The 121,896-nt window shown below is 44.4% G+C and overlaps 1 protein-coding gene across 2 annotated transcripts; it reads left to right on the top strand.

Annotated features, from left to right (window-relative positions):
- The first annotated feature begins 45,203 nt into the window (after nucleotides 1-45,203).
- PIAS1 (protein inhibitor of activated STAT 1) lies at nucleotides 45,204-120,964 on the top strand. 2 transcript variants are annotated; one of them, XM_066592937.1, is made up of 14 exons: nucleotides 45,204-45,233; nucleotides 66,472-66,916; nucleotides 98,011-98,095; nucleotides 99,947-99,994; nucleotides 101,187-101,277; nucleotides 101,359-101,493; nucleotides 103,911-104,016; nucleotides 104,235-104,308; nucleotides 104,804-104,964; nucleotides 108,342-108,472; nucleotides 110,261-110,441; nucleotides 110,556-110,698; nucleotides 110,910-110,947; nucleotides 112,748-120,964. In XM_066592937.1, exons 1-14 carry the CDS (start codon nucleotides 45,210-45,212, stop codon nucleotides 113,033-113,035), a joined length of 1,950 nt encoding a protein of 649 aa, XP_066449034.1. In that variant the 5' UTR covers nucleotides 45,204-45,209; the 3' UTR covers nucleotides 113,036-120,964. The 2 variants fall into 2 exon arrangements, with proteins under 2 accessions (XP_066449034.1, XP_066449035.1); XM_066592938.1 differs by lacking the exon at nucleotides 45,204-45,233 and adding an exon at nucleotides 45,291-45,324.
- The last annotated feature ends 932 nt before the right edge of the window (nucleotides 120,965-121,896 follow it).

A 121,896-nucleotide genomic window follows, 5' to 3' on the forward strand; every position in this document is an offset into this window, starting at 1 on the left:
ATGCCAGAATTGCATTTATTGGGCACCCTCTCTAATTAAAAAATGGAATAAAAAGTAAACAAAAAGTTGTTTGCATTCCCAATTGGTGTCCATAAAATCTACTGGTCTACCGGTCACATTTGTACCAAACTGCAGGATAAACTTAATGTTGATGTGATTTACTGGAATAAGGCTGCCTGTCCACGGGCTGGTTTTCATTGCCGTCCCCGCAGCGATAATCTTGCTACGGAGAAACGCAGTGAAAGCTCTCCAATTCTCCGCTCGCGGCAGGCAAATCGCACCATGGTGGCGGTATCTCGTGGCAGAGATCTGCCGCAGGATACCGCAATGCCCGTAGACAGGCAGCCTAAGATGGAACATTCTAGAGATCTACTATGCTCCAAGGATACTCTTTCATTAGTTTGCCTCCTACCACCGTCAACATGAACATTGTATAATGGGGAAGATGTATCAGTGCAGCCCTACAAGTTTTCTGACACAACGGCACTTAAAAAAATGGTGTTCAGCAAGAACACCATTTTTATGATGAGCCATGGCCTTCTATCCTGGCATATACCTTTTTGTGTCTTTTCCAGGAAAAACAAGTGTGGCCTTCCAGTTGCATGAAGTACGACAGATTTATTTAACATCTCTGCCTTTCATCATATGAGAAGAATTAATAATATTGTTATCAAGTGATTTATCAAGGGGATAGTGGAGCGGTTGCCTACAGCAACTAATCACACTTTGGCTCTTTTATGAAGGCAGAAACCAGGGTTGAACTGACGATTTGGTCATTTAGCATGCCCTTAGCAGTAGAGGGCACCATCCTGCACACAGGTTAAATGGTTACAGGTTTAGATGTAAAGCCTCCACTTAGAGGGGTTGTCTCACAAAGACATTTATGAGCCAGAACAGACAGCCACTCTTAAGTTGTCCTTTTATTAGAACAAACAATGGCCATTCATCTGGAAGGCTGCCATATAAATCCTCATTTTTCCTGCAGGTTCTGGGGAAAATGTCTGGCTGGCCGCAGCTTCCGTCTGAGAAAACCTTGTGTTTGCCACCTAATCCCCCGGTGACTGAATTTTGTAGTGGGTTTCTCTTATTAGGCAATCTCTTTACATTTTAATTATTGGTGCTATATGTGACAAAGGAGTGGGTGCTTATCGACTCTTCTGTCTGTACTAGGTAGCTCATGGATACCCTCTATAAGCTGGGTCGGGAGGGGTAACATCACATCTTAGGGAGAGAGCACCAAGAAGGTGAAGTAGGAGACTTATAGGGCCATCCATGGTCCTCTGGGTAATATGAAATAAGATGTGATGTCACCATGCTGGCTCACAGGAACAATGACAAGTGAAGGTCAACCCATGAAAACAAGCTTATTTCCCATGTGCTGGATACCATGTTATTCAGCCCCAGTATGACAACAGGTAAGTTAGTGTCTATGTATATTCCCCCTTTTAATAATAGTCCAGCTACCGTTTCTTTCGAATGCATGCGTTTTTGTAAAACCGTTGTAAGTTTTTCATCGTGCTCGTCAAACTTTATATTTTCTTACGCTTCCCTACACTAGTAGAATGCAAGTTTCGGAGGAAGCTGATGTAACTGAAATGTAGAGGATAGCTGATGTTATTTCAGCAATGTATGGCAATACTATTTGGGAATAGTATAACTTTATTATTTAAGCAATATACGCTTGTTTTAGCTGGGTGTATTATGACGGTATTATTTGAGCATGTTATTACAGTATTAGTTTAACAATGGATAATAGTATGATTTTAGGTAAATATGACAGTAATTTTTGAGCAAAGTACACTGGTATTAGTTGGGCATAGTACCGTGTTTCCCTGAAAATAAGACACTATCTTATATTAATTTTTGCCCCAAAAGAGGCACCGTGTCTTATTTTCAGAGAAAGCAGGTCGCCAGCAGCACAAATTGTATATCCCTCCAGGGGTTGGGCATAGATTATGCAGTAGCCAAAGAGACAGGTGATTGAATCCTGATCACCAAAAACACATGCAGCAATGAAAAAAAAACTTCGGCAGCATCCAGGGTGCAAATTGATATCCAAAGTTTTATTCCCCCATCACAGAAAAACAGGCAACGTTTCAGCCATGTTGGCCTTTGTCAAGCTCAACCATAGTGGTGCACAATCACATATAAATAGTATCACAGTAAAGCAATTAACAAATCAAAACCCTCCACCCAATTTGCAACCCCTCCTAGTCACAGATGTCCATTTGCATACAATCATCTCAGGTGCCAGTGTCTCCCTCCTCCTCTAGGCTGTCATCTTCATGGTGATCTCAAGAGTGTATACTGTCAGCATCTGCTTTCCTCTACTGCGCATGTGCGAGAAGATCGCCGGTATCGCGTTGTTCCATTGCAGCGTCATCCACTACGTCATGGGTGACGCTCACATGATCCCAATAAACATATACCGCTATGCTGTGGCTCAGCCGGCATAAAAAACAAGTACTTCTGAACAGACTGCACAATTTAAACAGTGAATAAATGTATCCGGGATCCTGCACTTTCAAGGGAGGCATTACGTTCCTTCTGCATTATGCAAATATCACATATGTGTCTTATTTTCAGGGGGGGGTGTTATACTCACCTGGTCCGCGGCGCCCCGATGCCTCCCGATGGTCTTTGGCGGCACTGCGGCAGTCTGCGTCCTCCCCATCTGACATCTGAGCTTTTTCCTGGTGACAGGGCTTTCAATACCCCGCCTCCAGCAAAGCGAGTGCTGTGATTGACTTATCGAGTGCCAGCAGCCAATCACAGTCTGTGTTCGATGAGCCAATCACAGCCAGTCCTTAACTGACATCACTGAATGGCTGTGATTGGCTCATCGAGCGCCAGCTGTGAATGGCTGCTGGCTTGATAAGCCAATCACAGCGCTCGCTTTGCTGGATGCTGGGGTATTCAAAGCCCCGTCATCAGAAGAAGCTGAGATGGCAGACCGGGAGGACTCTGCAGTTTGTCGCAGCACTGCCGGAGACCATCGGGATGCCGCGGACGAGGTGAGTATTGATTTTTTGGGGGTCTTAGTATCGGGGTAGGACCTACTTTCGGGCAAACATGGTATGAACATGTTATTAAAGAAATGTAGCAAGTATTATTATGGTATGGTGTACTATTTTGGTTTGCCAGTATTATTTTGGCATGCTATTAAACTATTATTTGAGCAATACATAGAGACATATTTGGCCATGGTATGATGGTTTTTATTTTACATCTTATGGGTAATGGCAACTGTTCATGGCCGACAGCGTCTCTTACCTCCTCCTGCCATCAGCCATAGCCAATGCCATGTCTTGTGCCACATGTGGCTGATGCTGCATCCTTCCTACAGCTGTCACTGCTGTCTGAAGGGTGCGTGCACGTGCCCTGCCAACCTCAGAGGGCATATACTCAGCTTTCCACTCCTCAGCTAATCTTGATAGATTTCAGTCTATTTAAGGAACTCTCCCTCATTGGAGACTGCCTGAGCAATTAGTATCTTACTGTGCAAAGATGCAAAAAATGTATCCCCTGGTTATAACCTATGCCTATCCAACCCAACTTTTGTTCTTTCTCCTCTTCTGAATTCAGCTAGTGTATAGATTACGATTCAGTCGTTTGCTGACTGACCCTTGGCCTGCTTCTCGATTATGCAAGAAATTGGCTCTGTTTTTCGACTATATCTTTGTCCAGTACCGCGTTATGGTATGTCTAACCTAGTTGCAACAGCTGCTTCTTAACCAAGACCAGGGGCGTAACTATAGAGGATGCAGGGGATGTGGTTGCACCCGGGCCCAGGAGCCTTGGGGGGCCCATACGGCCTCTCTTCTCCATATAGGGAGGCCAGTACAATGAATAAAGCATTATAGTTGGGGGCCCATTCCAGGTTTTGCATTGGGGCCCAGGAGCTTCAAGTTATGTCCCTGACCAAGACTATTTCTGGGGTAGTGGTCTGGGGTTCCCCACAATGAATATCAAATCCCAATTGGTGGAGTTAAAGGATGAAAACCAGGTATCTCCAGGTGCAGCGCTCAGATCTACATCTAAGGGTGTGTTCATACAGCAGAATTCGCAGTGGAATTTTCTGCATCAATTCCACCTCTACAAACCGTGTCAAAATCCGCCGTTTTCTGGGCTAGTTTTTAGAATTGGATTTACCCTGTCTGCTTGTGAAAATTCGCGGAAACACATAGGAATTCCGCATGCAAATTTTGCACATTGACAGGACTAAATTCACATGTGGATCAGCACCAAAAGCCAAGGCAGAAAGCCATCGATTTTCATCGGTGAATTCTCCTGTGTGAACATACCCTAATCCAACCAGTTTAGTGGCGCAGCGTCCACTGCTGTGACATATGGCAAGATTATTTCTGGATCGTATGATGATGTTATGTGAGCAGCCTACAGTATTATCATCTGGAGTCTCTTCGGTTATTACATAATTTGTCCTGTGTATGACAGTATTATTTCAGTAATGTAGGATGTTATGATGGACTGTATACTGTTTGGGGACGGGTGTTGCAGCATTTCGGCACTGTATTGAGATATTACTGGGGTAATGTGTGGCAGTATCAGTAACTAGGTACAGTTAATTTTTAATTTGACTTTAAACATTTTTACTGTTATTGTTTCTAGAGAATTATAGAGCCTCTACAACATTATGGATTGCAGTTCTATAGAAGCAAGGATGTCAGAAAATGAATATTCAGCATGAATAAAAATTGCAAAATTACCACATTATAAGGGCCAATACCTCTTATTGCCTAGAGGACCAGACTGCTGAGCGTACCCCTAGCAGCAACCAGATTGGTTACTATGCACAACTGTGTCCTTTTTGGCATGAGCTAATTTCATAAACCTCCCCAACTGCCTTTTACAGTCACTTCTATAATTATATCTCTACAAATCTGATAATAGGACAGGGCGAAATCAAGGAAGTTAGTTACCCAGAAATTTATAGCAACATGAAGGAATTTGTTTAACCACTTGCCCCACAAGCCAGATTTTCAAATCTGACTTGTTTCACTTTATAACTGAATGTTACTTTATGTCACTTTATGGGATTGTTCCCAGCAAGAGAAACCCAGTAATCTTGTAGATATGATACCTTTTAATGACTAACAAAAATATATGATGTTATAGCGAGCTTTCGAACCTACAAAGGGTTCTTCCTAAGGCTTAATGGAATAGATCCAAAGAAGTATAAATATATACGCTGTGAGGGATTAGCGTTTAGGGTCAGTAGCAGCGTGGGCATCCGCGGCCAGGGACAGTGACACCGGGCAACAAAAGGTCCTTTAGTCCAGGCTTCGCCTGGGTTTATTGCAGCATACAACACAAATAAAACAGGCCTTGACTTCAGGCCAACATAAAATAATCACCTGCTCGTCTGAGCGCTTACTACACAGAGTCCGGCCCTGACTACTCACTTCAAAACGTCACATAGCCAGTCCGGTCCTCAGACCTGTGGAGGTCTCACCGCACCCTCCTGGGTGTTGAGGTTAGGGGCGTCACCCTGTCAACCTCGCCTTTTGGCTCTCTCAGCCCACACGCTGGGCTAGCCGGGCTCCTTGCTCCACAGAGCCCTCTCTCTGGCTCTCAGCCAGACGCTGCTCTCTCTCCCTTCCAGGACCTGGTACCAGCCTCACCTGGTACGTGGGAGTGGCCATCCCACCCTTCGCTTTGACCACTCCAGGAAAAGCCGGCCCGGACTATGCGGCTTGGAGCCACTTACAAAACTACAACGTGTCAGTGACATAAAGTTACTGACACAGAAATACTGGCTTCCTCCACCAAGCCCAGGCCGCTCGGTGGTACGTATCCACCCTCCAGCACTTTGTCAGTCACTGTCTCACAACGCATACAAATGAAAAGGCACAGACATAGTGTGATTAATTTGCACTTAAAACAATACCAGAACAGGATGAGTAAAGGAGCAAATACTTAATTAGTCCACTGATTCCGGTCTTGAGAGTGTTAAAGATGGTTATAAACTTGTACTCCCAAATCTTATGATGTTGAAATATGAAGGTACCTTTTAATATACCATAGTAACTTTCATATGTTCTATGTTGTGTCCGTGACTAGAAAAATGCTCAGCCACAGGTAATTCGGTCTTTCTTTAATTGTGTGGCAATGATATTTCATCCTGGCTCTCCGTTTTTGTCCTTTTTCTCCAACATAAAGCCCCCCCCAACGGGACATTTACTGCACGGGATCAGGTATACAACATTGGACGTGGAACATTTAAATGTCCCGGGATGTATAATCCTGCTGTGTGTTGGGGATCTGTATCCGGTCCGCGGTCCGTACATGTGTGCAGGTCTTGCAGCTCCTTACATTACAGGGATAAGTTCCTTTTTGTGTGTGTCAGATGGCAATGCACTCCTGGTTATATAGTTCCTCAAATTAAGAGGTTGCCTATAGCATAGGAGGGGAGAGTCCAGGAATATGGTTTTCAGACGGTCATTCCTGTGTAGGGTGTGATGGAGTTTCTTTGCAGTCTTCCTTAGTACCTCCAGCTGTGGATTGTAGGTCACTACTAGAGGTACACGTCCGCTTCCATCCTTCTCTGTATTGGAGTAGTTGATTTCTGGTGGCTCTGGTAATTTGGTCATCTATTGAGGTGGGATGGTAGCCCTGATTTAAATGTCCTTTTAAGATAGTATAGATGTTGGGTTAGAGCAGATCTGGCTGTAGACAATGGATTTTTTGATGTGTTTAGCGTGGAAGCTGTCCCATCTGAGCTATGTGGGCTGATCAATCGGTTTCCAGAATAGGGATGTCTCTATTGAGTTGTTTGAAATTTTTATGGTGGTGTCCAAAAAGTTTATTTCTGTATATGAGTAGCTTAATGTCAGGTATATGGTGGGGTGAAATGCATTGCATGGAATTTTATTAGTTTGGAGTTGGTCCAGATGATTATGATGTCATCAATTTGGCAAAAGTAGGCCAGTGGTTCGCTGGAGCAGAAGGCCAGAAAGTCACTGTATCTGAGGTTATAACTTTGGAATGCTCTTATTTATTCAAGTGATTGTGAGACAATTTTTGTGACATATTTTACTTTATATGCATGGTAAATGTTGGTTGGTATGCTTTGTGTTTAATCAGAAAAAAATCCAAAATTTACAGAAAATTTGTAAAAAGTGGGATTTTTCAAAATTTGACAATTTCTGTTTGTAATACAGATAGTCATACTACACAAAATAGTTAATAAATAGTATTTACCATATGTTCATGTTATGTTGGCATTGTTTTTAACGTTATGTTTTATTTTTTGTTTCTGGTTGTTAAAAGTCTTATAAATATACCGGCAATTTTTTTTCAAATTTGGAAATATATTTCCAAACTCAATTTCATCACCAACACAGAAGGGGGTTCTTTACTGTAAGAGCAATGAGACTGTGGAATTCTCTGCCTGAGGACGTGATAATAGCAAAATCCATCGAGGAGTTTAAGAGGGACTAGATGTCTTTTTAGAGCACTATGATATTACAGGATATAGCCATTAAATAACCAGTGGAGTTGTTGATCTGGGTCTTGGAGTTCGGTAGGAACTCAAACGTTGATCCAGGGATTATTTTGACTGCCATATGGAGTCGTGAAGGAATTTTCTTCCCTCAAATGAGCTAAACTGGCTCATTGTGTTTTTTTTTTTTGCCTTTCTATGGACCAACAAGGGGGGGGGGGGGGAGGGTGTACACAGGGTGAACTAGATGGACACTGTCTTCATTCAGCCTAACATACTATGCTACGATAGATCGATGTTACGATCGTGTGGGTAAACTAAGCATGGGGCTCACACGATCGCTACCAAAGGAGGACTGGGTGCACACACACAGGTTGCACCAGGGTCACACGGGTTTCAGGCAGCTGACCTTGTGCTACCGGAAGGTTGACCTGGCCCTACCTAAGCGGGGACATTGCCCCAATAAGGGCAGCCCAGTGGTCTTCGGATCTGGGCCCTAGCTGATCCTAGGAGCCACGCACCAGAACAGGACGCATTCACATGCCACATGACAGGGACTGAACAACAGGACACACAGAGCCAGAATACACAGCATACAGCAGCCAAAATGCAACCACTAGTAACAGATAGGAAGCTGAATATAAATACCAGGTATTAGTTGACATTTTGTACAAAACATTGAAGCTAGCGGGCCACTTCACGGCTCCTGGTTATACCGCTAGTGCCTACACTAACAAGGAGTCCAGGAGAACCGGACAAAGTTCACACAGAATGCTGCGACAGGACACAGATAGCAGGTCACACAGCCAGCTAACACAAAACTGACTCAATTAACCCTGAGAGTGCTGTGCTGCTAGGAAGCTTAGAACTACAGATCCCAGCAGCACACGTAACAGTACCTCCCCTTTAAAAAAGGGGCCACCGGACCCTTTTAGCATAATAACAAAAATTATGCAACTCCTCCAAACCGCGCACGTGTACAGGATTTATCTAAAAGAAGAGGGATATGAGACAGATAGATAGATAGATAGATAGATAGATAGATAGACAGACAGTTATGTTGCCTCTAGCTACTGAAGAGACTATGAAATGTACCTTTGTTGGATTGTAATACCACTCGTCCTCTGTAGATGGTGCTACATACATTACAAACTTCTGGGACAAGCTCACTACAGCCAGCAACCTGCAGACTCTTAAAGGAGATGTCCCGAGGCAGCAAGTGGGTCTATACACTTCTGTATGGCCATAATAATGCACTTTGTAATGTACATTGTGCATTAATTATGAGCCATACAGAAGTTATAAAAAGTTTTATACTTACCTGCTCCGTTGCTGGCGTCCTCGTCTCCATGGTGCCGACTAATTTTCGCCCTCCGATGGCCAAATTAGCCGCGCTTGCGCAGTCCGGGTCTTCTCCTCTTCTCTATGGGGCTCCGTGTAGCTCCGTGTAGCTCCGCCCTGTCATGTGCCGATTCCAGCCAATCAGGAGGCTGGAATCGGCAATGGACCGCACAGAAGCCCTGCGGTCCATGAAGACAGAGGATCCCGGCGGCCATCTTCAGCAGGTGAGTATGAAGACGCCGGACCGCCGGGATTCAGGTAAGCGCTGTGCGGGTGGTTTTTTTAACCCCTGCATCGGGGTTGTCTCGCGCCGAACGGGGGGGGGGGGTTTAAAAAAAAAAAAACCGTTTCGGCGCGGGACATCTCCTTTAATGAAATAATAAGAATAGTATTAATAATACTCACTAATGAAATCTGCAATCACTGTTAGTAACTAATCCTTTATTAACCTACATTTTTTTTAAATTGCTGTAAAGAAACAGTTAGTTTTTGAATGTGTGTGGTAAGTTGCAGCACATCTGAGCATATTGTAAATATTAAAGGGGTTGTTCCACAATTAAATATTATATTTCTCTGTGATTTTACAAAAAATGGAACAATTTTTCAATTGAAATAATTTTTTACAAACTGCTCATGTGTGTAGATATGGCTGTTATATACTTGTTATGGCGCCCCCTGCTGTTCTTTTGATTCTCTCTCAGAATTTCACTTAATGTGTTCATTGCGGGTGAGAAGTCTCTTCTTAGGCCGGCTTCACACAAGCGTATCTGCCTGCAAAATTTGTGCCCACAATGAATAGAACTCATTGAATTTAATTTGAGTTTGTTCACGTGTGCATATTTTTTATCCTGCGCATTTCGGTCACGCAAAAAATGCGCTGCATGCTGTATTTTCTTGTGCACCAAAAATTCCAGTAGAAGCAAATGCGAATGCTGCAAATGCGTGCAAAATCTGGAATGAAATGCGTGAAACACTGCCTAATTGCACAGGAAAGAGAACACATCTTGAACTCATTAGACTAATTATGGCTGGGACAGGGGCGCAGTTAAAGGCTGAGGGGCTGGGTGCAAACGTTTAGCTCAGGCCTCACCCCTGTACCCGTGCCCATACCTAAACCGTGCTGCATAAAGCTGCAAAATAAATTTACCTGCATGATCTGGCCTCTTGGCATAAGCTTTCCAAACATGACTCATTTGCTGGACTACCTGAAAATTTGTTTGTAGCCCCTAAGGTCACTCTCACACATGTGCTTTTCACCGCTATTACCGCCACATCTTGAACGCCGCGGTAATCGTGTTACAATGCTCCCATTGATTTCAATGGGGCCGCGCAGGCCTTTGATCAAACGAGGCGTTTTCTAATATTGCGATTTCGAGTGCTGTCTGCTCTAATTTGCATGTTAACGCACCACATCAGCCTTCACAATGATGGGGTGCATTAAAAAATGCTGTGGAAGGCAGTAAGCTGCGCTTGAAAACGCGATAAAATTGTGGCAAAACGCTGCAATCAGAATCGCAGCGTTTTGTTGACACCATGTGTGAGAGTGGCTTTAGGGCTTATTCAGACGACCGTATATCGCCTGGGTTTTCACGCCGAGCCGATATACGGTGTCCTGGTCTGCAGGGGGGGGGGGATGGAAGAGCCAGGAGCAGGAACTGAGCTCCCGCCCCCTCTCAACCCCTTGCCACTATTTGCAATAGGAGGGGCGGGACGGGGCAGAGCCAAGTAAGGCCACTTAGCTCCGCCACCGTCCCGCCCCTCCCATTGCAAATAGTGGCGAGGGGCGGGGAAGGGGCGGGAGCTCAGTTCCTGCTCCTGGCTCTTTCATCCTCCCCCCTCTGCAGACAAGGGCACCGTATATCGGCTCGGCGTAAAAACGCTGCTGATATACAGTCATCTGAATAAGCCCTTAGGCTGTGTTCATATTTTTGCTGTATTTTTGAAGCACAATTTTAAAAAACATTAAAAAACTGCATGCAGTATTCAAAAACCACAAACGTTTTTAAGAAACTGCATAGACTATTAAAAAACGTTGGTACGTTTTTTAATTGCGTGTAAAGTATACAATTATATACAGGAGATACCCAGGTTATACCAGCATGGCTATATCACTATATACATGGTCCATATGACTATTTACAGGGATATGTACATACATCTCCTGTATACAATGATATCAGCCATGCTGGTATAAGGCCGGTTTCACAGCTGTGTCAAAACTTCCACTCGGAGGTTCCGTTGCTGAACCGACTCAAAATACTGGAAGCAAAAGCCCTGCATACAGAGCTTTTACTTTCGGCCAAAAAACGGGTAGCTGGGCGGAAACCTAACAGACCCCATTATAGTCAACAGAGTCCGTCCAGCGCTGTTCGGTTCCGTCCAGAGACAAAGCCGTTCGGCTGCAGAGATATCTCTTTCCTGCTCCCAGAATGGAGCAGAAAAACGGAATCCCCAATGCAGGTGTGAAATCACTCTAGGGGCTCATGCCCATGGCCGTATGTGTAAATAGCTGCAGGTCACTCCACAGCGGTTTACACATTTGCAGCCGGTAGACAACCAAAAGAGACCATGTATGGACTGCGCATGCCAACGAATCACATGCACATGTACATGCGCAGTGTGTTTTTTTAAATTCAGCATTCAGAGCGAGGATGTGTATGGAAACCCATACGCAATCTATTGCGTATGAACATTGTATCATATGCAGCCCATACAAGTGTATAGGGCCCACACTGCGCATGTACGCAGAGAAATAGAGTATGCTGTGATTTATTTCTCAGGTGCGACGAATCACACCTGCAGTCCCTCAGTGGGAGGAGCGCGCTCCCCGGGAGTCGACAGCCTGTAATTGGCTGCCGGCTCCCTGGGTAACAGCCTTCCCCTCCCTGAGTGGCGGCCCGCAGGCTCCACTGTGTCTGACTCCCCTCCTCTTCTCTCCCTCTCTTTTCCTCCCACAGCCGTACAAATCACACAGCCGGCATTGCGACCAGCCAGAAATGCACTCAATGTGCATTTTGTATATGGCGGGGGCCTCTGGGCTCCCTCAACGCAGGGGCTGAGTCATAATTACGAGCCTTAGGGATACACCTCTGACTCACATATATCACCTTTAGGCCGAATGCACACGGGCATATTTGCATTGTGGGATCCGGAGCTCCAGATCCCACGGCAAATATTGCCCATAGACAAGCATTGTGAAATTGCTTTTCCCTGCCCATGAGCGGAAAACAACTGCGATTTTGCAGTACGTTCTATTTTGGTGCGGACCTCACATGGACGGCTTCCATTGATGTCAATGGAAACTGTCCGTCACGTGGACCATCCGCAGTGAGCAGTGCACACGAGCCACGGGATCTGCATCATAGCCCAGTTGCGGCGTGTCACACACTGTACTGTGACATGTACGCCGGCATAACAACCAGCACATCTGCAGTATAGAGGCCGCCTGCACACGAAGACAGAGGAGAAGTCTCCGCCGGGGCACAGGGTTGGATTCCGCTGTGAGATCTCGGGATCGACTCAATGTCATAGATGTCAATACTACCGGGCTTCACATGTTACACTACTGTATTGCAGTGCTGCTGGCCCTTTAACAGTGAAAGCTAAGTCACACTCTGCCTCTTTCTGCAGCGCTCCTCCTGTGGCGAAGCTCGCACCTTGAACTATAGGGCACCAAGATCTCTCCTGAGCATTTGTGAGTTGGGGTGGGGGGGGGCTTAGCTGCTATTCATTCCCATGCATGGGGGCTGTCTTCTTAGAGGTGATATCCTAGTTGCACCACTGCTGACATCACCAGGAGGTGGAGCCTCCTGTTCAGTGCTACATGCGCCTTTGCACTCTCCCCTTCCCTGACTGTGGCACTGACCGGCAGAAGGACCTCTTACTAGCAGTGCTGTAAGAGTTCTACTCCCGGTGCCTGTAGCACCTGTAATTTTTCTCTCCCATCTGCCATTCATCACTGACCAAGAAGAAGACAATATGTAGAAAGGAGATATATATTTTAAATTTCCTTACTGACTAAGGAAGGGATGCAGCTAAGCACGGTGAACGCCAGAAGGGCCTGCTATGGAGGGAGTGTGGGAAGGCACCCTCCACCCCCTCTTGCATTTACTTAGTCCAGTGTTTCCTAAGGCGGTCTAAGTAAAATGTTCGCCCATCTGTCAGCAACAAATGTATTAAGAGGCACTAACCTTTAAATACATTTGTTCCAACTGGCGCCTCCTCTGTACTGGGAGCCAAAGTAGGTTTTTGGCCAGTTTCTAGCATAGATTATAGTAAAATGGGTGGGCCATGAGTGACCATACTACCTAACAAGGTGAGGGAGGTGAACGAGATTTTGAGTTAATCGAAACGCGTTCTCCATGAAGTCCTGATGTAAGACCACTGATGTACAAATAAAGCAGGAAAATACTTTTCACAAAGCCCAAGCTCCCGGATCTTTTATTTGCATGTTACATAAACCACTGGGACTGAGTGGTAAAGGACGTGGAGACATTCCTGCTAAGAGAAGCAAAGAAAGGAGTGAACAGAGCGCAACAGAAAGGTGAGATTACTTTTCTATTTACTGCATACTCCCTAGAGCCTGGCCTTGCTTACTTTTGGAAAAAGTGGAGGGATGCAGCGTACTAGCCCAAAAAGTTGCAATTTTGGCAAGTGCACCAAATCTGGCTCTTCAATAAGCCACATTAGGTAAATAGTTTGACAAGGAATCAAAGGAACAGCTGAGAGCGCCATGACAAGTACGCAACAGTGAAATCTATACATAGAAGCACTTGTTAAAAATGATTCTAATTGAAAACTTGCTTTCTAACAAAGTAAGGTTGCGTTCACATCTGCGCTGGAACCGCTGCTTGGAGATTCCATCGCAGATCCGGGACAAAGTACAGGAAGAAACATTCTTCCATGCAGGACTTTTTAGTCTGGTAAATTGCCTTACAGCTGAGCGGAAATTCGGTGCTGTTGGGCTCTGTTATTAGATGGATCCGATTCGCCAGAGGATTCCCCTTTCCTGCTCCCGTAATGGAACCCTCTGGCGCAGATGTGAAAGCAGCCTAAGGCCGTCTTCACACGGCCGTGAATTTTCACAAGATTTGTGCGTTGCAGGATGCACAAATCTCGCACGGATATGAACCCCATTCTTTTGAATGGAGTCATATACATGAGAGATGTTTTGCAGCATGTCCTGTCTTTTCGCGTTCCTCGGAACACATCACCCATTGTTTTGAATGGGACAATAAAACACCTGCACAACGTGTGATGTGGACACGTGAATGCGATACAAGATTTCTCATCATGAGACAACCACTTTAACATAAGGTCTAATATGCTGAAAGAACATAAAAGCACTAAATGACAAACAAAAATCAATGTAAAACTCAATTAAAGTGGATCTGCCATCTGACTATGCTGCCCCATAGTGTGGGGACAGGTCCATCATGTTAGCCAAAACAGTCTTGAATGCCACACTCCATGCTACTGATAAATACAGATAAATACGAGGTATTGGTTAATATTTTGGCCAAAATACATGAGTTCACAACCCACATCAAGGGTCCTCTTTACTTGTGAGTCCCTACACTAACATCATAAATATAAACAGACCAGAAAATCACAGAAAGCGTCCATATACTTACTGATATACTGGTAAAAACACCATATTCCTCAACATGCAGACAACCAGACTACTATATGGAGGAGCCATCACACAGGTGAAGGTACTGATGAACAACCACTCACACACCTTCCTTATACTGGGGGGGGGGGGGGGGGGCTACTTAGCACTAGTCTTGCAAAAAAAAAAAAAGCCAATACAAGGTGTCAGGTCACATGGCTGCTTTCTGTGATTTTTTTTGATCTGCTTATATTTCACTTTTCTGTGATTTTAATGATGTTAATGTAGGAACTCACAAGTAAGCGAGGACCCTTGATGTGGGTTCTGAGCCTGTGTATTTTGGTCAAAATATTAACCAACACCTCGGATTTATCAGTAACATGCAGTTCGGCTTTGACTGCTGGGGGACCCAAGAGTTCCAGCGCAGTTCACCTTGGGGTGCAGGGCAGCCTGCTGGATTGAAATATGGTGTCATTAATAGGTTGTAAGCCTGCATGGTGCACTACATGTACTATGTGACCTGGCACCCTGTATATGCTTTTTTTTTGCAAGAATTGTACTAAGCAGCCGCCCCCCTCAAGGAAGGTGTGTGAGTGGCTGTTCATCAGTACCTTACACTTGTGCGATGGCTCATCCATATAACAGTTTATCTGTCTGCATGTTCAGGGATGTGGTGCTTCTACCTGCCCTCTTGTATCAGTATATCAGTAAGCATATGGCAGCTTTCTGTGATTTTTTTTGTCTGTTTATACGTAATTCCCTTTTCTGATGAGAAAGCTAGAAGCTGTCAATGAAATAAAAGGAGCCCATACTACTGTGACCTTAGACAATGGACTGGCATCATCTATGTATAACTCAGTTCTAAGGTCAATCCATATGCTCTGTTTATGCAGATTTCATCAGCACACCTGTATCATATTTGCATTGTCACATCAGCACCCCTGATTACATAGGTATCTTTACATATACTTGAGAGGAAAATTATTTATATGTTCCAAACAAAGGCATAACTTGAAGCTGCTGTAATAGGATCCCTTGAACCATAATGCTTCATTTATAGTACTGGTCTTCTTATATGAGGAAGAGAAACCTTATTAGCCTCCAAATACACCTTTTACATGGGACGGAATATTCTGCAATAGCGTTGTGGAATATGCCCTCCTGCGTAATATTCAACCCCAAAATCTGCGCTGTTAACATGTGGAATTCAGTGCGGAATTGAAAATAGCAGAATCCTGCCAGAATTCCATATCAAAGTCCACATTTATCAGTGTGTATTATGGTGCGGAATTCAGGCATAGCATATTCTGCAACAGCGTTGCAGAATATTCCATCCCGTGTGAAAGGTCCCTAAGATTCCAGGGCCTTGGGGCGATCACATCCCTTGCACTCATTATAGTTACACCCCTGTTTCCAACACTAAATTTCAAACTTCTCCAGATGTCTTGAGTTAGTGAATAAGAAGCTGCAAAGTTGCTGTAGGAAACTATGTATCTCCTGAATAGCAGAAGAAGACCTGCACAGGGTGTTTTGAGATTTATATCCAATATGGATGGACAAATTAACAGAACAGCCTGTTTTTCATATAGATGCAGGCTTGTTACAATTTATTACATCTGAACAACTATTTAGCAGCTTCCATGACATTAAAGTGGAACAATCTAACAGTACTAGACAATGGCGCTATACGGGCTGTCTTCATGTTACAGGAACATGCTGAATCCTAACTATGCCTATTGCTTCGATTTTCTCTTTGCCATAAAGCATATTATATATGTCCATATGTAAACATACAATCTGGAACACTTCTTTCTAAACTCCATTTGGATGAAGACATTTTTACAAGAAAAACCAACAGCGAGCGATAATTGTACTTCAAATAAACAGAATCTGTATGTGAGAACTGCCGTTTATAGAACAGACAGAGCCTTGTAGTTGTATCACTAGATAAAACAATAAAATCGAGGTTCTGAACCCTTCTAAACTTCAAGCTGTGCCACAGAAAAGTTGCTAAACATTCCATTAGAATAAATTCGCCAAGCTTCAAGTAATTATATTGATGCTGCCTATTCTGGTTTCCAGGCTACAGAGATACAGCATCTGTCAGTTGTCAACATATGTGAGATTAATTCAGCAGCATGCTGCTGTACAGTACCAGATGGTTTGGCGAACAGCAAAAGCCATTGGCGTAGATGGAGCCCAGTCACTTGATCTTACATATATTAGGTAGTGCTTGTCAAAGAGGATCGATAACCTTAGCGTGAGCCAATTATGCAATGACTCATTACTATTAAAGGGACTCGAACATGAAAATATGTATATGTTTAATCATGCAGCAGGAGAATATTCCGGCTCTCGGCAATGCACTGGTATTGAGCTTGCCTTTTCTCATATTCTCAGTCCTATCTCATCTGGACTATAGTCACTCTAATAAACAGGTTAAAAGTAGGCAGTGCTGAGTCTAGCTAGCCAGGTTTAGCAAACAATATGAAGAAGTGTCCAATCATTTAAAAGACAGTAAATTAAATAAACAATTATTACGCTTCTTCGGGAATCCAAATACTAGTCATCCAGAAGAAACCTTTTTCTTCTCATCTACAAGCAAAGTTGACAGTTCACACAAGCTGATTCAGTGTTTAAGGTTTATTCCCATTTTGGGAAGATGAGTAAACCCGCCCAATCTGTTGCAACCACCTCTTATAAAGAGCTAAACATGTAGCAGAACACTTTTTCTGTAGTTCTTGTTGAAGAGAGTGGGAGCTACAGAAACAACATAGTGTTATGTGCTACGCTATTCCTGTAGGTCCCATTTACTTTAATGAGAGCTACTGAAATAGCCCTGTTCTAAGGGCTAGGCTCTTTCAATAGGCACTGTTCGGATGGCCAGTAGCCATGGCAGTGACTTCCCATCCTGGCTATGAAAAGTCAAGATGGGAGTACCCCTTTAAGCACCATACCTCCGCAATGAAATTTAGCACAACCTCTTTATCTGTCTACAAGTAAAACAAGCAGATGGACATAGTGCAATTGTCTTCCAGCTGGTTAAAAGCCTCTAAGTTGTTCATGTTCATTCATACAAACGGCAATAAAATTGGGTTGCGTTTGTGCAAGTTCGGTGCCACTCATGGACCTCACAATATGTTAAACCAAGACATAATTAATGACCACAATAAACCAATATATATCTATATTATATCACCAAAATGAAGGTAAAACAAAAGGGGAAAAAAAATCAGCGATCACCCTGATAGAGACACCCCCATGGGGATCTAGGAGGATAGGAAAGAATATATAGCAGATGGAAATAAATACATTGAGCTGAATAAACCCCACACAGAATTAATAGACACATGTACATAGCTGACAGAAGTCCATGGCCACACCAAGCACCTTCGACTAGACAGAGTACAGGTGTCTGACAACTGACCGGATGGAGGGAATAGACAAGACAGGAAATAGGCATCCAACAAGCCTTCGGATGGAGGGAACAGACAGAACAAGATTCAGGCGTCTGACAACCCATCGGACAGAGGAGTAATAGACAGGAAATATTCAGGCATCCAACCACCCATCGGACGAAAGGGTAACAACAAAGAAACAAACAAGACAGCTCTCAGACATAAACAAAACTGGATCCAAATAAACAGACAGAGATCTGCACAGCATGCATGCACACAGGAGAATAACTACCGCCCATGTAGAGGCGGGATCGGATAAATACACATCTGTTAGGACTGATTGGCTGGCTAGGGGAAACACATTCCTATCCACCAATCAGTCCATACACTATAGGGGATGTTACAGCAGGGAAGAAAAGAAGAAGGGAACATTAAACATTGAGGAACTTCCGACATTTGCATACCGTAACAAATTGATACACATAACAAATAATTCACCTCCTTTCACAACTCAGCCTCCATCTGCTAATTTGAGTTTCGCCTTTAGTCTGGCTTTTTTCAGGGCATAAGCTCTGATGCCACAGGAGCCAATATATAAGGCTTATTTATAATCACTGTTCTGGCAGTACTAATTCAAGGTTTTTGGGTCCCATCTGTACAGACCAGGGTAGAGTGAGTATAAATAAGTATGTATGTATATCGGCTCCCGTGTTGTGGAGGTTACGCCCTTGAAGGAACCAGACTAAAGGTGAAACTCGAGTTGGGTGATAGAAGCTGAGTTTTGTAAGGACTTTATTTTATTTGTTACATGTATCAGTTTTATTGCCATTTGTGAATATTAATAAACACTTTTAGAAAGCCTTGTAACCAGGTGAGAGGGGATCACACTATGTCCGTGGCTTGCTTTATTTCTAAATAGAGAAGATGGGGTGCTAATATTAATCAAAGAGGTGTGCTGCATAATTCTGGAATTGACTGGCGTGAAAAGGTAGAGGTTGCTCCTGGTTGATTTGTATTTGGATCCCCGATGAAGCACAGCAAATGTTTATAAAGAGGACCTGTCACCGGCCAAAATCAGCTGCCTGCACAGCTCCGCAGAGTCTATCCCCATTTTTTCCATATTCATGCCCCTTTGCCCAAACAGACTCTTCTTAAGTCCAGCTCCCAACACTTTAAATATGTCAAATGGGCTATCCTCAATGCTCACTTCCGGTGGATGACATCGGACTAGTTTGACTGTCCAACATCACCCATTTAAAGTGAGCAGTGAAAACCACCCACTTGACAGTTAAGAGTGCCTGGAAATCCAGCGCCCCAAGTCTGGTTCAGTAGAACAGTAGGACGGTGCAACCACTAAAAGTGTCTCTATTACTAACTGAAAAAAATATGACAATAGGGTGTCCTTTCAGCATACATCCCAACTAGATTGAGAAATATGGTCAAGTGATCTTTACAGAACTGTGCTAAAAGGTAAACTGCACAACATAATATTTGTTAATAGAAGTCTATGGAAGATGATTACAGGTATACGGGCACATAGTTGCATACATATGTCTATATGTTCAGTGGAACCATTTCAAATTAAACACAACATGAATGAAATCTTACAAGTTACAGGTGACTCTCCATGTGTTTAATGGTTTCAATTATTCTTAAGCCATTGGTTTATGACCTGCATTCCATTACTTAATATTCATATTACTGATGTTCTTTAATGGATAATGCCTGTTATAATATTTTTATAACTTTTTGGTGACATTTCAATAAATATGGCAATCATTATATCTGCAGAATCCATGCAGACAGTGTTATTATTATTCACGGCTCGGCAGCAGGGATGGAAGGAATTTTGCACACGTATTACTCTTTACACATACTTTTTACATTTCCTTAGAAGTGTTAATTGTTTCTTCCATTTAATTTCATTTACCATGCCAAATTTGTCAGCCAATTGATTGCAATCACCCGTAATTTGCCAAGAGCACAGGATTTAAAAATAGGAAGCGCAATGATAGTTATGATTTTAGTACAATCCTATTTATCACATGGGAAACATTAGTTTTAGAAATGCCTAAAAAGTAATGGGAACAATGTATTCTATTACACTTCTCACTCTGACCACAATGAGGATCACCAAAACTGTAGTTTCGAAATCTTACTGTAAGGCTGGTTTCACATATGCGTTGGAACCTCCAGATGGAAGAAAAAGGGCTGCATGAAGTGACTTTCCTTCCGGCCCAAAATCAGGCAGCTCATCAGGAAGTGGGCAGACCGCATTATAGTCAGTGGGGTCTGCCCTGTGCTGTTCGGTTCTGTCCATGGAGATTCCCTTTTCCTGCTTACCGAAGGGAGCAGGAAAGTGCAATGCCCAGGTTGGGGGTGTGAAACCACCCTAACATCATTTCTTTTTCTTAGCAATTAAAAGGTATCATATCTACAAGTTTACTTTGTTTCTCTTATAGAGTACAATCACATTTGATAAATGTGTTACATTTTTATACTGGAGAAGGAAAGAAAAGCTGCTACAAAACTGGTGTCAAAAATTCCCCTGATCATAAATACTTCCTGTTGTGTCATATTTACTTAGACGAGCATATCAAACAGCGGTCTAAGTAAAGTTTGTACCGGTGTAAGTCGGATAAATCTATTAAGAGGAGCAAGTCTCAGGGGCGAAGCTAAAGGCTCATGGGCCCAGGTGCAAATGTTTATCTTGGGGTCCCCCAACCTCTCTTAAGCCCTTAACACAAAAGCGTAACTTGAAGCTCCTGGGCCCCAATGCAAAACCTGTAACAGGGACCCCAACTATAATGCTTTATTCATAGTATTGGGCTCCCTATATGGAGAAGAGAGGCCTTAAAGGGGTTGTCCCGCGCCGAAACGGGTTTTTTTTTTTTTCAATAGCCCCCCCGTTCGGCGCGAGACAAACCCGATGCAGGGATAAAAAAAAAAAAACGAGTAGTACTTACCCGAATCCCCGCGCTCCGGTGACTTCTTACTTACCTTGTGAAGATGGCTGCCGGGATCTTCACCCTCGGTGGACCGCAGGTCTTCTGTGCGGTCCATTGCCGATTCCAGCCTCCTGATTGGCTGGAATCGGCACACGTGACGGGGCGGAGCTACGAGGAGCCGCTCTCTGGCACGAGCGGCCCCATTCGGAAGACAGAAGACAGGACTGCGCAAGCGCGTCTAATCGGGCGATTAGACACTGAAGATTGGACGGCACCATGGAGACGAGGACGCTAGCAACGGAACAGGTAAGTGAATAACTTCTGTATGGCTCATAATTAATGCACAATGTACATTACAAAGTGCATTAATATGGCCATACAGAAGTGTATAACCCCACTTTGTTTCGCGGGACAGCCCCTTTAAGGCTCCTGGGCCCGGGTGCAACCGCATTCCCTGCATCCCCTATAATTACGACAGTTTCTCTTAATACATTTGTCACATCTGGTGGCATGTCTGTGCGCCATACTGAAATTTACGCCAGCTATGAGCTGGCTACATTTCAACTATGATTTTCACCAGTCTCTGGCAAAAATGATAGTAAATCTGATGGGTCACGTGTGTCTAAGCTCCCTAATGCTAGGTTTCCGTCAACTTTAAAAAAAATGGTGGGACATTGCAAATACATTCCCCACAGATTGCTTGTCATGTACCATGGATCCTAAGTATAATATTATTTTACTTTTATGTATCTTGATGATATACTATTTATATTTTCTTGATACTTGGGATGTCTTTTGACATCCTGTATTTATATCTACTTTTTAGCACTTTAAGCAAACTTTATTGATATTTAGAGTGTGTATGTGAACGTATTTATTCTCACTGTGGAACTCATCATAGACCATCATTTTAGCCCAGAGATGCAACTAAAAGTCTGATGCTGGTATTGCCAGCAATTCCTACATCCTATTCCAACTATTGAGCATTATACTTTTACAGCACAGTCCCAACACTCTGGTGAGTGCCTATGGCAGTCTTCTTTGGTAGGAACCCAAAGTAAAGCAACTTCTGCTGATATCGATTATCTAAATTAAGCCCATATAAAATCTAATTCAACTAAAAATAAGTAGTTGCATGATAGAAGAATGCAGTATAAAAAGTGCAAACAACTGAAAGGGAGCAAATACATATAGAAACATAGAAGACTGCACGTCCTAAAGCCGAACGCACATGGGCGGGTCAAATTTTGCATGTGGAATTCCGCGGCATACCTTTCCTTCTGTAATGTGGATGGTCCGCATAGCGAGCCGTTGGACATGCGCAGTACAGACTTTTTAAAAAACTGGCTGCTTTTCCCGCGTCATTGTCATCGAATCCGGGCCCCCTGGATTGTCATTGGGGAAGGGCTGCGGATTGGATTGCTTCCATTGACTTCAATGGAAGCCATCCGTGTGGAATCCGTACTAGAATAGGACATGCTGTAATTTTCCCTCCGCGAGCGGAAAATTGCACTGGATTTCCGCTCGTGAACATAGAAAAGTGATTTTGCATAGCATGTCTATGGGCAGTATTTGCTGCGGAATCCGAAGGCGGACGCCCATTCCGGATTCCGCAACGCAAATACGCCCGTGTGCAGTGGGCCTCAGACTAGTTATTGACAATTAATGCATTAATGAAACATATTTATAGGTGATTGTTACAGCTTCACAATATACTACTCCAGGCAATGCTTCTTCGGTAAAGGTTAAAAACTAAATGTCTGAAGGAAATGATTTAACAACTCATTCCCTGGCATTACCATACTCTCATCAGTAATCCCTCATTAAAAGACACTTTACCAAATTTAATATGTGATTTATAATGACACACGATATTAAGTGCCTAATATCCTAGAAATTAGTGAGCCATCACTAGAGCTTGAATTAAAAGGACTTGATTGGATTAAGAAATCTAAAGGAATGAGATGATTTGTAAAAAGTAGACAAAATAGTGTTATCTAATGTCCATACTATAGCCTGAATATTGTAAACATATGTGCTATGCCAGGTCTGTTCTCAAATAATGGTGCCATTTAGACACAACGAGTATCACTCAAAAGTTGCTGAAAAGCCGCTCAAAAGCCATCTTTTGAGCGATAACCATTGTGCCTAAATGCATCGTGCACTTTTCGTGCACTATTCGCTCTAAGATAGAAATCACAATGACTCATCAGCGCTTCACGTTGATTTTCTCAGCCAGCGGTGCTGATAGTATTCTTTAAGATGGCATCCTGCTGGCAGCTCTCAGCAGCACACCAGCTGAAAGCTCTGAGAACAAAGCAGCTGTTTGCATATACAAAACAGCTGCTTTGTTCTCGGAGCTATCACAATGGTATCCCACTCCACCTGCATTCACTTTTAAGTAGCTACTTAGCTACTTAGAGTTATGCAAAGAGGATCGCTCAAAACTGTCACTCAAACTGTCGTTAGAGCGATTTTTGAAAGATTATCTTTCAGTGTAAATGGGCTTTAAGGCTGATTTTACATGGCCAAGAAACTCATGTGAGATTTGTGCGCTGTGAGATGCACAAATCGCGCATGATTATGAACCTCATTCTTTTGAATGGAGTCATATACATAAGTGTTTTTTTCCCCCTCACACCGCATCGTGGTACATCCTATCTGTTTGAGTTTCTCAGAATGCATCACCCATTTCAATGGGACCTTTAATGGCTCTCGCATGCTGTACGATGTGCATGCGAGTGTGATGCAAGGTTTTGCATGAAGAATGTCCCGCATGCGCGGATAAATTGCAAGTTCACGAGCGCAGAATCAGGCTGAGTTTCACAGCCTGATATTGCGCTTGCCCGTGTATAGGTAGCTTTAAGGTACTATTACTCGGGATGACTGCAGGGTGCTTAGAAGGGCTGTACCAGAATGGCAAGTAATCCTCTATCTACAGAATAGGGGATAACTTGCTGATCAATGGGGTCTCACCACCAAAGCACCCGCTGATCTCAGGAATGGGGGTCCCATGTCCCCTGTCTTCATCACTGCATCACCCTCATCAGTGACATCAAAATGTATGGCACTCCATTAATTTCAATAGGGCTGATGGAAATGTCAGGACAGTGTCTGGGATATGGGGGTCCCTGAGAAATCCCGCAACCCCTGTCCCTGCCTACTTGCCCCCCTGGGCTAACCCTCAGGGCGACAACTGGGCGGCGGTCCCTACCCTCACTAGGGATGCGGGACACGGGAAGACAAACAGACACTGAAGACAAACAAATGGTAGAATGGTCAGACAATCTGGGTCGGCAACAGGAAGGTACGCGGTACAGAGGGGTAAGGCAAAACGAAGTCAAGTCCAAAAGCAGAGTCAGAAAAGCCGGGCTCACAAGAGCAGTCAAAAGAAACGTGGGTGCAGCTGGAGAACCAAACTAACACTGGCAAGGGCTGGAAGGAAAACACACACATTTAACTGCTGTCAGAGCTCCTGCCCCAGCAGCTGATTGGGGCGTGGAGCCTGACAGCAGCAGGGCCCATCAAGGAGGTGCTGGGGACACGCCCCCAGCCTTGCTGAACAGACAGTTACCAAGGAAGCATGCTAGGTAGTCAAGGAAATAGAGAAGCACCTGCTGCCTCCTTAGCAACCCGGCGGCGACCTGTTTTACAGCGGCCCGGGGAGATCACTAGAACCGGGACTCCCCTACCCCGCACTCCTGTAACCTGGGTGGCAGGACCGGTGTTGTGGGCACGGCGTCCCCGAGAGTTGCTGGTTCTGACAGGAAATACACAAGAACTTGGCGCTTGGATATCTCTGGCAGTCACATTGAAAATTCATCACTTGCATAACCAGACTTCTATTCAGACTCCTCCTCACCGCAGGGGGGTGCAGTAAGCCCATGATGAGGAGGGCTTGGGATCTCTGTTTTCGAGATTAGTGGGCATCCCATCGTTGAAACTCCATCGATCAGCAAGGTACCCCCTATCCTGTAAGTAGGGAATAACTTGTGAGTCTGGTATAACCCCTTCAAGCACCTGACAGTTGTCCCAGCGATCATCGCTCCTCTGCTTTGACACAGGAGCGATACACACTCACTAAATAGAGGTGGACCACACCAGAGATCTCTTCCATCCGCCGGCCTCCATTCAGATAAACAGGCAGTCATTCACAGATGAATGTCTGCCTGTTTACATTGGCCGATAGTCACTTGGTTCTAAGGTGAGCTGAAAACCAGGCAGTTCTCACTCACTTTCCCTGTTGGGTCCTGTGTTTACAAAGGACTATAGAAGCCCATTATTGCTCTTTTGAGCAATTACTTTGCTGACTGTCAGACCATGTAAAAAGTATCCTTTGACCTCTGACACACTTATCCAGCTCGGACGCAACTCGCATCGGACATCACGCAGACACCTGTCTATTATACGGACTGCCCACACATTGACATGCATTTGCAAGCCTTAATTCTCTTCTGTGATCCAGACAAGAATAGGACATGCAACGAGTTTTTTCACGCAGTCCATGTCTGTGTGAAAAAGCTCAGTAGTGTGTGCTGCCTCATTGAATAATATCCATATATCATCCATTTTTTTTCCCACATCCAACACACAGATTTAAAAAAAAAATAAATAAACATGCCTGTGTGCCGGAGGCCTTAGTCTTTGTTTTGTAGCTAATGGGTAATGAAAGTGGATCTATCTGGCTTCCATTCTGCTCTCTGGCATTTTCCCCGAACATAATAGAGCAGCATGCTGCACTTCTTTGCCCGTGATTTTAGAATGGATCCTTGCCAGAAGCCCCCTAACGAAGCCTCTGACTTGGATGTGAACTGAGCCTTAGAATGGAATCTGTGATACAGAGGAAAAGTGACGGGCAGAGCAACCCTAAACTCTAGCATAGTGTATAAGTATGACGTGACCAAGACATTCAGCAGAAAAAGTTGCTGCCGGCCAAGTGTGCAAGTTGGCCAGAGGTCAAGTAAATGCTGCAAGCTGAACTGAAAGAGTTCTGGATGAACTAGGGCTCAAGCGCGTCCTGTGGGTGGATGATGGATCACAGGAGAATAAAAGCGGATGGAATAGGTCTTCTTTCTTTTAAAATATGCTTTATTAATAACCAGCAGGTATAACGTGTTTTGAGGTATACAAACCTCGTCATCAGACAGCTGGGTTACACATATGTTAGTTTACGAAAAAATCCCTCAGGGTCCAATAAGCCTCATGACCATTGGTGGCCAGTGGTTAGGCAAGGTTGGCCAAGGGCAGCAAATGGCCTTTTGCTTTAGAATAGAATCTGTAAGGTCTCAATGCGGGGCTTCTGTATTTCTCACAGCAAGAGCACTGCTGTATACTGCATTATAATTAACATAAAACATTGTAGAACTCCTGAAGGAAAGCACATAATGCAGGTAGGAGCAGAGCCTAAAACTTGTACTTGTAATTAAAGCAATCCTCTGGTCCCAGCGATCTTTGGTCATGTCATGGCCTAAGGTACCATGTAGCCCTAACCTTATGGCAATGCAATCCTCACATAGTGCAGGGCTGTACATATAATGTCACCATATGTGATCACACTGATGTGGATAGAGTAGATACATTATTTATGACAGCAGCATACATGTGGGCAGCATACTTAACTTGCTACCAAACCGGCTCTTCCCCTGGCTCCATCTGTACACTTACTAGTACTCCTGAAAGAGATTTATTGGCCACAAACGTTATTTTAATATAGACTATTGAACATATAAGGTCACTTTCACACATGTGCTAAAGGCTTCTGTTGTCCTGCTCCGCTATGGGAGCGCAAAAACTAAAATTGTTGCCAGAACAGATCCATTCCGTGGACCCCATTGACTATTAGCCTGCTTCCACCCAGCTCTATGCAATTTTCCATTTAAAGTTAAATGTCATTGCAATCACTTTAATTACTTAAAATGATGTTCTTTGTGATGAAAAATCATTCTGTCTGGCCACTAGGGGTCTCCCTTCCTTCTAATGTGCTGTCTGTTGCCTGTTCACATCCATACTGTACTCCACGCAGAGAAGTTTGTCTCCGTGTACACAAAATTGCCTTATGCAGCCCAATGCTGAAAATGATATAAAGTAACAAAAGTTATATTTAATGTTATTTTGAATTTGCTTTATTTTTGTATGATGTGTCATGTGAGCTCTAAAAGTGTTTTTCTAGTAGCAGTCATCTTTTAAAACCCCCATTTTGGAATTTGATTATGCCCGTAGGCAATGTCTTACGAAATACTTCTTGTTGAAACATATGGGTTCGATTCACCCTTTCCTTTGTCTTTACGATGGTGCTGGCATCTGCTAGAAAGGATTGGCTGCCTGCTACTGTAAACACAGGAGCATGAGGTGCAAACTGGGGGGATGCAGAGGATATTCTCATTTCTTTCCATCATCACGAATGTTTATATAACTATTTCCCACACAGACACTTTACTTGAAAAAATATATTTTGGCTTCTTTGTTACAATTGTTTTTTAACTACTGAAGAGATAGATGGATGGAGAGATTATATAAAGATACAGATTGTATTTAAATGGTTATTAGTGTTATGCCCATGCAGGGCTTATCCTTAAATGTCCATCACAAATATAATGTTCTAAGAGGATCAATATGCATACTGATACAAACATGGCAGACGGGGATAGACAAAATGTATACACTTTATTAATTCTAATGTAGATAACACAAAATGGCAACTATGGTAACATATATACAGGGAAATTATCCCTGTCTTTTTAGACAAAGAAAACCCTATCTATAAGCAGAGTGATCGCCTTGATGAGGGCGGCCCTATGTCAGCAACCTAGGGTGACCTTTGTCCAGGTGTTTGCTATAGACTGCCTGGACATGCAGAAGATATGGATGAATTCTTTCTACATCAGATGGCTGAGTTCTCAAAAAAAAACAAACAGATAGTGATCATGGGAGATTTAAAAGAGACCCTGTCATCTACTTTTAGCCCTATAAGCTAAGCTTATGGGCTGAAAGTAGCAAAATAGCTGAACGGTTGAGTCTGGAGATATACGTTTTATACTAACGTTCCGTGTCGTTACCCGCTGAATTGAGTAGTGCACTAAGTAATCCTCCCATTCTAGGTTTATAATTGGCAAACTATTTAGCAGCACCGTTCAATGCATTCAGTGGTGACTTTCAGCGGTCACACTGAGAGAATAATGGAGAAGGTGAGTATAAAACTTACATCCCAAAACTCAGTGGGTCACCTACTCTTAGCCCATAAGTTTAGTTTACAGGTCTAAAAGTATTATCACTGAGTGTAAATGCTCATAGAATGTGAGGCACTGAGCGAGAAGCCAGCAAGAAGCCCGCGGTCCAGCGGTGAACTCTGCCTGTCTAAACGTTCTGCACGAGCGCTAGCGACCTTAACGGTGACGTCAGCGCTTGTGCAGTCATTTAAATGACTGCTGTCCCATCTAAATGGGACATTACCAACAGGAAGGAAATGGTTGAGGAAGTAAGGGAGGCTGGAAACTTATGAGGCAGTCATCATGATATCCTTGAATTTGGATAACAAGGGGAGAAAGGTCCTGTGAGGACTTCATGGATGGATTTTAGAAAAGGCAGATTTCAGTGGACTCAGAAAGAGGGTAGGAAGGATCCAATGGCTGAATGTTCTTAAGGACAGAAATGTCCAAGAAGGAAGGGAAATTTTGCTAAAGAAGGTTCTCAAAACACAATCGTTAACAATCCCTAAAAGAAGGAAGAATGGGAAGCATTTAAAGAGACCAGGATGGATGAACACAGAACTTGCACACATGTTAAAAACAAAGAAAAATATGTTTATCAAATGGAAAGAGGGGGGAATATCTAAAGAAGATTATAATGCAGTCTGCAGAAACTGGAGAGCAATGTCAAAAGAAAATTTAAAGATGCTATAGGATGTTTACAGGATGAAAATAATGAATTGGTCAAAAATGATGTTGAGAAGGCTGAACTTTTAAATTCCTATTTTGTATCTGTTTTAGCTTATCAGCTTATCCTCCCTGTGCTATTGAAGGAATAAAAGAATGCAGGCTAACTATAAACAGAGAGATGGTGAGGGAACACTTAGCTAATGTAAATGAATTCAAGTCTCCAGGTCCAGATGAATTACATCCTAGGATACTAAAGGAAGCAGCAGAGGTAATTGCTGAACCACTTGCCATAATCTTTTACAATTTCTGGTGAACAGGAGAAGTCCCAGAAGATTGGAAAGGGCAAATGTAGTCCCCAGCTTCAAAAAAGGGAAGAAGGTGGATCCAGGAAACTACAGGCCTGTGAGCCTGACTTCTATACCGGGAAAGATCTTTGAACAAATTATTAAACAGCATGTATGCAAGTACTTGCATAAGAATGCAGTGATTAACCAGAGCCAGCATGAGTTTGTAACAAACAAGTCATGCCAGACAAATCTAATTTTCTTCTATGACAGAATCACAAACTGGATTGATCAGGAACATTCGGTAGATACAATATATCTTGACTTCAGCAAAGTATTTGACAAAGTATCTCATACCATCCTTATTGGAAAAAATGCCCAAATATGGGATTCACAAGGCAACTGTTAGGTGGATTCACAACTGGCTGAGTGTTCATACTCAAAGAGTAGTCATAAATGGCTGTACATCCAGTTGGAAGAATGTCTCATGTGGAGTATCACAAGGTTTTGTCCTGGGCCCAGTATTTTTATAAATGATATAGATGAGGGAATTGAGGGGAAACTGATCAAATTTGTTGACAATACAAAGCTAGGAGGGATAGCTAATACTAGAGAAGAGAGAGAGGATTCAAAAAGATCCAGACAAGCTTGAACAGTGGGCCACGACTAACGGGATAGTATTTAATGGAGAGAAATCTAAAGTCCTACATCTGGGCAAGAAAAATAAAAAAGCACACACAGAATGGGGTGAATTGGACTAAGTTCTAGGCACCCCAGTTTGAAAAAGATATTGACAAACTGGAACAAGTTCAAAAAAGAACTACCAGGATAGTGAGCGGTCTGCAAATAATATCCTATGAGGAACAGTTAAAGGGAATGTCTGGGAATGTTTAGCTTGCAAAAAAGAAGGCTGAGAGGAGACTTAGAGACTTAATAGCTGTCTACAAATATCTGAAGGACTGTCACAGTGCAGAGGGATCAGGCCTATTCTCATTTGTACAAGGAAAGACTAGAAGCAATGGGATGAAACTGAAAGGGAGGAGACACAGATTAGATATTAGAAAAAACTTTTTGACAGTGTGGGTGATGAATGAGTTGAACAGGTTGCCATGGGAGGTGGTGAGTTCTCCTTCAATGGAAGTCTTCAAACAGAGGCTGGACAAATATCTGTCTGGGATGATTTAGTGAATCCTGCATTGGTCAGGGGGTTGGACCCGATGACCCTGGAGGTCCCTTCCAACTCTATGATTCTATGACCCAGACTCTACCTAGATGGTAGCAGGAAACAGAGGCAAAGATGATACACAGTATAATACCACATGATACAGGGAACGTGATGTTATAACACTCCAGAGAATATGTAGAATAGACAAATTTATCTTAACAGAGGTGTAGGGCGGAACCTGCTGCTACCAACGACACCGCAAACACTTTTGGACACAGAAACTTCAGAATGGAAACAGACAAGACTCAGACAGGGATCAGGAGTCAGACAAGACTAAGGAGTTAGACATGACACCCGATGGGTTTCAGACAAGACTCAGACTGGACTCAGACAGAGATCTGACCAGCATGCATATTCAAACCAGACTGGAGAGACTTACCTTTGCCCTCAGAGAGGACTGGCCGGAATAAATGTGCACAAACATACAGTCATTGGCTGGCTGCTCTAATCCACCCTTCAACCAACCAAATCAACCTGTAGAGAAGTGCTCCTTTCGGTGTCTAGCAGTTCTGCCATTGGGGCTGAGAACAGCTGTAACAATGTTATCAGCTGTAATCAGCTCTCCGCAGGCAGAACACAGCATGTGGTTCTGCTTATCAGCTGTTTTGCTGAACAACAGTGTTCAAGCAGAACTTAAAACCGTCCATCGGCCGAACAGTGAAAGATGGGCATTGGGCACATTTAAGCCCCATTTACTCAGAGCGATGATTGCTCAAAAAAGTTTGAGTGACAGTTTTGAGGGATCATTTTGCATAAAGTATTAAGTAGCTACTCATAGCTACTTCATAGCTTATTAGTGTTGAAATGAAGACTTTAGCTGAATGCAGTTAATAGCCGGAGGGCTATTATCTCCATTCAGCTCCTTTGTTCTCTGACTGGTAACAATGCTATCAGCATTACCTGCGGAGAACTCAGCATACGGTCCTGATAAGACCACACAACGATTTTTAGGTTGGCTTGAATTTAACGATCACTAAGCAGTGCACGAAAAATGCACGATGGCCGAGCGTTTAGACACAATGATTATTGCTCAAACGATCACTTTTTAGCGATTTTTGAGCAATCATCGCTCTGTGTAAATGGGCCTTTAGACGCAAAGACTATCGCTCTAAAGATGAATTAGGAGCGATAATCATTGTGTCTAAATGGGCCTTTAAACTGAATAGATAAAGTGATAGCAGATGATGGATCAATATGATAGGTAGGTAGATAGATAGATAGATAATACATAGCATGCTGCATTAAAATTTTCAATATTTAGCTTAGGGTGGCTTTACATGGGATAACTATCACCTAAATAGTTGCTTGATAGAGTGAATGTAAGCAAAGGTTTTCCATGTGAACACGACCCCCATCGGGTAATGAGCAAGAATTTGTTCACTAGTTGCTTAATTTCAGCTCACCTAAAAATAGTCGCTGGTTGATTAATTATTGTCTGATGTAAACAGGTAATCTTTGTCTTTCAACAACTAGCCAACAACTTTGCAGGGAGGTGTGTTTTGTCTGGCGTGTGCCTCCCACCGAACGTTGATTAGCTGTCACCTTCTTTTGAACATTTTGCCCTCTCACTTAACGTTCATTGGTTCCCAAAAGTACATCAATATGTGCAAGTGATCTGAGACTGAATAGTCCCTGCTGGTCTATGATAACAGAAAATCAAGGCTGAAACAAAAAACTATGTCCTGGCAGGCAAGAAGATTGAGAGACTGCAGCACCGACTGTTTAGTCGAACCAGTAAGAGACCATAGCCAAGAGTTTTCCACTTGAAGAATGCTTGCGCATATTCATGTGTTTTCAGTGGTGTTATAGGAAACAAATTGGTTTCCCCTGACTTCACTGTACTGCTCCAAATTGATAATTGAGAAGTGCATGCATGCCGATATAGCAAGGGACACACATCTGTATCAAAAGCAATATGCTTCTGATTTATTAATAGCATCATGGTATATATATACTCCAAATGACAGAGCAATAGAAATACATGCCCCCAAGATCATAAGAACTCCTGATTGGCTCTAGGTTCTAATGGTTAACATACGTTAACGACTTAAGGTATGTATTACTACTAAAACACGTGATTTCCAGGAAATGCACATTATACTAGTAGCTTTTCCTTGTCAGCAGTAGGGGTCCCAGTGCATTCTCTTGAGAAAGATCTGTATGCGGGGGCTGGGGGGGAGGCAATGTGAGAGCTGAGAACCATGCGTAGGAGATTGACCAGAAGAATCTAATATATACCAGAGTACAATACTGAACAAGTTAACCATTTAGATGGAAGATATATATATATATATATATATATATATATATATATACCAATATCTATCTATCTATCCATATATGTGTTTGTATAGGCTGATGTGAAACATATGGAAAAAAGAAAGATATATACAATAGAATACATATATTATTACTATAACAGAGGTCTTGGCAACCAATGAGTGTGCATTGGAGCAGGCTTGAAATTTCAAATACAAGCCCCCCCAAAGAACATCACAACCCATCACTAGTCAACAAACAATATTTTGGTCCATGTAAATGTTCCCAACAATTTGTTCAGCGATCATATAATTGAACAACAAGTGAACAACAATCACTCTGTGTAAAAGCACACAAACAGCAGTCGTTTGTATGCTGTAATTACTATTTTGAGCAACTATTCAGCCACCCTTAAAGGGAAGTTGTCACCTCCCTACAGTACCGTAAACTAAGTTATGATACTGTTAGAAGAGGTGATGTATTTTTTATACTCACCTGCTCCTTGGTTCCAGCACTGTCAGTCACTCACTCCACAAGGACAACAGGTCATTACATTGGATGAATGTCACAGTACACTACGGGGTCACATCGCCATGTCAGGATTTTTAAAGCGGTGTTTAGGAAGTTTTTCTTGCCAAAAAAACAAAAAGAACAATAACCATACCATAAACATATAGTTTAAAGAAAAGTGTGTTTGAAGGAAGTTTTATGAGTGCAAGCTGGATGACAGAAACAGAAAGCAACAATCAGCTAAATATATGTTTTAAAAACTTTTCAAAGAGGACTAGTGGGTGTATGTCTGAAGTTTGGTGCTTTATTTGTTTAGGAAGGGTGCCATTTAATGCCATTTTATTGGCAGTGAAAGAAAAGATAAACATAAATACTCTACAAGTCAAGCCTCCCTAGTTTCAGAAGGTATATGAAATTTTCAAGTTGACCACAAGATGGCAGTATTTCCAATACTACACACGACTTCAGAGAAAGAAACTGGAATAGAAAGTGAATGTAATATGATACAAGCAAAAAAGTCAACATTTATGAAATGTGAAAGTATCTGAAGACTCTGGAAACATAATGAGAGCAGATTAAACAGTTACTGACTCTCATAAACACAGCAGAACATATGTAACAGTTTGCCTGATTGTAAGCACTTTGCAACTAATGGAGCATTTAAATTGAAAGATTATTGTTTACAAAATCATTCAAACAGATGAAAGTGAAGGATAATTGTTCAGTTTGAACGCGAGCCAACGACTGAACATTGATCGAGAATCGCGTGGTTCTCGTTCGTTGCTCAGTTTCAGCCGGCATAAGAATCTACGAGAATCGTGCAGTCTAAACAGGCCGGCTGTCGCAAATGAGCTGATGATGACGTCACGGGCAAACGAGAATCGTGAGATTCTCTTTCTGTCTAAAAGGGCCATTAGTTTAGGAGTGAGGCCATAGTGTTTCTCCTCCCAGAGACTGTCAGCAGGCATAGATAGTCTTACAGGCAATGCTCCCTGGAGAAAGGTTCACGCAATATGAAAAAAACTGCCTCTCTAGTGCCACCTACTACAGGTAGCTACCCTGCAATTCAGTGTTTGACCCATTAAAGGGGCTGTCTGCTCTCTTTTTCGCTGATGACCTATCCAATGGATAAGTCATCAGTAATTGATGAACAGAGGTCTGCCATTCAGGACCCCCATCCATCAGCTGATCGTACAGCCCACTGTCCAGTGTAGTTGGCTGGATGTTGTCATCAACGGACTGGGGAGGAAGTGCGATCGCCGGATTCCCTCCCATTGAAATCAATGGGAGAGCTGTGCTGCTATTCCACTTTCTGCTCCTCTCCTGGTCAGGACAGAATATAAAATCCTGACCAAGAGAGAAACAGAAAGTAGATTTTTTGCCTATTTTGTGATGGCTGATTCATACGAACAGCGTGCAGCTGGGAAATTTTGTTTCCTTTCACAATGCCGAAAACACTCCTAAAAATTGCATGGACGCAGCTGCACGTTAACCGTAGGAATCAAACATCACAAAATAGGCAAAAAACTGAACAACTTGTTGAAAAAACCCACTGGGGTCGAACGCAACCTTCCCCAACAATGTCGACCGGCATACCGCCTCAGAAGGGTTCCACGGACATTCACCTACAACAGAAGCCTGTACTAGTCACATCCGACCATCAGAATAAGGCCCCATGTCCACAGGCGGATTTGATTTAGAGTACCCGTGCGGGAGATCTGCAAGTCAAGCCGCCCATAGGGATGCATTAGCATCCACAGGACAGTATGAAGCATGCGGATGTAATTCTATGGGAGCCGCCAGCATATATCATCTAAAAAATAGGGCAAGACCTATCTTTTCCGGCCACATATAATATCGGCCGCCATATTCGGTTGCCGATGTCCTTTGTTTCCTGGCGCTCCATTTTTGTGCGGCTAAAAATCAGTCATCTGAATGAGTGCATTGGAAACCAGGGCTTCAGATGGCTGTGATTTTTTCATTGTGGCTTAATTAGCCACGTAAAAACACTTGTGTATATAAGGCCTTAAAGAGCTATGTGGGTTGTGTCTAAACATAGGTAACTGATAGGTCTTTTACACATACTGATTGTCATGGGTTATGCAATAACTATATTGAGAAGCTCAGTTAATTAATAAAATAAGTGTATATTGAATTGTATCTCCTAGACTTCTATGTCTGTCTAGGTCGCAGTGTTCCAGCTGTAAGTGGGCAGTAATGGACAGATACAATGTACAGAGAACTGTTACCATGGCAACCGAGTGGCAGGCTCTTGTGTGCACACGGCAGAAGAATGGGATGATAAATAGCATGAGACTCTAGCTATATAACACAATGACCTGGGTCAATCCTACTTCTTGTATGTCATTGCATATTTTTGCAGGTCATTATGGATGTAATACTATCACATTAATATGTCCTGGGATGATACTACAGACAATACTGCATTGCTGCTCTTTACATTATATTGAGAGGTATCAGTCAGAAGAAGGGGACCAAAAAAGTTCCAAGGCATTACATATACCATGGATTACATTTGGCACAACAGTGATATTACCAAGAACTGGGCGTCCCTCAAAAATTAATGAAAACACCAGGGGAAAATTAGTCCAGGAGGCTGCCAAGAGGCCGACAGCAACATTAAAGGAGCTGCAGGAATTTCTGACAAGTACTAGTTGTGTAGTGCATGTGACAACCGTCTCCTGTATTCTTCATATGTCTGGGCTGTGGGGTAGGGGGGGGCAAGACGAAAGCCTTTTCTAACAAAAACATTCAAGTCCAAGCCTGGCTATGTTTTGCCAAAACCTACATTAACTCCGCCATAAGTGTGTGGGAGAACATGTTCTGGTCTGATGAGACCAAGGGGGAACTTTTTGGCCATAATTCCAAAAGGTATGTTTGGTGCAAAGCCAACGCTGCGCATCACCAGAAGAACACCAAACCCGCAGTGAAGATGGTGGAGGCTGCACTATGCCTTGGGACTGGTTTTCTGCTGCTGGAACTGGAGCTTTAGTGAAAGTGGAGGAAATTATGAAAGTTGCAAATATCAGGCTATTTTGGCACAAAACCTTTAGGCCTCTGCTAAGAACATAAAGAAGAATTTCACATTTCAGCTGATAGACAACGTCCCAAAGCATACCTCCAAATCAAGGAAGAATGGCTTCACCAGTAGAAGCTCAAAACTTTGCAGTGGCCCAGCCAGAGCCCAGACCTGAATCCCATTGAAAATCTGTGATTTGACCTGAAGAGGGCGCTACACACGAGATGCCCTCGCAATCTGACAGATCTGGAGCGCTTTTGCAAGCAAGACTGGGCAAAGATTGCCAAGTCAAGATGTGCTGATAGACACCTACCCAAAGAGACTGAATGCTGTCATAAAGTCAAAGGGTACATCCATAAATTACTCGCTCGAGTAATGTGCCTTAGCTGAGTATCTCCCCGCTCGTCCCTAAAGATTTGGGGGGGGGGAGCTGCGGGGGAGAGCAGGCAGGAACGGAGGGGAGATCTCTCTCTCTCTCCCTCTCTCCCCTGCTCCCCGCCGCAACTCACCTGTCAGCTGCGGCGGCCCCCGAATCTTTCGGGACGAGCGGGGAGATACTCGGCTAAAGCACATTACTCGAGCGAGTGGTGCCTTAGCGAGTATACTCGCTCATCCCTAGTAAAGATCCATTATGGTGTGCATATTTATGCTACCACATTATTTTAGTTTTGCTATTGTTGTTTTTCGGTCCTAAAAGATTTGTTTGTTTTTTGGAGGAATCATACAGATAACGGGTCACACTAAGGGCGCCCACCCACTGGCGTTTTTTTACCTGCGTTTTGCGTTTTTCCTGCACAGGCATAGAGATAATATGTGTTCCTGTCCACTGGCGTTTTTTTTGCGTTGCGTTGCGTTTTTTAACATAGGAACTGTCAGTTGCATATGTGTCCTTATTTTTCTCCTAATGCACCCATGAATGTCAATGGAAATTAACGGAAAAGCCGCGAAAACGCCGCAAAAAATGCCGCGAAAAACGCGCGGAAAAATCACGGAAAACGCTGCGTTTTTTTCCCGCGGAAAACGCAAACGCCAGTGGGTGGGCACCCTAAAGGTGCAAACAAATCTGGAATGATGCATCTTTGTTGGATTTTTTAACATGACACAAACATGGGTGTTTAACAGGGGTGTAGACTTTTTATATCCACTGTAGTGTCTTAGACTACCAATGCATATATAATGCAGTGTGCACAGGCAGTCAGAGAAGCAGTGCAGCCATCTTTGTTTGTCCAAGACTAAAGGATCGCTTTAGGCCACCTGCAAATTAGCGGGTCGGACCCTGCATGTAGGATTCCTGCAGCGGAGTTTGACCCGATGCCAGGCCTGCTTACCTGTCCGGCATCTTCTCCTGTGCTGCCAATGTGCCGACGACGCCACGCCGTCACTATAGCAATGACGCGGCCTCCTCTGCTGCAAATGTGCCGGCGCATGCGCAGTTGAGAGGACGCAGCGCTGTCGCCATAGCGATGACGCGGCTCCTGCAATGATGATTGTGGAATCGTCGCAGCACGGACAGCTTCCATTGACTTAAATGCTGTGATTTCTTTCCTGCGAGCGGAAAATCGCAATCAATTTGCACTCGTGGGCAGGAAATTGCGGGTTTTTTTTCATAGCATGCTATGGCCTGGACTTGCTGTGAAATCCGGAGGCGGAATCCTGCTCCGTATTTCGCAATGCAAATCGGCCCGTGGACAGGAGGCCTTAATAATGTAATCATTCAGTTTTTGCAACCCCCCACGAGCAGAACGGGTGGATACAAGCTGAACTGGATGGACATTTCTCTTTTTTCAGCCTAGCATAGTATTTTAATGGTCTCTATTCACTGCATATTACGCACGTAATACACCATATATTTATGCTTGTGTGAAAGAGCCCTTAGGCCGCTTTTAGATGAGCGTATTTTAACTCCATATTTGGTCCATGTTTTGCGGACTGTAATACGGAGCTAATGTAAATCAATGTATCTATTCACTTGGCCATATTTTTCATGGCTGTTTATTAAAAATGTACCTATTTTTGTCTGTTTTTGCCTTTGTATTGGTATTCTTTTCTGTTGGGCAAATACTCATCTGTGAGGCATATGTTGATAACATGTTGTTATGTCAACTGTAACACATCCAGAATACGGATCCGTAATACGGACATTTTACAATAGGCTGGTTTGAAACTGGCCTAATGGTTATGGCTTCAATCTCATCACACAGAAGGAAATAGGAGATACCTTCTAGCTTGGCATCTTTCACTTACTGGCTCTACTCATTAAACAGCATGATCATGGTCATACAGTACTTGTAAGGGCTCATTGACACGGGCATAAGCACATTTCGGTCGCGTAAATACGCGGTGTAAATTTCACCCACTCTTGCGGGTTTTTGTACATAGAAATACACTACGTATTTTCACAAGCAAAAAAAATACGCAGAAGAGCCCATATATTTGCTGTGCAAATACGCAGGTTGTGCGTATTCAATGCATATTTGCGCCGGCCCATCCTCTTCAATGGCCTATTGAAACAAGCTCACCAAAAAAGTATATGTTTAATATTTGAGTTTTATTGAGATTAAAGGGGTATCCAAAATATCTCTACTGAAAACCACATATGCAATAACTGCCAAAACTAGGCCTGCGCATACAATTGTTCCGAGAAGGCATTATGAAAGCTGCTGATCAGAAACCGGTAGCACTCAAGAGCTCATAGATGGGCGTGGTGCACGCTCGGAGGTTGGCATGGCTGTAGCCTCAGGGTTGATCACTAGCTTGGCAGCTCAGCTCAGGCCCGCTCGGGTTGGGAGCTCGAAGGGTGGCATGGCTATAGCCTTGGGGCTGATCGCTAGCTTGGCAGCTCAGCTCGGGTTGGGAGCTGGGAGGTTGGCATGGCTATAGCCTTGGGGCTGATCGCTCACTTGGCAGCTCAGCTCACACCTCGAGAATCTGTGTGTGCGGGAGCCAATCTGGAGTTTTGCCAGCTTTGCGCATGACTTGGGTGTTACCTGTAGCTGAGCCCGACCAACCCATACTTCTGGTGGAGACATACTACACTAATACCGTTATTTATTTCCATTTATACAGTTCCATCATATTCTGCAGCACTTTACATAAAGTTGCAAAAAAAATTTAAAAGGTTCTTTAATTTTTTTTTAGACATCTGACCTTGCTAAAAAATAACAAAGGAAACAATACTCCCCTCTCTACTCCTCCTGGGAAATAGTGCAGCAGCTACGGTGATGATCCTGATCTGTGTTGACAGCAGAGGTCAGGTAACCGCTGAGCCTATCAGAGGCCACAGAGTCACAGCCTCTTCTCCAGGCATTAGTGCTCACATCCAGGGTGCTATGATGCTAGGTGCTCAGAATGGTGATGCTGTGACCTCTGATTGGTTGCAGCCGTCATGGGGGGTCCGCTCCACAACAAAGCTCTGGAGGACAGCGAGGCTGCAGCGCTGGATTGCTGAGGCTCAGGACAGGCAAGTACCGGTTTATTGTTTTAACTTATTTGAATCAAATTTTCTAAAAATCTTTTTGGAACCAGATAACCCTTTTAAGTGAACCCTTTGAAATTAACTGGACTTCTGCATTGAATACTAATAAAATGTGATCTGATGGTTATTTAAGGGCCCCTTTATACTGAAGTACTAAGAGCCTTGTGTGGTGCCGAGTGTTAATGCAGCAGAAATGCAGTCCTAAGCTCTCACTCACGACCTGAAGGTTGCAGGTTCAATCCACCATGTGGCTCAGGTAGCCAGCTCCAGGTTGACTCAGCCTTCCAAGGTCTGTAGAATAAGTACCCACCTCTGCCAAGAAAACATCACAATGTGAGGTCACCCTAGGAGCCAGTCATGATTCGGTGCTTGCACCTATATGACTTTACCTTTAATCACTGGATTGTGAGAAACTGAGCAATAATCCTTCAGTGAACACAATGAATGATAATTAAATCACTTACCATCTAGTGTTTAGTTTATGCAATCATAAAAAACAGTTTACTATGAATGGAGGTCCTCCTGTGCGAAAGCAAAGGAGCTATGACCACTGGGACTAATGTTGGGTGCTTTGTAAAAGGAAAACGCAATCTAACTAAACTAATAATACAAACAATTGTATCATACATGCCTTTTATTGAACGTGTTAAAGAGTAATTTTAACTTATTTCCACCATAAATCAACAGTAGAAGCCAAAATAAGAAACTTTGTAATATGTCTTATTAGCAAAAAATTCTTATTATACAATTATCAGTTTCTTCTCCTTGACCCCCTCCCATCCCCCACTGATCACTCACTTTACATGTACTGATAAGATCAGTATACAGAAGTCTGTGGGTGGGGGAGGAACCAACTGCTGGGGGAAGGAAGGCAAAGAGACACACAGATGTCTATGGGCAGCAGCTGGAATCTGCTTATATACCTCTGTATACTGATCCTATCAGTAGATGATGAGTGCAGGGGGAGGGGGAAAGGCCTGAGAAGTGCTGAAAGAGGTATTTTTCTTTAATAACGTGTTACATAGTTTCTTAGGACTCTGTTCACATCTGCTAGGGAGCCATTAGGGCTTTCCATCTTTCTTTCTCAGAAACAGAATTAAACGCCCCCCCTGCCCCCCCTTCTCCCATTGATTTCAATGGGGACAAAAAAACTGAAAGTTTTCAATCTGCTTCCATTCTGTTAGGTTTCTGTTTTTTCCCCTGTCGGTGAACCCCAGCATCGCGCTGCTGGGGCATTCCTTGTGCTTCCCTGTAGGGGAACCCTAATATTGCGCTGCTGGGGAATTCCTTATGCTCCCCTGCAGGGGAACCCCAGCATCACGCTGCTGGAGATTTCCTTCTTCTCCCCTGCAGGGGACTCAGCACCGCGCTGCTGGGGAATTAATCTCACTTTGCTGGTCGCCCTGCATAGTCTCCCATAGGAGTCTATGGAGGCTTCTCATATTTCATGCTAAAAGATAGGTCAAGACTAGAGATGAGCGAGCGTACTCGGAAAAGCACTACTCGCTCGAGTAATTTGCTTTATCCGAATATCGCTGTGCTCGTCCCTGAAGATTCGGGTGCAGGCACGGAGCGGGGAGCTGCAGGGGAGAGCGGGGAGGAACGGAGGGGAGATCTTTCTCTCCCTCTCTCCTGCCCGCTCTCCCCTGCTCCCCGCTGCGACTCGCCTGTCAGCCGCAGCGGCACCCGAATCTTCAGGGACGAGCACAGCGATACTCGGATAAAGCAAATTACTCAAGCGAGTAGTGCTTTTCCGAGTACGCTCGCTCATCTCTAGTCAAGACCTATTTTTTCACACAACAGGGAATTTTAGTCACTGAATCCTGCCGCTGACGTGCTATCTTTTTTTGTTGCAATTTTTTGATGCAGCAACAAACCATTCATCTGAAGGTTTCCATAGGAAACCATTGTTTCTATTAGTCGCTACTTTTTGAAGCATGTACCATGTTTCCCCGAAAATAAGACCCTGTCTTATATTAACTTTTGTCCCAAAAGAGGAACTAGGTCTTATTTTCAGGGATGTCCTATTATACTTACCTAGCAGGCTCAGTCTAGGTCCCTCCTGCTGCTCTCCGAATCTCCCACGCGCTTCTTGCAGTTCCCGGCCGCTCATAAATCACTTCCTGGTTACAGGATTCATAAATCCCGCTTCCAGAAAGCAATGGCTCTGATTGGTTCTTAATTGCTCCTAAGCCAAGCAATGCAGCGCTCGATGAACCAATTACAGCCATCGCAGAGGACTGCAAAAACTGTGTCGGCGCTCCGGAGAGCAGTGGGGGGAACCTGAATCGAGCCTGCTAGCTAATGTATTCCTTTTTAAAAAAATATTAACTACAGCTAGGGCTTATTTTTAACCAGGGCTTATATTTCAAGCCTCCCCCAAATCAGAGTAGGTCTTATTTTCAGGGTAGGTCTTATTTTCGGGAAAACGGGGTAACTTAGCTGCAGAAAATCGCCCGTGTGAAGAAGGCCGAAGGAGGATAACCCCTGACCTATTCTCTAACTCTTTCCTAAAATCTCTGAGCCAGAAGACCCCACAAGATTCAAATGGACTCCTCTCATAATAATGAGTGTTCTAACATCTCCCCAGAAACGTTAACTTGGTTGCAGAGGAGGGAAGAACCCTAAGGGGCACACCATCCCCCATAGACCTTAGGTGGAGCTAAGACCATAAAAGGCTCTGGAGCTCTTGCATTAAGGTGCACACATTAGCATATGCAGTTTTCTCACTGTTGTGGTAATTAGTCCCTCAGAGATGTCCTCTGTCCATGTATGGTGGATGTGTGCACAATATGGCAAGGCCTCAGCATCTGAGCCTCCTTCTGTGTCCCCTTCCCACAATTGTTGGTGCCCACAGAATATAATATCCTCCAGAAAGTGGGGTGTTTTGGGAATACAAATCTATAGGAGAACATGAACAGGGCCATCTAAGGCTGCCTGTCCACGGGTGGGTTTGAATTACATTCCCTGCGGCGATAATCCGTCTGCAGGAAACGCAGTGAACGCTCTTTATAGCATTGCTATGGAGAGCGCAGCCCCTCTGCCCACGAGTGGAGAATCATTGCGATTCTCCGCTCGCGGCTGGCAAATCGCAGCATGCTGTGATTTGCCGCGATTCTCCGCGGTCAGCCTATCTGACAGATAGGCTGACAGCGGAGATCCGTCTGCAGGCTCCTGCGCCTGGGCTACGCCCATGGACAGGCAGCCTAAAAAGGGTCAGATTTGTGTGTGGACGTCAGTGGACCTCTCCGCCTCCCCCACATCCCGTAAAGCACCATAACTTAGGGTGCTTATAGATGGAACGATTAGTATTCAAACGTGTGAAAGTGAACAATAATCGTTAGGTGTAAACGCCAGTGAACGACAAATCAGAATAGTTCGCTTTTCGCTCACGTTCATTTTACGCAGGCCTAAAAATCATTGTTGGCTCGTTTGCTTATCGTTCGGATTAAACACTGATTGTTCTGTCCATCTCAGTCACTTATACAGCAAATGTAAAAGACTGTAAATTATCGTTTAAACAAGTGGTTCCCAAAGTGGTCTATATGGACCCCCAGGGGTCGATTTTGACTTGCTGGGGGTCCATGTCAGCAAGAAAAATGTTTGGGGTGCAGGAAATATAAATGGGGGTCCACGTGAGTGTATTCCATTTAGACGGGTCATCATCAAGATTTAGGTGTTCTATAAACGACATATTACACCTCACACAGATCGTGTATAGAATACTTATAATAGACATAGAAACTACTTACCTCTTTCATAACATTGTTTGTGCAGAGTTTGCGCAAAACTTCTTGGGCTCTGGCGATAGACAAACAGACCTGCGCAGCAGCTGATTTACGTGTAAACTCTCTACTGCGCATCGTTTTCATGTGATCCGCCAGAGACCAAGAAGTTTTGCGTGAACTATACCCATCTGCTTTGTGGTGGGCTATGTGCATGTACAAGTATTTACAAGTTTTCATACCAGCAGCTACGCATTGCACGGACCAGTGGCTTATCCTGCATTATGGACTATCGCAAGAAAGGTTTTGAGAGCTTTTCCATCTTCACACCTCGTTGAAAGGGGTTTTAGCGCGGTCGCCAATCTTCTTACGAAAAAAAGAAATTGATTGCAAATCACTGGAGGTGGAGATGTGAGACTCTACCTCACTAATGTGAAGCCACATATTGACCAATCGCCATCAGAGCGTCCGGCTCCCCCCGCCATTAACAGCAGTATTTGTGGAGTAATCTCATGGAAGAATCTTACTGGGTTCTGATTTGTTTTGTCCCAAATCCAAATATTTACTCGCATTTTGTGTCTTTTCAATAAAGATCTGGATAAAAATTCTACACGTATTTCTTTTTTTACAATTGGCCACTCTACAAAAAACCCTAAGGGCGCGTTCACGCGACAGCCAAAACCAGGAGCGGGTCCAAAATACGGAAGACGTGCAAATCCATCCATTATACCTTCTCTCCACTCCTGGTTTTGGCTCACCAGAAACTGAACATTAAAACGGTCGTGTAACAGCGCCCTAAGTGAGCAGCGCCGTGTCAGTTGGGAAAAAACATCTGAATATAATGGGTTAATAAAGATTCAATATTAGGCCGGCTGCACACGGACGGATGCGCATTGCGGAGTTTAGAGCGGGCGTCCGGATTCGTGGTAAATACTGCCCATAACACGCTATTGAAAGATGCTTTTTTCTGCACACGAGCGGAAATCAAACACGATTTTCCGCTCGCAGAGGAAAAAATCGCAGCATGTTCTATTTTGAAGTAGATTCCGTGTGGTTGACTTCTGTTGAAATCAATGGAAGCCGTCCGACCCGCGGCTCTACCGCTATTGACATTGATAGCTAAGCGATGACACGGTGAAAGCAGGGGTTTAAAAAAATAAATCTGTACTGCGCATGTCCAACGGCGAGCCGCGCTGACCATTCGCAGTACAGAGAAGAAATGACAGGTACGTGCGGACGCCGGCTGGGAACAGGGTCGGATTCCGCATGTGGACCTGGTCATGTGCAGCCGGCCTTAGGCAGGCAGGGGGGTCTATGGAAAACAAAAAAACCGCAAGTGGTCTATGGGGCAAAAAAGTTTGGGAACCCCTGGTTTAAACGAACCAACGACGTATCTGTCTGCATATACCAGCTGCAGGAGAGCGGACGAGCTGGACAAGAACCGGCCCCCCTGAAACGCCCCTTATTTATGGCGCTGTAGGGGGGCGACGGGTTCTTTTTTACTTCATTTTTACTGCACAGTAAAAATTGAAAAAAAATAAAACCTAAAAAAAACAACAGAATTTTTTTCAAATTCTCCCCACCCACAATAATTAAGATCTTCTCTATATACGACTCGCTACACGAAATAGCGCCATTCCAAAATACAACTTGTCCTACAAAAAACAAACAAACCTTCATTTGGCTATTTTGAAGGAAAAATAAAAAAAAGTTATGGCTCTTAAAAATAAAATAAATATGGAGGTGACGAAAAAACAAAAATGGTCTAAAAAAGTTCAAAAAATGAAAAAAAAATAATGGAAATAAATGAGAGTTAATGTGATAAAACCACCAGAAAGCTGCTGTGTGACTGGGATCTCATGTAGTTGTGGCACAGCAGGTGGCAACATGTACCCCCGGGATGCCACTACTATCACCAGGGACAACAAACCCCACGTGACCGTCCTCGCATGTTCCCAGCCTCTTGGCGCCTTTATTCAAATCCTACGTGATGACATCACGGGCGCGTCGGAGCCACGTCGCGGCGGGTTCATTACGCATGCGCGCAGAGCGGCAAGATGGCGGACAGTGCGGAACTGAAGGTAAAGCGCAGCTGGAATTGCGGGACCGGGATCCCGCCCTGTGTCCGCCGAGGGGAGTCTTAGGTTCCGGTCGGGGTGGGCCCATGGATCGGTGAGCCAGGAAAGGCGGGGTCCAGAGGTGGAAAGAGCTGAGAGCGCTGTGTGGAGGGCTCCAGTCGCCGCTGTTATTGTTGCTGCTCTCCGTGGTAGTGGAAGGGAGGGGGTGTGGGGTGAGTGAGAGCAGCACGGGGGTGGCTGACCCTTCACCACCGGCTCCGGCCAGTGCCAGATGAATGGACGTGGCCGGGCAGTGATGTGTGTGAGGGAGAGGTGAGGAGCGTCCTGCTGACACCCCTGTCACCCTGCTGGGGCAGCAGCCCTCCGCCGCCCGGTGACGGGTGCAGCTCACCCGGGGGCTGCTATTGTTTCCAGGTAGTGCTGTTTGTACCCCCAACAGGTGCTGCTCAGCCTGCTGCCCGTGGAGGGGCTGCCTGCTGCCCGTGGAGGGGCTGCCTGCTGCCCGTGGAGGGGCTGCCTGCTGCCCGTGGAGGGGCTGCCTGCTGCCCGTGGAGGGGCTGCCTGCTGCCCGTGGAGGGGCTGCCTGCTGCCCGTGGAGGGGCTGCCTGCTGCCCGTGGAGGGGCTGCCTGCTGCCCGTGGAGGGGCTGCCTGCTGCCCGTGGAGGGGCTGCCTGCTGCCCGTGGAGGGGCTGCCTGCTGCCCGTGGAGGGGCTGCCTGCTGCCCGTGGAGGGGCTGCCTGCTCTGATGGGGATGTTTGTTACTGGACTGTAAACATGTATCTTCCTTCTTGCTACATTGTATCTAAATGACCTGCTGAGAACTCTTCACCAGCTCCTCTCTGACTGGAACCATCCTATATGCCAGTTGTCGGGTCAGACTGGCGCCAATGGATCTGGCTGCTTCTGCTGGGTGTCAGCTCTTCGTCAAATGCACCCCATTTTGGTTTACGTTATGATTTTTTTTTCTTTGAGGATTTTGCCCTGCGGATCATCTACTACTAACCCTCCGCAGCCAATTCTGCCCAGTATGAACATACCGTAAGGCCGGGCATCTCTCGTGTGGGCATGCAGCAAGTAGGCACGTCATTGCTGCCAATCCCCATGCACTATCTTGGCGGGTATGCATGCATAATACACGCCTAGATGGAACATGCTGCACTTTATTTACTTTTGCATGTGAAATAACGAGGGTGAGTGGCCCAGGATAAATCAATGGGCATCGCTCAATGAGAACTCGTCCCCATAAGAGCGGCCAAAGGGTAAAAGCCGTCTTCACTGATGTGCTGTAATGAAATCTGCATATGACTTGCGTAGGTTGTGTGACTTAAGTTTTTTTTTTTTTGGCTGGGCAGGTGATAAAATGTGAAAAACGAAATGCGTAATCGCGGATGGCTGCCAGAAGTCGTGTCCGCTGCGGCCAATCAGAAGCCACAATGTGTCTATCCAAACGCTTGAACTCAGAAGTTTGCTGTGGCCCCTGACTGGCCACAGTGGACACTTGACTGCCGGTGGCTGTCAGCAACATGGCAGCAGGAGCTGCTCAGCTGGATGAAGACAGATGAGTATGCGGGCTTTTTTTTTCTTTTTCTTTTTTCCGGTCAGCCATTAGTTTTTTTAAAAAATTTTCTTCTTGTAATCACACAAACCCTTAATTATGGATTTCACTCATTGCAGTAAATGGAATACATGGTGAAAATCCGCCATCTCTCCATGACAGAGGGCATGCCGTGGTTTTGACAAGCCGCAGCGTGACTCCGTTCTGCTGCGAGTGAATGAGGTTTGTTAAAGCCCCGTTGGCTTACATTATACTGTACATTCTGTGACTTCTGTCCGTCCTGCAGATGAAATTTCACAATGTGCTTTTCACAAACTTTTGACATGTTAGGCTGGGTTCACACTAGGCGTATTCCCATCGGAAATCTCGCGGTTTGGCCGCAGCAAAAACTGCGAGATTTCCGCCAGGAGAACCACCGCGGTGGCTTTGAAGCGGCCCGGCCGCTTGCTTTTCCGTTGCGGCTGGCACTCCCATAGAGGAGAGCGCGGCCGTGACGAAAATAAACAAAAAAGGAAAGGTAAATAGACATGCTGCATCTTCTGAAACCGCAGCCGTGGTTTCAGCCGGACTTACCGCAGCGGATTGGCTGTCCCGTGTGGATGAGGTTTCTGAGAAATCTCGTCCACATGGCTGGCCAATCCCAAGATCAGCGGACGCAGGCGGATTTGCCGCGTGGCGAATCCGCCCTGTGTGAACCCAGCCTTAGAAAGAAACGTTAAAAGCTTTGGTCAGTGGGGGTCTCGCTGCTAATTGATAAAAATGAGGGTCCCAGCAGCGGATCAAAACGTTAGATTTTTTAAAATTTATTTATTTTTCCCCCCTTCTGACATGTCAAGTTTGTGAAAAGTGCAGTTACTCTTTAAGGAGAACCTGTTGCTGTTTTTGACAAGGGCCGTAGAGTGAGGAAGCCAGGCTTCCAACCGCTCAACTGTTACTGACTTGTCTGTTTTAGTAAAAACTTGTATTCCCTGTGATATGGCAATTCTAGAGAATCTTCTTTAAAAAAAAAAAACAAAAAAAAACTGTCTTGTGCTGTTCCTCTGTTGTTCCTCCTGGAAATCTGAGTAGATTGGGTGTTAACATTCACTTTTATTAAAGTGCGTGCATACTGAGTGAGCACTGATTGGATGGTATCTGTATGTAGGGATACAGCTGACTGGTAACACTCAGTTGTCAGTTTACTAATACTTCCAGGAGGATTAACGGAGGGTCAGCACAATGCAGAGTTCTGAGAAAAGAGGCTCCAGAATTGTTGTTATGGGGATTCCAAGTACATGTCAGGAGAGCTGATGGCTCCCCTTTAGATGACTGTACCTGCCTTGTAAGGTGAGAAGGACAGAGACTTATTAAAAATGGTACAAAGAAAGTTAAATTGCCCATAGCAACCAGGCTAGGCCTAGTTCACAGCTGTCAGTGGTTATGAGGCTCCCCCCAATGTTCCTGTAAGGGTGTTTATCGCATCTCCTATTTCACGTCTTCCATCTGAATCCTCAAAAAGGGCTTTCGATGGAATGGAGACAAATAAGATCTGACAGTACACGTTGTTCTGTCCGGCGAGAAGTGCAAAGTAACCGAATCGGGCAGAGACCTTATTATGTTTGGCAATGATGGCTTATGCTTTTGTCTGAATCCTGTTTTTGGGGATACAGACGTGACCCAGGATGGAACCTGGGAATGTAGTGAATGTCCCCCGGAGGTTGTAAGGTGTGCAGATTTCGACGTACTACTGTCATCTTGAAAAGGACGTAAAAAAAAATGGGTTGCTTCGGACAACTACTGGACTTCTCATGGTCAGGATGTATGTTGTAGCTGGCACTCCGCTTCATGCATGACTGGCATGGTCAGCAGGAGACTAGAAGTAAGGCTGCTTGCTGACGCTCTCCATGTGACAGCTATGAGTCTTTAATGTACAGATCCAGTGAAATGTAGTCTACGGAGATGAATTTCCCTCTAGACCGCAGTGCTGATGATGTGTAGTAAGACTTCATCTACAGAAAGTGAGAGAAAAGGATTTTCTAGTTGCCACATTTGTCTGTCGCTAATTATACTTCGTCAGCCCTGATCTCCCCCGACCTCCTGATCCGCTCTTCTGTGTATTTACAACTAATTATTCTTATAAATTGTTCTGTCACTTTAATTGCTGTATCGTTTGCCATTGTACGCTCTGCAAATATTGGCACACTGCCCGATGCCATAGTCTGCGGTGCGGCTCTACAGTATTTGGTGAACTCGGTGTCATCTTGCGGGTAAATATATGGTTATTGGCAGCACTTGTCCGGCTTCAGTATGGATTTATTTTTGGAAGGAAGTACCAAATGTTGGCGTTCTCCAGGAGTGATGAGGTTGACGGCTGTATGGAGGAACAAGATACTTCTCACTTTAGAGCGGCTGTTTTCTTTACATCAGCAGTCGTGTTGTACAGATTCTGGTATCTGGGACTTGTGGTGCTTCTAGTTGTATAATGCCTATAGTGTATCACATTGTCTTTGTGGTAGACCGTACCCTGAAGAAGCATCAAATGTACCTATTTGTTTAGTTTGTCTCGTCTTGTACTAGTTTCCCGAAGAAAAGGTATTGATGTATCAGGATAATCCTAGTTCTTATGACATGTAGCCCAGCCAGAGGGGATCTTTCACGCGGGGTGGAATTAGTCCACGTGGATAGTTCTGTGTCCCAATGTTATCCCTGTGGGACTTGAATTCCGCACCTGTTAAAATCCGCGCATCTTTACTTCAAAGTTGCAAAATTAAATTCTGCAGTGGAATTAAAGGGGTTGTCTCGCGGCAAACCTCAAAATTTTACCTTACCCCATTCCCCCTGTCACCCCCCTGGCATAAAATGGCAAAGTAAAGCGGTTTTTAAGCCGCTTGCTACTTACCGATCCGAAGAAATAAGGACTTTAAAAAATCTTCTCCCAAGATGGCCGCCGGTCCTTTCCAAGGGATGCACTGCGGTTTTCTCCCATGGTGCACCGCGGGTCTTCTCCCATGGTGCACCATGGGCTCTGTGCGTTTCATTGCCGATTCCAGCCTCCTGATTGGCTGGAATGGGCACACGTGATGGGGCGGAGCTACGCGATGGCGCGTAGAAGGGGGCGGAGCCAGAACGCCGCTCGTGCCTGGACCGAGCAGAGGGGGAGAAGACCGCACAGCGCAAGCGCGTCTAAAAAAGCAAGAAGACGTCAGAATTAGACGGCACCATAGAGACGAGGACGCCAGCAACGGAGCAGGTAAGTGTATAACTTCTGTATGGCTCATATTTAATGCACGATGTATATTACAAAGTGCATTAATATGGCCATACAGAAGTGTATAACCCCACTTGCTGCCGTGAGACAACCCCTTTAAGGATTTGTTGCGGTTTTCTAACATGCAGGGGATGTGCTGCAGGATGCATTCCATAGTTAAAAACTCATCAAAATTTGCACCAATTGACACAATGCAATGAATATTCTTCATGCTTTATATAAAAATAAAGGATAAATTTACATCTATAAGCCCCAATCTCCCCAGGCAGATCTGATTTGCTGAATCCGCATGGGTCACCCGCGTGGAAGATCCGCAAATCACGCCACCCATAGGGATACATCGGAATTCACAGATGCATGCGGATTTGATTTGCAGACCTTTTTGGTCCAGGAAAAAACCTGTAGCATGCCCCATTACAGTGCAGATCCCGCACGGACAGCATCCACTGAAATCATGGCATGTCTTATAGTTTTGTGTTCCTTGGAACACATCGCCCATTGTTTTTAGTGGATCAGGAAAACGCATCGCACAGCAAGTGCGGCTGAAAGTTAGGTGATGGGAGGAGTTTGTCTGCTAGATGTCACGCTCGGCCGTGTAGGTAGCCTAATATGTATTACATGTTCATTCAGCAGATGGTGGGGGAAGGGTTTAGGTGTCGGACAGCTCCCTTACCTGTTGAGGCCATATGCACGCTGAGCGGAGGAATGGCTAATGGCTGTCGCAGGTGTATGCTCACCTTTAGCTGCACACTGTGTCCCTATTTGAACTCTGTGCCTTAGGCCTCGTGTCCACGGACATAATTCAACTAGCAAATCCACGCGTGAAATCCGCAGATCAATTTTCCTATAGGGAATCATTGATGATCGACGGTTAATTTAACAGCCACGTATGTGATTTATTTCGATTTGCGTATTTCATGTGCGTATTTCAGTATGCTCCAGTTGAATGCGGATCACGCGTGGATGGGCCCATTGATCTCTATGGGTGCGGGAGAACCGCAGTGCATCCGCAAATACGTTTGCGGATTCGCTGCCGATCTTGAAGGTTAAATTCAATTAGGGTGGTGTGGAAAGGGCTCGGAGGTGGCATTGGTTTTTTTTTTTTAAATGCACGGATGATTCGCAGTGCATCCAATGGCGCGTGAAAAATCTGCGATCTCCTACAAGCCAAAAAAATACAATTCAAAGATCATCCGCTACGGAAATCTGCATCAAATATCCGTGTGGGCCATATTGCCCGTGGACATGAGGCCCTTCAAGGTGATGATGTGCAGAACAGCAAATTCCAGCCCAGAGAAGCGCTGCAGGACATTCTGTGACCTGTAGTGCATGATCAGTGATGAGTTCTGCAGCGACAACTTTCTGCTGCCTTCCAGCCTGTTCTTGTGGTCAGTAGCAGCCGCTGGCGGCCCCCTACCGTCTTTATGTTCTCGGCATATGATGTGGTCTGCGAGGACTTCCTGCCTCTCCAGAGATGTTTGCCTATAATTACTAGTTACAGGTGTTGGTCGGGCTGGCAGGCTTTATTTCAGAGAGTTCAGGTCTGTAAAACTAGTATATGCAGACGGCGAGGCGTAATGTTTGCGAGTTTTTACCCTGTCTGCTTGATACCCGTACGCTAGTTGCAGGTACATGTGGCTGTGGGGACCAAAGTGTGGCCTACATGAGCTTTTGCAGCAGTTAAGTGATAAAGTTATAGTCCTGGCCTGTTCACAAAGAGTACAAACTGTCATATCTGCCATGCCTATGGTCATAAACTGGATACAGAAGTCACCCATATCCATATACTAGAGAATGTGTGACCGCATCCAGGCAGTATCAGAATGGAATCAACATAGTTAGCTTTTTCATAACAACCCAGTGGGGCAATTAACATTAAAGGGATTTCCTTGGAGTAGTGCATGCTGGAATTAGTCAGTTTCTCAGTTTACGTGATGCTGTTATATGGACTTCCTGTCACTATGTGATGGTCACACAGGTGTAATGGAGGGAATCGCAGCTCACCTTCTTAAGGGTAACTTCACACAGGCGAGTGCAATATTGGGCTGATATTTTACTTGCCGACATGCGATGTTTCTGCGGATGCAAGGCTTTTTTGTGTTTAAAACCGCTTCGCATCACTTCAGGGAAGTGTCAGAGGACCGCAGAGAGTCTCCTATTTTTTTTTAATTGCAGCACTCGCATGCACCTTGCACGCTCGCTGTGAGATGCTGTGGCGGCCCCATTGAAAACAATGGGCAATGCAAGGCATTCCAAGGGAAGACACAAGGAAAGGACATGGTGTGTGTGTGTGTGTGTGTGTTTTTTTATTTATTTATTTATTTATTTATTTATTTTTGTATTTTTTAATTAATTTTTTTTCTGCACTGCAAAGGAAAAAAAAATTGCTGCTGTGTATGACCCTGTTCAGAAGAATGGGGTTTATATTAATACATCTTGCAGCGCACAAATCCTGCGTGATTTTCTCAGCCGTGTGAAAACTGCCTGACTGTATACTTATGATCTGTAACTTATTTAGGCCTCCTGTCCATGGGCGAATTTTCACTGCGTTCCCCCGCGGCAATAATCCGGCTGCGGGGAACGCAGTAAACGCTTTCCATAGACTTACTATGGAAAGCGCAGCCTGCTGTCCACGAACGGAGAATCAGTGATTCTCCGCTTGTGGGATTTAAATCGCAGCATGCTGCGATTTTCCACAGTGAGCCTATCTGTGAGATGAGCTTAGCGCGGAGAACTGGCAGCTCCTGTGGCGGAGATCTGCCGTGGGATATCGCTGCGCCCGTGGACAGGAGCCTTTAGGTGAATACAGACTGTAATGATTAAATGATCCATTCAGCAGGCAGTAATGGTAATAAAGCCTCAACTAATGCTGTTCTGATGCACCATAAGATAATTTGAAAGTGAAAGTAAAAAAATCTCACCATCAAGATGGTGCCTGATATGCATCAGACAGGGGACTGCACTACATGAAAGTGGCTGCAATGCACATAGGATACCTCCAGAGTGTGACAGGCAATCTGCTGGAGAGGCTGTATAAACATATACAACTGCCAGTTACCTGGTCACAGTACTTTGTACCCCTCTTAAAGAAGTTGTCCCAAAACAAATATTGTCTATAGTTTAATGCAGCCCATAATGGGCACTTTTTATTGTATAAAATAAAAGGTTTTATCCCCAGATATTTCAGGACTGATGTTAGAGTAGCTTCACCTGCTCTTTCTATTGTGTCCACCTCCAGTAAATGTTCCAGGGTGGTCGCACATGCTCAGTCTTGCGCTTCTCTGGGTTGTGGAGGGATCCCTGGTGTGGTGGGCGGCTGCTTCGGAAGTTGCTGCGTCTTCTCTAATATCAGAATAGATGCTGAGCAGTTGTAATTGCAGTAACGCTGTCTGACTCTCCTCACTTGCACATCCTGATTGTTCAGTATAAGCTGACAAACTGTAGTAACGTCTCCTGCCAGCACTTCTATAGCTGGCTCTACACATCAGCACTTACATGCAGATCGTCGTGGTTTGCAAATGACTGCAGCAAAGAGCACTTGATTGCTGGTCGCTGTGCAGTTTTGGAGCAAAGCAGCAGTTCACTGTGTGGCCATTAAAAAAGGGGGTATATAATGGTAATAATAATCATCTTTATTTGTATGGTGCCAAATTATTCCGCAGCGCTTTCAAGCATTGGTTATGTCAAGTTAGGAGATGGCCTTATGATCGGTGGGGGTCCAACTGCTGGGACCCTCATTGATCCCAAGACCATGGATCTAGTCTGTCCGCAAGTGAATGGAGTGGAGGTCATGCAGGTATGATGCTGCTTCAGTCTGTGCCACAGGCTAGAATTTAAGCGCTTTGGTAGTCTCTGGCACTGTCATTGAGGTGAATGGAGCAGTAGAATACCTGCACGACCCTCCGCTCCATTCACTCAGGGACAAACCAAACCCCTGTTCTCAGATTGGAGGGTGTCCCTGTGGATAGGGGATAGCCCTTTAACTCTGAAACTGCTTTTAGCTGTATTAGTTTGCAAATCGCGCCAATCTACATGTTGCTGTTTTCAGCTACGTTATAGTCCCATCTTGACCGTACCATGTGACCCCTCCACCACCACCATTCCTCCCCCACCATTTCCCCAAGACTCATTCATGATCTAAATAGGTGGGATAACCTGACTTCTCCAGAGACAGTGAAGGTGGGAACTGCTGTGTGCAAATGAGGTTCTGCTGCATGTAAACTATTGTCTTCTCCAAAAGCAGCATGGGGTTTGTTTGCATCCTAAAGTGTGACATCTCTATGCTAAAGAGTATCTGCCTTAAAAAAACAAAAGGCTTATGTGAATAGGCCCATCTTAACTAAGGGGTCTATTTTCATGTGTCTCTATTGTTCCATATTCCTTATTTGCATAAATAACCCAAAGGAGCATGCATGGCCTTAAGTCTCCTCACACCCCTTCTGGGTGCTCTCCTTGGGGAGAGACTATACCCTCCCCCTTTCCCCGACCCACTTGACCCCCTAGGTGTCTCCATACACTTTTTGGGTACTCTCCTTAAGGAGAGACGACACCCCTCTTGACCCAAGACACAAAACTCGCATGCTAAAAATGACTGTGAAAGTCCTCTCTCAAACAATATCTTTCGGCAAACCATGTATCCCCTTAAGTGGCAACGGCTTGGTATTCCCTGAGATAATTGCCTACAAGCATCCTTTTAGGCACCAGTTTGGGTGATCGTAACCATTTTCTATGGGACAAAAAAAAAATCACATTCACATGCGCTTTTTTTTTTTTTTTTTTTTTTTGGCAGTGCGATTGTTCTATTGAAACGACATACGTTATTCACACTTGTTTTTTTTTTTTTTCCCTTCTTAAAGGGGTTGTCCTGCGAAACAAAGTTGGGGTATACACTTCTGTAAGGCCATATTAATGCACTTTGTAATGAACATTGTGCATTAATTATGAGCCATACAGCAGTTATTCACTTACCTGTTCCGTTGCTAGCGTCCTCGTCTCCATGGTGCCGTCTAATTTTCAGCGTCTAATCGCCGGATTAGACGCGCTTGCGCAGTCCGGTCTTTCTTCTGAATGGGGCCACTCGTGCCGGAGAGCCGCTCCTCGTAGCTCCGCCCCGTCACGTGTGCCGATTCCAGCCAATCAGCAGGCTGGAATCGGCAATGGACCGCACAGAAGACCTGCGGTCCACCGTGGGTGAAGATCCCGGCGGCCATCTTCGCAAGGTAAGTAAGAAGTCACCGGAGCGCGGGGATTCAGGTAAGTACTATCTGTTTTTGTTTTTTTTTAAACCCCTGCATCGGGTTTGTCTCGCGCCGAACGGGGGGGGGCTATTGGAAAAAAAAACAACCTGTTTCGGCGCGGGACAACCCCTTTAACTCATTGTACTCTAATAGAAGATTGCATGCTTTAAAGCCCCCTTTCCATGGGTGATGTGGAATATCGCTAGCTGGGAAGAGAACTGACCGTTCTCTGTGGTGAGCCTATCTGACAGATGGGCTCACCGCGACATGCTGCGGTTTTTAAGTCCTGAGAATTGCTATGATTCTCCGCTCATGGACAGGGGGCTGCGCTTTCCATGGCAACGCTATGGAAAGCGTGCTTACGTTACCCGCGGCCAGATTATCGCAGTGAGTAACGCGATGCAATATCATCCGCTGACAGGAGCCCTTAGAGTGCAAGATCGCTGTGTGTTTCTCAGGCATTGCACTCGCCATGTAACTACAGCCTCAGATGTGTCTGAATGCCATAGGTGCCCCAAACAAGTTAATGTGGGTGGTGTGTATACGGAGTATGGGGTCTGGATAGTTAAGGCCCACTTACACAACGAAGATCGCAAAAACTTGTTCAAATGAGCTAAAGGCAGGGATAACCGTCACGTGTAAATGCCAAGCCGTCCTGCACTTGCCATTTATCGCTGAATTACAGCCTGCATAAGGCTGCATTCCCACGAACGTATATCGGCTCGGTTTTCACGCCGAGCCGATATACGTTGTCCTCGTGTGCAGGGGGAGGGGGGGAATGGAAGAGCCAGGAGCAGGAACTGAGCTCCCGCCCCCTCTCTGCCTCCTCTCCGCCCCTCTGCACTATTTGCAATGGGGAGAGGCGGAACGAGGGCAGGGCTACTTCCTCGCAACTTAGCCCCACCCCTGCCCCTCCTCCTTTCATTGCAAATAGTGCAGAGGGGCGGAGAGGGGGCGGGAGCTCAGTTCCTGCTCCTGGCTCTTCCATTCCCCCCCTCCCCCCTCCCCGCACATGAGGACGAGGTATATTGGCTCGGCGTGAAAATCGAGCAGATATACGTTCGTGGGAATGCAGCCTAAGAATGATCATTCGTTCGCATGTCGTTAGGTTTAACTGGAATTCCTCAAGTCTTTTAAACCACTTGAGGAGAGGGGTGATTGCTTGCCCAGCTAAACACAATGACTCCGGCTGCAGAAGACAATGGCTCTTTATTTGCACTAATTAAAAACCTCCTGCAGAGAGCTTCTTCATGAACACTGGACCACCTGAGCAAACACTTGGCTTCTGTCCTCCAGTTTAAGTTGTGTTTTGTTTTTTTTTTCTTAACAGTTTTTTTTTCTCGCGCCGTCACTGGGTGATGTGGGTACTTGTGGCCTACCCGCAGTGTCCGTTGCAGACAGGCCACAGGTCGGATGGCTACCACGATTCTCAATGCATGAAATCGCAGTCATGTGAATGAGCCTTTATGGTTTTACTCGATCTGCGCTCTTACTACTATATTATGGTAATACACATGACTGCCTAGTTTATAGCATTTATAGCTGCTAAAGTGAAAACATTAGGCTGGGTTCAAACGGGACAGAATTACCAGCGGAATGTCCGCAGCAGATCAGCCGTGGAATGCCTGCCTCTTAGTGCGGGTTTTCAAGCCTCTTTCACCCAGTGGTTGAGAGAGGGTGAGTTCCATAGCGAAAACGGCGATACAACTGTCAAATTGCCCTGACATGGACTTGAAAGAAAGTTTTCTGCACGGGTTTTGTGCGGGTTATTCTTGCAACGTGCGAACAAAATTTTCAAAATCTGTCCCACCTTGCTGCCACTGTAAATGCAGCAGAATTTCCGTACAGACGGTCGGCACGGAAATTGCGCCACAATTCCACCCTGTAGGAACCCAGCCTTAAACCCAATGTCCACTGGTGGATCTGATTTGCGTAATCTGTGTAGGTCACGCGCATAGAAGATCCAAAGATCAAGCCGCCCATAGGGATACATGGGCGTACACAAATAAAATAAAGCATGCAGATTTTATTTGTAGAAAAAAAAAATTGCAGCACGCTCCATTTCAGAGAGGAACACACATGGACTGCTTCCATTGAAGTCAATGGAAGCCATCTGATCCGCGGCCCGTCCACAATTCAATTGTGGAAAGGCCGTGGATTCCGCAGTAGAGCTGGAGTTTAAAAAATCAAAACAAAAAAACCCTCCACTGTACACGTGCGGCAGAGCACTGGCTGGCGCTTCCGCACAAATAATAGTAAATTAGAGTGAATCAGTGCCCACCATGAACATGCATACGATCCTTGAAGGCGTTGAATAAGTGTTCGGCTCTTATTGGAGTATGTATCTCCATGCATGACTTGTACAGTTTGCAGTGGATAGCCATGTGATGTAATGTGTCTACCAACAGCGTCCAAGATGTGCTCTATTGGAGATAAATCTGGGACCATGTGGGCCAGTTCATAGTCGGGGAAACCTTACAAGGTATTTGTTCTGATGGCTGCAGTATGTGGAGCGGCATTATCCTGTTGGAAGATACGATGGTGCTCATAAAGGATATGATGACGGGGTGTACCATGTGGTTCATGTATTGGCAGGCAGTTGTGCCTTTAACAATGACCAACACAACCGATTTGCCCCCAAACCATGATTCCAGGGGTTAGACCTACCGGTATGTAGTGCTCTGAGATCAAAGCAGGGTAAACCCTTTCTCCAAAATGCTGATGGATACTTTGCTTGTTGATTTGTCCCCAGACGAATTGGGACTTGCCACTAAACGTATCTGTTTTCCATTTGTGTGTTACTTTGCGTCTAGCCATACACAAAGTTAGTCATTGCTGGCAGTGATATCTGGTTAATGGAATACACTGGATGGGGGTCCAGGAATGCAACCCAGCTTTAAGCAATCAGTTTTACAGTAGTCTGGGGGATGACCTAGACTCCAACTACTTCTCAGATCTGTGTTGCAGTTGCCACCTGCACAGTTTGGTGGTCTTCATGTCGGGTGTCATGCAGGAACCTGTGCCAGCTCTGCGAGTACTGGAGCCTCTGGTCGCTCTTGTACAGCCCGCGGTTTCGGATACAGCAATTTGTGAACGCATGTGTGAGAGCAGGTTTTCTGTGTACTGACATCGCACTACAGCTAGTCCTTTGGGGTATTTGACGATATGATACCCCCATTTCGAACATGCCAATTATTCAACCTCATTCAAAGTCAGACATTTGGGTGTATGGAGTTCAAACTCTACAAATTGGCATACCTGGTCACCGGCAATCTGTGGGCAAAAAAGGGTCTTTCTTGCATAACACCCTTTACAGCTTGTAAAACTAAAGCAGTGTATCCTTCATGTACACATCATCAAATTTTTAATTATTCAATCCCCTTTATATGGAGAGACTTTGATCCAAGTTTCATACACTTTATTTACAGATCAGTATGTAACACTTGCAATATCCAGTATAGTTTGTTTCGATTCCTCATTATTTTTAGTATTTGTCAGATCTGTTCAGTCTGGATGTACGTAAGGAGGTTCCAGTGCACAATACTTCTCAGTATTTCTAACACAGCTCTGTGTGCTATAGCTGTACCAATGTAAATGCGGGCAGTCGTGCACTATTAGTTCAATTGGCATTTAGTGCTGGTTTTTAGCTGGCATAAAAACTATTGTTTGAATGCTCAAAATTCATTCCTTTTGAATGGAATTTGTTCAGTTTTTGAGCGGATTGCTGGCTTTATGTGCTCACTTGTTTGCCTTGCACACATAATCAGTAGACTGTTTACTCTGCCAGGAGAAGACAATGGAATCCTGCTGGCCAGATAACCCTCGCATAAACAAACGCCCAGCTGAGCAAACAACTCTTACTGAGCTAATGGAGGAAATAAAGAGGATTAAAAGCCATTATTTATTCCTGTAACTTTATTCACAAATGTCTTTAGTTTGTGAGGTTGTTTTAGCGATAATTGTTGCATGTAAAAGGGCCTTTGCTCTCTGTGAAGGAGTGTTCCCATTCACTGACCTCAAGCAAAGCTTGAAACGTTTGAGCAGTTAAGGGGTATTTGAGGGGTGAAGGAAGAATATATATATATATATATATATATATATATATATATATATATATATATATATATATATATATATATATATATATAATTATATATAATTTTTTTCCAATATATTTCCCGCGCTGTTCATGCGGAGTCCACAGCAAAGTGCAGTATGCTGGGTTTTTTGTTTTTTTTCCCCCCCCCCTCGTATCCGTGAGTGTGAGCGAAAAACGGAAAGTGCATGCCTTTTAATGCCAACTGTGGGTCCCGCAATAGGAATCCGGTCGTGTGAAGCTGGCCTTAAAGGTGTCTGGGTGTATGTATTTATTTTCAAAGCTGGATCCCTTTCTGTTTAACACAATAAAAGTAGCCATTACTACCTGTCCTCTCCCTCGGCACTCGAGTTCTGCAGCCCCACCGTTCTCTGTCTTTGTTTAGGAACCGCTACCACCAGCCTGCTGCTGCAGTCCTGTTCTCCTGGCATGAACACCCAGATGTTGGGAGCCACGATGCCAGGAGAACAGCAGTCAGTCGTGTCGTTCTCCTGCACCATGGCTCCCGACTTCTGAGCTGTCTGTCTCCTTTTTTTTTTTGTCTGTGTGTGAATATAGATTAACTGGCCCTGTATACCTTTCACAGGTCTGAGATTTGTGCGTTGCGAGATGCACGATTTTCACGCGAATATGAACCCCCATTCTTTCGAATGGTATAATATACATGAGCGTTTTTTTTTTTTCCCTGAACTGTCAAAAAGTAGGGTGTTACTTGAAAAATGTTGTGGCTGCTTGCTGTTGCATGCACCTCACTCCACTTTTCTAAACCGTTTGGAAAAGGGGTGCGGTTTGAGTAAAATTTATATACATGACAGATTTAGGAAACCGACTTTTTTAAAGTCAGTAAATTTGTCTCGCTCCAGTATTTCTGTGCTGTAAAAAGTGATCCATGTTTCTAGATTTTTTTTTTTCTTTTTCTTAAAGATGAGGCATTAACAATTGATTTGTTTGTAAATACCTGCACCGCGGCCTCCTGCAAAACCGGCTTAAAAAACCCACACATGGTGATTGTCGGCACTGTGCTCTAAGGAAGTGCAGGCACGGCCTGCGGAGATGGGTCCGCTGGCTTCCACCGGTGATGGAGTGGGAGCTGGAGCCAGGCAAGTATAAACCACATCCTGGACTCCCTATGAGCAGCATGATGTAAATGAAGGTGCTGATTGGTGACAGATTTCCTTTAACTACTATAGTGATTCAGGTGCTGTCAAGGCTATTCCTTATACTATTGCTGTTATGAAAGGTCACAAGTACCAGCATTGCTGATCCGTCATCTAATGTCTTGGACTTCACCATGAATTTGTAATTATCACTTTAGCAAAACAAATAAGACCAGTAATGCGAGTGTGTGGGAAGGTTACCATATTAAAAAGAACTTATTGGGCTCTATAGCCTAGCAGTGGAGAACTGGCTACATGCTGTTTGAGGTCACATTTGGTCATAATTTGATAATGCGTTAACTAAATGTTAAAAGAGTTAATTTTCACGAGGAATAACTGCAGAACAGCAAAATGCAGAGATCTAAGAAGAGATGCCGCAGAACCTTTATTGACTGCCTGTTTACATGGGCTGATCATCATTTGGATTGTTCAGGCATAAAAATCGAACTAATGGCCCATTTATACCAGCAGATGATTGAACGATCTTTGAGCGAACGACAGTTTGAGTGACAGCTTTGAGCGATCATTTTGCATAAAGTATTAAGTAGCTACTCAGATACTTAAAGGGGTTGTCCCGCGCCGAAACGGGTTTTTTTTTTAACACCCCCCCCCCCCCCCCCCCCCCCCCCCGTTCGGCGCGAGACAACCCCGGGGTTAAAAAAACAACCCGCACAGCGCTTACCTGAATCCCGGCGGTCCGGCGTCTTCATACTTACCTGCTGAAGATGGCCGCCGGGATCCTCTGTCTCCGTGGACCGCAGGGCTTCTGTGCGGTCCATTGCCGATTCCAGCCTTCTGATTGGCTGGAATCGGCACGTGACGGGGCGGAGCTACACGGAGCCGGCATTCTACACGAGCGGCCCCATAGAAGACTGCAGAAGACCCGGACTGCGCAAGCGCGGCTAATTTGGCCATCGGAGGGCGAAAATTAGTCGGCTCCATGGGAACGAGGACGCCAGCAACGGAGCAGGTAAGTATAAAACTTTTTATAACTTCTGTATGGCTCATAATTAATGCACAATGTACATTACAAAGTGCATTAATATGGCCATACAGAAGTGTATAGACCCACTTGCTGCCGCGGGACAACCCCTTTAAGTACCAATTAGGTGTGCAAATGAAACCTTAGGGGAAAGCAGGTAATAGCCACAGGGCTCTTATCTGCGCTCATGGGGAAACAATGCTATCAGCATTACCTGCGGAGAACTGCTGATAAGGTTGACAGACGCTTTTTAGGTTGGACTGCATTTAACAATCAGCCAACAGTGCTTGGAAAGCGCATGATGGGCATGCGTTTAGATGCACCGATTATCGCTAAAACGAATGCCGATTAGCGTGTTTTAGTGTTGTGTGGTTTTTTTTTTTTGTATTTTTTTGGGGGGTGGGGGGAGGGAGGGTTAGCGATCATCGGCTGGTGTAAATGGGCCTTCAGGTCATGCAGACATTTACACAGATGATTATTCAGCTTCCCTTGATCCAACGATAACCTGAACAATAGTTGGTCATTGTAAATGGGCCCTCAGATGACCACAAATATTACCGGAGGATGTATGAAAAGAATCCAAAGTGTGTGTGTGGGTGTGTGTTGCAGATGCCTTAACAGCCACTAATGGGCTAAAACTGTAAGCGGCCTGCAGTCACTTCCCAACTTTCTGTCAGGGGTCCCCTCTTTTCTGAAGCTGAGCTGTAGATTTTTGCCATGGCTATGTGGATCCACAACCAAACTTATCCCTTTACAATGGGCAAATCCGTGTGCTAAATTCCATTCCCTACAGAAATGAAGCAGAAGCCACATCAGGCAGTGACCTGTCACTATTTAGTTATTGCACACGGATTGTAAATCGGAAAAAATCTGCGCAATATAAACTCTGGTGTATTCCTGTAGGAAGTAACGGGACGCCGATTTGGCACGTGGTCTGTGTCAGATCCACACTGAAGTCTCCCATGTGGGTGCACCCGTGGGCTGCATGCGGTTCTATGGGTAATAGAGCCATGTAAATGATTATGTAACTTTGTATAACCATTTCTGGAAATGAATTTGCAGCCCCCTTTTCCCATTATGGGGGCAGTGTTTATCTGTGACTGACTGGTATAGCCCGGATGATTACCTTTTTGTAATTAGAGCTCGTGTCGCTGTCTGAGGCTCAGGATATGGGGTACAGTACTACGGCTACACGGTATCTTACAGTCTGAATAGAACAATCTTCTAACACTACGAAAAGGTTGTCTTCTCATAATTCCCTCAGTTGGTGTTTTGTGTAGTTGGGACATGTTGATATGCTGATTCTTATGTCTCAAATCAATTCTTATTTACATGTTCATTAATAATGAATTTACTCTTGTATAGGGAGATAACCACAGCAGTGCTCTCAGTGTGGAGCCTCTCCAGTATCTGCGCGGTGGGTGTTAGTCCTCGGCGTATGGGCTCACCGTATCCGGCACTTGTGTAGCTGAGGATGTCATGTCTGTAGCAGGAGAGAGCAGACCTCCCATACCCATCACTAGCCTGCAGTCTGTTCTCGGGCTTCCCTAGTATGTGCCATCTCTAGCAGTCCTGCAGGGCTGCCCTGAAGGTTTCTAGAGGGGCTGCACCTCCCTATTTTTGAGAGGGATATCAAGTAACCTCAGCATATTTACTGCAGACCATAGCTTCTTTCCTTCTAACCCCCCTCTTTTCCTCTCCTTCCCCTCCCCCTCTTCTCCCCCCCCCCCCTTATCTCTTTTCCCTCCCATCCCCCTCTCTCTGTGTGTTTTCCTCCCCATCGCTCTTCTCCCTCCCCCTTTCTGTTACACTTATGTTAGAAGTAATTACTTGGGAAAGCCCTGCTTTTGTATAGGACATGGCTATAAGATATGTTACTGTAATTGTCACCGCTGCACTAGGACTATTTTTAAAGGGCCGGATGTATGAAAACGAGTGCAGACAGACATTACTAGGGAGGACGCTGGCACGAAGCGACATTGTAGCTTTCGCTTTTCCTATATAGGTTACAGAATTGATTCTGCCGGCTGCTCTGGGCACATTACTATGTACTTGTTCTCTCCATGATGCCCACCGCCTTGTTGGCTACACCTGCATGCTGATGATGCTCAGTGTAAACTGTTAATCCTATATTAAAGGGAGTATAAGGACATGTTTTACTTTAAAAAAAAAACAACAAAAACCTAAAAGTTGAATTATAAAATATAAAGTTTTATTCTTCATATCATATACTTTGTGAAGTAGACCCCCATTGTGGTTGTGTGCCGCAGGAGTACACAAGCATGGGCACCACCTTGCAATATTGCATCAAAGTAGATCCTCTGTGCATAAAAATTAATGTTTGTGGCTAAAAGGCTGACCGAATCGGCAACTGAAAATGACAACCCCAACGAAGGTGAACAGATTTGTAAACTGTCGTCATATGGTGAACAGATTTCAGAATCAGTACCACATCTGTAGTTACTTTTTTACTGGTTTTATTTTCAACTAGACAAGAGTGGATCGGGTTTTTTTTTTTTTTTCTTCTTCCTGTATGGAATATAGATGCAATACTAATGTGCCTTCATATTAATCGCTCTTCATAGACTTCAATGAATGTATTACATCTGTAAAGTGGTTGAAACTAGTGCATGCTGCGATTTCTCCCCCCCCCCCCCCCCCCCCAGTATGTGCCTACTTCATGTGACTGTATATGGATTCCTTGTTCATCAGCTCTGTACTACAGTCTGCAAAACGCCAATCAAATACAGATGTGAAAGATTCCTTGGGCTGTATTCACATAGGGTGCAAGAGGCGCAACAAAAACAATGTGATTTGGCTAAAAACTACTGCTAAACTTACCTGCCCTTTTGCTATAATTTTTTTATTTCGCCACCTGCCCCATGTGACGCTTCTGCATCAGCAGTTTATACAAGTTGACATTTGAGTATTCCTGTGTAACTTCCTATTTGTAAATACCCTGAAGCCCCTTTTTGCACGACACGATTATGGTGCAGATCACTCGCTGGATCGAACGGTTTGCACGATAATTATGTAGGACCGTTCATCAGATCCTGCTGCGGAGCACCTGTAGCACTGGATATATACAGGTTGTCACCCCACGAGTAGATGCATAAAAGTAGTAGCTTTGAGCCAGTTTGTCCAGGAACCAACTTTACTATGAATGAACTTGTGATTAGGTGAGAAATGTAGGCAAGAACAGAGACTTTCTGGCACTTCTACAGCCCTAGCCTAAATATGACAAATGATTCGGTATGTGTTATGGGAAATGCATACATGCTGATCCTTTGCTTGGTCAATGTTTTGTTAACCCTTGATCTGCGCACTGTATTTTGGGTCGTTTCTAGAAGAGTAGTGCTACTTGTGGCAGAAACTTCTGTGACTGTCCGATTTACCTAATGTGAAATTGGGCTTTCAGAAGTATGGAGCTAATTTCCAGTTGTAGATATCTACACAAATCTATGTGTCAGTTCACCGTATGGATGTATTCAGGCGGTGTGGTTAAAACCTTTAAAAACTACCATGGCTTGCCACAGTTTATTGTGGTTCTTCATCCCCCCTCCCCAGTCCTACAGGGAAACATATGGAAAAAACTGATAAGAAAAACCACACCTAGATAAACTTGGGGGGGGGGGGGGTCCTAAATTAGCTGATAAAGTGCTGGAGAGAAGAGATGAAGGCTGAAAACCAAGTGTCCAGGGGGGGGGGGGGGGGGTGGACACACGACTCTGCAATTCTCTGCCAGCCACAGTGGGGATTCCTTCATGCCTGTAGTGATGAGGCATTTTTCCATATGCAGATGCCTCGAATCCACAGGGCTTTTAAATGGATATATCTAAGGGACTGCATGTTTGCAGTGAATGGAGGCGAGCAGAAGAGACCTCTGGTGCGCTCCACCTCCATTCACTGAATGACTGTCACTTCTGTTTGACCGCATTGGAACAACGGCTGCTGGAACGTCTGGAGCTTATGTACCTGCCAGTTCCATGTAAGGTTACCTCTAGGCCCCATTTACATCTGTGCCCCCAGTTATGGGTGGTATTCTTGTATCTTGTCACCACCAGCAGAATGGCTGGAGAGCTAGTGATGGCCTGTATCCACCCAGTGCACGCCCATACGCTGCTGATTGGCTGTGTGCAGCAAGGTCCTCAAAGATCCTAGCAGCGTGGGGGTTTACCTAATGCTGCGATTTAGGGTTAGGGGTTGCTTGCGTTACTCCTTTAATATTTGTAACCCATCCATCGGACATGTCCTGAATGTGTGATGCAGAAGTGTCCCAACTGTGAGACCTGCAACTATGTAGAGAATGTGTGCTCTGTACTTTTCTCAATTCACTTTTACGGAGCAGGCGGCGTACACGTGCAGCCACCTCTTCACACTTCTGTCAATACAGACAGCACAGGAAACAGATGGCACTTTCCTTAGTGCAACGACCCTGGTTGGTCTTGCATTAAATTCAGTGGAGGCTGCACATGTAATGCCAACCCAGGCCACTGCACCTACAGAAATTGCCATCTGATTCCTGCACTGTCTGTACTGGCAGCAGTTCCGGGAATTGGCTGATTAGTGAGGATGGCATATAGTGGACCCCATCCAATTTATTTATTGATGACCTGAGGATAGGTCATCAATGTAAAAAAAAATCGAGTTTGTGAAATTATTTTTTCTTCTAAGGAGCCCCTGTTGCATGCAAATTGGACTCCTTCCTTAGGCCCCCTGTCCACAGGCGTTGTGACGTCCGCGGCAGGAGCCGCCGCCGGTTAGCCCTATCTGATAGATGGGCTGGCGCTTTCCATATCAAATACACGTCTGTGGACAGGGCCTTGATCCACTGGCTAATATTTATATGTATTTTTGTTTGCTTTTAGCACTTTGGGAAGATCTTCCAGGAATTGTACATGTGCAGTTGGGTTTGCATACTGTTCTTTTATGACAATAACTGATTTCTTCTGTCTCCCTTGTTCTAGCAAATGGTTATGAGCCTGCGTGTATCTGAGCTGCAAGTACTTCTAGGATACGCAGGACGCAACAAGCACGGTCGCAAACACGAACTCTTGACCAAAGCTCTGCACTTGTTAAAGGCCGGCTGCAGTCCAGCTGTACAAATGAAGATCAAGGAGCTGTACCGGCGGAGATTTCCACTAAAAATCCTCACACCTGCAGACTTTTCTTTACCCAGCGTGCACTCCAGCACCATGCCAGCCAACCTGTCTCCATCCTCCATTCCTCAGCTTTCATATGACAGTCACCCTGCTTCCTCCCCGCTACTTCCAGTCTCCCTTCTTGGGCCCAAACATGAACTGGATCTCCCACACCTCACATCCAACCTCCACCCTGTCCATCCGGACATCAAACTGCAGAAACTGCCCTTTTACGACCTGCTGGATGAACTCATAAAACCAACAAGTTTAGGTGAGTGTTTGTGCCAATGAACGGCATGACTAATTGTTTGTCATCCAAGTAATGATTTTATAGCCGATTTAAAGGGCACTTCATATAAAACAAGTGCGTTTGGAAGAAGGACCTCTTCTAGATATTCATAATCTGTTAACCTAGGGGGCGCTGATGCTCTACACTGTCTATGTACCAGCAAAATGGATCCTTGGGCAGTGCAGTCCTGAGAGAGTCCTGTCTGCCAGTGGCTCTTACCCAATCAGCACTGCTGAGCCCGGTGAGAATTTTCTTTCTTGCTACCAATTTGTTTGTTTCTCCTTTTTAGTGTCGCTGTTTTGTCATTTGTTTTATATTTCTCAACCATCTTTTGACAGTTTTTAGGTTTGATTACAATTTGACTTTTATTTGAAAAGTTAGCCTATTCCTATTGCGAGCTCTATTGCTTTACATTGTGACCCACTTAGAAGGCTGCTTTAACCCTTTCCAATCCACTGTCTAACGTCTAAAGACATTCTGATCGAAGGCTGTACAGTTCCAATGTCAGAAGATGTCTGGCAGGGTATTCTTACTGTATATTACTTGCCACTCTGCTGTCAGGCGCCTCTCCGGCATGTCATATACTGCAGTACTGGCTCTAGCCAGCAGATGGCGCCATTGTAAAATCGCAGAAAGAGAAGGCCCCCTAGGAAACTGAATCCAAAATTGGTTTGCAAAGGGTTAAGACAGCCATAATACAGGATGAGGCAAGTGTTTGGACACACCGAACTAGTGTAACAATAAGAATATCTACTTTCAATGTGTGAAAGTATTGGGGGGCAGGGAAGCTGCAATTTTTGTATTTATTTTTGGTGGATATGTTTTAGGGGGCCATTTTGAAATCTGCCATATTGAATTCAGCTTGGGCCTTTCAGATGGGAAGGGGATCATGTAGTAATATCAATCTTGGCTAGCATTTACTCAAACACACTGAACGTGTCGGTTTTGCCCGATCTTGTTTAAGAGTTAAGTGAGGGCTAAGTTTCACAAAGTTCTTTACATGATGTGTCCACCATTCTGCCGGACGTATATGGTGTAAAAGGTTTAATCCGGTTTTCGTGAACACGCTGAAGAACTGCAGGTGATGTTTCTTCACAGCAACGTAGGATTCGCCGTTTCAGGGCAACCATATTGCGTATTCTATTTCCATGCTGTTTTTTTTTTTTACTTGAGGTGTAGTCTGGTTTTGGTATAATGATGATCCATCATAGTGTTTTAAATGGGTCAGTGTGTTTGCAGGAGGACGTGGCTTGGTGTGGTATTTGGGGGCCTTTTCATTGACTGATCACTTTGCTGAGGGTGTATACAGATGGCTGGATGCGCAATTCCTTGGGCACTGGATTGGGCGTAGAGGTCCAGTAGAATGGCTGCTAAGGTCGCTGGACTTAACTCCTTTGGCCTCTTATTTCTGCAGCTATTTAAAGTCCCTTGTTTATGTGAAGGGGGGGGGGGGGGGGGGGGGGAAGAGTGCTATATGGCTTCCTAGAAACGGCAAATCTTACAATGCTGTGAAAGAAATATCACCTGCAGTTCTTCTGTCTTCAGAAAGACTGGATTACATTTTTTTCAACAATGTGCATCCGGCAGAATTTATATATAGCCAAGATTAATATATCAAAGGACCCTTTGAGTCCAAATCGTCGCTGAAGAAAAAAAATAAAAAATTTCCTCTACTAGAAAATGTAGCCTCCCTCCCAATTAATACTTTCACACATTGGAAGCCAATTTTTTTGATTATTCCAGCAGTTAGACTGTTGTGTCCAGACTTTTTCCTTACCCTGTACAGTGCATTTGGGACGTGTTCATGTGCAGCAGAGTTCATGAAATTTCTACAGCAGTTCTATTCTGAATTGAATTTACAAAAATCCATGCGCAAACTGTTCCATTCGGATGTCTGCGTCCGATTTATGTCTAACAGAAGTCTCAAATGTGATCAGGGCGTTGGTTGATCGCTGGCTTTAGGATGTTCTTGGCCAAGTGTAATCTACAATGCTAGAAACTTACCGTAGTTTCTGGGAACTGCATGGGACTTCCTAGTGTAGTCCTTTCCCTTATGCTGGAGGTGTTGTGTGGAAACCCGACAGAAGTCCGGGTAGTACAAAAACAAAACCTGTGACTAATTTAAAAAAATCAAACTCGCCAACTTCCCCTGTAATTTTAGTTGCCAAAAGCAACCAATCACAGCTCAGCTTTAAAGGAGATGTCTCGAGGAAGCAGTTAAATTTTTTTTTTGCCCAGTCCCCCCCATTAAGTACACATTACTAAGCCCCCCTGTAAATGACATTTCTAGCTGGTTCGTACTTACCGTTCCAGCGTTTCAGCAACTTATAAAAGTTTCCTCAAGATGGCCGCCGGCTCTTTCCCCGTCGCTCGCTGCAGCCCGACGTGCGCGCTCCCGAGACGCTGCCAGCTGTGTCTCCATGGCAACCGGACGCATCGCAGCCGCCGACCAGACGCCCCGCAGCCGCCGACCAGACGCCCACCGCCAGGCAGCAGGTAAGGCGCTAGCCCCCGGCTCCCCAGCGCTAGACCCTCAGCCCAGGTGAAGGCCCCGGAGCCCAGCGCTAGGTTCCGGAGCCCAGCGCTAGTTCCCCCGGCCTAGCGGCAGCCCCCCCATCGCAGCGGCAGCCCCCCCCATCGCAGCGACAGCCCCCCCCGGCCTAGCGACAGCCCCCCCATCGCAGCGACCGCCCCCCCCCGGCCTAGCGACAGCCCCCCCATCGCAGCGACAGCCCCCCCGGCCTAGCGCTAGTTCCCCCATCACAGCGGCAGCCCCCCCCGGCGCAGCGACAGCCCCCCCCCCGGCCTAGCGCTAGTTCCGACATCACAGCGGCAGCCCCCCCCGGCGCAGCGACAGCCCCCCCCCCCCGGCCTAGCGCTAGTTCCCCCATCACAGCGGCAGCCCCCCCCGGCGCAGCGACAGCCCCCCCCGGCCTAGCGCTAGTTCCCCCATCACAGCGGCAGCCCCCCCCCGGCGCAGCGGCAGCCCCCCCCGGCGCAGCCCGGCGCAGCGGCAGCCCCCCCCCCCCACAAATCACTTACCTGGGACGCTTCTCGGGGCTGCTGGGCTGGGCTGGGCTGGGCTTCTCCGCTGGGCAGCTCCAGTTTCTGCACCTTCCTCTAACAGAGGAAGGTACAGAATGGCCGCTGCAGCGCGCTCCCGAGCAGTGACAGCTCGTCTGCGCATGCGCAGAAGAGCTGTAGCGGGGAGCACACTGAAGCGGCTCGTGCTGAATGGAGAAGACCGGACTGCGCAAGCGCGTCTAAAAAAGCAAGCTGCCAGCGAATTTAGACGGAACCATGGAGACGAGGACGCTAGCAACGGAGCAGGTAAGTGGAATAACTTCTGTATGGCTCATATTTAATGCACAATGTACATTACAAAGTGCATTAATATGGCCATACGGAAGTGTATAACCCCACTTGGTTTCGCGAGACCACCCCTTTAACTTCTTATGCTACTGTGGTAAAATAAAAGCTGTGACTGGTTGCTATGGGCAACACATTTCTGTGTGGTACATAGTGGCTCAGTGCTGGTGGGAAACTGTGTGGTAGTTGGAGCAGAGGAGGAGGTTGTCCGTGTAAGATTATTTGAGGAGCCGGGGCATTGCATATGGGCATGTATGTATGTATGCGCCGTTGCGAAACGACAGGGGGAACAAAAAATACTGCGCATGACAGTGGGCATGAAATGCTGTAATGCGCAGTAAAATTGCTGTCATATGCGGTGATGGGCTGGCTCAACGCCGGCTTGACAGTAGTAAAACCCCGCGTAAATCGCACAGGATTTTATGCATACGGCCACGGGAGCCTGGCCGAAGGCTGCTCTTACATATGCGTTCACGAAACGCCGTGTTCGAAAATTGTGGCATTTTATTGTGGTTTTGAGCAGAGTTTTTGAACGTATTTGCGTTTAATTTCCATATAAAAGTCCAATAAAATCTTTCTAAATGTACTCTTCCTTTTGTACTTTCAACTGCAGCTCAGCTGCATGGCCTGAATAGTAGACCACCACCACTGAAACCTCTGCTTTCCTGCGGAATCCGCAATGTCCATTGCAGATGGGCCACGGATCAGACAGATTCCATTGACTACAATGGAAGCCATCCGTGTGGGAACCGCAGTGAAATGGAGCATGCTGCGATTTGACTTCAGCACCCAAAGATCCGTAAATCAAACCCGTATGTCTTAATTCGCTTGCGGACGCCCATGTTTCCCTATGGGCTACTTGAACTGCGGATCATTTGTGTCTGTGCCCCACACAGATTCCGCAATTCAAATCCGCCCGTGAACATTATGCCTTTACTGTCATCCACATGGGGAGGTTTGAAGGCCATGAAAAGCAAACAACCGCAGAAGTGCATGTGGTTTTTAGAAACTTGACAGCAAAAAAGACTACAAAAGTCCTCTTAGTCTGCCCTTAGATTTCCTTTTTACAGCATGCAGAACGGCCTGTGAACGTCTTGTACTCCTGTTGTAAAGGGACAGTGGTCTGATCAGTCTTTGTACTTCCATACGGGGCGGTTGGGGTGCGACATCCACCAAAAGGCAAGGTTTTGCTTCAGTTTTACAGCTTCGGCAGGAAAATAATGATTAAATGCCCCTTAACCTGCCCGTGTGACTACATATCTGTAGGTTGTGTCTGCTGCATCCACAGTAGGCTGGAGGGAAGTGTTGGGGATTACATTGTATCGCAGGCCTGGAGGTGTTCTGCGCACATATGTGGGGATGGACACTATTACTGCACAGATTACAGGCTGCGAGGACAGAACATTCCTGCACTGATGATAACGTGACAGCTGAGGATATCCAGGACTGCTGCTTATGGGGGAGGAGGACTTACTGTATCCAAGACAACGGCTTTTACCAATTGCAGGCGCTGACCCTGTAAGATCCACACCGGGCTATTCTCCATGGTCTTGTGCCTGCTGATCCTTATTACTAGCCGTTGTCTGGGCTGAAGAACAAAAAATCATCTTCTCCCAGCTTTATGTAGTTCTGGATGAACCTGTGTGCGGCAATCCGATTGGTCCAGTATGCCATAAATATTACCAGTAACTTATAGCGCCCATATGTTACAGAGCGGATTCATCCTTATTCATAGTGTGCTGATCAAGTAAGAACTTTGGGAGGTATACAATGCATTCGGGAAGTATAAAGACCTTTTTGCTTTTACATTTTATGTTGAGGCCTTCTGCAAAGTAACAAAAAAAGTTTCCCCACCATTCTTGTCTTGATGACCAAATGAAAACAGAAGGTTAGAAATGTTTTAAATGAAAAACTTCCATTTTTTTGCATTGACGTTTGCACACCTGGATCTGTGGATTTTCTGCCAGTCTTTCCTGCAGATTCCCCTCTAGCACTGTCGGGGTGGATGGGGGGGCCGTCTGTGGACAGCCTTATTCAGGTCTCTCCAGAGATGTTCACTTGAGCTCTTCCTGGGCCATTCAAGGACATCCTCAGAGTTGTCTAATCCACCCCTGTATTGTCTTGGCTGTGTGTTTAGGGTCATTGTCTTGTTGGAAGGTGAACCTCCTGTCCCTGGAGCTCTGGAACAGGTTTTCATTTAGAATATATCTGTACTTTGCTCCATTCAGCTTTCCATCAACCCTGACCGGTCTCCCTGTCCTAGCCACTGAAAAGCACCCCCAGAGAATGATGCTGCCACCCCGAGGCTTCATTATAGGGATGGTATTAGGAAGGTGATGAGCAGAACCTGGTTTCCTCCAGACATAACACTCAGAATTTAGGCCAAAAAAGTGAAATCTTGGTTTCATCAGATCAGCGAATCTTTTCAGTCTGAGTCCTTTAGGCTAGATCCGCACAGGTGATTTTTGCAGTGAGAAAACTGTGGCAAAATGGTGTCTTTGACGCTGAAAAAAACAATCGCAGGAACAGTGATGGGGTTTTTTTTTATTAGAATCTTGCATCGCTGCCGCCTGCAATAAAATCGTGCAATATTTTTTTTTATTGCAAAAGTCAAAAGGACTTTAATGTTAAAATTGCAGCACAAGTTTGTGTGATGCGATAAAAAGAGGCTCCAGAGGCAAACATGGGACATAAAGTTGCACATCGCCGAAAGATAGGACATGCTGCAATTTTTTTGTTCTCCCAACATTGCATTAATGAAAACCTCACTGATGGGAAGGAAACCATTGAAAAGAATTGGTTTCATAAACCTGCTTTTTATAGCACCTTTTTGGCAAATGCCAGGTGAGCTTTCGTGTGTCTTCTACTGGAGAGGGGCTTCTTACGGTAACTCTGCCTTAAAGCCCAGATTGTTGGAAGGCTGGACCATTAGAAGTTTTTTTTTCTTTTTCTTTTTTTCTTTTTCTTCTCCTGGAGGTAACCAACCAACCAAACTAGGAGTCCTGTTTGTTCCGAACTTCCATTTAAAACTTAAAGACCACTGTGTTCTCAGGAACATTTTAGTATAGCAGAATATACATATAATTTTTTTTTTTTTTTAATGGCCTCCAGATTTGTGTCTCCACACAATCTTGTTTCTTAATTCTTACATGCATTTCTTTCCTCCTCATGGCATTGTTTTTGGCTCTGATATGCATTGTGAGCTGTGAGACCTTGTGTAGACAGGGGTATGTCTTCCTTTTTGTTTATTAAAACAAACAATGTTACAGAGTCTTATATTAAAAAAAAAAAAGGGAAATCTATTTACAAACCTTCTGTCTTTTTACTTTGTCATTATGGGGGTAAGGAGTGCAGAATGGTGGGGGAAAGACTTGAGATTTGTTTAATTTGCACAAGGCCACAACATAAGATGTAAATAAAGTGAAAGGGTCTGAAAAATTTCCTAATGCATTGCAAGTCCCGTTTGTTATCTTCACCACTTCCCCTTTGGAAGAGCATTTAGGCTGGCTGTCCACGGACGCTATTTCATAGTGTGACCCGTGGCGATAAATCGCATGTGGATCACGCTTAAAATGTTTTCCATAGGATAACTATGGAAAGCGCTGCCCAAACTACACAAGTGGGAAATTCATATTGATTTTCTATTCAAATCTAAAAATCGCGGCATGCCGCAATGAACTTGTCATTAAAATGGGCTAATCGCGGTGACCTTTAGTGCTCTCCCGCGGCGGAAAATCGCTTGCAATAGTCCATCACAGCCATGGACACGTGGCCTTAGGAAGGAAAACCTACCCCTGCCAGAATGACTCTGCTCCCACTCTGGCAGCGGTGGTCTTTTTATCGCCCGCCCCCCTGGCAGTGATTGAGACTGCTGCCAGCAGGTCATCTAGTTTTGCCACGTATATGTTTCTCATCAGTGGTCCTGTATATTCTAGCCACCTAATAGTCCTCACCAGCCTGCAAGAATTCATCAGGGATCCCCTCAATGGGAAACTTCACTTTTCACATTAGTTTGACAAGTGCAGTGAAGTAACTCAATCTACTTTGCTGCTACTGTAAATGCAGCTGAGGGTCAGAACTAAAATTTTGTTCTGTGTGAACCCAGCCTAAAAAAAATGTTTCATCTCCCTTAGGGCTCTCACCCGCTTGCATTTTTTTTTTTTTTTTTAACGCTGAAATTTTTCCTTTTTTTTTTTAACGCAATTGTCAATGGGACTTTGAATGTTAAAAACGCACCGCACAAAAATCACAAAGCACAAACTTACGATGTGTTTAACATTCGAAAGTCCCATTGACAATAGCGTTAAAAAAACAAGCGGATAGGAGCCCTTATCAATAATTTTATTTTTTTAAGTTTTAGAACAAATATAAGGAATTTTTACTGTCTTGTACCAAAGGAATAACTTGTAGCGATGCTGGCATCGTGAATTTTTGTTGTGCTATGGACTGCAATGACTACCTGTTCCTTGAACTGTTGTCCCTGCATAACATATCACCTATCCCCAGGTGCAACACACACAATCATCGGGACCGCTGGTCCTAGTCTCCCTGTATGAATTGGGCAGCGGTTATGTATGATCACTGCGGGAGATGGCCAGGTACAGCACTCTATCTTTGACCATCCCATAAAGGTGACCTGGAGTGGTAATGCACATGCACGACCTTCCACATGGGTGAAGGGCATTGGTGCCCGTCCTGTTCTCGTGCACAAAAAGACATGCAATGTGCAGGGTCTGTGGAAAGACTGCGCACATGGTGAACGTAGAACTGCACAACTGCTGGAGCGCACGTAGTTCTTCACCTCCCACCTCTGCCATAATAGGACGTATCCTCCTTTATTGAGTGCAGTGAGTTGCCTATTAGAAGAACCTGAATTTGGGGAAGGCTTTCTAGTAATTCTTTCAGAAGTGACTTCACCGTTGTTACAAGCAGTTACCTTCGTGTCCGCTTTGTAACTTAATAGGAAAAGTCAGAACTGTTTCACTAACGATGGTTTTTATGAATGAACAATTTTTCCCATGGCAATTATCACCGACGGCGCGGGAATAGAAGCTGTTGTAAGCATTTTGTGACTTGGATAAGTTGTTACTACTTATGTCTGTTTCAATATTGCCTGAAAATAAGTCTTCGATGAGAACCAGTAAGCTCCCCGAACCTATGGTCACTCAAAAGGAGTACTTTCCAGAACAGAGCTATTTTATACCGCCCACCCCCTATAGGGCCGTCCTATAGGTGATTGACACTTGTCTCCAGTGGGCGGCCCCCACCAGTGACCGACAGCCTTCCGTGTAGGACTCTGCATATACAGAAGGCTGTCGGTCACTGGTGGGGGCCGCCGACTGGATACAACTTATACTGAATCTCTTCCCACAAAACTATATATATCTACTCTGCAACTCCTGCCATATAATCTGCAGCCCACTGACAGGACTACATGTTCAACTTGACAGGTTTCCTTTCAAGGGTTATTTAAAGGGACACTTCTGCAAATAAAAATTTAAAAAAAAACAAAAAAACTTGGGAATAAAAACTTGTGTTGCAGTTACTTCCATGCAGTGCAGACTCCTGCCTGCTTCTCATCAGGCACTGTCTTGATGCTGAGATTTCTGTCTGTTTTGGGCTAATGCCCACGACCGGATTTCTGCCGTACTTTACGCTGCGAAAATCCGCGGTGTTACCCCGGAGCTATTGGGTTCTATTGAACCTAATAGCTCAACGTTCACGCTGTGGAATTCCACAGCGTGAAAGTAAACGCGGCATGCTCTGTTTGCCACGGGAATACGTGCGGCTGGCTTCCATTGTAGTCAATGGAAGCTGGCTCTCACGCTATACCTCCACGTAAGTATTGTGTGAATATGCGTTCCCGCCGGCTGCGCTTCCGGCACTGCCGGCCCATCACGTGCTGTACTGCGCATGCCTGTCGGCCCTCCATGCGACACGCGTTTAGAAGATCCGGAGTGGTAAGTATGGGGGGGGGGGGGGGCGTGGCGGACTCCGCTGCGATATTCCGCTGACTGAGTCCGTCACAGCCGTGGGCATGAGGCCTTTCACTATTCTGTGCTATCAAGCACAGCATCACATATACCATCTCTGCCTGCTGATAGGCCACTGTATCCTTATGGTATGTAGTTTTATTTAGGGGAATACTGAAAGTAATCAGGAGGATGAGCTGTGATCTCGATAACTGTGATAGGAGCTTGGTGATCCTAATCAGTAACTGTAATCTGTGTCCCCCTCTAAAGAGCTTCTTTGGTAGGTTCCATGTAATGGCATCAAACTGATATACCAACTGCAAAACTGAGAATGCATAAACCCAAGTAAACCTTGTTTGTAGTTATGCAGTACAGTTTTACACGAATACTGTACAGTGGTTGAGGCCGCCTGCACACGGGCATATTTGCTTTGTGGAATCCATCCATAGCATGATTTTCAATGGTTTCATTCTCTTTTGTGAGGATTCCACTCCTGTGATGCTGCGTGAGAAAAATATTGAAGCATCTCCTTTCTTTTTGCAATAGTGCCCATAGTTTTCACTGGGTCCAGCGGCAGCAGCGTCGGCCCCATTGAAAACAATGGGGGAACATGGAGATTCTCCGCTGCGGCAGCCACGCCGGGAAATTCCTTCAGCCCTGCAGGGATGCAAGGCCGTCGCACTCAGGGGTTTCCACATGTTTTCAATGGGGCTGGCAGCAGCAGCATCGGCCCTTTTGGAAACAGTGGGAGAATATCGTAATCTCCTATGGCGGAATGAAAGGAATCACCATTTCCATTTGAAAATGCTTCACATTCAGGGGTCTTCAGAAGGATTGCGAGGACTAGATCGGGCCGTTTAATCATGACATTGCCCTCGCCAGTGTCCAGGAGCCCTAAAGGGGACTCCAGTAAATGCATTTTTTTTTCTCTCCCATTCCCACACCCGTATCTGATTGCCTGTTACTTTTGTGGAGGTCCTCTATGTATATTGCAGTCGCCTCCATGCAGTGCAGCCTCCTGTCTGATACGCATTGGACACTATTTTCATTGCTGAGAGATCCCCCTACTTTCTCTTTCACTATTCTGTATTCTCCGTCCTGTGATGCATCAGCACATCACCTAAGCAGCTACAGCCTGTACCAGCTCTGCCCGCAGGGAGGACAATGCCATTAACGTCTGTATTCTATGTTCACCTAAATGGGCTATAGACCAGAAGTATACAGCCAGGAAGCTGAATTATCTCCTTCAATATAACTGTGTGACAGGAGGCTCTAATAATCAGTGGTAACTGTGCTAGGAGTTTGTGTGGTAGGGGCCATCTCACAGGAATTATGTTTTCTGACAAAACTGAGTTACTTGGATTAAGTGTCCTTAAAGTCACATGATCACAATGAGATCACATGACCTGCCTGTGGAGGAAGGGACGGTCAGGGATCTTTGTGGGATACTAGCTGACTTGTATAGGGGGACTAGTTATATCATAAATGAAAAACTTTCACCGCATTTGCCCTTTTAAGATAAACATCCGCTTTCCACCTTCTGTTCTTAGGGCTTGCACGGTCATGTCACCTACGTATTACATACATGTAATATGTGTTACTAAGTCTGATTTTCTTTTGGGTCACTCACACCTGCTTTTTTTTTCTCCTTTTCTCATTGTGTGAGACAGCATGTCCTATTTTGTGGTGTATTACACACCAATATAGGTTATGGGGATTTGAAGGGGTTGTACAAGGAGAATACTATTGATGGGTCCCTCGCTCTTAAAGGGGTTTTGTCATTAGGGGGGGGACTGACTATACTTGCTTATTCTGCTGCCTTCTTACTGCATCTTCTCCTGGGTCCTCCAGTCTTCAGGGTCCCCTCATTTGCAGCCGGCTGATTCTCCTAGGACCTGTGATGTAGAGTACATTCGCTGCATTCTGCTTCCTGCAAGGCAGTATACACTACATCACTAGTGACATGGCTTCCACTGCCTAAGTGAGAATGTTGAATCCTTGGCAGACTGCTTTATTGCGTGGGCTATAGGCGCAACTGTGCATGCGCAGCGGCTTGCCACTGGTGTTCATATAGTATATGAACGCTCACAGTAGGACAGCCTGCAGTCACAGTAATAGCTTGCGTGATGAAGCTGGCTGCCAAGGATTTGACAGTCACTGCCTTGAAGGAAGGGAACTGTAGCGAATGGACACAACAGGAAGAGGAGGATCTGGCCGGCTTGCGCTGAGGTGACCCGACAGAAGACTGTCTGGACAGGAATAGGTAAGTAATGATTTTTTTTTTAATTTTTTTTTTTTATAAAACCCCATTTAATGCTACATCCAGTTATCCATAGGGGGTGTTTTGGATTTGGCAGAAAACCATGATGGCAAAAACCTCTAACGCTCTGTGTGACTACAGCATTAAGGGGGGCCTTCAGATTTCTTAGAAGGGATGCCATTTATGGATAGTCTCACGGCAAGCAGAGATCTTTGAAACAGGGAGGGAAAAAAAAGAAAAATATGGAGAGATTAACATTCCAGTACCATTAGAAATGTGCAGCTTTACTTCTCTTGTACGGATCCTAAATTGTAACCTATATTGTAACCCCAACCTGACTTACTAGTTCCACTGGTTACTAATGAAAAAAAGCTAATCACTCGGATGCAAAATACCTTGCGGATGAATTGAGAGGCTATAAAGAACTGCTATCCGTGGCACACTGCACTGTTAGCGTATGAAGACTGGCGTACACATCCTGTAGCTGTGCAATATTAACACCCCCCCCCCCCCCCCCAAAACCCCTGTCCTCCGTTTCCAGCTTTACCTTCCCACTTTAAAAAATAAAAAATTAAAAATTAAAAAAATAAAAATCCGAGCTCGTATCAACATTGGTATCCGATGGCTTGTCTTTTTGTTGGAGTTCTATTTTTCAATGGTGCCATTTAATGTACCATCAATTAAGTTTACTGAAATGGGGCAGGGGAAATACACCCTCTTTTATTAAGGGGGGGGGGGGGGGGGGTCATTTATCTATGGCGCACACACTGCAGCAAAAATAATATAACTGTATTCTATGGGTCAGTAAGATCACTACGGTATCATTTTTTTTGGTGTGTGTTTTTTTTTTTTTTTTTTAAATCCTGTACTACTTTTAAAATCTAAAATATCTTTGGAAAAATTTTCTGCTGCCATCTGTGTAAATTAACCCATTGAAAACCTTTTTTTTTTTTTTTTTCTTCACGTGTAATTTCTGTGCATCCTGCAACACACAACCCCACATGGAACTTGCCTATGTAAGTACACCATAAGGCCGCTCTCACAGCCCACTTGATTACCGTGATTTCAAACAATTTGATCTCAATGGGGCTTTGCAGACCCACAATCTAACACTATTTATTATTTTTCGAACGCTGTCTGCTCTATTTTCACACATTTTAGCACTTTTTAACAGACTTCATCGCCCATCACAATGTCGTAAAACGCCGTACAATGCATTCAAAACCACTCAAAACCGCGGTAAAAGTTCTAAGAGGGATAACAGAGGAACAGCCTAGTCCAGCGTGTGAAAAGAAAATATTCCAGAATGGTTTTATGGGGAATGCAGACTTTTACTAATAGACCTGTCTGAGCTGATGGGTTCTCTTCAAACTGGCGAGCGTCATATCGCCGCAAGAAAATCACGGCACTATCACACGTTTGCTCATAATGTTTGAGCGTCAGCGGTGCTTTTTCCTTGAAAATCATCGTGCATCACAGCACCCTGCGCTTTTCTCGCGCGATAGACAAAAGGGATTGCTAATGTATAAATTGCATCGCACGAACATCGCAAGTTCTTGTAGTGTGATAAGTCGGAGGCTCCATAGGGAAACATGGGCGAGGAAAAAATAGCTAGACACAGAAAGATGGGGCTGGCAGCTTTTTAAATCTTGCAACACAGCATGATGGAAAACATCGCAGATGAGAATGAAGTAATTGAAAAGCATGGGTTTCATAATTCTGCATTCTTTTTTGCACTCATCACTCAAATTGCGTGCTTTTCCTCGCCGGTGTGAATACAGCCTTACAGTCAAGTTCCAAGTGGCATAAGCGGAAGCCGTACATAGAACGTTAACCCCTTAGTGACGGAGTTTCTTGCTTTTTTCCATTTTTGTTTTTTCCTACTCCCTTTTAAAAAATCGTAGCTCCTTAATTTATACATCGACGTCGCTGTATGTGGGCTTGTTTTTTGCGGGATGAGTTGTATTTTTCAATGGCACTATTTATTGTACCATATAATGTACTGAAAAACTTTTTAAAAATTCTTAGCGGAGAGAAATGGAAAAAAAACGACATTCCACCATCTTTCGGTGCATCCTGTTTCTACAGCACACAAATTGCAACAAAAACGACCTGATATTTTTATTCTATGGGTCAGTACGATTGCTACGATACCAAACTTGTATAGTGTTTTTTTTTTTTTTTTTTTTTTGCTGTAGTACTTTTTTTTTTTTTTTTTTTAAAGATATTTAATTTTTTTTTCAATTTTTTTCTGCAATCATTTTGTGCACGCAATACCTTTTTTATTTTTTCGTCGACGTAGTTGAGCGAGGGCTCATTTTTTGCTGGATGTCCTGAAGTTTCCGATTTAGTATCAATTTGGAATGCATACGACTTTTTGATCGCTTTTTTTTATTGCGTTTTTTTCTGGGAGACAGGGTAACTAAAGTGTATTTCTGGCGTTCTTTATTTATTTATTTTATTTTTTCAGACGACGTTCACCGTGCGGGAAAAATAATGCACTGCTTTGATAGATCGGACTTTTACGGACGCGGCGATATCAAATACATATTTTTATTTTATGATTTTAGATTTTTTAATAATGGATATGGCAAAAGGGGGGTGATTTAAACTTAACCTTTTTTTTTAACAATTAAAAAAACTTTATTGATTTATTTTTTTTACATTACTTTGAAGTCCCCCTGGGGGACTTTAAGATGCGATGCTTTGATCGCTCCTGCAGTATGACGTAATGCTATAGCATTACGTCATACTGCTTTTTGACAGGCAGTCTATCAAGCCACCCTGTGTGGATAGCTTGATAGGCAGTCTGCTAAGGCAGCCCTGGGGCCATTCATTAGGCCCCCGGCTGCCATGACACCTGCACGGCTCCCCCGATCTCACCGCAGGGGGGCCGTGCGGGACCCCCAAACAGCGTTCGGGGAATTTAAATGCCGCGGTCAGAAGTGACAGCGGCATTTAAAGGGTTAATAGCCACGAACGGCCGAGCGCAGCTATTGCCCGCGGGTGGCAGCTGTAATAAACAGCTGATGCCCGCGCTGTATGGAGGGAGATGGCGCCGCTACCTCCCTCCATACACGTCCTGCAACAGCAGGACGTAGTTTTACGATAGGGCTGTCACTAAGGGGTTAAATATGGAAAACCCATTAAAGGTGACCGGTTATTATACAGAGACCGAAGGCCAAGACTATGAATGGCATTTGGTTGGTCACCATGGAAATTAAATTCTTGGCTGGTGCCCATCCTCTGATTCTGTTGATCAGAATGCCCGAGGCTTAGACTTGTACATAATATTTGAGTATTACACGTATGGGTTCCTTGTAGTGTATGGACCTATATGATGTATGTGCACACAGCATTGCCTTCAGTCCTACGGCCAGGTCCAGATGCGGCACATGTCCATAAATCTGCAGATATATACAGTTGCAATGGAGCTTTCAACATCCCATCCTCGTGTCCCGGAGAAGTCGGAGCATGCTACAGATTTTCATGGTCGCAGTGCGCTCTTTCTGCTGTGGAAGTGTTGTGTTTTCACCACTGAGCCTTCATCAGCATGCAACAAATACAGATCTTGCTGCAAATTCGCTTCCATTTGTGATTCACAGCAAAATCCGTACAGGAATTAAACGTATCTGAAGCGGGTCTACAGGTCTTAGTAATGAGGCGAATGATCTTCTAATTGCTATATCTGTGATGACCGTTATCCATATGCCCTAACTGATGGGCACACTTTGTGCACCAGGGGGATTTTGTTTTGCATCTGGTTTTATACAATCGGTGAGTTTTCAGAGCCGTAGAAGATCTGCTGGATATTTTGTGCTTTTCACCCATTGCATTATAACGTTTTTCAGTGCTATTTCCAGAATGGAAGTCTTTCATTGTGTGAAATTGGTCGGCTCTTTCATCCTACCTTGTTGGTAATGTAAAAGCTACAATCCTCTAACAGTAGAGGGGGAGTACATGTAGAGCAACGCAAATGCACAATGCTGTCCTATAAACATGTAACCCAATCTGATGAGACCCAACAGATTCCTGTGAGCATCTGTAGAATAACTGGGAGGCCATCCACCGGCTTGAGTTACTGGGGGCAATAACTTTGTTTTTGGGGGCTGCATAGTACAGAAATATAAACGTGTGTGTTTTATTGAAATGTATCAAAGTACAAGTTACAAAATAGCTCTTCTGTAAAGGAGGACATTGAATTCCATCTTGTTTTCCATTATAAATAACAATGGGGGGATATAAAGAGTGCAGTAGACTTCTCACTGGTCCTGAATCAGACGTTTACCATTAGACATATAGAAAAGAAAGCCATAACATTATAGTAGTGCTAATAATGATGCATCATATACGAAAATAGTTTAGCCAGGATTTCCAAGTTGCATTAAATGAGAACATGTCCCTTCTCAGAGCAAAAGAAATTTCACAATCACCTTCTGTATCAGAGGGGGGTTTGGAGACCTTCAGGGTTTTTTTTGCTATAAGAGGCTTCACTGAAGAATATAGGAGGTGATTTTCCTGAAACTGGTATGGCTATTCACCATCCATGCCAGTTGTACAACCCAACCCAAGCTTTTGTATCAGTGGAAACCGTGCTAACCACAAAGGAATAATGTTCGGGCACCTCCAGGAAGCATGCAGGATAGAACCAATAGCTGCACGGTCCCAGCACAAACTGGAGGTCCCTGGAAAGAGTCTAGCCAATCTTGAGCGGAAATCATACCAACGGGCAGTTGTCTTGTAATGTACATCAAACTAGCACAAGAGGATCCTCCTGAGGCCAAGAAATGGCTTTACTCCATTGTGACACAGTGAATGTGTCATTAACACCTTTTCCCAATTCAGACGTGTTTCTTAAGTTATCTTTTCCTCTTGTAAATATTTCCTAGCAATATCTTGAGGTTTAACTGAGATTTGACATAGTTATATTGATATAGGGGGAGGAAGAGTTCTAGAGGAGTATGGGCTGATATGTAGCTCTTAGGCCAGGTTCAAATGTATCTAATGCATATTCTGCGCGATGCTTCATGTATGCCCAAATGCAATGTAATTGCATATGTGCGGCGTGTATGTGTATTAGCGTCCATAGAGTACAATGAGCTCTATCTTATGTATGAACCTGGTGTGTTTTTTTTTTTGTTTTTTTTTTTTTTTTTTTTTGTGCTCGCGTATTAAGCAATTGTAACACACTAAAGTAATTGGAACTGCATAAGGCAATGTGCATATCACACGGGTGTTCACAGCCAAAGGCCGGCTGCACGCGAGCGTGACGGGCTCCGCCGCGGAATATTCCGCGGCGAAGCCCGTCACGGCGCCCCCCAGAGACCCCATACTTACCAGCGGATCCGCCGTTCTGGGTCCCGCATGACGTTTCACCGCCACCGCGTCACGTGACGCGCCCGGCTGCGTCATATGACGCGGTAGGCGGGAAAGCGTTTTCACGCTATCTTCCGCTGTGTTACACCTGGCGATAGCGTGAACGGACGGCTTCCATTGACTGCAATGGAAGCCGTCAGTGCGTACACCCGCGGCAAATAGAGCATGCCGCGGGTGAAAACGGGAGATTTCACGGTGCGGAATTCCGCGGTGGAATTCCGCACCGTGTGCCCTGAGCTATTAGGTTCAATAAAGCCTAATAGCTGCGGGCAACGCAGAGGATTTTCGCCGCGAATTACGCGGCGGAAATCCGTTCGTGGGAAGGAGGCCTAAGGAATACATGGTAAACATACAGTTGTGTGAGCCCGGCCATAATCTGAAGGTACGTCAAAGAACCTTCAGTGGACAAACAACCGTAGGCTAGTTTCTCAAAAGGTTTTTAAATTGTTTCCAGTAAACCAATCTGAGATAAGACGGCCCTCTCTGCAAGCTTTTGACCCAGAGGTTAAGAATGAGGAATTCCGCAACCTCTATTAGGAGGAGAAGTTTTTTTGGGGAGGAAGGATTTTGAGTATTGTAGAAGTTATATCCATGCTGCTACTGAAGCTTTAATCGTGGGGTAAGGGGTGTGCCAGGTTTAGGGATGCTGCCAATATTGATGCTGAAGGGAAATGACCTCCGCTATAACAGTTCTGTTCAATAACTGGCCAGCTAAGGTCATGGGAGTAGGAACACCAAAATCTAATTTGATTTATTAGAGTAATAAGCTCTTAAATTGGGTACTGCCAATTCACCACTACTCCTTGGGGCATAGAGTATAGAAGCCGCTACCTGTGGATTCTTGTTCCAAGTAAAGGATAGTAATGGTTTTGTAGAAATTAAAAAAAAGTAGAGGATAAAACACAACAATAAGTATGAGAAGTCCGCCCTCTCCCAAGAGCATGAGCAATCATGTTGGAAGACTCCTTGTTGGTTCTGTTGGACATTAAGGCACTGTAATTTATTGACATTTACTTTAATATGAAGCTTGTCCAAATCTATCCACAATGAGAGATACAGTGCGGAGCGAGTATAAAGGGTCACTTGGCATGAGGATAACATTGGCAAAAAGTCCACGTTTTTGTTGACTTAAAGGATATGGATCCCTTTTTATGTTTGTATTAGACCTGATAGACTCAGCAAATGGCTTCGTTACCAGAACAAATAGGAGAGGGGACATCCCTGGGGAGTTCCATTAGTGATGTCAAAGGGGTTAGATTAAAAACCCCATTAACTAGTACTTCAGCAGAAGGTGAGGCGTAAAGGGCTTGAATCACTCTCAAAATATTGGTGATGCGCCTAATCCCTTTTGAAGCCTGCCTGCCCTTCATAAAACCTACTTGATCACTCTGAACTCTACTAGGGATAACCTGGAGAAGGTGGTGGGTGATTTGTCGGGCTTGGGGATTGTAAATTGGAGCATTTTTGCAGGGAGTTTATCTCCCTCATTAAAAATCTTAACGAGAAAAGAGGTAAAAGATTAGCTAAAAACTTAGTAGTTCTCACTGGGCCTCTTTAAGATTTTATACACTTAAGACCTACTTGTGTGATAGAGGAGTGTTGAGAGAGGGGAGGTAGGAGGCCCTTTTACAAGCAATGATTATCACTCAATTTGTTCAGACGGCCGAAAGTGAGCGATAATCTTTACATGTAGACTCGGGCAGTCCTGCACTTTTGTTTGAAGATGGATTTATAGCCCACAGAACATCAATCGTTCAGATCCTGAGACATTGAATAAATTGGTTCCCTTTAATTCCATTTCTTTCATTCTTTTGTGTGCAGGAGGTGTGCGTTTTTGCTTTGCATAAACAAGGAGTACAATGTTTACTCAGCCACGAGGAGTACAATGGAATCTGCCTGCCAGATGTTTGCTCAGCTGGGTGAAGTGTTTATGCAATAACAATTGCCTAAACACACACCCAGCTGAGCAAACAACTTGAAGAGGAACATGTAGGAGATTAAAGACACTAATTGCATGTGTGTTATGCAAAAGTGTCGGCGGTTCATTCAGCAATTTTATCTTTGCGTGTAAAAGGGCCTTAATATTGAGGAAGTTTTCTATTATGGTATTGGTAGGATGACTTGTAGGGTTCCAATTTTTTTTTAAACTGACTTTTGTTTTTTAGTATATTTTATGCAAAAAAAAACAGTCTCTGCTATATCCTGAGGGCTGTTGATTTTGTAGTTGGAATCTGGCGCTAACGAAAATGAAACAGCATTTAATCCTTGTGTTTTAACCCTACGCGCCATGAGTTTGCTATATTTATTGTTATATAGTAAGGGCCTTTTTAGACTAGCCCGTTCTCATTTGAACGGGTGAGTGACGTCATTGCTTGCTTGTTCGCCCTTGTGCAACCTGTTTAGACACGCAGATGTATCATCTACTCATTCAAATGAGACTCGTTCAGTCCCTCTCAATTACTTATACAGGGACTGACCGATTGCTGTTTAATCTGAACAATAAGTGAACGAGCCAACAATAATTTTTCTGCCTGCATAAAATAAATGACGAACAAAAAGGGAAGGATTCTCGTTTGTCATTCAGTCTTGCTTCTAAGACCAAGCGATTGTTCAAAAACAAGCTAAAGGGACTGTTCCACCTAAAAGGTCCCTAAGACATTTGAAGCGATTTAATCGGCTTGTCATGGTCTGTTATCAAGAGATCTCTTAATTGATGTCTCCCCTCTAATCAAGCTGCATGATTCTATTCCCCCCCCCCCTTTTTTTTTTTTTAAATGGATAGATATAGATTCCTGTTGGATGATCCCTCTTATAACTGATATGTGAGCATACATAGGGTTCGCTCCTATGGTATCATCATTAACGTATTCCTGTAACGCTCCATGAACAACATTCTGAGAGAAGGGAAGAGTAATCAAAAAAGTGTTATTATACCAAATCATAGCAGTATGGAGAGGTGGGGACATCGTCTGGGTTGGATCCGACCACAACGTCATTCCAACCATTATTTGCTTAAGCTTGGAGTAAAGAAGAATCCACCAAAAACAGATCAATTGTATAAAATGTTCTGTCTTGCAGAGTAGAATGAGTATTCCCTAGAAAACGGCACTTAAACACTTGGAGAGAATTTCATTGTATAAAAGTGAGGTAATGGGCTGAATTATTTTCTTACCAGCTTACATTGCCTGGACGGGTCAGAGTAGAGATGGATGTCCTCATACGGAGCCGGAAGCATCAGTGCCTTGTAGTGCGCATCCATTTTCCCCCCATTATCACATGTCCTGGAGAGTTGTCTGGAATCATTTTGGGGCGCTGTTACCTATGTGCTGTCAATTGTCCTTTCCTCCAGGCTGCAGTTGGGAAGAAGTGTATTAATTGTTGCACATGATCGTTAATGCAAAAGGAGGGACTGACTCTGGAATCCCTCTGTTTGCCATTGTTTCATCTGTTAGGTCGACTAGTTTGTTTTTAAGAAGTTCAATTTCCTCCACCACATTATAACATTATAGTGCGCATCAATTAGTTCATTGTGCAGCCAGTAATCTCGCTCATCTTCTCAAGCTGATCTATCCTGGCTCCCAGCTCCATTAAAAAAAAGTTAACTGAGGCTGTAAATGTTAGTCTTTGTAGATTGAGCACCTTAGTGCTAGAACCATTTCCTTAATACCAGATGCAGCTTGGTCAGTGCAGGATATATCCAATACGGGATCGCTGGCGTTTCCAGCAGAAGCATCAGACTCCCACTGTACCCCTAATGGGGATAAGATTGTATTCTCCATCCTAGGCCTCTGTTTCTGTAGGCTGCTGTGGGGGGAGACGGGGCCTCCACTGTGGGCATCATGGTGTTGCTTTGTGCTGGAGGTGCCCAATTAGACCCCACTGCTAGATCTTTTAAAGCAGGAACTCCCTCCCCAGGGCATGATGGAGAGCCTCTTTGTCCCAAGGGGGATAAGTCTGCTTACCCACTTCACGAAGTGGGGAGTCCTCCAAGCCGTCACTCCACCCGCTTTTTCATCCAGATGGACAGGGCCTGAGATCTGCTCCTCTGCCTTGCCTCTGGAGTTGGGCTCCTAGGGCCAGAAAGCGCTACAAAACGTGTCTGGCCCATGATTTTCAATGGATTCCTTTGCAAATCACGGCAATATTGAGCATGCTGTGATTTGTTTTGCTAGCAACATGGCTAATGTGAAGTTTTGTAGCCCACATTTCCCTATGGAGCCTTCGCTTTTCTTACATCGCAACACAAAAAATCATGGTTTTTATGCAATGCGGCTTACGTCCTAGATGCACTCCCAAAAAAGGGGGGAATACTTAGCCAGCAGGCTCAGTTCAAGTTGTCCTGCTGCTCTCAGGAGCTCCCCCGGGCATCCCGCAGTCCTCTTTGCCCACAGAAGATCACTTCCTGATTGCTGGATTCATAAAACTCACCTCCATGAAGCAATGGCTCTGATTGGTTTATCCAGAGCTGCTCAGCCAATCAATGCACTGAGACGGCTAGGTAAGTATTCCCAGGGTTCATATGTCGTGGAAAACCTGGCATTTGATGAAAATCGTGGAATTTTCTGACTTGTTATGGAATTTCTTCAGTCTTGCTAAGAGTCAAATCTGTGCTTCTTTTTATTTTTATTTTTTCTTCTTTCCTTTCCTTTTTTTTCCCACCCGTATCACTCAGATTACTTTTTCTTGTATTTAAGTTAATTGACTGCAGTTGATGCGCAAAAGATGGGAGGACAGTTGGGTGATTGACAGCATCAAAGAAGCTGGTTTGTCAAAATATTTCAAGAAGTTTTCTATCGGAGAGTAAAGTCTGTTTAAAAAACAAAACAAAACTTGTCCCAAACCATTTTCTTTCTTCCATTACAATCCAGTGTTGTGTTTAACAGTAGAGGCTGAAGGAATGCAGAAATTGTTTTGGATAAACAGAACTAAAAACACACGAATCTCAATGCTCAGTCTTAGGCCTCATGTCCACGGGGAAAATCGGGCCCGCTACGGATTCTACATGTAGAATCTGCAGCGGGTCCCTCCTGCCCCGCGGACATGAGCGCTGAAAAGGAGAATAAATGACAATAAACTCACCTCCCATCCGCTCCGTTTCTTCTCTTCGCGGCGGCGTCATCTTCTCTCGTCGCGGCCGGATCTTCATTCTTCGGCTCGGCGGATGTGCACGATGACGTCGGTGACGTGCCCCGCGCATGCGCCGGGCCGAAGCAAAATGATCCGGCCGCGGCTGAGAGAGGATGGCGCGGCGCCGAAGAGAAGAACCGGAGCGGGTAAGTAAAATGTGATTTTTGTGTCCCGCGGATCCGGACGGCTTCCATAGGCTTCAATAGAAGCCCGCGGGAGCCGTCCCCGCGGGAGACCCGCATGAAAATGGAGCATGGTCCAGATTTTTTCATGCTCCATTTTTTTTTAAATCCCTTTTATTGACGATCCGCGGGTATTTATCTACCTGCGGGTGGTCAATGCATCCCTATGGGGTGCGGATCCGCGCGCGGGAGAAGAGTTAAAATCCGCTGCGGATTTTAATTCTTTTCCCCGTGGACATGAGCCCTTAGGCCCCGTGCACATGGGCGGAATTCTGTGGCGGGATTTCCCGCAGAATTTCCGCCCGTGGAAGCTGCCATAGGATTGCGTTAGAAAATGCAATCCTATGCAGACGGCCGCGATCTCTCTGCGCGAAATACAAATCACGGCATGCTCTAATTACCTGAAAGTGCTGCAGAATAATTTGGCGCTATACAAGTAAGACTTTTTGTTTTAAAATTAAGCTCGTGACTTGATGGCAGGAATTCGTCCATTCAAACGATTTTTGGTATAGTTAGTGGCTTCTTTTTTTTTCGGGACTATTTTTTCTGTGCTTTTTTTTTTTTTTTTTTGCCGCCTGTGTGAATAAGCCTTTGTACTGCGATTGTGTTCACAACACGGGTCTGTCAGGAAGTCACACTTGTTAAATCAGATGTCTACATTTATTTATAATCGTACATCGCATTAACATTCTCGACAAAGGTGACAAATCTTTTAGTCTCTTTCCTAGTAGAGTTCACAGACTAATTTGCCTAAATCAGACACGCTTATAGGCAGCAATTAACTTGTCATTATGCTTTGGTATTTGGGTGGAAACCCTATTACTCAGGAGAAAGCCATGCAAACACTTGGAGAACATAAAAACTGTGTGCAGATGTTGTCCCTTAGGTCCCAAGTTCAACCCCAAACAACTGCAAGACTATTCTGAGCACGCTGCTGCGGCACAAATGTCTGCTTCATAATACAGCACGGCGGGGTCTTATATGGGGATCTCATTGCCCGAATATTAATGGTTCATAAAAGTATTGTAATGTAGCAGTTTAAGGCTTCAGCCAATCATGTTCTGTGGGGGGCTCACAACAAATAAGTCATTTAAAGGGGGTGGGGGTGGTTCCAGCTTTCATTTGTTTCTCTGGAAGCTGCTTATGGCCTAAAAGAAGTGTACCCTTTTAAATCCCCCACAGGTCTCGGTGTACATGATTGGAGTTGTGCACCCCTAGACTCCAGCATCTGGCAGCCCAGCCTTAGACTTGATTCACACCACCATATTTGCATGTGTAATACCCAAAAAATAGAACCCATGTCTTTCAGTGCACAGCAAGATTGTTTGCATTGCTTTCAGTGGGTTCGTTCAGATGCGTGTATTTGGCGTGCGCAGTTCGGTCGTGCAAAAAAATAAAAAAATATGCAGCATTCTCTAGTTTCCTACACATTTGCATACGGGAAGAACATTTTGAACTCTTTACACTATCGACCATTTCAATGGCTGAGTGAATCTGTGCATGTTTTGCGCACATAATTGCAAACGCACGCACAAAGTACAGTTAAATATGCAATGCTCATTCCGCAAAGACGCATGGAAGTACGCTTATGCTCAAGTGAATCCAGCCCTGAGGTGCCTTTTACATTGCAACTATCGTTCAGAAAGTCACTCAGAAATGTCGCTGAAGCATACGGGCAACGGTCCTCTGGATGCTTTTTACACAGATCACTTATTGGCTGTTTGCGAACCTGTCAACTTATCACTTTGTAGGGGAAACTCCATGGAAATTTGTTCAAAGATGGACTGTGACTGTACACCATGCAACATTTGATCTACCTGTGATACTCTTTGACTGACTTGTGACTGTTTACACTGAATTGTTTACATTCGCTCTTTCGAGTGGTTATTCGGCTGATTGTCGCCCTCTGTAAAAGCCACCTTGCGTCCATGGTATTGGTGTATCTTGACGTCACAAAAAGCTAGGGGTTTGGCCGGAGTAACGCCCCTGTCACACCCCTCGCTCCCGACTGGGTCAAGAACCTAAGGTCCTGAAAGGAGCTACCAGCCGGGGACGCTAGGAGAATTGCCGGGGAGCCTAAGTGGGACCCATGGTGCAGGGGGAGTGGGACCCACGTGGAGCAGTGACAGCGGTCCTGCCTGCTTTGGCCGCAGGGGAAGCTGAAGAGTAAGCCTATAGTCCTCGACTTCAGCGGGGACACTTGTCACAGCGCTGCCGCGTGCTTGGGCCACTGGGGAAGCGCCTTGCTGCTTTCAAGTGCTGCCGGAGTGGGACCCGGGGGTTGCAGCGCCGATGACACGATAAGCTCTTCCACATGCTGTGGCCGCAGGGGGAGCGGCAGCTCCAGAGTACTGTTGGAGGTGCTGGGTACACGGGAGCAGGGCACAGCAGCAGGGACACCAGTCACACCGTTCCTGGATGGGGCGGACGCGGGACTACACAGTGTCGGGAGTGGGTGGGTGGGTGGGTTTGTCACCTGTGAGCCATAGGCAAACCAGTCGCTGCCAATTTGTGGCAGGGATGGAGGGTTAGGGTGAGGGGTACGTGTAACAGTTAGCCTTATATTATAACAGTAAGGCTGACTGTTACACTTACAATTAGACTAACTCCCCATCCCTGTCAGAAATCACTGCAGCTGCTGCATGCGTTTAGTGGGCTGCCAGGACCTGCAGCCCATGGAGCTCTGCAGCCAATTAGCTACAGGGGTGTCACCCCCTGTCAATCTTGACTCCCCCAGTTCTTCCTGGTGGCGTCAAGATACACTAATACCTGAGTCGATTAAGTTCCCTATTACTATCAAAACGAGTCATATCAATAGCCTTGTGTGGTAACCACTTAATGATGGGCCTATGTTGGACCCTCGTGACCAACCAATTTTTTTTCGGTTTAATCACCATAAACTTTACATTTTTCCATTAACACAGCAATATGAGGGCTTGCTTTTTATAAGACAAGGTGGATTTTCAAATGGCATCATTTTGGGGTACATATAATGTAGAACATTTACTTTTGGGGGGATTTGGAAAACTGTTCTTTGCATTTTTATTTTTATAGCTTTCAGTATGCAGAATATATATTCTGGTTTTGTCTAATTTCAAGAGCCATGATCTTATTTTTCCATTGACTGAGCTCTGAGGGCTTGTTTTTTTGCAGGATGAGCCTCTAGTCTTAATTCCATTTTTGGGAGCCTTTTAATATTTTGAGTTTCTTTTTTCTTTCTGGAAGCAAATTTAACAATCTGTCATTCTGGCATTATTTTTTTAGTGTTCACTGCGTTTATAAATAACATGTTTAATGCTGCTGGTCAGTACAATACAGCAATTAAAACATTTATGTAGCTTTGTTTTTTGCACTTTTTTTTTTTTTTTTAGTGTTTTTCTTGCATTACACTTTTTTGAGACAAGTTGTCCTTTTTAATGGCACCTTTTGGGATTCATATGACTTTTTGATTGGTTTCTGTTCCTTTTCGAGGAGTGAGGCAGCCTATGCTAAAATTGGGTATTTTGTCCATGCTGTTAATATATTTTTTACACGACGTTCATCACGCTTGTTAAATGGTGTGCTAAGTCAATTACATCGGTCATTGCAAACATGATAAATGTCAGAATCCCACCTTTCCCCACTTACTATGCATAAAAGTATATTAGATATCCATATCGGATGTAGTTGTCTGCAACTAAAACACCTTTTGAAAAACGCATATAAAAGCGCAGTTTACATCAACGAGAATAACCTTGATTTAAAAACGTATGCCCGTTTCTTAAAGAGCATTATTGGCGCATCTGGAAGCACAGAAAAAAACAGTCTGATGGCAGCCCAACGTTGGCGACATTGACACATGTAATTACGATGGTTGCTGGGATGCACTTGTGAGTTCAGAACGGCATTTGTTGGGAAACTGTGAGATGGCAGTCTTGGGTGGGCAAGGGCTAGTTAAATCGCTTTTTTTTTTTTTTTTTTTTTTTATGGGAAGAAAAGGGCTCATAACAATCGGAGAGCAAGTATGCTCTCTGATGGATAAAGTGGTGATAATATACTCGAGTCCAGGTTTCCCCCTTCCTCTGGAATTATCTGAAGCCTTACAGAAGAGACTGGATCCTGACATTCTTCTCTCCTTGCTGCTCCCCTTTCTACTTTGTTTTGGGCTGAAGTGACAGCTGCAAATTACATGCAGCTGCCAATTCAACCTAATCTATCTCTGGCTAGAACAGGGCTACTGCATTTGTGGTCTTGTCTAAAAGCCAAGACTATTGGCTTTCAAACAAGACCAAAAACCAGCCTCTAGCCTAGTTCTAGGTGGAGAAAGACCTGTTTAGATTAGCAACCTCCTGTCTGAGCAGTTTAGTTCTAAACTGTAAGGTCCTTTACCTCTGATCTGAGCACCGATTAAGCAAATAAGAGGAAAGAAAAAAAAAACAAAAAACCTTTAAATGGTATAAACACAATTTGCTAGAAAGTGAAGGACTCCTCTACCTCAACCCGTTCTTGGGTTTTTTTTCTTCTTAGAGCCCTATATCTGCATTCTATATTGATACCAGGCCTTTTAAATTCTGTCTTTTAAAGAAGGTCTAACCCTTAGGCCGCCTGCAGACGAGCGGGTCGGATCCGGCAGCGAGAAATCTCGCCGCGCGATCCGAGCCCAGAGCCTGCAGGGACGAGCGCGTACTCGCCCGCGCCTGGCGGCCCTGGCTCTTTGATGTGCCGGCTGCCGCGCAGCCGCAGACCGGAGCCGGCGGCCAGGTGAGTGCGTGCTCCGCACAAAATTAGAACATGCCGCGGTTTGTTTGCCGCGCGAGATTTCGCGCGGCCAAACCGCGGCCGTCTGCATAGGAGTGCGTATTGTAATGCACTCCTATGCAGACTTTCAGCGGCGGAAATCCCGCGGGAAATCCCGCAGCGGGATTTCCGCTCGTCTGCAGGCGGCCTTACTGAAATCCAACTACGTTGTCAGCCATTACCAAATCCTGCAGGGACAGGTGCTATAGCTTTGTTTCAGGCAGTAAAGTGATTCTTTGACCTTTTTTATAACAAGAAGTTCAATAACTTTCTAATAGACTTTGATTTCCTCAATTACTTCAAAATCTGTGCTTTTAGTGAAGAGGCTGAAAGGCAAATTTATGAGCAAGTCCTTATTAGCCTACACCAAGCAACCAACAGGGCATTAGCGCAAATCTGTCTCTTGATGCAATGGATTGCTACAATGTCAATATCGCTAAAATGTGTCCATGTGGGGGTCTAGATTGTTTAGCTCACCCAAGATTGCTTACACTAGCAAAGCCGCTATTGTGAGAAGTGTTTGTGGGATTTTCCCATTTCATGACACCAAGCAGGCTTGAATCGCAAAAGTTCTTCACCTTTCTAATACCCTTCATCATTGTATAAATAAAGTAACTGTTCACATATTGCAGAAATTCTGTAGCAAAACCTACACAATACGTACCTTGTAGCAGAATTTCCCATGGATCCGTATCTGACTTTACCCTTTCAGTTGAAAGGGTGAAATCTGCAGTGGAACTAGGGCAAAAACCACGGTAAAATCCACACAATTTCTGCAGCAAACTTCGCAGTATTTCCGCATGAAAAACCATGTCAAAATCCCCTCCATCGATATGGAATCTGCGCATATGGATATTTGGAATGACCTCACCTGACCAGCAGCTTGATGTTCACTATAGGGTGAGGCTAGATGTCTTGCAATGTGAGAGGAGCGCTGTAGCTGCAAAAACCAGCTTTGGATACGCAGCGGGTTCCTGGTCAAAATCTGCACTGATGGCTTTTTATGTGGATAATTCTGTAGCATTTCCGCTATGTGTGAGCGTACCCTAAGGTTTTCCAGGACTTTGATATTGATGGCCTAGCTTTATGGGTATGTCAACAAGATCCAATCACTCGCTCTCACCACCACTGATCTTGCTCCTTCACGTATTGTCCCGTTTTAATATTTGCTATGTACCTTTTTACTGGCAACTGTACCTGTTAATTATAGCTTAGATATGTTACTTTAATAGGAGGGAAGAGCAGCCCAAGTAGTAACCACTACAAAATGCACACTGAAGGGAGCACAACATATAAAGGAGCTTCGTAGGACCTTCAGTCAGCTGATTAGGGACTGTAGCAGCAGTTGGACTCCTGCTGATCTGATATTGGCCTATGCTAAGGATAAGCCATTGTTTCAAAGTCCGATAACGTTCCATCAGATTGGACCAGCTTGTCAATGGCCCCTTTTTATTGAGCTGCCTTAGCAGGTAGCTGATCTCCACAGGTCCCGCTCCCAGCCAAACTACTGGTTGTTGCAGCCAATCTACGTGAAGTCAACTGGTCATTTGTGTAATACTCAAAGTAGGACAACTCCCTGAACCGCCATCCATAAATGATCAGATGTTTTATTGATAAATGGAAATACCTGGCCCAAGAAGGTTATTAGATCTTCCTTTTTTTAAAAGGGATTTTACCACAACTTAAAATTGCTTTACAACAGTGACCACCTTTAGCCAGTGATTGGCTGTAGCAGTCACATGTCCTGGTCAGCAGCAATCGGGAAGGACAGGGTGGTGGCTGTGAAACAATTTTAAGTCTCTGATGGGAAAACCAGAGACAAACCATTTCTGTATGTCACAAACAAGGCCTACAGATGATTGATCTGAGCTCACTCCCAGCAAACAACTGCAAACAGGCATTTATTTCCATTGCAGGGGAAATCTAGTATTATATGGCGCCCAATCAGATGAATAGTTATTCTGTGATACATGACGAATCAAAGTCTGCCCGAGTGCGAGTCTCCATTCTGGCTAATAGAGGGAGTCCTGCTCTGACATCTGTAGATCCTATTGGGTGTATATGAGCAGGAGTTGTGTTCTTGGCACAACCCCTTCTTAAGGGGGGTTCAGGTTACTGAGTACATAGGGGGAAGAGGGGGTCGCATGATATGTTAAAAAAAAACAAAAAAAAAAACAAACCCCTGTGCTCTCCTCCCTTGCGGCCACTCAAGTCTTTTTACTTTGGCAGCAGCAGTCACATGGGTTGTATACTCACAAGACCACTGTAGCCAATAGAAGGCCTGACAGGGACATCAACAGGGACATGTCTTAAACCTGTCAAATGCTGTGGTGGTGAACCGTCCGATGCCATTGTGAGTATTTATTTTTATGGACACATAAGGCCCAAAACTATATATAACAAAAATGAATATTAATTTGGACAATCCCTTTAACCCTTTCCAATCCACTGTCTGACCGCTAAAGACATTATGATTTAAGGCTGTACAGCTCTGATGTTGGAAGACATGCGTCGGGGTTCTCTTACTGTATATTGCCAGCCTCTCTGCTGTCAGAGCCTATCCAACGTGTCACCTCATGCAGTACTGGCTTTAGCCAGCATATAGCGCCATTGTATAACAGCAGAAAAAGAGTAAGCCCCCTAGGAAAACCAGGATACAAAATGGATTGGAAAGGGTTAAAGGGGTTGTCTCGCGAAAGCAAGTGGGGTTAAGTACATCTGTATGGCCATATTAATGCACTTTTTAATATACATCGTGCATTAAATATGAGCCATACAGAAGTTATTCACTTACCTGCTCCGTTGCTGGCGTCCCCGTCTCCATGGCTCCGTCTAATTTCGGTGTCGTCTTGCTTTTTTAGACGCGCTTGCGCAGATGGGTCTTCTCCCTTCAGCTTGGCTCGGCAGCATCGGCGTTTTGGCTCCGCCCCTTGTACGAGCCATCGTTTTGGCTCCTGATTGGCTGGAATTGGCACATGTGATGGGGGCGGAGCTACGTGATGACACGTACAAGGGGCGGAGCCAAAACGCCGATGCTGCCGAGCCAAGCCGAAGGGAGGACCAATCTGCGCAAGCGCGTCTAAAAAAGCAAGACGACACCGAAATTAGATGGAGCCATGGAGACGGGGACGCCAGCAACGGAGCAGGTAAGTGAATAACTTCTGTATGGCTCATATTTAATGCACGATGTATATTACAAAGTGCATTAATATGGCCATACAGAAGTACTTAACCCCACTTGCTTTCGCGGGACAACCCCTTTAAGTTCCAAACATCGTCCTTTTCCATGATGGAGGCAAGGAAAAAAAATCTACATCATAAGCCATTCAGGATTTCCACCTCTTTAAAAGAATCAGACTGTGTAGAAGGCTTTAGGGTGGGTTTATCTGTTGCCGTCTGGGCACAGCTGTCGGCATGCAGGTTGGCGCAGTTTTCAAATGGATTGGAGCTAAGTTATTTGATAGTAAGCTGCTGCTTGGTATTGGCCATGTGGTTCTGCAGTGGACCAACCTGCTTGTAGCCGCAATCCATTTGAGAACCGTGCGCTGATCCGCACGTTGGCGGTACTTTGGCCGTGTGATTCTCAAGATGTGTCAATCTGCCTTATTAGAGCGTTTGCATAAAAGTAAAGTCTCTGCACCTGTACTTTATAAAATGCAAAGACCAACTGAAGCAATTACTAACAGATGTAAGCAGAATGGCCTTGTCGGCATGGTAAGCCTTCATGATGTAAAGATGTGCTGCCACTGGAAAGTGTATACAGCCGGGCCTGGAAGATGATGATTATTGCACGTTGTTGAGATTCCTATGAAATGAGTTCAAATGTCATGTAGTTCCCCTTTAAGAGAGATTGGCAGTAATAAAGCGCTGCCCCCGCATTCTTCTCTTAGCACGTTCTCTGATAATATTTTGAGACAGGGTCTGAATGTCTTTAAGGAGGAGGACAAAGTGTGGTTGATTCTAATGCTTCTAACGAGATCCGTATTGTAACGTCCTGTCCTTGTGTCTCTACAGCCTCTGATAACAACCAGCGATTTCAAGAAACATGCTTTGCATTTGCATTAACACCACAACAAGTCCAGCAAATCAGCAGCTCAATGTAAGTCTCCCCCCTTCCTCTCCAATTACCCTCCCTCCCTTTCTCTTCCAGCCATGTCTCCCCTCCCCCCACCTTACGCCTCTCACTTGGCAACTGCGCTCGGCCTATTGAAATCATTGTGCTTGATGGGGGCTAGAGTTACATCTGTGGCTGGTGGTGAATTAAGTCTTGCATTGGCAAAGAGTTTGAAGTGAGTGATACTGGGCTGCCAGCACAGGCGTCGTATGCACAGTTAACTATTTTGTGTCTGGGAACAAGCCTTTTTCACATCCTATCTGCTATACGAACACTATACGAACAAGGAGAAGAAAAACTTTCGAACTAAAACTTTCCATAAAACAATCTTCACTGCATAGGGCAGTAGCCATGGCCAGCAAGAAGTGTTTACGCTGTAAAAGGACTGGAGTTCAGTATCATTTCCCCTTTTGAAGTGGTCTGTTTTGGGCATATGTATAAAATACTATTTTTAATTTTTTGCTTCCTCTCACAAACTTGGCATCACTATGATTTATATGCCCTTCAAGGAACACTCAAAATGCCTCTCTAACAGAAGTATGGGAGAAATATACGAAGACCCTCATTTCCAACGCTGGGCTTGGATTAGCTGCATTGTGTGCCAGCTGAAATTAACCTAAGTAGAGGCACATACCTCTTCATATATAAGGCGCATTTAGGCTCCCGTTTCTGGTGTAAATTATGCATAAGTGTCAGGTCGGGGCCGCCACACTCCCTCCCATCAAGACCTCCTAACCCCTATATGGTGAGGCCAGCAGAGAAAGCAGAAAAGTTGCAAACTTTTTGTGCAAGCGGAACTTGCTCCAAAATGTATAACTTTTCTGCGTCAGAACTCTGGTGTGAAGTGCTCTATAAATGTCTCCCGGTAGGAGTAGAACGTCATAGAATAATTTATTCACAGTTGCATGTAGAGATGTGCTGAGACCTTCAGGGCAAGAAATTCGTTGCTGAACCCACTTATTCAAGATAGGGGTACAGTCATGGTGAACGTGAAACCAGTTAAGCGCAGAGACCCTGTGGGCAGTACGACTTCCACTTCCTACACCCTAAGTGTTTCAGCCTTATGTTTAAAGAGGTCATCAATATTTTAGTCCCACATCGTTCCTCCTAAAAATATGAAATTGACAATTGGGTGGGTCTCCTACAGTCAAGACTGATTGGACAATGTCTCACTGTAAGGGCACCCCCAACTAGTAACACCCAGCCGTCCGTTTCTAGGAAGACTTGGAGAAATGGCGCAATGCAGAGTTAGGAGGGAAGATGCTTCAGAATTGTTTCATGAGTACAAGTGTTTACTAAAACGCGTCGGGTGAGCTGAGATGTCCTAGTTGGATTCCTGTACTAAGATTTCCGTTTGGGGTCATGGGACACGGTGTGAACAAGCACATTTTCATTGGTTGTGTTAAAGGGATTGTACTAGAATTACAAGTTTAATGTCTATCCACAGGATGTGGGATAACTTGCTGATCAGTGGGGATCTCTTTGCTGAGCCTCCCACCAATCCCAAGAATTGGGATCCTGTGTTCCTCTCTTCTCATCATTGTTGGGATGCGTCTCCCACCTGCAGCGACGTCCCATTGAATGGCGTTCTGGGTGAGCGTGCGCAGTCTGCGGTCCATTTATTTCAATGGGCCAACGGAAGTACCTGAGTGCTTGTTGCTTGACTATGAGGGCAGGAGACACAGGATCCTCTATTCTCTGGACCGGTGAGGGTCTCTCTGAGAGACCCCCACCAATCAGTAAGTTATTCCCTATCTTATGAATAGGGGAAGACTTGTAATTCTGGTACAGCCGATTCAGGTATTTTATATTTACCATTTTATTTCCTTTTTGCAGGGACATCTCTGGAACAAAATGTGACTTCACCGTTCAAGTGCAGCTCAGGTAAACCACAGGCTTCATTGTAGTGCCTCTCTTAAAGGGGTACTTTTCAGACAACTCATGCTCATCTACTAGCTTGTGTCAGGCCGCTGTCACGCATGCGTTCACAAGACCACAGTGTTTTACCACGATGTTCGCACAGCATTTTCGAACGCTTTATTTGTTTTGACAGTTTAACGCACAACATTGTGATGGGTGATTTAGGTGTTAAAAAGTGCTAAAACGCACAAATATGGAGCAGACGGCGCTAGTCTGCGAAGCCCCATTGACATCAATGGAGGTGTTGTACCGCGATTAGCGCAGCCTTTTAAACACGGTACAACGCGGGCTCTGAGAGCGGCCTTAGTCTCATTTCTTTAATAGACTTTAATCAAAAACTTGTTGCTGAACCACTGTAAATCACTTTTGAAGTGGCTGACATTCGGGGGTCTTTCTTCCAGCATCTCTGCAATCCACTGTCCGTTGTCAGATACAGAGCTTCTGTAGTAACAAGGACACAAGGACGTTTCCTTAGCAATGGGGAGAGGAACTGTCTTCACAGAGGCGTTCCTGTGCACTCAGAGGTTGCAGGCTGACAGATCTGAAAACACTGTGGTAATGATCTCCACAATCTCTGCCTGCTGTTACTGTGAGTGTGTACACACATTATATTGGGTTCACTCACCATTTGGTCAGAATGCCTGAATTGTCCTAGGAGAGCAGAGGGGCGGGCATTCATATATTGCTTCATTACTGATTGGACCACAGAATGTGCAAAGCAGCATGGGAAGTGATAGCAAGGATGAGCAGGGCAGGGAACTACTGGCAGAATGTTAGGCTTGCTACACTCCCCCTGTGTGAAAGTGGATTGCAAACAGCAAGGCAACTGAAAAAATAGGCAAGACCATATGAAAACCAGATTTTGAACATGAAATAGGGTGCAAACAGAAGCAAATGAGAGGGGAAGGAGAACTTGGTGTATATTAGAAAACTTGTTAACTCACACTTTGAGGCCTCTTAACACAGGCCTGTAATCGTGAACAAGTGTTCAGTACAATGCTCGTTCACTGGATCATTGATGCTTGTAAATGGGGCAGTGATAAGCCAACAAGCAATCATTTCACCGTGTTTGAACGGGTGATGTGCTGCCGACCCGGATGACACAGTATTTGAGACAACTGTTCATATTTACGATCTTTCATCTCCTCCTATACAGGTTCTGTCTGTCGGAGACTAGCTGCCCACAAGAAGACCATTTCCCACCAAACCTGTGTGTAAAAGTCAATGGAAAACCCTGTAATCTGCCAGTAAGTAGGACTTCTGCTCAGTACTTTTTATTCCTCAGGTCTTCTACCTTTTTATTTATATTCTTATATTTTTTTTCATAGGGTTATCTTCCGCCAACCAAAAATGGGGTTGAACCAAAGCGACCAAGCCGACCAATCAACATTACCTCACTTGTACGTCTGTCTACAACCGTTCCTAACACCATTGTGGTGTCCTGGACTGCTGAAATTGGACGGGTAAATTTGATAAGTTGGATTATTAAGATATTTCTTGTTTTTAAATTCAACCCCTTATTGACCACCCCATAGACTTTTTACGTCATGATTTAGGGGGCTTTAATCCTCACCCTGGGGATTAAAGCCACGTGGGCTTTGGATGTGACAGCTCCATGCTGTCGGCTGCTGGAGATAGCTGACAACCTGGAGCTGTCGTGGGGGACCGCGGGAAGCCCCCTTTTCCCTGGGGGTGGGGGGGGTGTCACGCAAGGTACTCTCCTCCATAGGAAAACAAAGTGTTCCTCAAAATGCTGAAAAGTAATGTTACATTTGTACATCTCCTAAATGGTTAAAAAAAACTGAAATTTTTCCAATGTGCTTCCAGAATAAAGTAAACAGATAGAAATATATATCCCATCAAAAATGTGTACAGTATGTTTGCACATATTTGAGATACTGCAGTTGAAAGTGTAAAAAAATTACTCTTCCCCCCCCCCCCCCCCCCCCCTCAATTTTCCCAGTTTTGAGCGCTTTTAATAAATATACACAAATTCTATTGGTCTATGTTTACAACCTAAATGAAGTACAATTTGTGGCAAAAAACAATCTCAAACACTTGGCTATGCAAAACCTTTACAGAGCTATTCTATGTTAAAGTGACATGTCAAATTTCCAAAACTGGCCTGGTCATTAAGGCGCCAACAGTCTCGATGGGGATAAGGGTAACTATGTTAGACCTACCCTATACTACAAAATGATCAGTTATACATAAAAAATCGACTGATCACTTAGGACAGAGGTTTATTGTGATAGAGCATAATCGGGCTTAAGATTATGTTATAGTCACTTAGGCTCTAAGTCAATCTTCATTTAATGGTCAAAAAGTTAGTGGTTACTATTAGAGATGAGCGAACGTACTCGGATAAGCACTACTCGTCCGAGTAATGTGCCTTATCCGAGTACCGCTGTACTCGTGCTGAAAGATTCGGGACGCGCTGCGGAGCGGGGAGCTGCAGGGGAGAGCGGGCAGGAACGGAGGGGAGATCTTTCTCTCCTTCTCTCCCGCCCGCTCTGCCCCGCTCCCCGCTGCGACTCACCTGTCAGCAGCGGAGCGCCCCGAATCTTTCAGCACGAGTACAGCGGTACTCGGATAAGGCACATTACTCGGACGAGTAGTGCTTATCCGAGTACGTTCGCTCATCTCTATTTACTATACTAATATTTAGTGCGAGATATAAGTACGCACTCTAGTTGTTGGCTAACTATCAGTAGATCCTTATATTTGGATCACGGCCATTCTGATTGATTAGTTAGCATCTGATCATACTTTGAGAGGTACCACTAACTTTGGTTGATGCATTCCTGAATTGGCTCCATTGTTATATGAGATTACTTATGCGCAAACATCCATATAACTAAAGAACATTGCCTTACCAGTGTGTTTGTAGTCAGGAGAGGGGCTATATTCTATTTAATTTAAAGCAACTAACAGTCCAACTCTTGACAATCTCAGTACATCCGAGTTGTAAAAACCAACAGGAAGGCCTATATATTGTGCTATAACATCAATCAATCTCTGCTTATTTGAAACTAGTTGAGAGTTTATAAACTACAAAAAATATCTGACACACGATCTCAGCTTATACTTTTAAGTGGTCTGTGGACACGCCATTTTTTAATTAGTAGAAATAAACGTTATATCTTAAATTTTATTGGTCCTTTCAGTGAAAATTACACTGACTCATGCCGCTTGATAAATTTGCACATTTAGACACATGGGCGTGCAACAAACTTTTGCTGCATGTTTTGGCATTACGTCCCACCCCTTTCTTACTGACCTTGTCCAGCGAGGCTGTAGATTATTCTTTTTGGTGTATTTTGCCACAAGGTCCAGGTGCAACCACATTAGTAAAGGGCCTCATACATATTAAGTCCTCTTACCCTGCCAATAACAGCAGGTTTCTACAACGGAGTATGGGGGGCGGCTTACATTTTCCCCATCAGATGATGGAGGGGCAGGGTGACTGGATGGGAACGTTGAATTTCACCATCTGAGCCTTTTGTTTCTCAAGATTTGAGCCCCGTGCTAGAGCTGTCTGGCTGTGACTTGCTTCCGTAAACATACGCTCGGCCAAGGAAAGCATTGGTGTATACAGGGAAGCCCGGGGAAATGCTTGTCTGACAGCTGCTGAAGGTGTAAAGGCACCTTAAATCTGCCCCAATCAACTCTATTAAATAAGTTGCTGATTTTTCTTTTGGCTTAGATCTATAAAAATTTAGATTGACAGGAATTTCATGAATATGCAAACTGTAATCCCATCGGAGTTCTGTAAAAGTAAAATGGAATAAAGTGGCATCAAAAGTGAATATGCACGAGCATTGCCCACGCTAATGTGAGCCTAGGTTTAGGAACTAAACTCTGATTCTGATTTTTGCAGAACTTTTCACTGGCTGTGTACCTGGTTAAGCAGTTGTCTTCAGCTATCTTATTGCAGAGACTGCGAGCGAAAGGCATCCGCAATCCAGACCATTCCAGAGCACTCAGTAAGTTAATCATTTATGACGCCTCCTAATTTCTGCAAAAGCATTGTCCCACGATAGTCTGCAGTACGTAGAGAATGTTTACGGGGGGCATTGCATCACCCTATTGCTACTTGTTTGTTGTGACTAAGTACGTTTCTATCCATCGTTGTTTTTTTTTTTTTAAAATTTTTTTATAGAGAAATGTGTCATATTATTGTATGATGTATCTTGTTTTCTAGTTAAAGAGAAACTCACAGCTGATCCAGACAGTGAAATTGCAACAACAAGTTTACGGGTTTCACTCCTGTGTCCGGTAAGCGATAATAAAAGCCAAGCGCTTTATGGCTTGTCTGCTTTTTTTATTGTAGTTTTTAAAATAATTGTGTACTGAAATCTCTTCCTTCCCTATAAACGTATTTTAGGTCATTATATAGGGTTACTGCTTTGTAACAAAAAGATGCCCCCATATGCACCCTCAGTAACTGCACCACTTACAGGAACTCTAAAAAAAAAACCCTGAACTTGCTCCCTTAGGCCTTATTTACAAACATGTACACTAAGCATGTATATGTGCGAATACATGGCTCAGACGCTGAGGTCCAAAGTGAAAGGTTCTCTGGCATGCACCTTGGCACAGTAGTTTGCCGACTACTGATGTGTTAGGAGTCTTCAAAATCTGAGCATTTGGTAATGAAAAGTAAACCAAAGACCTGGGGACTGAGAAGCAGAGAGAACAAATTACTTGATATGTGATACAATGCATCAAAAAAAAAAAATAAATTACAATTTTAATTTTTTTACATTTCAGCTTGGGAAGATGCGACTGACTATCCCCTGCCGATCACTTACCTGCTCCCACCTGCAGTGTTTTGATGCCACGTTGTATATTCAGATGAATGAGAAGAAGCCCACGTGGGTATGTCCTGTGTGTGACAAGAAGGCCCCATATGAGCACCTAATAATTGACGGGTGAGTGCTACACATCTCTGCAATTTACACACACTAAAAATCTCCTCAGGATGAGCATGTTTGAAGTGGCGAAGGAAGAATATCGTTTCCCCTTAGGGAGAGCGCCCAGGTGTGAGGACCCTTTATAAGGCCATCCGTGCTCCTCTGGGAAATATGCAAATGGAAGATTGTAATGTCTTTACAGCACCACCTACTGTAAAACCGTATTCTTACAAGTCATTGTCACACTTTGTTTTACAAGCCTTGTACCAATAACTGGAAATTGTGAGCCAAAGCCAGATTTCTGGCTTGGCTAGTGAGAGGCCCTATAGACGTGGGTCAGGAAGGGGAGAAGATTCTGGATTTGGCTCACAATTCCAAGTCATTGTTAAAAGGCTTGTTAAAGAGTCTGACATTGAATTGCAGGAATGCAGCCTTTTAACAGGTGGCGATGTAGAGGTATTGTTCCATCTTCTAATTTGAAGTGGAAAAATGACACCGCTAATGATTATTATAGCTATGAATGCTGTTATAATCAGTGTAACTCAATGGCTCATTAAAAGTTATGTGCCTTTTCAAAAGGAAAGATTGGTTGAGAGGGATCATGCAGCCCAGTCTGCAGTACCCTCCTATTTTAAGATCAGCCCCCACTTAGCCAAAAATGCTTGATTATGGAAAAAAACTATAAAATACAAAGTATTGAATCCATAAGGCCCTCTTACACACGCTTATAGTCAGCCATGAATGTTCGTACAGATGCTCAATCACCCAACTGCTTGGTGTGAATATGGCAACTATCAACTGACCAGAAGGAGCAAATGCATGTTTGTCTGCTGATTGAATCCTTAATGGAAGCCTAAAATGCTCACTCGTCGGCAGCACATTACCCAGTGTAAGCAGCATTTGTCAGTACTGGATCTTCCTATCTGTAGTGGTATAAACAATGATACGAATTGTCGGTCACATACTAGCCATGTAACCACCTTGAACATTCACTTTAGCTATTGCTTTCCAATAGGTGGCGCTGTGGAGGTGTTTCATCTCATTTGCATATTACCCAGAGGAGCATGAACGGCCTTCTGAGTCTCCTCACTCAGTCTAGGTTCTCTCCCTAAGGAGAAAAAAAATGGCGATTCTGAACCACCTTGAACAAGCACTGATCGACATGCTATACTGTCAGTCAGTGCTGGTTACCACAGACAGATATTTGCTGTGTTAAAAAAACAAACAAACAAAAAAACCCTTAGGCCTCATGTCCACGGTTAAAAGATTTAAAATCCGCAGCGTTTTTCCCGCTCGCGGATCCGCGCCTCATAGGGATGCATTGGACACCCGCAGGTAGTTAAATACCTGCGGATGTCATTTTCCCCTTGAGGCGTGGATTGCGTGTGCGGGGAAAAAAAACGCGGCATGCTTCCATTGAAGCCTATAGAAGCCGTCTGGATCCACGGCATACCCGCGCCTGAATATCTGCAATACGCGTGCAGGAGAGCAGGAGTTTAGAAAAAAAAAAAACGGAGTGCCCGGCGCATGCGCGTGGCACGCTGCTGGCGTGCTGAGCACATTCGCCGGGCCGAAGAAAGAAGATCCGGCTGCAACTTAGGGCAGGTCCGCAGCATCCGGACAGGTAAGTAAATTCTTCTTTTTAGCCTCATGACCCCGAAAAAGGAGACCCTCTGCGGGATTCTCCATGAAGAATCCGCGGCGGGCCTGGTTTTTCCTGTGGACATGAGGCCTTGGGGTATGTTCACATGTCGCAAAAATGGTGCAAACTTTCCACAATGGAAAATGCACACCACAAAGTGTGCATCCAAAACCACACTATTAGTGCTGATTTTGGCTCAAATCCAGAGTAGATTTCACACTTTCAATGATGTACCCTTGGGGCTTATCCCGACAAGAGCCTTTCGTGTCTGACATCACAAAACTCATAATAGTCAGTGGGCTATCTACACATTCATTAGTTCACACAATGCAGCAGGTCTGATTTATAGGTGAAAGTGGCCTATTAAAAATCATCAGATCCATGGAATACAGACAGCACACTGATAGTGACCCCTGTGTGTGCTCACCCCCCCCCCCCCTCCAAAAAATAAAGAATAAAAATGTTTTTTGGCAGACACCATATAGACGCGCTCATCTAAGAAAATCTTTATGAAGCCAGTATGAGAATGTCACTGCTGATCTGCTCCACAAGGATTCCACATCTTATGTCTTTTGTAATTCCGACTCTTTCTGAAAGTTGTCCGACATCCTCTTCCCCCTCCCCAAATCTTTTATGTGAATCACTAACTGCCTGTAGTGAATGTTTAATCTAACCCCGCACCATCTGAAATCTTATAGTACTTGAAAGATGGCCTGATGTAATCGTACTCCCCACCGCTTCTCAGAGGGCACTTGGTGTAACTCTACACCACCTCTTCTATAACTGGCAGCCTGCTAAGTAACTTGACACTGGATAAGTAGGGTGTGTTTTTACTCTGCAACAAAGTGTACTTTCCTGTTGCAGTTATTTTATTGTCAAGCTGTATTATAAAGCATTCTTTAATGACTTTTGCAGTCTGGAATTTGTGTGCAATTGTTCATTAATCTGAAACACTTAAGGAAATAAATGGTTTAACATTCATGAAAATGTAGGTTTTATCAGTCTGTTTTGCAGTATACAGTACATTGGATTGGAGGTGGTCCAATCACTTTAGGTTTTTTTTAATGTACATTTATTTTTTATTTTTTTTTGCCACCTGGATATTAAAACTCGCCAATGGATAGATGATAAATGTTTGATCATTGACAGCCCGACCTGTGGGGTTCCCAGGAAGTGCAAGAACCGAGAACCCTGAGTCCGAATGCAGCTATTGTGTGCATCCATGACCACTGCTTCATTCACTGTCTCTGCAGGGAGCCAGCGATGTGCTTGGCTATTCCGTTCAGTCTCCTATAAGTGGTCACGCATGCATTCCACTACTCCATTTGGACTCTGGCTGTGCTGTTACTGTGATCCTTGGGGGCTCCAGTATTTGGACTGTCAATGATAAACCATTTATCCACAAGATAGTTGATAAAATGATTGTAGTGGCATAACCCTGTAAAAAGGAATCCATATTTCCTTGTGTGTGGCTTGGAAAAATGCCACTATACATTGATTTAGTGCATGTTCAATGCAGTACATTACTAATGAAGTTACAGGTATGTCTTGGTATATCTTTTGATTAAAGTCCAGTTTATGGATACCTGAATGATACTGTCTTCAATGTAATTTCTCCATCTTGCATGAAAATTGCACTAAAACTACTTGTAAAAAGGCAATTTTGAACCAGTAGATTAATAATGCTTGTAGTAGAATTTCAGTTCTATATGTAAATAAGGTTATAATTTTACACTTTTTTTAATATATTTAGTCTTTTCATGGAGATCCTAAAGTGTTGTACAGACTGTGATGAGATTCAGTTCAAAGAAGATGGTTCCTGGTCACCTATGCGGTCAAAGAAAGAAGTTCAGGAAGTCACAACCTCACTTAATGGAGTAGATAGTGAGTACTGAGACCTTTCCTTTGACTATCATTCATCAGTTATATATTTGTTTTCAAATTGACGTAGCAGTAATTGGCTAAAGGTTTTTTTTTTTTAATTGGTGGTTTCTGATCATGCAAACAGAAGTCATTGCCATTGTTGGCAATATATGTGATTCCTGTGGTGACAGATACAGTACTGTACAGTGTTAGACTACTACACAGCTCTTATGCGTTTACTCTCAAGCTGTCAGGTTGTGGCATCATTGTGATGCAAATGTCAATCCGATCCCCACAAACAAATTTTCAAACCACTGATCACTCTATGCAGACACCAATTTTTTTTCCTCCCTTTTTATAATGGATGACCCTTTTTTTAAAGCTGGATCACAGACGATCAGTGAGAAGTAATGGATTGAGTAAATTTCATGCTCTTCTGATCTTTCTTTTTAACACTTTAGTGACTAGCCACATTGTGGAGAGATGCTTTTTTTTTTTTTTTTTTGCTTAACACTTTCTTTAATATTTAACTTTTTATTTCCTTGTTCCACTAGGGCAGCATTTCCCAACTCTAGTCCTCAAAGACCTCCAGCAGGTCATGGTTTCAGGATTTCCTCAGTATTGAACAAGTGATGTAATTATCGTTGGTGCCTCAGCTATTGCCACAGGTGGTGTTACTATAGGAGATCCTGAAACATGGCCTGTTGGGGGTCTGAGGACTGAAGTTGTGAAACTATACTAGGGTAATAGAACAAGTAATCCTCTGATTTGCTTCTATATTGAGATGTATTATGCCTGTCAGGACTTGGCAGGCTACCTGTCCTGTCAATGTAAAACTGTCTTTGGTGGTGGCTAATGCCATTATTAGGCCCCCAGCTGCTGTAGCAACAATTTTATACCTCTGTCAGATTTCAGATAGGGTTATAAAGTGAAATGCTCCATCTGAAACCACTTAGATACTGTGGTCCAGAGTGACCATGGCATCTAACGGGTTAAAGGGCTAACTAAGGTTCCTCCCATCTCGGTCCATAGAATAGGGGGTCGGTTGTCATTAGTCCCCAGCACAGGACACCCTTGCAAGGCTTAAACGATCACTACTAAAGTAAGTACAAGACAGTGAACTGCTGGCAGAACGGTAGGCTTGCTACATGCTCCCTGCCTGAAAGTGTAGTGCAAACAGCAGGGCAGCAGGAAAATAAGGAAGACCACCTGAAAATCAGACTTTAAAAACCTTAAATATTGTTGCAAATGAGAGGGTAAGGAGAGTATCTTCTTATCAGGATCTACTAATGAATGGGCTTCTGTGGACATATGAGGTGAGATTATTTCTATATAAAGAGGGTAAGGAGAGCTTGTTATATTTTAGAAAATTTGTTGAAAACTCAGGTATGCTTTAAGTTAGAGGTCGGTAAAAACTCATCTTTCTGGCTTCATTCCCCTTACTGACTCCTGTAAAGACATTGGCGGTCACTCAGGAGTCAATGATTGTCACTGAATTATGTATTAACAGTGAGTGCCATATCACCCCTATGTGGGTGATTGGTATGTTTCCAAAAATGAGTAGCAGTTTCCTTTACTCACCATTTTCTTTAGTTTTCATAAAATTACAAACTTGGTCATCTTGGATACATATTGGCACCACAGATGAATTCTGTCCTAATGCCTGTTACCCATTTGCTTTCTATGCTTGGCTTCTTTTAACAATTGATGCCACTGTGAATCAAAACTTTGAGTTGATGTATAGAATGGTATCTTCATTTTTGCTTTGTCCCCTATATTCTTAATATCAGTATTCCTGTGATGTTACAGATGGGTGTATCAGCAGTACAGTCGAGCACCAGCTCTCTCCGAGCCAGCCTTCCAATAAAAGTAAGAAGGTTGAGGTTATCGACCTGACGATAGACAGCTCTTCAGATGATGAGGAGGAAGAACCGTGTGCTAAGAGGAGCTGCCCATCTATTACTCCCGCATCACCATTAAGTAACAAGGGGTGAGTTATAAAATGCTTTCCTCAGTTACTATTATCCTGAGGAGGCTATTGGATTTATTTGCACATGCATCTTTTTTTCCAGTCTCTAATTGGGCCTTTATTTTTTCTCTTCAGTATGATGAATTTGCCGCACCAGGCATCTCCTATATCTCGAACACCTAGTCTGCCAGCTGTGGACTCCACATACATCAATACCCCCCTAATTCAGGACTATAGGCATCCCTTCCATATGACACCTATGCCATACGACCTGCAAGGTATGAGTCCCGAAGACCCTGTTCGTTGTATCTGAGTATATAGAAACTGCACTTGCAATAGTTCACAGTCCTTGTTGGGGATTTCATTGTCGCATTGGTCATTAAATCTACACCTGTATAACTAGTTGCACAATGAATGATACATGACATCCTTTTCAGCAGTAGTGCGTTTATTGACTGGCTTCATCATCAATATATCTTTTCTTAACAGGATTGGATTTTTTTCCGTTCCTCTCTGGGGATAATCAAGTAAGTGTTTACAACCTTTCCCTTAAAGAGGAAAAGCCATCGCCTTATCAGTGCAGATTTGAACTCTGGGACCCCCACTGGTTCTGAGAATGAAGGGACCACAATGCTGATTTAAGGCAACTTCAGAACGATCTCATTCAAGTCAGTGGGACCAGCTGCAGTTCCCTGCATAGTTGAGCAGCCAGAAACTCCCCTGTGTAGTGAAAAACTACGCTGACCCTTTTTATTCTCAGAATTGACGGGGATGCCAGGGTTGGAACACCCTGAGGCAATTTTAGTAATACTGTCTAAAAGTTAGACCGTACAAACTTTAACTAGACAGTCGCAAAATGTGCCAGATTTATCATAGTAGCACTGCTGAATGATAAACTTGTTGAATTTGAAGACTTTCTAGGCTATTTAGACCACCTTTAGTTGGCTTAGTTTATACCAAAAATTGTGCCAAACTTTTGGCACAACTAAGGCCTTTATTTTTTTTTTTTAAAGGGGTTCTGTCATTAAAAAAATTAAATAAATTCTATACTTGCCTATTCCTCCCCAGGCAGCCTTCTTACCAGATCTTCATGTCACCGATCATCTTCTGTCTCTTACAGTCCCCCCTGGGTCACCTCCCCTCCAGCCGGCCGGATTCTCTTCTTCCTTTTGACGAAGCGTAACTTGCCGGCATTCTGCTTTCTGCAGGGCATTGTACCCGGGCACTAGTGACGTAGCGTTCACTGCCTGGCAGGAAAAGTCGAAACAACGGCAGCCTGCTTTAGCAAGACTGTGCATGCGCGATGTCTCGCCACTAGTGTTTCATATATTATATGAAACACTAGTGGCGAGATATTGCACATGCGCGCTAAAGCAGGCTGCCAATGTTTCGGCATTCAGTGCCGTGCAGGAATTGAACTGCAGCTAATTGATGCTGCATAACAGGAAGAAGAGGATCCGGGCGACTTGCGGTGAGTTGACCCGGGGGACTGGAGAAGCCAGGAGAAGATCGGCGAGGAGAAGATGCACGAAGAAGACTGCCTGGGGCGGAATAGGTAAGTATTGTTTGTTTTTTGTTTTTTTTTTGTTTTTTTTTTAATGACCAAACCCCTTTTAGCAAATGAGTGTTTGTTGGACACAGGAAAAAAAAACTGTCTGAAAGTGTCTAAAACACAGTGAATGTAGCGCGAAGCCTGTTTGACAGTCTTTTGGCGCAATTTGCACCAGAAAACTGTTGATTTTCAATAGTAAAAAAAAAAAAGCCTCATAGTGTTGTGATCCTAGCAATGTACCATTGCTTTAGGAGATGGGAATATACCTCTTTGACAATTCTTTTCCTCTCTTTCTCTCCGTCACTTCCCTTTTACACCTGCCAACTGTTAGGCGCTTACGTGCCCATTAGTCATCCTAACTATCGCACCTGTACTTCCATACAGGAGCGATAAGTGTTTAGTGCATGGAGGCAGAATGCCCCTGGAGATATCTTCTGGCCACTCGCCTCCATTCTGTGTAAACAGGCAGTTTATAGATTAACGACTACCTGTTTACACAGGCCGATTAGTTTGTACAAGCATAAAAATCAAACAATGAATAAGTAAAAAAACGATCGTTTAGTCGTTGGCAGTCGTTACACGGACAGATTATCGTTCAGATTCTTGCCGGTTCACACACAACTGAACAATAATCTTTCTGAGTAAAAGGGCCCTTACTCAATTCTTTGCTTTCCCTGCCTTTCCATTCTTTCCTTTGCTCCCTCAATCCTTTTTCTTTTGTAAGTCTAAACTTTTTTTTTTTCTCTCCTTTTCTTGCAATTATCCCCTTTTACAGCATTACAACACTTCCCTTCTGGCTGCCGCGGCGGCTGCTGCCTCTGAAGAACCAGACCTGCTTCATTCGTCACGCTTTTTTCCATATGCGACCTCTCAACTCTTCCTGGACCAGCTCAATGCGGGAGCGAGTGCCACGCTCCCAGCAACCAATGGAAGCAATAGCGGCAGTAACAGCAGTTTGGTATCCTCGAACAGCCTGCGTGAGAGCCACAATGCCGCAAGCAGAGGACCAGCAGACAGCTCTTCTCTCTACGGCATAATCCCAGATGTCATTTCCTTGGACTGATCAACAGACGAGCACACGCGGGAGGATTTGAACCCCCGTTTGTCGCCCAATTCTTATTTTTTTTTTCTTTTTTTAAAGGAAATGTTTAACAAAACAAAAAGGACATGTACAGAGAACAGAACTATATTTTCAGTTTTACTTTTGTATATAAACCGAAAACTTTACTCATCCCCCCCCCCACCCCCCCTCACCCTAACAGAAACTGAGTTATGGATCCACCTCTTCCCCTGCACTTGCTCCTTTTTTTTTCTGTTTAATCCACCCCTTTTGGTTTTCCAACTGGATCCTGGAGACTGACTCTTGTTCTTGAGCCCTCCATCAACACAGTTGGTTCCTACTTGTATTATGTGGCTTCACAGCATTACCCATTTCTGAACCATATAGATCAGACACAGTATTGGTTTGATTGTCCCTGTACGAGTCAGGTGCTTGCATCAATCATTCTGGAACAATCTCCATTTCTGAATCAAAGCTGCAGTGATCACTTGTTTAGTTTCTTTTCTGCACATGTACCTTGTATTTATTGGATCTTGTTGAAGTCTTTAGCAGTACAAATGAGAATCCTAACATGGCCTTTCTTCTAGGCAGTATTGCAAGGACTTAGAGTGGGTGAAAGTCATCATCTTATAGGTGGTTGCTGCCAAATGAACACTGCAAAACAAAGCACTTCTGATCCCATCAGCACTGGGAGACATCCGAAGGCTCTAAGTTACATTTCTCTAAAATTTTAAGCTATACATCTAATCAAAGAGAAAAAAAAAAAATCAAAGCCTTTTCCTCTATGTTGGCAGCTGGAATTTTACTAAACCTGAACTAGAATTGCACAGACATTGATAACATAGCTTATCCCACTACTAGTGTTGCATTATTATTCTCCTTCGTAGGTCCAGCATTGCAGGCGGTGCTCATAATTCCCCCCGATTCAATGAATTGTATATTAAAACCGCTGGAAAGTACCAGTTCCGTAGAGAGGAGATCCATGGTGAAGAAGAAATATGGCCTGCATCTGTATTAGATGCTACATACGGGCATTATTGATACAGGTGTAAAGTGCTCATAGCACCCGTGTTCAGAAACTGCTGTTATTTCTACTGTTTTTTTAATTATGTCTGTTACATGAATAGAATGACATCTCCCTGTAAGAAGGCAGAAAAAGTGTGTCTCTACCTGTGGACATTCCCAAGATTAAAGCAACCATCCGATCCTGGACAAACAAAGATGCTCATACTGCTTTTTCATACTACCAATGCATTACCAAGGGTGAGTCAGGAAGTCAGAGACACTATACACTGCTGTGATTGGTCAGTGCTGTTCACGTGAGCAGTGCGGACCAATCAAGCAGTGCAGAATGTTGAATGCTGCATTTAGACTGAAAGATTTTCTGAACAGTTCAAACGAGCGAAATTGGAACGATTTATCGTTCTGTTTAAATGCAGTGAACGACTGATGAGAATCGTGAGGTTCTCGCTCATCGTTCACATTCAGCCTGCATGAAAATCGGCTACGGCACGGTCACTTCTGGGGCAGTTTAAACGCTGCTTCTTCACTATTTCACATAGGAATGTGAAACCTGGAATGACAAGGGAGATTCATGCAATCTAAACTCTGCTTAAGCGCGAACGAGTCATCCCCAGCTCAGGTAAACGAGATTTGCCCTTGTAAAAGGGGCATTAGACCTACTGAGGCACAACAAATGCACAGTGGACATCAGTCAGAGAAAGCATTGCAGCTGACTTGGTTTGTCCAGCATCGAAGGGTCACATTTAAGGAATTTGGTTTTATATGTGTAATACATACCCCTACAATGAAAAGTTACCTGGGTAAGGTTTTAAACTAGTGGATCATAAAGGCTTGCCTGTAGTTTTGATCATCTGCCCAACTTGATCATTTAGCAGGGTGAGTTGCTTTTGCATGGTGGGCGGTAGAGTTACAATTGTACCACTGTCAAGAAGCATTGTGCACTGGTCCAATTAGTATTAGACCCATGCATGATGGCTCTATGGGTGTGGTATGGTTGCTGTAACGGTACTGCTCAATGTGCAACAGTCTGCTTGGGCACTGCATCAAAAAGTATAGGTGCATTTTAAAAAAGTTGTATGAGGTTAGAAAGCATTGCTTCCCCCTTCTAGAAATGGTGCCCTTCTTGTCCATGGGCTATGTCTGGTAGTGCAGTTCAGCCTAATGAGGTAAATGGGACTCGGGTGCAATACTTTACTCAATCCATGGACAAGAATGGCATTCTTTCTTGGTTAAAAAAAATACTTTTTTTTTTTCTTATTTCATACCATCCCTTTTAAAATGGATTGTACTTCGCAGTGGGTTCTAGTTAAAACACGGCTTGCTTTAATAGTTCATAGAGTACCTGCACTTTCACCGCAGAGCGCTCCTGCTCCATTGGCTGTTTTCGGCTCCCTCTGGCAGCTGAAGACTGCCCCATATAGTACTTGTATAGCTCTATATGAGATGGTCTTCAGCTGCTGGAAGGAGCCGAAAACAGCCGACGGATCAGAAGCGCTCCGCAGTGAAGTGCAGGTACTCTGTAAAGCATGTGCTCACTGTTGATCATTTTATAGGCTAAATATCATCTATGTAATATTGAATAACTTGGTAAATGTATTTGTTATTGTACTGATACTTGGTTACAGCATGAATTTTAGTCCAGAAGTGCATTCACCGTTCTGCTTGTACTTAAGTGGTTGCAGTCACAATCTGACACTATCTCAAAAACTTAAAAAGCTTCACCACTGCATTATGGGGACTCCTAACTTGCTAAATTACTGTACATGGTCTTGTATAAAGATTACAATTTTTCACAGTGAAATCTGTCACAAAGTTTGGTACTGACATTAGGCTAGCAAAGAATGCTGAGAGTTCAGCTCTGAAGCTTGCTCTGGCCTATAATCCAGACTGTAACTTGGAATCAGTACAAGACAACACATTGTATTTACAAAATCTTTGCTTGTAAGATTGCTGGGGGAGGGGATATAAGGTATCATGTCATGACTACACCACTTGGTCTATGTAAGGCTAGTATCACATCTGCGTTGGAACCTCCGGTTGGAGGATCTGTCGGAGATGCTGCTAAAAATACCGGAAGAAAAATTGCTGAATGCAGCGCTTTTTCTTCTGCCCAAAAGCCGGACCGCGTGGAAGAAAGCGGGCAGACCCTAGAAGACAGTACTGTTCAGCTGCAGGGTTTCTCCTTTCCGGAGCACGTGTGAAAGCACGGTTGGGGCTACACTGACTTGGGGTGCAACATGTTGCGCAGCCAAAGTTATTGTATTGGAACATAGTGAAAGTACTTTCCATACAATTTGCAAGTTGCCACAACATGGCAATTGCAAGCAATCAAAACTCCACAAACTTCTTCTAATTGTAGGGTTGCAGCATTCTCTTCATGGCCATATTCACTGTGTAGTCTTGGTTATCGGGGTGGTTCCTTTTACATCTCTAAATCTAGAATGGATCACATTAAGAAATGATACTTGGACTTTCCACGGTAGAGCGTGAATTGTTGACTATCTGATGCATTCACACAAGTGGCTTGGGCTGGTCAATGTGTAATGCTTGGTGGCAGCACAGAGTAGTGTAGAGTCACCTAAATTTATTTTGCCCGTAATGTCATATTGATACCCAAAATAGTGCCGTGGTGGTAGGAAGCGTACTTGAAAAGCCACTATGAGGGGAAAAAAGGTTGTATGTTGCTGTTTTGTTTTTTTTTCTTTTAAAGCAGCAGTCCTAGGAAATGTTCCTAAACCACTACTATGTATGCAAAACTGCATTATCAGACTGCAGTTTTATCGCCCTGCCTCAAAGCCAGGAGAGGACAGTTTTCTACCATGGGGTCTGAATGCAACTTGGAGAAAGACGCTTGTACTCTCTGCTAGGCTGTTGTGTTCCAGCATCTGTGAACACTGCCTAAGGATTCACACCAACCACTTTCTGTCGGAAGTGGAATAATTACCATTAGTATAATCACACGTGGTAGAGGTGTTGCAGAATTTTATGCGGCTGTCCCGTCCATCTATAGGAGTCTTGCAGAAATCCATGCAAGTGCTGCAGAACCGACCCATTCAGTGAAAGGAATGGATTTTCAGGTTTCTACAACAAATCTTCCTTTTAACCACTTTGAAAACTCTTCCAGATATGTCCATGTAGGAGAACAGGATTAGAATGTGGTATAAAGTGGTCAACATTGTACTATGTTGACACTTCAGTGTTAGTAATCCCAGTCTGCGACGCTATGCGGTTTTATGTTAAATACCGCCATGGCCGGATGTGAGTGAACACGGAAGTTGGCGGTTTCCATCAAAGAGTAAACCATTTGACATGTAAGTTTGTAAAAAGAGCAGTTAGTCATTGGGCATCCGCTGCTGAGACCCCTACTGATTGCTAGAACAAGGGGGCTGCAGCGCTCAGCCAAGCGTTGTGCCCCTAAGGCTGTCTTCGTTCCCTGACGCTCCTCTCAGCAGACGGATGAATAGAGGACTATAGACCTCTGGACTGTCTTCAGAGAAGATGGCAAGCAACGGAGACGAATGAAGGGGCACCACAGCACTCGGGGGTGAGCACTGCAGCTATCTCAGCAGTGGCGTCCACAATGATCAAAACATTACAAAGTTGACATGTCACAGGAAGGTATCAATTGCCGGTACTCTTCAAATGCAGCATAATTTGTGTTCTTCCCCGCTCCTTGTGGTGGTCTTTTTTTCAACTGCTAAGGTATCTGGGAGAAATTTGGATAGAAGAACATGCATTTCTAACTCATATGGGCCATAGAAAATGTTTTAGGAACATTGACAGCCCCCTCCTCCCACAGAAGTCACTTTTCATGTCTTATTTTCTGTATTTGGTACAATGGTGGTTCAGTATTGCCATGATGGCACGTCTGTGCATAAGATCGGCTACAGCATACCCAAGTGAAGTCTCCTCTGCACTGTTGGGTTTCTTTGCATTTAGCTGTTCGGCATTGCCTGCACTGCTTGGCCCTCCGCACTCCAGAACACTGGGTAATCATAGATTAAATGATACTTTTGGACTATTAATAAGAGACCATCACAATTTCCAGATAGTCTAATGGTGTTTTGCTGCTTAACTTGTCCTATATACATGAATCATGACCATTTGGCCCCTGAGTTGCCCAAGAGCCAGAATATCAGTATTACATTAAGAATGAGGGTAAACGGGAGAACAATGGGGGGCATGTCCGTGTATATGATGTGTAATCAGATGTAGAATGATACAAAAGGACTTGTCCTAGCACTCGCCTTTGGATAATCAGACCAAAAAGACCAGGATGCCTAGAACAATGACTTTCCGTACCTGTACCAATGTACCCGCCATGATTGGAGTACATTCCTTATGCCTGCGTTTAAAATGAAGATTATCGTTTAGTTTTGAACGCCGAGTGAGAATTGTCAGGTTCTCGCTTGTCTGGTTTCAGCCGGCATAAAAACCAGCGTCGGCTCCTGCACTTGTCGGGCCATTGTAAACACTGAGTTTCAGTGTCTCGCATAGGAATGTTAAACACTGATTTGATGACTGCACGAGCGCCAACGAGCTGGTGATGACGTCACCAGCTTGTTCCATCGGGCAAACGAGAATCGAGAGATTCTTGGCCCAGGTAAAAGCCTAGAAAGCGAACTGAAAATTCCAGATGTGCTCACATGTGCAAAAGTAAAGGTCCCTCCCTTAACGTAGGATGACTATACCGCCAGACGTGCTGGTCGGTCAGAGAATGAAGGCGGAGTACTCGAGTTCTCTTCCGGCCTGCCGTCCGTCTCCATTCACTGCACACAGGCAGTCATTCACAGATTGAACCATTCCTGTTTCCACGGGCCAACAGTTGCTTGGCCAAAACCAAGCAACTCCAACAAGTGAGCAATGTGTCATGGCAGCCACATGTATACAGGGCAATTATTGCCCAAATTCTGTTTCCAGTGATTTCGGGTGATTATTCATGTCTTACACCGATTATCTGCCTGGCATGAGCACCATTTGACATTCTTTTTTTTTTTTGGTAACAAGTCAATGGGAGCTCAGTCAGCTATGATTAACCATCGTTTGGCGCATACAGTAGTGCTAGAGTACTGTATACTCAAGGGGGTGTGCTGCCAACAGAAGATGTGATCGCCCAACAAATGAGTGAATGTTGGGTGATTGTTGGCACCTTCATGCAGGCAGATGATTGAACAAATATCTGTCCCCATCATCAGCCCCTGTAAAAGGCCATTTAGGAAACCTTGGAGGGGTAAAAACAAATGAACCTTTTGCGAGGATTTATGTTGTGAATTGCTACTCTACCGTTCTAGGGAACACTTGTGGGATGTACTACTGTATCTATCAAATCTTGCCACACTTTTGCCAGGCAGGGGTGGTAAGCTACTTGTCATGTGTGATCTTATCCAGCACCTGAACTGGATAAAAGTGGGCAAATGATATGTAGGATGCATCATCTATTGGCAGCAGAAGAGACTTTGATACAGGTTTGGCCCTTTTGCAACAGTTTTATTTAAGCGGTTACCACTATACTTGTGCACAGGAGAGAAAAGATGTCAATCTGTGTTTTTCGGCGTGATCTGCAACCAAATGATGGGGGGTGCTGGTGGCGGTCATTGGGTGTATTGAATTTTAACATGCATAAGCGCGGATTCACACAGGTGTGTTCATTTTTGCACAATGTATTGACAATGCTTACTAGGCTTTTTTGCATCCGTATCGAGGCATTTTACAATTTGTGTAAGCAGGCATGTTCATTTGCTTGCAGCAGACGAACACACCCCAATTTGAATGGCCATTTAGCCTAATGTGTTCTTTTTTTCATGGCGTTGCACAACGTACTAAGCGTCTGTGTGCATTGTGCACACCTCCCATAGACTTCTATAGGGATCTTTGCCCAAAAAAATAGTTTTTGGTTTTTTTTGCACATATGAGAAATGTGTGAGCAAAAGCAGAAATTAAGTACAACAAACCCATTGAAATCAATGGATCTATTTTTCATATTGTGCACATAAATTGTATGTGTGCAAATATGCACATGTGAACCCGCCCTAATCCTTTAGAGATTCATCTCTCTCCCCAGTGAAAACCTCTACACACTTTGCTGAGCTCACTGTGTATGGAGAAGGTGGGACAGATAGCTGTCAAGGGAAAGCTCAATCAACCAATAGCTGCTGGAAGTTGTATCGGTATCTTAAAGTGACCCTCTGGTCCTGTTAAGTAAAAAGCGCCAATTTATAGTAGTAGTGTACTGTTACAAGAGACTGTGCAGTGAGCATCTAAGCAAGCCTATAGATATACACGCTCTTTATGCCTCCCTCTAGTGGTAGAGGTAAGGCTTTGCAGCTCAAGTGAGTGACAAAAACCAAACCTATGTTTTGAGTTTCTAAAGTCCATTACACAATCTAAGCTTTAAATCCATATTTACCTATTAGGCTAAATACGTTTGTCACAGATGTTCTTAATCCATCACATATTGATTGCAAAGCTAAATTATCACTAATTGCATCTAGCAAGACCGCCTGGTGCTCTGCAGCTGATCTACAAGGAGATGTGCTCTGTTTGTGATTTTCCTTTTTAATGTTTTCCCAACCTTTGCTCTCATTGGGGGATGATATGGTCCTGCGCCCATCGGTAACTGCGGTGGGGCAAGCGGCAGGATGGGCAGGAGCTGATGTACAGAACACCAGAACTTGTCGCTGGTTTCCAAGATCCAACCCTGTAACTCATTGCCTTAAAATTGTGTTCATATGGCATGCCAGACCAGCTGAAAGGCTATTAAAGATGTATAATAGGCCAATGTCAGTTTGTATAAAGTACCAAGTGAAGATATTTATTACTTGCATTGGAAAAATTGTTTACCTATTGAATGTTATCTGTTTCTGTAGAAGTCTTTAGATGTAATAAAAGCATTCTGATGTCTTCTTGTGACATATGGCTATTGCTTTCATGTACATAAGCTTGCAGATATCTTTTTGTTAGGTGATGACCGATTCCACTACTCTATTGGAAAGATATATTTTGCACTTGACCGGTAGAAAACCCCTTTGAAATCCGTATACAATGAACTATTGATGGCGTATCCTCAGGTTGTCATCCATAATAGATTCGCAGGAGTCTCGTCGCCCAGGACCACAATTGGTCAGTTATTCTCTGGTGCGCTTATGTACTGAGCCGATTCCAGCAGGGAGCAGACAGCTTCATTCTCACTGCAGTGGCCAGATTTGATATTACACGCCAAGTTAGCATTCATTTCAATGGCACTTTAGCCTACAATATCAAGCTTGGGCACTTCAGTGAGAAGCCAAATACTTCCTGCAGGAATCGGCTCAGTACACAAGCTCATCTGCCCAGAGAACAGCTGAGAGCCCTGGTGGGAAAACCCCGACAATCTACTATTGATGACTAGAGATGAGCGAACGTGCTCGTTTAGGACAATCGATCAAGCATTGCTTTTTTTCGAGTAACTGCCTACTCGGGCGAAAAGATCCGGGGGGCGGCGGGGGTTAGCAGGGGGGAGTTTTCTCTCTCTTCCACTCCCCCTCCCGATCACCCCCAGCACCCCCCCGAATCTTTTCGCCCGATTTTAGGCAGTTACTCAAAAAAACCGATGCTCGATCAAGTAATTGCTCTAAACGAGCATGTTCGCTCATCTCTATTGATGACCCTTCCTGAGGATAGCCCATCAATTAGTTTACAACTGGACAACCCCTTTTTAAGTAGAAGAGCTACTGAGGGATTTGGATCAGAAGAGGGACTTTCAGTAAGTAGTCTACCTTGTTACAGTCTACCATGACATAAAAATGTTTGTACTGTATATGTGGTCGGCTTGGCGACGAATGGAACATTGTGGCGGTATTATA

This window comes from Eleutherodactylus coqui, chromosome 2 (genome assembly GCF_035609145.1).
Source record: "Eleutherodactylus coqui strain aEleCoq1 chromosome 2, aEleCoq1.hap1, whole genome shotgun sequence".
NCBI lineage: Eukaryota > Metazoa > Chordata > Amphibia > Anura > Eleutherodactylidae > Eleutherodactylus > Eleutherodactylus coqui.

What these genes read in the sequence shown, in the direction of transcription:
- PIAS1 (XM_066592937.1), top strand. Translation starts at nt 45,210, where the DNA reads ATGGCGGACAGTGCGGAACTGAAG. An exon ending in CAGCAAATCAGCAGCTCAAT is followed by an intron (nt 98,096 to 99,946) that starts GTAAGTCTCCCC and finishes TCCTTTTTGCAG; the next exon opens with GGACATCTCTGGAACAAAAT. An exon ending in AGACCATTCCAGAGCACTCA is followed by an intron (nt 104,017 to 104,234) that starts GTAAGTTAATCA and finishes CTTGTTTTCTAG; the next exon opens with TTAAAGAGAAACTCACAGCT.